Below are 122,982 nucleotides of genomic sequence, written 5' to 3' on the forward strand. Positions count from 1 at the left end.
TAAACAAATAAATATTTTTTTAAAAATGACCTCACATAGAAAGATGCAAGCAAAGTATAAAAAGTAAGAAACAAATACCTCCTAGCCCATTCCACAGTTACAGTGGTGATATGACTGCCACCAAGTTTCTAGTTGTGAACTTCTAGCTAAAGATGGTGCAACGAACAGAGGCATATATCTCCTCTTAGTAGAGATCAGAAGAGGGGTTATGAATAGATGCAAGATTTCAATAAATATTTGGTAGAAAGAGAATGGGGGAACGTTAAGTGGCCCAATGGGAGATGAAGTCACAATCTAAAGTGTGTGCAGTGGAGCAAGCTGAAGATAAGAAAGATACTTCACCTTGAAGAACCTGAAAGAGGCTCAGGACTTGGAGTCACCACATTTGGCAGAAAGTGAGGGTAAGATGTGTGGTGTAAAGCAAAAGTTGAAAGCTTATATATGGAACAGTCACCTACTCTTATACCCCCAGGCACAGAAAATCAGCAGCCAGCCTACTCCTTTTTGGAGGGTGAGGAGGGAGATTTATTCCTGGAGATACTCAGCAGGAAAGGCCTGGGCATCAGAGAAATCAGGTCTACAGAAGACATGGAGGGACTTCCCTGGTGGCACAGTGGTTAAGAATCTGCCAACCAATGCAGGGGACACGGGTTAGATCTCTGGTCTGGGAAGATCCCACATGCCACGGAGCAACAAAGCCTATGTGCCACAACTACTGAGCCTGTGCTCTAGAGCCCGCGAGCCACAACTACTGAAGCCTGCGCACCTAGAAACCTGTGCTCTGCAACAAGAGAAGCCACCGCAATGAGAAGCTCACGCACCGCAACGAAGAGTAGCCCCCACTCACTGCAACTAGAGAAAGCCCGCGCACAGCAACGAAGACCCAATGCAGCCACAAAAATAAATAAATAAACAAAAGTTTTTTAAAAGAAAAGGGAAGACATGGATAAGGCATGGGGATATAAACAGCAAAATGAATTCGAGATCTGCATTGGCTGGATCATCTGTGCCCTCTCCACTGCCACACAATCAAAGCACTGTTAATCAGGAAACTAACCCCTAGGCCAAGCTTTTTCAAACTGTGGGTTATGAAATAGTTATGATTAGTGGATTATGAAATCACTTTAATGGGTCATAACGAACACTGTCATTGGTTGGGTTCCCTAGGAAGCAGATTCTGAGACAGAACTGAGAGTTCAGAATATTCACTAAGGTGAGACTTTGGGATCAAAACCTGTAGAAGGAAACAGAATTGGACAAACGATGAAGTAGAGCTGTGATTCAAGGCCCATTGACCTCTTTGGCCAAGCCCATGGGAAATGCTGAAGCTAGAATGGCTCTTCAGAATTGTCCCAAGTCAGGTCAAGGTAGCCAGGCCTTTATCCCATTTATCTTTGATTTGGTGATGAGGTCTTTAAAGAGGTGATTAAGTTAAAATGAAGCCCTCAGGGTAGAGCCCTAATCCAATGTGACTGGCATTCTTTTTTTTTCTTTTTATTTTTTATTTATTTATTTTTTGTGGTACGCGGGCCTCTCACGGTTGTGGCCTCTCCCGCTGTGGAGCACAGGCTCTGGATGCACAGGCTCAGCGGCCATGGCTCACGGGCCCAGCCGCTCCGTGAAATGTGGGATCCTCCCGGACTGGGGCATGAACCCGTGTCCCCTGCATTGGCAGGCGGACTCTTGACTGGCATTCTTATAAGAAGAGAAAGAAACATCAGGGGCATTGCATAAAGAAGAGGCCATGTGAGGACACAGTGAGAAGATGGCCATCTGCAAGCCAAGGAGAGAGGTCTCAGGAGAAAACAAACTGCTGACATCTTAATCTTGGACTTCTAACCTCCAGAACAGAGAGAAAATAAATTTCTGTTGTTTAAGGCACCCAGTCCACAGTATTTTACTGCGGCAGCCCTAGGAAATTAATACATCGTCCCTCATTGGATGTGGCCATCCCAGGAAGTGTGACCTTGGGCATGGCAACTCTCTGAACTGAGGGAATCCCTGGAGGGGCTGACAGCTGAAGGCTGCCCACCAGCAGTGCTCAGCGACTGGGGCAACCAGACTTTCGTTGCAGAGAATATGACTGGTACATCACAAGGTCTGTCACAAACATTAAAAAAAATAAAATTCAATAGACTAAATAGAAAATATCTGAGTGTATTATATTTAGAAAAGTTAAATATTGTTTCATGAAACTTTTTTGCATATACACATATACATATATGTACATATGTGTGTGTGTGTGTGTGTGTGTGTGTGGACTGGACATGATGGAAAATAATTTCTTTCTGTCAAAAATGTTTAAAAGTCACTTCCCTACGCAAGAGATTAGAGGAATGTTTTTCAAAAAAGCTAAACTGACTCAGAGAAGAAACAAAATGTTTTCTCCACCATCCAAAAGTGAACCGTCACCTTGTAAACACCATCCACACTCACAGCGTTCCTCATCAGCTTTTTTAGCATGCTGTTCTTAAATATGAACAGACAAAAAAAGACCACCAGGTATATAAGGCAAACTCTAACCTAAAAAAGAGGACTCATTATGATAAACAGAAAATAGAATACAAGAGAAAATGATAGAGAACAGAAAAATACTGTTTATATACAATTTATAGCCTCAAAAAATTATGAGAAGATTTGTATATGTAAAATAAAGGCAGAATGCTATGATAAAAAGAACTTTAAGAAAAAAACAAGAGAGGGCTCTTGGAAATTAAAAATATAATAATAAAACTTCAGTAGAAGAATTGGAAGATAAAATCAAGGAAATCTGAAAATAGAACCAAAAGATCAGTAGATGAACAATAAGAAAGAAAAGATATGAGATTTAGAGACTCAATCCAATAGGTACAATATCTGACTAGAAGGAGCTCTAGAAAGAGAAGAAATGGAGGGAAAATTATCCAAGAAAAGTTTCCAGAACAGGAAGGCATAAGTCTGAAAATTGAAAGTGGCTACCAACTACTCAGCACAACTAAAAAAGGGCACATCATTGAGAAATAAATGTCAGACCACTGGGAATAATGAAAGAATCTCAAAGACGTCCAGAAAAAGAAAACAAATGAGTCTTATACTAAAAAGTAGGAATCAGAATGCATCAGGTTTCACAACTACAATAGCAATGGACTCAAAAAAGCAAAGGAGCAATGCCTTATGGATTATGAAGGATAATTTTTTAACCTAGAATGCAACACCCAGCCGAATTATCAATAAAGTGTGAGGGCAGAATAAAGATATTTCAAACATAGAAGAATTCAGAAAATTTACCTCTCATGTGTCTTTTGTAGGAAGCTACTGCAGGATATGATCTAGAAAAATAAGGGGGGAAGACAGGAAAGAGAAAGACATCGGATGCAAAAAAAAAAAATCAAAGAAGAGCCATCACATTGGGAATCCACATGATCATTGTGTCATTGTGAAGGTGATTTGAGCACAGCAGCTCTGCAAGAAGCCTAGAGAGCAGCAAGTTCAGACTGATGCAAGAGCACGCAGGGCTTCAGGAAGCAGGTCCCCAAGAAAATTGAGAAATTTACAGAATGCGTAAATGAATGTATTGAGAGATCTGCATTTCTGTAGGAGAATAGGGAATTTTTTGACAGGTACATAGAAAAGCAAGCATACAAATAAAATGAGATGATCAATTCCAGGGAAATCAAACTTGTCCTGAGAAAGGTAATATAATCATAGGATATTACATGCCTCAGCCTTAAATAATATTTACATTATCTTAATTATATAAAACCGAATAGTGACCTGAAAAAAGCATTGTGATATAACTATACTGGGAGAATGAGAGGAGGGTATAAGAAGCTAAATCCATATCTTCCATAGAAGAGAGTCCTAGATAATATCTGGAACTTTGAAAAACCAAGAAATAGCATTAGAAATGTGGAGATAAATACCAGAAGAAACGGCTGAAAGTTGAGTGTGGTTGCTTTGGGGATGGAATTAGAACTAGAACTTGCAGATTGTGCAGGGAAAGGGGCTGCTCTTTTTCTGTTGGATTTTGAAGAGAGATTTGGTTTTTTAAACACTGTACATTTATAACTTAGATGAAAATATAAACAATTTCAGAAAGAAAAATGATAATATAGGCATATCATTTTTCAGATATGGAGGCAACCATCTTTAAAGCCACAGGAAGTCACAGGGACGTAATGAACATGTAGGGAATATAGTAATATTTTAACAACTTTGGTGATGGATGGTAACTGGACTTATTGTGGTGATTATTTCAAAATGTATAAAATCAAATAATATTGTATGTTAAGTATAACTTAATAAAAAAAAAGCTAAAGGGAAAATTTTGAAAGTTTTTTCTGGGGGTGGGGGTTGGAACAGAACTGGAGTTGAGCTTCACTGTAAGCACTATTAAACCATTTGATTTTGTAGACTTGTGACGACCTTACATTGAATAAACTTTTAAAATGAAAAATAAAAACAGTTAATTTGCAGGAATTAATTCAGTCACATAGACACTTAGGAAGGGCTTTGAATTTTAGCTCTGCTGCTTGCAGGTTCCTAATCTTTAAAATCTTTAACATCTTCCTTACAAAGTGTAAGGAGTTGGTGAGAAAAAACATCTGGAAGCTCCTGGCGGGTTGAAAATGATCAATATAGGGCCTCCCTGGTGGCGCAGTGGTTAAGAATCCACCTGCCATTGCAAGAGACATGGGTTCGAGCCCTGCTCCAGGAAAATCCCACATGCTGTGGAGCAACTAAGCCCGTGCACCACAACTACTGGAGCCTGCGCTCTAGAGCCCATGCTCCACAACAAGAGAAGCCACCACAACAAGAAGTCCGCGCACCACAATGAAGAGTAGCCCCCTCTTGCCGCAACTAGAGAAAGCCCGAGCACAGCAACGAAGACCCAATGCAGCCAAAAATAAACAAATAAAATAAATTTTAAAAAAGAAAAGATTGGGCTTCCCTGGTGGCGCAGTGGTTGACAGTCCGCCTGCCGATGCAGGGAACACGGGTTCGTGCCCCGGTCCGGGAAGATCCCACAAGCCACGGAGCGGCTGGGCCCGTGAGCCATGGCCGCTGAGCCTGCGTGTCCGGAGCCTGTGCTCCGCAACGGGAGAGGCCACAACAGTGAGAGGCCCACGTACCGCAAAAAAAAAAAAAAAAAAAAGAAGAAAAAGAAAAGATTAAAAAAAAAAAGAAAATGATCAATATAGGTTCCCTTCTTTCTTCTTACAGATAAAAAAAACCAAGACACTAGTTTTCAGCAGTATAAACTCATTCTTTGAAACCCTTCTTTGCTTGGACTCACAAGGACCCTCCCATTACACTTTGGATATAAAAGGAATACTTATTGTGCACATATATAATGAAGGCATTAAAAAAAGTATCCTGTGTGAAATAAGAAATGCCCTTTGTGTAATCTGGCTAGCTTTGCAATGAATCTAATTTTTTCAACAACAAAGTGCAATACATAGTTTACTCACTTGACTTTTCTCGAGCCTTACTGATTTTTGAATAAGTTCCAGATTCAAATTTTATCTAATAGTAATTAGAATCAATCTATCCATTGTGGAATCCCATTAAAGCTGGGCTGTGGGGAATGGGTCAGGAATGGGGGGTTGAGAAATTGATCCCCATATTTCTTAGGGTAGGCGGACCCCCTGAATCAGCAGCCTCTGGCCAAGAACAGCCTAACTGTTTTATACAGTACTGTATGATTATTATGAGTTTTCTTTGAGTGCCCTGCTATGAGAAAGGTGGGGAAGCAATGCCTTACCCAGGTGCCATAAAAATCCATTATAAGGAATGACAGCTATTTAGATAAAGTCTGAAAAAAGTTGCTTCCTTATTAAATTTATAAAAATAGTTAAATTTGCATGCCTTTAGATGATTTTTTGATGTCTCCCAAATCTGAATGGAAATTATGTAACATTAGGTTTATGTATTACTTTGGATTACTAAATTCAGCTTCAAGTAACTTAACAGAGACCCCCAGATGGTTGTTTAACAATTAGATTACTCCCTCCCGTAAAAAGAAATCTGGAGAAAGTAGCCCAGGGCTAGCACGGTGGCTTCATAATCATCAAAAATCCTGCTGTTTTATTGCTAAGGCTCAGGGAATGTAAGCCAGTACATCCACACCCCTAAGAGCAGGATGGAGGAGGAGAAGGGAAGACTTTCCGGAAGTCACTATCCTACTCCCATTTAGGTCTCCTTGTGAGGAATTTAGTCACATGACCAATAGCTGCAAGCTTGGTAGCAAGCTGTGGTCTTTTAGGTAGGTAACAATATGTCCAGCTTGAGACAGGAGTTTCATTACTTTGACAGAGGAGAATGAATATTTGATAGGCAAAAAGCAATCTTTACATGTTTTAGTAACTGCTGTGTAATTCATTTCAAACAAAAATAATCTGTCGATTTGTTATTTTATATATACTGCTGGAAAAGCTGACATAAGCATTAAGTAAGACTAATTAGCAAGTTCATTATCTGAAGTTTTGATTACATATTTATGTTGGATTTAATAATTCATGATTAAGGGAGTGTAGCTAGGAGGTAAAATTCAGATTCTGAAGCAGACTGCTGGCTTCCATTTATTATTATTTATTATTGTGTGACCTTAAGAAAACTGCTTCAGTGCTCTGTGCCGTAGTTTCCTTTTTCGTAAGGTGGAGATAAAAATAATAGTACCTGAGGACTTCCGGGTAAGATGGCGGAAGAGTAAGACGCGGAGATCACCTTCCTCCCCACGGATACACCAGAAATACAGCTACACGTGGAACAACTCCTACAGAACACCTACTGAACGCTGGCAGAAGACCCCAGACCTCCCAAAAGGCAAGAAACTCCCCACATACCTGGGTAGGGCAAAGCGGAGAGATCCCCACACAGAGGATCGGTGCCGAGCGGCACTCACCAGCCCGAGAGGCTTGTCTGCTCGCCCGCCGGGGCGCGCAGCGCTGGAAGCTGAGGCTCGGGCTTCGGTCAGAGCGCAGAGAGAGGACTGGGGCTGGCGGCGAGAACTCAGCCTGAAGGGGGCTAATGTGCCACAGCTAGCCGGCAGGGAGTCCGGGAAAACTCTGGAGCTGCCGAAGAGGCAAGAGACTTTTTCTTCCCTCTTGGTTTCCTGGTGAGCGAGGAGAGGAGATTAAGAGCGCTGCTTAAAGGGGCTCCACAGACGGGCGCGAGTCGCGACTGAAAGCGCGGAGCCCAGTGACGGGCGTGGGACGCTGGGGCTGCTGCTGCTGCCGCCAAGAAGCCTGTGTGCGAGCGCAGGTCACTGCCCACACTGCCCTTCCAGGAGCCTGTGCAGCCCGCCACTGCCGGGGTCCCGGGATCCAGGGGCGGCTTCCCTGGGAGAACGCACGGCGCGCCTCGGGCTGGTGCAACGTCACGCCGACCTCTGCCGCTGCAGGCTCACCCCGCACTCCGTGCCCCTCCCTCCCGCCCGGCCTGAGTGAGCCAGAGTCCCCGAAGCGGCTGCTCCTTTAACCCTGTCCTGTCTGAGCGAAGAACAGACGCCCTCCAGCGACCTACACGCAGAGGCGGGGCCAAATCCAAAGCTGAGACCCAGGAGCTGTGAGAACAAAGAAGAGAAAGGGAAACCTCTCCCAGCAGCCTCAGAAGCAGCGGATTAAAGCTCCACAATCAACTTGATGTACCCTGCATCTGTGGAATACATGAATAGACAACACATCATCCCAAATTGAGGAGCCCGGAGTCAGTGCTGTGCCTCTGAGGTGGGAGAGCCAACTTCAGGACACTGGTCCACAAGAGACCTCCCAGCTCCACATAATATCAAACGGCAAAAATCTTCCAGAGATCTCCATCTCAACACCAGCACCCAGCTTCACTCAACGACCAACAAGCTACAGTGCTGGACACCCTATGCCAAACAACTAGCAAGACAGGAACACAACGCCACCCATTAGCAGAGAGGTGGCCTAAAATCATAAAAGGTCCACAGACACCCCAAAACACACCACCAGACGTGGACCTGCCCACCAGAAAGACAAGATCCAGCCTCATCCACCTGAACACAGGCACTAGTCCCCTCCACCAGGAAGCCTACACAACCCACTAAACCAACCTTAGCCACTGGGGACAGACACCAAAAACAACGGGAACTACGAACCGGCAGCCTGCAAAAAGGAGACCCCAAACATAGTAACATAAGCAAAATGAGAAGACAGAAAAACACACAGCAGGAGAAGGAGCAAGATAAAAACCCACCAGATCTAACAAATGAAGAGGTAATAGGCAGTCTACCTGAAAAAGAATTCAGAATAATGATGGTAAAGATGATCCAAGATTCTATTTCCCAGATCCAAAATCTTGGAAATAGAATAGACAAAATGCAAGAAACAGTTAACAAGGACCTAGAAGAACTAAAGATGAATCAAGCATCGATTAAAAACACAAGAAATGAAATGAAAAATACTCTAGATGGGATCAATAGCAGAATAACTGAGGCAGAAGAACGGATAAGTGAGGTGGAAGATAAAATAGTGGAAATAACTGCTGCAGAGCAAAATAAAGAAAAAAGAATGAAAAGAACAGAGGACAGTCTCAGAGACCTCTGGGACAACATTAAACGCACCAACATTCGAATTATAGGGGTTCCAGAAGAAGAAGAGAAAAAGAAAGGGACTGAGAAAATATTTGAAAAGATTATAGTTGAAAACTTCCCTAATATGGGAATGGAACTAGTTAATCAACTCCAGGAGGCACAGAGAGTCCCATACAGAATAAATCCAAGGAGAAATACGCCAAGACACATATTAATCAAACTGTCAAAAATTAAACACAAAGAAATCATATTAAAAGCAGCAAGGCAAAAACAACAAATAACACACAAGGGAATCCCCATCAGGATAACAGCTGATCTCTCAGCAGAAACTCTACAAGCCAGAAGGGAGTGGCAGGACATAATTAAAGTGATGAAGGAGAAAAACCTGCAACCAAGATTACTCTACCCAGCAATGATCTCATTCAGATTTCATGGAGAAATTAAAACGTTTACAGACAAGCAAAAGCTGAGAGAGTTCAGCACCACCAAACCAGCTTTACAACAAATGCTAAAGGAACTTCTCTAGTCAAGAAACACAACAGAAGGAAAAGACCTACAATAACGAACCCAAAACAATTAAGAAAATGGGAATAGGAACATACATATCGATAATTACCTTAAATGTAAATGGACTAAATGCTCCCACCAAAAGATACAGATTGGCTGAATGGATACAAAAACAAGACCCATATATATGCTGTCTACAAGAGACCCACTTCAGACCTAGAGACACATACAGACTGAAAGTAAGGGGATGGAAAAAGATATTCCATGCAAATGGAAATCAAAAGAAAGCTGGAGTAGCTATTCTCATATCAGACAAAATAGACTTTAAAATAAAGACTACTAGAAGAGACAAAGAAGTTCACTACCTAATGATCAAGGGATCGATCCAAGAAGAAGATATAACAATTGTAAATATTTATGCACCAAACATAGGAGCACCTCAATACATAAGGCAAATACTAACAGCCATAAAAGGAGAAATCGACAGTAACACAATCATAGTAGGGGACTTTAACACCCCACTTTCACCAATGGACAGATCTTCCAAAATGAAAATAAATAAGGAAACACAAGCTTTAAGTGATACATTAAACAAGATGGACTTAATTGATATTTATAGGACATTCCATCCAAAAACAACAGAATACACATTTTTCTCAAGTGCTCATGGAACATTCTCCAGGATAGATCATATCTTGGGTCACAAATCAAGCCTTGGTAAATTTAAGAAAATTGAAATTGTATCAAGTATCTTTTCCGACCACAATGCTATGAGACTAGATATCAATTACAGGAAAAGAGCTGTAAAAAACACAAACACATGGAGGCTAAACAATACACTACTTAATAACGAAGTGATCACTGAAGAAATCAAAGAGGAAATTAAAAAATACCTAGAAACAAATGACAATGGAGACACGACGACCCAAAACCTATGGGATGCAGCAAAAGCAGTTCTAAGAGGGAAGTTTATAGCAATACAATCCCACCTTAAGAAACAGGAAACATCTCGAATAAACAACCTAACCTTGCACCTAAAGCAATTAGAGAAAGAAGAACAAAAACATCCCAAAGTTAGCAGAAGGAAAGAAATCATAAAAATCAGATCAGAAATAAATGAAAAAGAAATGAAGGAAACGATAGCAAAGATCAATAAAACTAGAAGCTGGTTCTTTGAGAAGATAAACAAAATTGATAAACCATTAGCCAGACTCATCAAGAAAAAAAGGGAGAAGACTCAAATCAATAGAATTAGAAATGAAAAAGGAGAAGTAACAAATGACACTGCAGAAATACAAAAGATCATGAGAGATTACTATAAGCAACTCTATGCCAATAAAATGGACAACCTGGAAGAAATGGACAAATTCTTAGAAATGCACAACCTGCCGAGACTGAACCAGGAAGAAATAGAAAATATGAACAGACCAATCACAAGCACTGAAATTGAAACTGTGATAAAAAATCTTCCAACAAACAAAAGCCCAGGACCAGATGGCTTCACAGGCGAATTCTATCAAGCATTTAGAGAAGAGCTAACACCTATCCTTCTCAAACTCTTCCAAAATATAGCAGAGGGAGGAATACTCCCAAACTCATTCTACGAGGCCACCATCACCTTGATACCAAAACCAGGCAAGGATGTCACAAAGAAAGAAAACTACAGGCCAGTATCACTGATGAACATAGATGCAAAAATCCTCAACAAAATACTAGCAAACAGAATCCAACAGCACATTAAAAGGATCATACACCATGATCAAGTGGGGTTTATTCCAGGAATGCAAGGATTCTTCAATATACGCAAATCAATCAACGTGATACACCATATTAACAAATTGAAGGAGTAAAACCATATGATCATCTCAATAGATGCAGAGAAAGCTTTCGACAAAATTCAACACCCATTTATGATAAAAACCCTGCAGAAAGTAGGCATAGAGGGAACTTTCCTCAACATAATAAAGGCCATATATGACAAACCAACAGCCAGCATCGTCCTCAATGGTGAAAAACTGAAAGCATTTCCACTAAGATCAGGAACAAGACAAGGTTGCCCACTCTCACCACTCTTATTCAACGTAGTTTTGGAAGTTTTAGCCACAGCAATCAGAGAAGAAAAGGAAATAAAAGGAATCCAAATTGGAAAAGAAGAAGTAAAGCTGTCACTGTTTGCAGATGACATGATACTATACATAGAGAATCCTAAAGATGCTACCAGAAAACTACTAGAGCTAATCAATGAATTTGGTAAAGTTGCCGGATACAAAATTAATGCACAGAAGTCTCTGGCATTCCTATATACTAATGATGAAAAATCTGAAAGTGAAATCAAGGAAACACTCCCATTTACCATGGCAACAAAAAGAATAAAATATCTAGGAATAAACCTACCTAAGGAGACAAAAGACCTGTATGCAGAAAATTATAAGACACTGATGAAAGAAATTAAAGATGATACAAATAGATGGAGAGATGTACCATGTTCTTGGATTGGAAGAATCAACATTGTGAAAATGACTCTACTACCCAAAGCAATCTACAGATTCAATGCAATCCCTATCAAACTACCACTGGCATTTTTCACAGAACTAGAACAAAAAATTTCACAATTTGTATGGAAACACAAAAGACCCTGAATAGCCAAAGCAATCTTGAGAACGAAAAATGGAGCTGGAGGAATCAGGCTCCCTGACTTCAGACTATACTACAAAGCTACAGTAATCAAGACAGTATGGTACTGGCACAAAAACAGAAAGATAGATCAATGGAACAGGATAGAAAGCCCAGAGTTAAACGCACGGACATATGGTCACCTTATCTTTGATAAAGGAGGCAGGAATGTACAGTGGAGAAAGGACAGTCTCTTCAATAAGTGGTGCTGGGAAAACTGGATAGGGACATGTAAAAGTATGAGATTAGATCACTCCCTAACACCATACACAAAAATAAGCTCAAAATGGATTAAAGACCTAAATGTAAGGCCAGACACTATCAAACTCTTAGAGGAAAACATAGGCAGAACACTCTATGACATAAATCACAGCAAGATCCTTTTTGACCCACCTCCTAGAGAAATGGAAATAAAGACAAAAATAAACACATGGGACCTAATGAAACTTAAAAGCTTTTGCACAGCAAAGGAAACCATTAAGAAGACCAAAAGACAACCCTCAGAATGGGAGAAAATATTTTCAAATGAAGCAACTGACAAAGGATTAATCTCCAAAATTTACAAGCAGCTCATGCAGCTCAATAACAAAAAAACAAACAACCCAATCCAAAAATGGGCAGAAGACCTAAATAGACATTTCTCCACAGAAGATATACAGACTGCCACCAAACACATGAAAGGATGCTCAACATCTTTACTCATTAGAGAAATGCAAATCAAAACTACAATGAGATATCATCTCACACCAGTCAGAATGGCCATCATCAAAAAATCTAGAAACAATAAATGCTGGAGAGGGTGTGGAAAAAAGGGAACACTCTTGCACTGTTGGTGGGAATGTGAATTGGTACAGCCGCTATGGAGAACGGTATGGAGGTTCCTTAAAAAACTACAAATAGAACTACCATATGACCCCGCAATCCCACTACCGGGCATATACCATGAGAAAACCATAATTCAAAAAGAGACATGTACCAAAATGTTCATAGCAGCCCTATTTACAATAGCCCGGAGATGGAAACAACCTAAGTGTCCTCTCTAGGAGGTGGGTCAAAAAGGATCTTGCTGTGATTTATGTCATAGAGTGTTCTGCCTACATCGGATGAATGGGTAAAGAAGATGTGGCACATATATACAATGGAATATTACTCAGCCATAAAAAGAAATGAAATTGAGCTATTTGTAATGAGGTGGATAGACCTAGAGTCTGTCATACAGAGTGAAGTAAGTCAGAAAGAGAAAGACAAATACTGTATGCTAACACATATATATGGAATTTAAGAAAAAAAAATGTCATGAAGAACATAGGGGTAAGACAGGAATAAAGACACAGACCTACTAGAGAATGGACTTGAGGATATGGGGAGGGGGAAGGGGAAGCTGTGACAAAGTGAAAGAGCGGCATGGACATATATACATACCAAACGTAAGGTAGATAGCTAGTGGGAAGCAGCCGCATGGCACAGGGAGATCAGCTCGGTGCTTTGTGACCGCCTGGAGGGGTGGGATAGGGAGGGTGGGAGGGAGACGCAAAAGGGAGGGGATATGGAAACATATGTATATAATATAACTGATTAAATTTGTTATAAAGCAAAAAAAAAAATAATAATAATAATAGTACCTATTTAATAGGGTTTTGGAAGATTAAATGAGCTAATACATGTAATGTACTTAAAATAGTCTCTGGCATATATAATAAGTTCTCAAAAATGTTAGCTATTCATATATCTTTTACTTAAATTATAATCTTTTCCTTTAAAATCATAGGTAGCTGTGACAATCTGATTCTCTATTAAGAATTTCCAGGTATGCAATATTTTCCTGGTTTTGTATTGGTAGATAACTTTAAAATGATCCGTGGAATCAAACCATAGGGCTTTACTTGAGCTAATAAATGTTCTGTTCCACAGTAGCATTATGAAAGGAAAGGAGTTAGACACTGGTAGAACTAAACAATAACTGGTTTGTCTCTTTTTCTCTCCCTTTCTCCCACTTCCTCCTTTAATAGACTGTACTGATGACGTCACCGCCTCTCCTCTCCCTGCCACAGCCTAACCGTCTCCTGCTGCCCCAGGCTGTACAGGTTCTTGGTATCTTTACCCCCAGCACTGCAGCATGCCTTGCCCATCCATAGTCATGACCAGTCGTGTTCCCTAATCATTTCTGGTGGTTCAAAATGATAAACTGCCCAGATTGGGGGAAAAATGTCACTTTCATGTGTTTTTCTATTATTTTCTGTTGTTTCTTTTCCAGGTTTTCTCCAAACATCTCCGCAAGTATGAGAGGATCTATTTTCCTTTTAGAAAAGCAATATTTAAGTGAAATTTGATTATTAATGGCATTACAACTATAGCTAAAAGACTCTCACACCTTTTAAAAATAACAAAATTTACATTAAGGAAATTTTAGAAAAAATAAAAAATTCACATTTCCATTAACATGTGGCTTTCATCTTTGGACCTAAGGCAACTGCTTCAGTTGTCACCGTTTCCTTTCTAGAGAGAGGGTAAATAAGGGATGGAGAATATGTGTCTCATCACATTTCTGGGCAAAATTGGGACGTTGTACACATTTCTTCTGCTCATATTCTATTGGTAAGAACCTAGTCACATGGCAATACCTAGCTTCAAGGGAGGCTGGGAAATGTGCTCCGTAGCTGGGACCAGCTAAAACTGGAGTTGGGGTTTCTATTATCGAAAGGAGAAAAGAGAGAACAAATGTGCAGAGTGTTAGCAGTCTTTGCCACACAAATGTTGATCACATAGTTGCAATATAGTAAAAGCAATTTTATTTTGCTCTTTACTTAACATTATATCAAAAGCTTTTTTTTCACGTTACTACATGGTCTTCATAATTATAAAGCAATGGCTTTATCATAATTGTGTGTATAATCAATAAATTCTTTGACCCTTCCTATTACTGAAAATGAAGGTTCTTTTCAGTTCTTTACAATGTCACAATAGATCTTTCCATAAGTATTATTTTTTTTCATCTTGGGATGATTCCCTTAGGATAAATTCCCAGAACTAGGATTACTAGGTCAAAGGGTGTGTGAACAGTTTATGCTTCTTAATGTTTTTGTTACAAATTGGTTTCTGAGAAGGCAGTACCAATTTGTTCCCAAAGGAAATCCGCACATTTTTCTATGAATGTGGGGAGGAAGACATATTCACATATCCTTGTAGGTAGAATATTTTCAATTTTCAGGGTCTGGCTGGAATGATCAGGAAACACAAGACTTGGGTTTGAGTCTTATTCTGCCACTTCCTAGTTATATAGCTGTAGGCAAGTTCTTACTCTCCCTGTGCCTCAGATTCGTTACTTTAAAATTGAGGATAAAAATTCCCTCATCAGGTTGTGTGGTAATCTTTAAGGTTGTTGACAAATATTGTTTTATCATCTGCTTTATCTGTTTTATCATCATGCACAGGTGAAAATGCAATTTCATGTTCCATTGATGAGAGATACAGCCAAGTGACTTGCTTTAGCCAGTGAAATGGAAGCAAAAGTAACATGTGTCATCTCCAGGCATACATTTTAAGGATCTGTGTGTTATATGCCACATTCTTTTTTCCCTATGCCGTGTGATCGGAAATACTTCAGATCATACCAGCTCTTTAAATGAGTCTTAGAGTAAGGATGGCACAGAGCGAAGCATTAAGCCAACCTGTGTTGGATATGTGAATTTAGTAAGAAATAAATCTTCAGTTTTTTTTTTAAGCCACTGAGACTTTGACATTGTCTTTTATTGCAGCATAACCTAGCCTATCCTGACTGCTGAAAGTTTTCTCAGGATTAATAAAATAATATGAATGAGATGTTGGACCAATGGTAGAGGCTCAATATATATCCTTTTTGATAATAATTACTACCATTCATTCAATGCCCTCTCCTTGCCAGGTATTTTTATATATTGTCTCTAATCTTCAGCACAACCCTGCGTATTATAAAACCCTCCATTTATAAAGGAGAAAAGCAAAGCTTGGAATGATTAGTATTTTGCCTAACATCGTCCAGCAGAGCTGGGATTCAAACCTGCTGTGTTTCTTTCCATCTTTATATTTTTTCTTTGTTTTTGGAAGTTTATGGCATTATTTTTTATTATTTACATCATTATGTGAATTTTTTAACATTTGTTTTCTAAACTTCATATTTATTCCTGCAGTAAAACCTCTATTTTCTCAAACTTGCTGGAAGATAAACAGAAATTGACTCAACGGTACAGTAGCTTGCTATTCAAGCCCCTGCTTGTTCCGCAGAAGAAACCACATGAACTCAGGTACCTTTTACATTTTTTTCGGCTTGAATATACCTGAGAGCAGTTAAGATTTATATGCTTATAAAAAGTAAAAAATGGTTTCAAAATTGGAGTGGAATGAGTCAGATTAGGATGAGTCAGATTAAGTAAATTCTCAAACCAAACACTTGCTGATTCTCTCCCTCTCTTTCTGTCTTTTAACAACTTTATTAGGATATAATTCACATACCATTCAATTCAACCACTTAAAGTTACAATTCAATGGCTTTTAGTATTGTCACAGAGTTGTGTATTCATCACCCCAATCAATTTTAGAGTATTTTCATTACCTCAGAGAGAAATCCCACACCCCTTAGCCATCACTTGAATCTCTCCATCCACCCCTCACCTCACCCCCCAGGCCTAGACAGTTACTAATTTAATTTCTGGACTCTGTCTCTTTTTTACAGTAGCTCCCAGAATTTCAGTTTCCCTCCATCCCCAACAAATGGTTCTCCCCCCATCCCACCACTCTAGCCCCACGCCCAACTCTGCAAAGCTTTGTTCAATTATTTTTAATTCAAAGCTTAAATTCTAAAGTATCTGGTGTAAGAAACTAATTTCTTTTTTACTTTACTAAAAACTTAGGATTTCCTTGCGATGTATCAATATTACTAGAGGTTTAAAAAATATATGATTTTTTTAAAAGCTCTCATCTGTTCATGACCTGATTATCTAGTTTGTAGAGGTTTCAAGCTTTTTCTTCTCTTCCATTGTTCTCTTATGAGACATTTCACAGCTTGTTAGTACCTCTGACTCATTATATAAAGTGGTCAAATAGGTGAGATTAAATTAAAATTACTCTCCTATGACTCTGCTATTTTTAAAGTGTTGGTTAGGAGAAGGCAAAAATTGAAATCAACGGTTCAAACGGGTACAGTAGTCCCCCTTACCCACGGTTATGCTTTCTGTGGTTACCGGCAGTCAACCATATCCAAAAATATTAAATGGCAAATTCCAGAAATAAACAATTCATAAGTTTTCAACTGTGTGCCATTCTGAGTAGTGTGACACAATCTCTCATCGTCCAGCTCCATCCTGCCCGGGATGTGAATCATCCCTTTGTTCAGCGCGTCCCTCCCGTTAGTCACTTAGTAGCCATCTGGGTTATCAGGTCAACAGCTGCGGTACTGCAGTGCTTGTGTTCAAGTAAGCCTTTATTTACTTAATGGCCCTAAAGCGCGAAAGTAGTGATGCCAGCAATTCCAATATGCCAAAGAGAAGCCGTAAAGTGCTCCTTTTAAGTGAAAAGGTGAGAATTCTCTACTTAAAAAGGAAAGAAAAAAATCATATGCCAAGGGTGCTAAGATCTATGGGAAGAATGAATCTTCCACCCGCGAAATTGTGAAGAAGGAAAAAGAAATTCATGCTAGTTTTGCTGTCGCACCTCAAACTGCAAAAGTGACGGTCACCGTACGTGGTAAGTGCTTAGTTAAGATGGAAGAATTTGTACAGTAAGGTATTTTGAGAGAGAAAGACCACATTCACACAACTTTTGCTACAATATATTGTTGGGTTTTTAAATACATTTATTTATTTTTGGCTGCGTTGGGTCTTCATTGCGGTGCGCGGGCTTCTCATTGCGGTGGTTTCTCTTGTTGGGGAGCGCGGGCTCTAGGCGCGTGGGCTTCAGTAGTTGTGGCATGCGGGCTCAGTAGACGTGGCTTGCGGGCTCTAGAGCGCAGCCTCAGTTGTGGCACACGGGCTTAGTTGCTCCACGGCATGTGGGATCTTCCCAGACCAGGGCTCGAACCCGTGCCCCCTGCATTGGCAAGCAAATTCTTTACTGTGCCACCAGGGAAGTCCCGACAGTATTTTGTTGTAATTGTTCTATTTTATTATTAACTTATCGTTAATCTCTTACTGTGCCTAGTTTATAAATTAAACTTTATCATAGGTATTGATATTAAATAAAATAGGAAGCAACCAAATGCCCCAAAGCATTAAGAGGATGCGAGAGATGAACTGTTCCCTAGGAGGGAAGAAATTAATGAAACATGTGAATGCTTATATACCCCTGAAGATAGTATTTCAACGATGTACTGAATTGAGGATGAATTAACTAGTTTATGGGGGTCTGGTTCTAGTCTCTACTTGTGCTGTGCTGACTTGTTTTCTGTGTGTTTTGGATACATGTGGTGATAGCAACTTGTTAGTTTCTGGTAAAACCCAGTCCAAAGATAAGCGAAGCCTGGACATGTGAGGCTGAATAAGCACATCCTAAAGCTATGAAATGTATTAACATTGTTGGGCAGTTATGGCAACAGAAAAACAGTGTTGATGAATAAGAATGCTTAAAGGGTGATGGCTTAACGTAAGGGAACAGCAAGCACTATGAAGGCTAAGAGGACATGACATCTCTTTCTTTTATTCAGTGAGCTTTCCAAATTCTACTTCTGCTCTGTTTGCAAATGCCCTGTTCTCATGAAGCTTACTTTCAGCAAATGTTTATTCAACAACTATAAAATTATGCATAACTCAATGGCTAGGAACTATGAGGGATACAATGTAGAAATGACAGGACCCCTGGATCATGTGGGAAAGCACAGACGATATTTGCGAATCAGTGAGTCCAGTGCGTAGACTACTACATTGGTGGGGAAAAAGGAAGAAAGACAGAGTTGAAGAGGAGTGTACGACTCAAATCAGTACCAAATTTATGTTAGGACCTTATTCTTTGGAAAGCAGGGACTCATTAATTTATTTTCCTTTTAATGTGAATAGAAAGTGACCAAAGCTGTTTGTGGCTATTTATTCACATATTTTTTGTCCTACTGATATGATCTTTTTTTAGATGGTAAATTTTCAGTGAGCCAAAACAATATCTATTTTACTTGCTTGTTTAATGTCCAATGCAATGTGGTAGCTATGCTTAATATTTAGTTGATGTAAACAGCTGTTATTAAAAATTCAAGAATTATTAGTATGAAAGGAATAAAGGACCCCTTTTGTTCTGAACATTTATTTAGCTAAACTACCATCTACCTCACCAAGGAAAAATAAGAAACCTAGGCAACTGAGGCAAATCATTTGCCCAAGAAGACCACTTTTAAATCCTAGCAAAGCTATCAGGTACTATGTGCACAGAAGTTCTATAAACTGATATGTTCTGTATTTCATTGATTCAGCATGTTTTTCAATGCTATATCTGTAGGTAGATTCCAGAAGACTAGCATATATTTAAATTATCTAAGGTTCTGGTTAAACATGATCAAACTAATTGCCCTCTTTCATTGTCTTTTATATCCTCTGTGGGGTCTCCTAGCCCTGAGTGACTGGTTGTAATGGACAGGATGTGAGGGATGCCACCCCCAGCTTCATATTGGAAGGGCATCTGAAGACAGGATGGGAAAGCCTGCGACAGAGTTAGAGGGAAGGAGGAATGACTATAGTAGAGACAGCATGGGTTCCTCCAGGAATTTCAAGAGGGAAAACAAGAGTTTTTGTAGTTTCCAGAAATAAGACTGACTGCCAGCTCCTTCCCATCCTCCGTCTTAGACTAGCTGCGGGAGAAGAACAGGCAGGCACATGCAGGCTGACTACTTTCCTGCCTGTGACAGCTCCAGATTACACATGTGCAGAACAAAATTACAGTGCCAGCATTCCCAGGCCCCAGGAGCAAAGCAGGGTGAGCTGGGATGAGGTGAAGGAAAATCACAAAATAAAGTAAAATAGACGAGATGATGAGAACAGCAAGTAGGGGTGGTAGATACGGTATAAGGTGCTTTGAGGAGGCTGAGTGGAAGCAAGGATTAGGGCGTGAGACAGAAAGCCTTGGGCTGCCTGGTGTGTGTCTGAGAGAGGTGTGGGTGTGTTTGCAGAGGAAGCTCTGGGGGCATGTGTGTGTGCAGAATGTATGTTAGGGAGGGGTTTCATTGATGTAGGAGTGGGAGGGTGTGTGCAGTAGGGTGTGGAGTGCGGGGGTGGAGAGAAAAAAGAGTGTGGAGGGAGGGAGGACTTTTATGAAGTGCCAGGAACACCCATTTCACAAAGGGAAACTGCCAGCTGCCAGAGACTCAGATCTCCCTGTGGGAACAAATCAGCTCCCCACGGTGGATTCTGGCCACAGATCCTACCCCAGGATGTCTGCCAGATTTTTTGATCCCAAAAGGGAGGGACAGAGTTTGTGGATTTTTACCACACCCTGATCCATGATCTTTCCCAAGGACTGATGTTTTTGCTTGCGTATTATCGCAGTGTTGGTCACAGAGCAGCATTTCTTGGCAGACAGTCTAGTGAACAGAACTATAAATTGGAAAGAAAGGCTAGTGTCTTGGTTTCTTCATGTGCTTTTCGATGGAACTGTGCTATAATATTTCTGTGTCTTGGTTCCCAATTTTCCTAGTAACAAGAAAGAATATATCAACCAGCTAAGGAAAATAAGATGTAGAATTAATAACTGCAATGAATAAATGATTATAAAGACAAATGGACAATAAGTTTTAATCCAGTATGAGAAAGAACTTCTACTAATTAGAATTGTTCAAAACTAGGAGGAGGTGAAACAGGAGGGAAGGGGACAGGGCACAACCTTTAAAAGAATGACACAGTTGTTGGGAATATGACATAAATTGGTTAGAACCTACTAGGCCCAAGATGGCGGAAGATTCAATTTCTCATAGATCTTGAGCCTCATTATATGCTCATTGTAATACACTAGCATATGCTAAATAACTCACCCATAGGCTCCATGACAGTTCTGAGGCTGACCATAAAAGGCCAAAATGTGGGCGGTGGCCCAATTCCTGGAAATCCCTGCCCCTTCTCCAAAATAGTTGGAATAATCCTTCCACTCATTAGCCTATGAAACTAACTAGCTCATAAAAACTAACCACCCTGTATTTCAGGCCACTCTCACCTTTTGAGACAGACTGCATTGTGTCTAAGGAATGTGTATCTCTCTAAATAAGTCCACTTCTTACCTATCACTTCGTCTCTCACTGAATTCTTTCTGCATTGAGACATAAAGAACCTGAGCTTCATTAAGTCCTGAGACCAGGTGTGTGATTTAAATTAAAGGACGGTGGGTTCAAGTCCCAATCTGAGTTGTGTGGTTTCAGTGGTATGTGTCGTGTCATTAGAAATGTCCAAACAGAGGGAAGACGACCAGTTGTTGGCTGTCCAGCAGCAAATGAGAGGTGTACTAAAGATACCCTGAAGAGTTATGCAAAAACCCTAAGACATTATGATTCTAGGACTATACAGTGCTTTAAGCAATACAGAATTATTTCAAATATTAAAGTGCCTTAGATATGCAATGATCAAGGTATTAAATGATCAGCTAACAAAAGAATGTCTCTGTGTGATTAGCACTATTATTGGACAGGCTGTATGTAAAACATATAAATGCAGAGAGAACTTGAGGCCCAAGTCCTCCACAGTAACGCTAAAGCAAACTGAATATAGAGAAGAAGGCCCTGCTATGTACTAGGGAGAATTATTTAATAAAAACAGGCTGGAACACTTATCAGTCATTTCTGAATAGCCTCTATTCCTATAAGTCAGACAGTCCAACTTTGTGTAGTACTGAAAGAAGACCAGAAGTGTTCTCCTCAGTGATAAAAACTTTCAGATGTTTGCTAAGCACCAAGTTCGGATACATATGCGGTACTTGTTTGAGAGATGGTCCAGAGGTCCTTAGAGCTTCCTTAGCTTTCCAAGTACTGTTGATCAGTCTTCTCAAATGTTAACGTGCATTTTAATCACTTGGGGATCTATCAAAACACAGATTCTGATTTAGTAGGTATGGGGTGGGCCTAAGATTCTATATTTCTAAGAGATGCTAATCATGCTTGTCCACAGGCCACTCAAAGAAGCAAGGCTGATCATCAAAAAATCTACAAACAATACATGCTGGAGAGGGTGTGGAGAAAAGGGAACCCTCTTGCACTGTTGGTGGGAATGTAAATTGATACAGCCACTATGGAGAACAGTATGGAGGTTCCTTAAAAAACTAAAAATAGAGCTACCCTACGATCCAGCAATCCCACTACTGGGTATATACCCTGAGAAAACCATAATTCAAAAAGTCATGTACCACAATGTTCATTGCAGCTCTCTTTATAATAGCCAGGACATGGAAGCAACCTAAGTGTCCATCAACAGATGAATGGATAAAGAAGATGTGGCACACATATACAATGGAATATTACTCAGCCATAAAAAGAAACGAAATTGAGTTATTTGTAGTGAGGTGGATGGACCTAGAGTCTGTCATACAGAGTGAAGCAAGTCAGAAAGAGAAAAACAAATACTGTATGCTAACACATATATATGGAATCTAAAAAAAAAAAAAAAAAAAAGGTTCTGAAGAACCTAGGGGCAGGACAGGAATAAAGATGCAGGCGTAGAGAATGGACTTGAGGATACAGGGAGGGGGAAGGGTAAGCTGGGATGAAGTGAGAGAGTGGCATGGACATACATACACTATCAAATGTAAAATAGCTAGCTAGTGGGAAGCAGCCGCATAGCACAGGGAGATCAGCTCAGTGCTCTGTGACCACCTAGAGGGGTGGGATAGGGAGGGTGGGAGGGAGACTCAAGAGGGAGGAGATATGGGGATATATGTATATGTATAGCTGATTCACTTTGTTATAAAGCAGACACTAACACACTTTTGTAAAGTAATTATACTCCAATAAAGATGCTAAAAAAAAAAAAAGAAGCAAGGCTGTAGATGAAAGCATTGAGGGAGTTTCAGGTACTCACCTATTTTCCTAGGCAAGGACACACACTGCATTAGGAGGATAAGATTCAATACTATCCCATCCATGGAATCACAAAATTAATAGTTTAAAAGGAAAGGAGTCTTGTGATGCCATCTGAAAACCATAATTTGGCTCTTTCACTGGCCAAAATTTATTATGTGAGGGAGTGTGAAATCTGTGTGGAGCTGGATTGGTGTCTCCTTAGGGTGGTGGTAATATGGTCTATTAGGGTAAATGTCAGGGACTTCTTGGGAATTCCAAACTACACTGTCAAGGAAATGAAATTTGTTTTAGTCCTTTCTTACCTGCTTGTCTTTTCCCTTCTTAGAACATACTTTTCCCTAAGAGCCTACTTTGATCTCTTTTTCTCAGGACTTTGACCTCAACTAATTGTCTTAATCTCCTCCAAGGAAACAGACAGTAAAGAATTTTAGGTGTGACCTTTCCCAGGGGACTCTTTATTTAAGACTCCAGAGTTTCAAGACACAAAAGGATAAAGCTCTATCAGGAAAATGTCAGACCCTGTGACAAGCAGAAAAGTATATTTTAATAGGTGGACTTGCTTAAGTGGTCTTTTCATTTTTCCACAGACTGACCTTGCCCAGGATAAAAGGAGTGGGGAAAAGTGATAGTGCTGGGAAAAGTCTTAAGAAGGGTCTCAGTCTCATTCTGACTCATCAGGATTGAGAAGGTCAAAGGATGAAAGCTTTGGTCCAGAGGAAAGACATTTGAGCAGATGAATTAGCTAAGGTTGTTAACCATTCTCTGAATGGTTACTGATTTATTTTGCATCAGTGAATCAGAAATAATTAGATTCCACCTTGTTTCTCACCTCAGAATAGATAATAACTAATGTTGTTCCATATATTTTTAACTATATTAGAAATGTAGGAATTCTTTGCTTCAGCCATTCACAGCTTAGCTCCCCAGAAGTATTGTCTGTCTGGAACACAACTACAAACCAAGAACTATGCAAAAAGTTCCCTGAGCAGGCAAAATAGATGTCATTAAATTCATATGCTCAAGCTCATAAGAACTAAAGGTCTTAGAATTTATATAATTCACATCTCCTACCTCATGTCAGTAATCCATTACTGAACATCAGCTGTTCTACATGAAACAAACTGACTGGATGCCTGTTTCCCATTATTTCAAATGGGAAAAATTATAATGTGTCACACATCAGACCCAAACCACCGACAGATTTCTAAAAAGGTAATGAAACCATAGTTAAGATGTGTATAGGTAAGTAACAAATGACTTATGATGTAAAATGACTAAGCAAGCTTACTGATTATGAAAGAATGGACACAGAAGTCAACAGCTGCTCAGAATGCTTCAATGTCTTGGTACCAGTGACACAGAAACTCACCTTCATTGACAATGTGCACTTTTTAAAGTCCGTGCACGATTCTAACTTTCTATCAGTTATTTTCCCCACGTATTGCTTTTTAAAAATGTTCTACTGAGTTTTGAGTATGTAAACGTATATTTTCCCCATAAAAATGTCAGCCCCAAAATGATATTTGGAGAGCGATATATGTTCTGTGAATTTGGGTGTCAAAAACCAAGAGATGCTGTATGAGAAGTAAACTGGGGAGGTTTATAGCATATGTCTGGTGGTATGCTGGAGCTCACTTATATTGGTTCACAAGAGCCAATTGTTAAATTTTCTGGAATTTAGCAAGCTGGTGGATGTCACATTGATAACTCAAAATCGGCTATGATGGAGTATTTACACCACAAAAATAAGCAAATATTACAAGTCAGGGACTCCTCCCACCCCCATGAGAGCTGGTTGTTGGGCACTTACTAGCTAGCACATCACTGAGTAGGCCTGTACTGTATTTCACCAAATGTAAGATATCATTGGCTGTTGTTGTACGTTATAATATTACAGGAAGGATATGCTAGACTCAGGGTGTAGTGCAAACAAACCCCACACATCAGGGCCTTACACAACAAAAGTTCGTTTCATGCTACAATGAAGGTCACTTGAGGCTTCTGTTCTACTTAGTCACTCAGGAGACACATGCTGATGAAGGCTCCATCATCTCTATGAGAAGCTTCAGGGTTTACTATGGTGAGAGAGAAGTGACTGGAAGTCAAGACCTAGTTTTTCCATGCTTGGATTGAGAAATAACACAAGTCACTTTCCATCCATATCCTCTGGCCAGAATTAGTCACATGCACAGCCTACTTAAAAGAGCACAAGGAAGTCTGGGGGACAGATTGGGTGAGTACACTGTTCAGTCACATAAACCATTCGTTTACATGTCTCTAAGGAAAAAAAAAAACACTGTCCAACTATGACTTGAGGCTTTCTTATAACACAGAATGAGTTATTTGGACAGCAGATTAAAAAAATCATTTATCATTCTTTTGCATAATGAAGAGGGTAAATTAATCAAAATAAATTGGTTAAAGTCATCTCTAAAAGAAATGCAAATCAAAATTACAACGAGGTACCACTTCACACCAGTCAGAATGACCCTCGTTAAAAAGTCTACAGATAAGGGGCTTCCCTGGTGGCACAGTGGTTGAGAGTCCGCCTGCCGATGCAGGGGACACGGGTTCGTGCCCCGGTCCGGGAAGATCCCACATGCCACGGAGCGGCTGGGCCCGTGAGCCATGGCCGTTGAGCCTGCGCGTCCGGAGCCTGTGCTCCGCAATGGGAGAGGCCACAGCAGTGAGAGGCCTGCGTACCGCAAAAAAAAAGAAAAAAAAAAAAAAAAGTCTACAGATAACAAATCCTGGAGAGGGTGTGGAGAAAAGGGAACCCTCGTACACTGTTGGTAGCAATGTAAGCTGGGGCAGCCACTGTGGAAAACAGTACAGAGGTTCCTCAAAGAACTAAAAATAGAGTTGCCATATGATCCAGCAATCCAACTCCTGGGCATATATCTGGACAAAACTCTGATTCAAAAAGATACATGCACCCCAATGTTCATAGCAGCACTATTAACAATAGCCAAGACATGGAAACAACCTAAACGTCCATTGACAGATGAATGGTAAAGAAGGTGTGGTACATATATACAATGGAATACTACTCAGCTATAAAAAAGAATGCAATAATGCCATACTGCAATAAGGCAGCAACATGCATGGACCTAAAGATTATCATGCTAAGTGAAGTAAGTCAGAAAGAGAAAGACAATTACCATATGATATCACTTATATGTGGAATCTAAAATATGACACAAATGAATATATCTGTGAAACAGAAACAGACTCACAGACATAGAGAACAGACTGTGGTTGCCAAGGGGGAGGGCGAGGGAGGGGTGGACTGGGAGTTTAGGATTAGCAGATGCAAACTCTTATATGCGGAATGGATAAACAGTAAGGTCCTACCATATAGCACGAGGAACTATATTTAATATCCTGTGACAAACCATAATGGAAGTGAATATGAAAAAGAATGTATATCTATGCATAACTAAATCACTTTGCTGTATAGCAGAAATTAACACAACGTTGTAAATAAACTATATTGCATTAAAAAAAAAAGTGCTCTCTAAAACTTCTGCACATTTAGAGGCTTGTGCTTCTGAATCACTTTTGAATTCAGAATCACTGGTATCTGTGGTTTTCTATAGACACTGTGCCGCCAAGAGCATGGGTGAGGCAGCATTTCTTAAAAGCGTGTTCATTATTATCTCAACGACTTTTCCCCAAGCCAGTAACACCCATTATGCAAGTTTTAAATCTGGAGCTTTATGAATCCTCCTGGAAGTTGCTGGAAGGTGTTCAGACAACAGGTTTATACTCCTAACTCAGATATCCTCGAACGATTTGCTGTCTGAAGCTGTGCAGTTGTCCAGTCAGGCTCTGATGGGAACAACCAAGTCACTATATTTTCAGCAAGCTCATTTTTTAATGGACTAATTTCTCACGACGTAGGCAACTATGTCATGAATGCTGCTTGGCAAAATGTGATTGTCACAGATTATGTGTCGATTTCAGAGATGTTGAAATGTAAAAATTTAAATGAATAAAATAAAATAAGGGTATTATAGAATCTATTAAATAGCATGCTTACCTATGGAGGAAACTGCACTGAAACTCAGGCTTAAAGATCTTTGAAAACTTGATGGACAGGAGGGAGAAATCGCTGTGATTTAAAAGCTATAGACAGTTCTTTCCTCCCTAGAGATGGCAGCTAGAATTCACCTTCAGGGTAGACTGTTCTCTTATTTTGGGAAAATCAACAGAATGAGTCATTTAGGTGTCAAACCTAAGCAAAGGCCTTGTTCTGAGCTGGTGACTTTCAATCAGGGTGACTCTGAGTTGCTAAACATCTTTGTTTTATAACCTAACAACAAATGCCTGTTTTGTAATATGCAGAATTGCATCTCTGCACATTGTATTTTCCCTTTGATAAATATTTATTATCTTCAAAGAGTGAATTTAGACTAAATCATGCCTGAAAAGTACCACTTATTCATTTGGAGATTTGTGTGCACCCTTGCTCAGAAGCAAAATCTGGAGATTGCATGAAGGATGAGTAGACAAGACATGCATCTCACAGTAGTGGACAGACTACACCAAGGACAGAGTTGCACTTGGTAGGGCTCATGTCTGTGGGCTACATAAGGTCAAATAATCTAGAATGTACTGATGTTGCACTGTTGTGTTTTGATGCATTATCCTACTGGGAACCATGGGACAAGTTCATGATTCTGTTGGTCTGTCATCTTAGGAAAGTAATAAGATGCTGGCACCAGTGAATGATGATTGGAGAAATAGGCCTTGAACTGGAGGGAGGAAACATCTCCTTCCCATGTCTGGAGCTTGGCAGTGGGCTTGTGCTTGGAGTTGTGGATACCTTTGACCTGCTTCTGGTGTTGGATTGAGCTGGACAGGGATGGGAACTAAACAGGCATATCTTTGTGGAAGACTCAGAATGGGTCTGAACCTTGCTGGGTTCAGAGTAAGCTCATCTGGTAGCCAAATCCAGCAGCAGTACTAAAATGTACTTCTCTTCTGTTACTCCCCAACCTTCAGTTAAGCTTGTTAAAGGTGCAGCCTGGTCTCTGAGGGCTGTAGTGAATTAAGGTGAGGTCTGTTTCACAGCTGAGGTGACATGACACAGAGGAGAGTAGGATGCTTTCCTCCGAAGTCAAAGAGGTGGGAGCAGCATATTAGGAGTGAAAGGGTTTTCCCTGCAAGCCCACTGACAAGAGTGAAAACAGAAGCTTGAAGAACAGGAGAGAAGATTAAAATTTTTTTGTAAAGGAAGCACAAATACTGAAAGAAATGAAAAGAACAAACCACAGGAACTCTGTGGGAATAGGTGAGAGTCAAATAGTGCCATACATCTGAGTTGATGCCCTGGGTACACTTACAGCCCAGTACAAACATATCACTCTTACAGCCCAGTACAGAAATGCACATTTGTCATGACATTTCCAAGTTCTCAAGAAAAGGTTAAGTTTGGCAAACTCAGTTTAAGACCACATAAAACTTCATACCAACACTGAGAAAAACTTTGTACACAATTTGTTAATGTAAAGAAAATCCTTAGGATACAGAAGCTCAGCCCTCAGTTATCTGGAAAACTTGAGTATTATGGATGCTGAGAAACCCGGAGAGCCAGAGATCTGCCTGTTCAATTCATGGCACTGGCACTGCAGGACATTTTGAAGATAAACATGGTGTTTTCCCTGAAAGCACTTGGAGATGTTCCCCGTGTGTTTCTAACAACGCTCTAGCAGCTCATATGAATCTAACAAGCATGAATTTATCTAAAGCTTTCTTTATCCTATTTATATTTGTGGACTACGCAACATCTTGAGGATAATGAGTTCCATATGTTTACTACCCACTGTATAAAGTAATGCCATCTTTTATTTATCTTTAAACTACTTTCATAGAATTTCAGTGGATGCCCTGAAACATTCCAGGATTTGAGGATGTTCTCACACTAAAGCCGTAGCTAGCACAGACAGAGCTTTATGCACATAAGAAAAAAGCACCCCCTCTGGGCACTCAGTTGAGGAAAGGATGCTCCCTCTTTCAGGCAGATGCAGTCTTGTGCCAGGGGCACGGTTCCGTGAGCAGAGCATGGCTAGGCTTCACTCCCAGCTTGGTCCCCTCCCGACTCCCTCCCCCTCACCATGCCCTTGCCTGGTGCCCCTGCTGGATGCAACTGGTACAGTGTTATACAGCACTCCTGGGCTTCACCAAGGTTTTACATATTTTGATAATATCCTTTCTCAGCAATCATCTTCCTAAGGGATTTTAATCTTCCTATTAATTCTTAATATAGTGCCTACTGACCCTTCTCTGCCTTTCTTGGGATGTGGGGTTGAGGCAGCTATAAAACAGGGGCCAGAGGAACAAGACAATAACGGATTCTATTGCCAGGGTTTCTAATGAGTCAAATAATTCAGAGATGATCATCTTATAATCATAGTTTAGGTTAATTTGCCCAAGACTCACTCACTGTCATCCTGTGGCCCATGCAGAGAGTTACTGCAAGCTTGATGAGGTATCTTTGCATTTTATCTTCATCAGTTCAGATCTGTATCACCTGTACCTGTCCCCTTTCAGATTTCATTCTCTATTTCCTTTCCCCAAATATGTTCAAATCCTAAATAATACAAGAACTATCACAATATAAGGTTAATGCAAATTTTAGAAAAATACTGAAGATCATGAGTTTATTCCCCCTCTCTTAAAAAAAAAATCTTTAAACCTGTTCTCTTTTTTTTTTTTTTTTTGCGGTATGTGGGCCTCTCATTGTTGTGGCCTCTCCCGTTGCAAAGCACAGGCTCCGGACGCGCAGGCTCAGCAGCCATGGCTCACGGGCCCAGCTGCTCCGCGGCATGTGGGATCTTCCCAGACCGGGGCACGAACCCGTGTCCCCTGCATCGGCAGGCGGACTCTCAACCACTGCGCCACCAGGGAAGCCCCCTGTTCTCTTTTTAGATACACTCACCTGGCCCAGTGCTGACACTTGGTTGATATTCAATGCAAGAATGAATGACTAGGATACAGGGAGGGGGAAGGGTAAGCTGTGACAAATTGAGAGAGAGGCATGGACATATATACACTACCAAACGTAAGGTAGATAGCTAGTGGGAAGCAGCCGCATAGCACAGGGAGATCAGCTTGGTGCTCTGTGACCGCCTGGAGGGGTGGGATGGGGAGGGTGGTAGGGAGGGAGATGCAAGAGGGAAGAGATATGGGAACATATGTATATGTATAACTGATTCACTTTGTTATAAAGCAGAAACTAAAAAAAAAAAGAATGAATGACTAGACTCCCCTTACTGTTTGTTTTGATTCCATTTGCTATATAGAAGCAGCCTCTTCTGTAAACATTTGCAAGTCCTTCCTTTTTGTTCTGCTCAGTGAACACTGGAATCTTAGTGATGTTTGGGTTATATGTTAGATCCTCAGCAGTTAATCATCTGGTAAAATTCAGTTGTTCAACTTTCTTTCATCCCAGGTCTTTGTCCCCATATTTAAAATATATCAAGTATTTCTAAAACTAAATGTCAATTTCAGTAATATCTATAGATGAAATACTTGAATATTTTTCTTCTTCCTACCACAGGTTTTCTGGGGAGAAACATTCTATACCAGCTTCAACCATTAGAAGTTTTTATCCTAAGCACTTTCCCTTCAACAGAGAATTTTGTTATTTTCACATTGTTTAATTAAAAATTTTTTTAATTATTACAAAAAATTTTAAACACATAGAAATAGAGTGAACAGTAAAAAGAACCCCCAGATACCCATCATACTGCTTCAACAATTTTCAATAGTTCTTGAATTTAATCTAGTATAAAAAAAAATGCCTTGACTTCTACTGTCACTTAGATGCCTGAAATTCTCAGATTCTTCCTCTTCTTGTGAGGATTTTTATTTTAACCTCTTGCAGAAGGTTGAAAATTTATCTGTGTAATCATAAGCTCCCAATACCTCCAGGTATATAATCCACAGAATGACATGAGCTGTGGACTCAATTCCTAGTCACGGGTGTTTGAGTGCCACTCCCATACTGTTGTTGCTAGTTATTGCTTTTTGCTAATGGAGGCAATTCTCTGGGGGTTTCTCATATTTCTGCACACCTGTGAGCCAAAGCACTGACTTGCCCTTTGTTCCTTTAAAAGGATGTTTGTAGAGCCAAGAGCCTTGGAAGTGAGAGGTAGTGTCTCTCTCTGGAACAAAGGGCAGGCATACTTATGGGCCATTATATAAAGATCCCGGTTCCCTGAGCTTGGGGTCCTTCTGTAACACAACCTACTGCATGGGCGGATGCTACCTGATCCTATTCGCATTCCGTGGGAATTAGGAACGGATATAAAAATGCTGATGCTCAGGTTGTTGTTAGTGCTGTAATAAACCGCATCTCTGGCCTAGGAATCGCAGGCTTTCTATTAGCATCCATGACACTATGGCAGGCTAACTTTTTAGTTTGCAAGTAGGGTAAATGTCAGACCCTTCACAGTTCTTGGCAGTTTGGACAATGATGGTGGGATGCTGACAAAGACATGGCTTTCTGAAAGAGAAAGCATGAGTGCCTCCCAGGCCAATTAACAGGATTTGAGGAAAGTTCAAGGGAATCAGAAGGGAGTTGACCAAATGTTATGGCCAACTGGAAAATAAATGCTTTTGTTTGTCTGTCTGTTCTTTACTTTATTGCCTGCTAAAGAGAAGGAATTGGGAAGGTGGTTGCAGGCTGAGTTGTCAGGAAGGAGTTTCAGAGACAGTTGCCTGACCAGTGCCCTGCTTATTGCGAACTCTCCTCCAGGTGGGGGAAGTTCCTCATCGACCCAGGGGTCAACCTCAAATCTGCCCCATTGTAACAGCTAGTAGGTACTAAGATTCATCTCGGGTGGGCAGAAGGTCCCATTTTCATTCAGACAAGTTACAGAGACCCAAATCCACACTGAGCATGAAAGGAAGGAAAGTTGCTATCGTTGTAGGCAAAAACCAGACAAGTCAATAGAGCTTTGCCTGATTTGCCTGGGAATTGAGGGAATGGGGTGTGTAATGCTTATCAAGGAAGAATGGCAGCAGCTGGGCTTCCTCATAGTTCAAATCCTCCTGCAATCTACAATGCTAACTTTAGATCCATTTGGAGATGACAGGAAAAGGTCTCAACTTCTTTTGCAGTGGGTCCTGGCTTCTATAAGCAAGCATTGGCCTTCATGGAGAGATTTTTCTGAGACAGAAAAACTCCTGTGGGAGACCACAGAGGTGGCATTGACTAGGATCCAGGCTCTTACTACTCTGGATTGGGTTTACAATGCTGATGAATGAGAATGAGGAAATGATGTCCTCCTACCCTTCTGACCTTAGCCACATTATGGAGAAACAGTTAGAGATGGAGGTGAATATTTCCCTGTCCTCTGTGACTGATGAGTTTTTGATTGGTGCCTCTAGCAAAAGGAGGCTGTCTCCACCCAGGGGTTTTGGATTCATTACTTCCCTGATGCAACTACTAGAAACATTCTTTTTGAAAAGTAGCTATTAGCTTGCTACTGTGCTCTTATCAAAACTGAATGCCTAACCCATGGAAACCTTGTGACTCTCTGATATGATATTTCTATCTTTGGGTGAGTCAACTCAGATTCAATGACTAACAAAGGGGGACAGTCCCAACAAGCTTCACTTGTCAAATGAAAATGGCATATTCAAAAACACAGCCAGCTTGGCCTCAGCAGCATCTAGGCTTTACATGTAAAAGTGGTACCTATTCCTTTGGGGGAAACTCTATGCCCCATTATGTCAACTGAAGCAAACTCACTGGCCCTTACAGGGCTGTCAATTCACAGCAGTTTCCCTAAATGCCTGGGTCTACTTATTCCATTTATCTGAAACCTGGTGGTATTCACTGGGCTGCTATGGCTGTTCAATTTCAGTGCTGTGATGCAAAAACCAAATGAGAATGAAGTTGCTCCACTCAGTGGGCAGAACTCAAGGCTGTCCTCATAGTTCTAGATAATAATGTCCTTGAAGAACCTTGTTATATTTTTTTACCAACTCTTGGGCTGTTGCCAGTGGTCTAGCTATTTGATCTGCCTCTTAGAAACTAAAGAATGGCCGGTTGGAGACACCCTCTTTGGGGCTGCAAACTGTGGGAATAAATTGTGGCTGCCAACAGAACTGTCTGGATCAAGCCTATGCTAAGAGTCTGTTCTCTGACGAGACTGACTTGACTCAAGCTGCTCATTAAGCTGTTACTGTCCAGATTCTTACCATCCTTGCCTGGATCCATCACTGTACCAGACAGGGAAACACTTACTATGGAAGCATCGTAGGCTGGGCACAAAGTCAAGGCCTATAGTTTCCGGCACAGAGATTACTGCTGCATGCCAGACTTAGAACACCTGCCAAAAGTTGACCCATCTGTCTTGCACAAGGAAGGACACATCATGTGGGCCATCAACCCTACCGACTCCTGGCAGAAGAACTACATTTGACCTTTGGTCCCTTCCCAGGGCTATCTATGGGGTCTCAGGGCTGTTAATATTTTTTCAGGTTATGCTATTTCTGTTCCAGTCTGATCTGCCAACTCTGGCAACACTACTGTGGTCCTTGAAACTAATCCAGGTCAACTTTTTGACTGTCTGGACATTTACAGTCTGATGATGGTGTGCTTTTTATCACAAGCTACTCAACAATGGACTTATAGTCAAGCTATCTGATGGACCTTCCATGCCTCCTGACATCCATGGGCATCTGGTATTGTTGAGCTTTGGAATGGCATCCTCAATAATTGATTCAACAATGTTTCCAACTCTACCTCCCTCACCTCCTCCTGGTCTACACACCTTACTCAGACAATTAGATCACTGAATGCAACTCTCCCCAGAAGGGGATCAGTTTCTCTCAGCTGCTTCCTGGGTAATGATTAGGATGAAAGGGGTAGGAAGTTACATAATCCTAATTAGAAAATTTAGGATTCTTCTCTGACCATTCCCAGGTAAGATGCTTTAACTTTTCTCCTAATGGCAACCCCAGGCCAGCACAGTTGGTTCACCTACTATTGCTGTGAATAATAAGCTGTCCTTTGTCTCTGATTTCTTCTTATTTTCTTATTTCTTCTATCAGAATACATGAAACTATGGCAGGCTAACTTGTCAGCTTGCAAGTAGAGTACAATATCAGACTTTTCCATAGTTCTTGACACTATCCCCAAACTGAACGACAGTCTGGATTGTAAAACAACAATCACAGCACAGAGCTCTACAGAAAATGATGCTTGCTTTTTACCTTTCTGCCTAGTGTTGTCGAAATGATAGTGATAGTTCTGTTACATGCTCTTATGGACTCAGCAAGATTATACAAAGAACATTTTGACAAAAAATGGAAATGAGTAAGATGCAGGCACTGTTTGTTCCCTTCGTATTACCATGCAGGGGAAGAAGCTGTGCATTTTCTTTGCCAGTTACTGTCACGCTTATAGGGTCCAGGATGCGATTACCTATAGGAGAGTGTGCCTCTTAATGACCTTTCCTCAGTGGTGACAAAATGTGTACAACAAAGAATCTAATTACAGTAAAGATTGCATGCGGCACAAATCAGGGTTGCCTAATTAAATCCAATATCGTTGCTGACAGCTATGAATATGTTTATAGAATTTGTTGTGAAAGCTCCTCTTATGTTTACTATTGTGATTCAGCCCCCATGTGGTGAGATTACAGTTCAGGAGGTCCCTGATACTGTAGGGATAATGCTAGCCCTCACTGTGTGTGTTAGGTGTGTGTGTGTGTGTGTGTGTGTGTACATGTGCTGCCCTTCAGAACATTTTAATGCATCAAACCAAGGCAGAGTGAAAAAGCTGTTTTCTCATTTACTAAGAAAGGTTTCTGCAGTTACCATAAAGCACAACTTCAAAAGGTTTTTGTTTATATCAGTCAGTGTGTGACAGTTCTGACAGGCAGTGCTTCACATGTCTTCACACACATGTGATACCTGCTGCTCATGGAAACCTCACAAGGCTTGGGGGCCTAGACTGGAGATAACTCAGAGACAGTCCTGGCGATGGTCATGGGCAACTGGATGATGATATGTTATTGCTGTTCGGGAATTTGTGGATGATTCAATAAACATTCATTAGGTGTCTGCTACCTGCAGGTATTATACTAGACACGAAGAGTACACAGATGCCAAAATGTTTGCCTAAATGTTTGATGAAAAGCTGTCAGTCTAGTGAAGGCAACCATGAATAGGTCTGTAAACCAATAGTTACTCTACATATGGATCTGTATACAAAATGTTAAATGGGAATACGGAGGAGGAAATGATTAATTCTGCCTGGGATTAACAAAGAAAATTGAGAGTAGGAAGTGGTTTTGGGGTCCACTACTATGTTTGGGGCTGTCACATACAACCTTGCATCCTGTGTACCATGAGGCTTAGACCACTCCAGAGGTACAGCCAGAAAGGGAAGCTTTGGAGTCACACAGCTCTGAGTTTGAACTGCAGCTCAACTGTTAACAACCACTTATTAGTTATGTGACTGAGTAAGGAATTTAACCTCTGTCAAACGTGGTTTCTTTATTGTTAAAATAGGAATGATGTTTAACATTCTCCAACATAAATCGTAGCAATATTTTCTTAGATCAGTTTCCCAAGGCAAAAGAAATAAAAGCAAAAATAAGCAAATGGGACCTAATCAAACTCAAAAGCTTTTGCACAGCAAAGGAAACTATCAACAAACTGAAAAGACAGCCTATGGAATGGGAGAAAATATTTGCAAATGATGTGACCAACAAGAAGTTAGTATCCAAAATATACAAACAGCTCATATAGCTCAATATTGAAAATACAAACAACCTAAACAAAAAGTGGGCAGAAGACCTAAATAGACATTTTTCCAAAGAAGACTTACAGATGGCCAACAGGCACACGAAAAGATGCTCGACATCACTAAGCATTAGAGAAATGCAAATCAAAACTACAATGAGGTATCACCTCACACCAGTCAGAATGACCATCATCAAAAAAATCTATAAACAATAAATGCTGGAGAGGGTGTGGAGAAAAGAGAACCCTCCTGCACTGTTGGTGGGAATGTAAATTAGTGCAGCCACTATGGAGAACAGTATGGAGGTTCCTTAAAAAACTAAAATAGAGCTGCCACATGACCAGCAATCCCACTCCTGGGTACATATCTGGAAAAAACAAAAACTCTAATTTGAAAAGATAAATGCACACCAATGTTTATAGCAGCACTATTTACAATAGCCAAGACATGGAAACAACCCAAGTGTGTGTGTGTGTATACACACACAGACACACACACACACACACACACATACAATGGAATATTACTCAGCCATAAAAAAGAATGAAATATTGCCATTTGCAGCAACATGAATGGACCTAGAGGATATTATACTTAGTGAAGTAAGTCAGACAGAGAAAGATAAACACTATATGACATCACATACATGGAATCTAAAAAAATAATACAAATGAATGTATATACAAAACAGAAACAGACTCACAGACATATAGAACAAACTTATGGTTACCAAAGGGGAGAGGGAGAGAGGGAGGGAGGGAGGGACAAATTAAGAGTATGGGATATGATATCGCTTATATGTGAAATCTAAAAAAAAGGTACAAATGAACCTATATACGAAACAGAAACAAAGTTACAGACATAGAAAACAAACTTATGGTCACCAGGGAGTAAGTGGGGGGGGGATAAATTGGGAGATTGGGGTTGACATAAACACACTACTGTATATAAAATAGATAACTAATAAGGACCTATTATATAGCACTGGGAACTCTACTCAGTACTCTGTAATGGCCTATATGGGAAAGAATCTAAAAGAAGAGTGGACATATGTATATGTATAGCTGATTCACTTTGCTGTACACCTGAAACTAACACAACATTGTAAATCAACTATACTCCAATAAAATTTTTTCAAAATTTAAAAAAAGTATGGGATTAACAGATACAAACTACTATACATAAAATAGATAAGCAACAAAGATTTACTGTATAGCACAGGGAATTATAACCTTGTAATAACCTTTAATGGAATATAATGTGAAAAAAACATAAATGAATCACTTTGCTGGACACCTGAAACTAACACAATATTGTAAATTAACTACTGCAGTAATTAAAAAGAAATAATGATGGTATCACCACACTGAATTATTAAGATCAGAGGAAATAACCAACCTAAAGTGTACACATGGTAGATGCTCCATAAATATTAGTGTCCCTTCCCTCCCACCTTTCACTTCAATCCTATATTGAGTGATGTAGAAAAGCCAAATTACCAGCTTACTGAGAATGATCATTTCATCATTCTTTCAGGGACTCATGGCAGATTTCAGAGTATTTTGGAATTTGAAAGACAAATAATTGAGTGAGTATAGGAAAGGGAGAAACTAACAACAACAATAATATTTTTTGCTGGTTGCTTTACATACATTCTCTTTTTTAATCCTCAAAAAAACCCCACAACTCTCTAAGGGAGCTTGGGTATCTTCCATATTGAAGATTATTTTCTTACCTAACATAATATTAGTATTACTTAATTCATTTTGTTTTGTGTGTGTGTAAACCTTCATAACCTTGAGATGGGCTTTTTAAAAAAATTAGTAAGGTTCCAAATTAAGGCACACTGCAACCAGATGAGAAGAGTTAGCTGTAGCCACCCAGTAGAGATGGAGGAACAAGGCCTTGTGTGTAAATGTGCTCCACTGATATAGAATTTGGTGTATTTTCCATTTGTGTGTAGTATATACATACTTCTTCACTAGGAGTAATTAATTCAAAATGTAAAGTTTCTTTAAAATAACTGGTAAAGAAAACAAGTCTATGTTATTTTTCAGTTTCTTTTTTATCAGCGTATCACAACTTAATGTTACACAGAGTTCATGATTGGAACGTTCCTTTATTACTCACCCTAAATCTTAGTTGGCGGTCAGGACTCTCCCAAGGCTTGGGTATGGCCCTAGGGCTTTGGAGCAGATTAGTATCCAAATAGTTTTTCTTTCATTTGGCTATGCTTTCTTCCTATTCCAGACAAGGGGGCACTGATTGGCCCAAAGACATCTGCGATGCCCTGGTTTCTCTGCTGTAAATGCTTCTTTTGGCTTCCCCAAAGCTCCTCATTTACTTAAGGTATGGGATAAGCGGTTCTAACCAAAAGACCCTAGAATACAGCACAGCTCTAAAAAAGAAAGAACTTTCTTTTTCTCACGTGATATAGATTGAACAGGAGCATTGAGGGCCAGCCGGAGGGCTGTCCCATGAGGTCATTCAGGGAAGTCGGTCCTTCCATCTGGTGCTCCACCATGCCCTAGGGTGATGTTCTCATGCCCCGGGGTCAAAGCTGGGCTGATGCATGTCTGAGTTTCAGCCCAAGGGAAGAATGAAGAAAGTTTACCAAGTGACTATGTCCTTAAGGAGATAATCTAGACTGAGCACACATTACTTCATTTCCCAGTGGTCTAAATTTAGTCATAAGGTCACTCACAGTAGCAAGGAAAGCTGGGAAATGTAGTTGACGACCTAATGGCCATGTGTCTAGCTAGAACTCAGGGAGTTCTATTACAAAAATAGAGGAGAAAGGATACCGAGAGATGATAGTAATCTCAGCCACACTCTAAAAGACAAAGGTTAAAAGAGAAGAGTAGCGGAATTCCCTGGTGGCGCAGTGGTTAAGTATCCGCCTGCCAATGCAGGGGACATGGGCTCAAGCCCTGGTCCAGGAAGATCCCACATGCTGCGGAGCAACCAAGCCCATGAGCCACAACTACTGAGCCTGTGAGCCTAGAGCCCGTGCTCTGCAACAAGAGAAATCACCATAATGAGAAGCCCGCGCACCGCAACGAAGAATAGCCCCCGCTCGCCACAACTAGAGAAAGCCCGTGCACAGCAACAAAGGCCCAACGCAGCCAAAAATAAATAAATAAATTTATTTAAAAAAAAAAAAAAGAGAAGAGTAGCTATACAATGGTAGAGCACATTTTTCCCCCCCAACCAAGAGGTATTCTCCCATTTTAAAGTTTTCAGTATCTCTCCTCCACAATTATCCTTATGTGGCAGCTTCTCGCTATGTGCTCAACAGCACCCTGCCACTACACTTGCCTCCCCCAAATCCACTGTTGACACAGAAGCCAGCAGGATCTTTTTCGAATGTAAACTAGGCAACATCACTTCTCTGCTTGGAACTCACCAAAGACCTCTCTTTGCAACAGAGAATCAAATCTAAATTCTGTACTGTGGCCTGGAAGGCTGCCCTACTGGCTTCTGCTTACTTCTCTTCCTTCTCTGTACTCTGCCAACTTTTGTTGTTTTCCCTGAATATACCAAGCTTGTTCCCATCTTGGGTCTTTCCCTCCTGCTGTTCCTTCTGCTCGAGGTCATATCTTCACAAAGTGTCTCCTTCTAATATTCCGTCTTCAGTCCAAATGTGACCTGTTCAACGAGGGCTTCCACAAACTCTCAGCTAAAGCAGCCTCATCCTCCCAGTTACTATCTGCGACATTACCTCAAAATGTCCTTCATAACATGCGTCTTGACCACTGTTATTTATTGTTTACGTGTTTATAGCATATAAGCTCCTGGAGACAGAACACTATCTTGTTCACCACTGTATCCAGAACTCCTACTGGGCAGCTGTGAACACAGAGCAGGCACTCCGTGAATATCTGTTAGCTGACAGGCTTGAGCTTTGTAAAATAGTAAAACTATTTATCTGACAGCCATTAGCACAGGACCTTGCACATAGTAGGTATTCATTCAATATTTATTGAATGAATAGAAGTAGCTACAAACTCCAGTGAATCAGAGAGACAAAGGATGCCATTTGAAAAGGCTTTACGTAATATTTTGTGCTCAATTAATAATTTTCTGAACATTAAAGAAATCAATAATCGTTGTAAAAAATAGAGATAAGTATAAAGAAAAGTCATACCACTGAAAGAAAACCATCGTCGACATCTTGGTAAACATACATATAGATTTTTGTTCCTATATATGTGAATACACACAAGATTTTTAAAAATTGGTATCATATGTATACGTAGTTTAAATAGAAAACTTCTCAAGTATACTCACCAAGAAATAATGCTTATTTTAAAGTATGAGGATGAACATTAAGGTACATTAGACTGTGTGTTTTACTTACATATTTCAGGTGGTGATTACAGAAAATAAAGAATGAGATTTGCATGGACACTTCTTTCAGCAGCCAGACCCAGGTCCCATGCTAGGGGCTCTCTGCAGAGAAGGGAAAAAAAAATTTCTGGAAAAGTTTGTCAAGCCTGAGATGCTGCTTATTCTTATTTAGATCTAATTCTCCTTCCTTTCCACAGAAAAGCACTGATTGCTTATATTTTCATCTTTCCTAGCAAAAGATAATGAATATCACTAGAAGAAAACTATCAAGACCCATATTTTTACCTTTACCATAAACTTATATAATACAAACTCCCATGATGGAACTGTATAGTTAGGCTATGCTATTGAAATGTCAGGAGTGGTGTGTTCCTTGGAGGTGAGGGGAAACAACTAGATTTGGAAATCTGGTGTACGAATGTATATGAATATACAAATGACATTTATAGATCCAGATATACCCATCCACCCACGAATATATATAGTTGGCATCAAGTCACTAAGCATAAAAATGTTGTGGGTGCTTACAACTTCTTTTAAAAAGGCATTATTTGCATTAAAACTATGTCTTCTAATTTCCAAAATAGTCTGTGTAAGGAGTTGGGAAATTTGGGTTAAAAGATAACAGGGGAAAAAGGAAACACTGGAAAATAAATTGGAAAAGTATGCATATAAATATCACAGTCTTCTGTGTTTTCAGCCTTTTATATATGTGGAAGAAGGTGCACATTGCGTTTCCAATTCTGACTTTGCCCAGCTGCCTGTGTGACTTTGGCCAAGTCAGTTCCCCTCCCTGAGCCTTCCTGTCTTCATCACCAAAGTAAAACAAGAGAGAGAAAAGGAAAGAAGCCAGCACTTGTTACACCAGGCAGCCCACCTAAGCAGTACAGAATGTCCCATCCAGCTTTAGCATTCTGTGATTATTACTGTTAAAAAATATATCAATTGTGTTATTTTGTACAGATTAATTATATAAGTTATTCCTTTTTTTTTCCTCTTGCCTTTTTTTGTCTGTTGAAAGGATGTTGGTAGGTAGTTTTGTTAAACGGTGCTTTATCTGCTTAAAATTTCTTGTGTGGTATCTACCAACATTACTGACATTTTTAGTACCTATCAGTTATACTTTGAAAGCCTCTGATGCTGGTTGAAGTTTTAGTTGAGTCAAAACCCTCCTCAGGTGGGTTTACCACGGGTATTCCTAAAAGGAGGCAGCAACCTGTCTCAGGAAGACTGTGGTAAAGAACACAGCCATTTCAGAGCTGTGGCCAGTGAGACAGGGGACTGGATGGGGAAACAAAAGTGTGCTCTATGGTTGGCAAGAGAGAAAAGGTACTTGCCGTAAGTGACTGTTGGTATGTGAAAATAAAATTATGCTGAAGTCCTCTAAATCTTGTGAATGCCAAAGACTCCATTGCTATCCACAAAACAACTCTATGGAAAGGAAACACGTGACCTGAAAATTTCCTGTTGTCTTGGACAAGGGCCTGGAGGGTGAGAAGAAAACATCAACATGTAACCAAAAGGGATGACATAAAGAATGCTCACATGGCAGTCACTGTTAAAATACCCAGCTAAAACTTTCAGGATAGAAGGAACAAACTCATGGAGGCGCCCTATCCAGTAGTGGAGACTCTCAGGCTAAGGCCCAGCCACAATTCTAAAACCTTAGAATAAAGTCAACGGTCCCTCTGATTGTTTACAACAATGCTTCCTTTAGAGCTTCTACTTGAGGAGTTGGGATGGAGCAAAGAATAAAAAAAACCCTTTCTGAGCTTGCCTCACATCTAGCTTGAAAGTAGAATTTCTTTACTGGAACTGCTGATCTGTAAGGCTACCAGTTTACGTGGGTTTCAGTGGGCTTTTAGAGTTCAAGCATGTGTATAGTCTACTTGTTTGTGTGACAATGCTGCACATACACACACACACACACACACACACACATACACCTGCCTCATTTATACCTCCAGGCTAGTGTTCCTCAGTCACAGAACTATCGATATTTTGGGCCAGATAATTCTTTGCTGTGGGGCTGTCCTGTGCATTGTAGGATGTTGGGCAGCAGCCCTGGCCTCATCCCCCAGATGCCAGTGGCCCCTCCCTCCTCTGCCCCCACCAGATGTGACAACCAATAACTTCTCCAAACATTGCCAAGAGTCTCCTGGGGGACAAAATCTCCCTTAGTTGAAAATCACTGCTTTAGGCTGAGAGGAGGACCTTTAGTGAAGGGGAAGAGAAGATTCCAAGAGAGTGAGGAAAGATTCAGGTATTTATCCTTGAAGTTATTCTATTTATGGAAAAGTTATTCAAAGATGCCTACAAGTGTTTTGAGGAACCTGACCTTATTCCAAGCAAGCCAATATTACAAATACTATTTTAAACTGTAACTTATAACTGCTTTTCGACAGAATGTCTTACTGGATTCAAGCATTTGCCTTGAAGAATGCTATCGAGTCAGTCACTGTTTCATCACCTGTGGGGCCGCGGCCTTCCCCATGGAAGAGCACCAAGTGGTGCTTTCCTTTCTTCCCCCGAACTTTGCAAATTACTCTGAAACACTGCTAAAAACACATTTTAGCAGAATAACTTATTTTTTACTGTGATTCTCTAAGAACCCACTGTGTCTACTAGCTAGGAGAGCAACTATCTTTATTCTGAACATAACTGAGACATAGTTATCTAGATCCATTTTACCATGTTGCCACACAGACTTAAAATATTTTGTTACCAGCAAAATTGTAATTTGCAGACAACACTGACCTTACTGAATAACCTTATGACCAAACCTCATTATCTTCAGAGTGACTAAGAATTAATATACCTTAATCTGAAGCTTCAGGATACACCCTTATTCAGTATTTACATCTTATCTTGACTTGTATTTTGCTCCTAAAGAATAGAAAACAACCACAAATGGTAAGGTTGTGTGCGTGTGTGTGTGTGTGCGTGTATGTGTGTGTTTGTTGGTAGTAGCATTCCAGGCCCCTTCCTTCTACAATTTATTTCAACTATCACTTATTGAACACTGACTGTGGACCAGGATTTGTACCAATTTTAAGCAGATTTTATTTTCACAGAAAAATCAGATATATTTCTTTTAAAACTGTGCTATAATTAAGCTTTTCTCCATTATTTTGATATTAATGAAGATTACCACAAAAACAACTGGCTTTTCCAGCTGTAAATGTAGGACAGAAATCAAGGAATAGGAGAGAGGGACTCTACAAGAGGTAGGCTGCGTTTTTATAAAGCCAAACATCTAGCTTTATAAGATTACACTATGTGGTGAAAATTCTGTTTCCTATTGTTTTACTACTTGTAGACAAGTAAACAAACAAACAAAAATGCTCTTGGGCTAAATTTTTATTTTCGGCTAGATGGATGGCAGGCCCAGAAGAACATCACAGGTAAAACTCTTGAAACATCTGTTTCAGACAATTTCTGGAAAAATATATATACTTTCTGGCCTATAAATTATTCATCATATTTTTCCATATTTGCTACTGATTTCCTAGTAATATGTTAAATGTAAGTAAATAGGAATAGCATAAATATTGCCAATACATTTAAGAGTTTTAATTTTAACTTTAATTCTTACTTGCTTTTAGATGCTATCTTCTGTGTTAGGTGCCGGCCCCTAATCTGGTGTCGATTTACTTGGCTGAGGAGTTATGTAAAATTATCCAACTGATATAGGCCAGGTGTTCACAGCTCTTTATGCATCAGAGACTACACTGAAAGCTTGCCAAGAGTAGGTGGCTGTGACCTATAGCAAGCATGACAAAGACAGCACCTGGGCCTATTTGCAGTGTCCCTTAGGCAAGTTATCTCCACAAATTCACCAACCTCCTCCAAGCTCCCTGCCCCCCATCCTAGTCACATTCCCTCTCCCCAGTCACCTGAAAGAACTGTCTTTGACCCCCTCCTGCATTGAAATGGAGAGTTTGCAGCAGCACAATGGCCTCACGCTCTTCTACTTGCACTGCCCAGCGCCATCCTTGCTGCTTCTGCATCTGTCACCTCCTACATCTCTAGCTAATCTGAGTGGTACAAAGCACCTAGAACCTCAGAAAATGACTTTTCGAAGCTTTCCAACCTCAGCTCTATATGTCACAGAAGACAGTACATTTGCCATCTTTAACAGTGTTATTTTTAAAACCTCTCTTGCTCTTCCTCTCATTCTTTTCTTTTTATGTTGTTTCTAATTCTTGTTTCTTGGTTATTCTTTTCAAGAAGGGAGAAGAGGTAGGTTGAAAACCAACTAGAAGATATTGGAGAAGGAAAGGAGACCCGCTAGAGGAGGGTACAAGAGGAAGATGATCAGTATTAGTTTTGGAACAAGGCCGCTGCTTCTAGAGAGAAATTATTTGTTTGGTGTAGGAATGTGTAGCTGCAATCACGGAGCCACCAAGTGGCCAGAATCTTAGCAATGTGCTTCCTAGCTCTGGCAGCCAGCATTCCTGTCCTTCTGTCACTCACAGCTCTAGTGCCTTCATATGAAGGCTGCTCAGAAATGAGTTGAAGAAGTACAGGCAATTGTTATGGGTTGAAATATGTTGAAGCCCTAACCCCCAATCTCTCAGAATACGACCTTATTTAGAAATAGGGTCACTGCAGATGTAATTAGTTAAGATGAGCTCATACTGGATTAGGGTGGACCTGTAACCCAATACGACTGGCGTTCTTATTAAAAGGGGAAATTTGTATACGAACACACACAGACAAGAAGAATACCACATGAAGTTTGGAGTTATGCTGTCATAAGCCAAGGAACTATCAGAAGCCAGAAGAGAGGCTTGGAACAATCCTTCCCTGTGCCTTCAGAGGAATTAAGGCCCTGCTGACACCTTGATCTCAGATTTCCAGTTTCCAGAACCGTGAGACAATAGATTTTTGTTGTTTAAACCACTCAGTCTGCGGTAATTTGTTAAAAGACAGGCCAAGCAAACTAATACAACAATATAGCGATGATGGAGCTGTCCTGCTCTTGACTAGAATCTCCCTGGAGGGGTGCAGCTTTGATGTAGTTAAGAAATGTGCACCATCCAATCCAAACACCTAGAATGAAACCCATGTGTATTGATAATAGATATATACATGTAAGGACATAAATGAAAACACACTGCAACAATTTCTAAGAAACTCCATGAAAATAATAATTGCTGAAGCTACTTGTTATGGTTATCATAACCAAATGATAAAAACCTGTGGTCACTCTTGGGCTTCTTAAATGTCAGCAGGTCTGTATCTCCACCTACCAGGGCAATTCCAGGAGCTGAGCACTCCCGGTCACCTCCTTCTATAATTCAGCTCAACCAACATTTATTGACATGACTATGTATCAAGAATTCTAAGCAATGGCAGTTAAATAAAGCATCAGACACAATCCCAGTCCTTAAGCAGCTTATTGTATAGTAACTAATTTTAAAGGCAGAATTCTGGAAGAATCTTTCATCTATTAACCTATAGGGCATTCTGTCCATTTACACCCAGGAATGTTCAAGACTCTTAGTACAGGTGATGGAAACACAACTTAAGCTGGCTTAAACAAACACACAAATAAAACCCTGTGTTTTTTGAGGGTGAAAATTTGACTTAGTCAATGTATTAGTCAGGGTTCTCCAGAGAAACAGAATCAACAGAAGACAGAGAAAAGGAGAGAGAAAAGGTAGGGGAAGGGTGGACGAAGGGAAGGAGAGACAGACAGAGAGAAGAGATTTCTTTAAGGACTTTGCTCACGTGATTGTGAGGGTAATTTTTAGGGCAGGCTGGCAGGCTGGAAAATGAGGTAAGAGCTGATGTTGTAGTCTTCAGTCTGAATTCTGCAGGGCAGCAGTCTGGAAACTCAAGCAGTGTTTCTATGTTGTAGTCTTGAGGAGAATTCCTTCTTGGGAAATCTATCTTTGTTCTTAAGGTTTTCAGCTGATTGGATGAGGCCTACCTACATTATGGAGGGTAATCTGCTTTACCCAAAGTCTGGTGATTTAAATGTTAATCACATCTAAAAACTACATTCACATAAACGCCTACACTGGTGTCTGACTAAACAACTGGGCACCACAGCTTAGGCAAGTTGACACATAAAGTTACCCACCACAGGCAGAGTAGAATCCATGGAGTGCCCCAAAGTTATCAGGAACCCACCCCTCCCCATCTTCCTTGGTGAAGGCTTTGGCTGGCTCATCTTCCAGTTCATGCCCTGCTGAACCAATCACTGTGGCTGAGGGAATGCAATGCCCTGACTAGGGTAGAGAATGGGGAGAGAGGCTGTTGTGTTTCAGAAGGGATGCTGAGCAGGCATCAGGAGCTGTTTAACTAGAAGGATCTCACCAACCAAGGGTACGGGGTAGGGGAGTGTGGTTTTGAAGGAAAAGGAAACATTCTGGGCAAATCCAGTCCTTGGGTACTTAAAGATGGGAAGAAGAAGGGAGAGAGAAGAGACCCTTTGGGAGAAACGAAGGGTTCTGGCTGGAATGTCCTATACGCTCCTGCCACTGAGGTGGGCCGTTATATCAGTGGTCACACCAGAGACCATATGCAACGAATAGGCTTATATCACATTAGCTTGATCTACACTACCTTTGAATCTCACGAAATTTTCCTTTGAGGAAAATTTAGTTTTTCTCATTGATTTAAAGTCAGTAATTTCTGTTCCTCTGAGCACAGAATTGCTTTTAATTATAAATGCATGACATTTAAAATTATTTAAATACAAATATTTTTACACCAAGGGGTGTGGAATGCGGGGTGTGGGATGTGGGGATGGAAGCAATGAATTTTTTTCCTGTGCAGAAACCCTGCTGGAAAAATATTTTCCCTTAGTCACCGTTCCGAAAATCATCCCTCTCAGGGATGCTTGTTATTTAAAATTAAATGGAATTGGCATTTAGAGATTTTTGAATAATTTAGCTGGACTTGTTTCAGTGATTACATAATGTTTGCAAATGGGTCAAAGTCCCAGTCACATCGGGGAATTAATAAACGTATCTGTTTATGTGGCCATTATTCATCTGCCTCCCCCCACCCTCATCTGCTTCCACCACCAATGGCTGCTACCCCTACTCCTCTCCACACTGGACGCTCCTTGAGGACAAAAACGACCTTTATTTATCTCCCTCCCGGTGTGGTCTCTGACATATGGAGTTTACTGCATCAGTGTGTGTTGAGTTGCACTAAACATTGGTATCCGGGGAGCCTGGGCTCTTAGGAAGGTAGAGAGTTCTGTGGATTCTCAGTGAACAAAGTTCCTTTAGAACAAAAGTCAACAACGTTATAACAACGACAGCTCTACAAATTTCTAGATGCACAGCTGCAACTGTTGGCAGCTGCGTACAACAAAAATCTTACCTGCAGCTAATGTCTGTCAAATATTGGAAACCAACTGTAGGCAAAATCTGAAGTATGTTTTCTATATCCTCACTCTTCACCTTTTAAAAAAAATTTCTCTTTTTAAACAACTCTCCCAACCATCCTTCTCTTTTCCATGTTCAAATCTCCCCTACCCTCTTCATTCCCTCCTCCTATCGAAATAGGAAAGGATCTCACTTTAATCATTTTTACTTGTAATCAACTGATAATAATTTGGAATTAATGAATTTCATTTGAATTTTTTCTCTATTATAAAATGAAAGAATGTGTTATACTCTGAAAGGAAAGCCAGGTATGAATAAGCAGATGGCGACAGTCCTCCTGTCCATCTACAGGTGCCTCCTTCCTTCTCTCCCTTCCTTTCTGCTTTCCTTCTTGGGGAAAGGGTGGGCACAGACAGGGTTACTCTGAAGACCAACCCTAGCAGTACACTGATTTTTTTAAAAATAAATTTATTTATTTATTTTATTTTGGGCTGTGTTGGGTCTTCGTTGCTGCACGCAGGCTTTCTCTAGTTGCGACGAGCGAGGGCTACACTTCGTTGTGGAGCACGGGCCTCTCATTGCGGTGGCTTCCCTTGCTGCGGAGCACGGGCTCTAGGCGCGTGGGCTTCAGTAGTTGTGACACACGGGTTTAGTTGCTCTGTGGCATGTGGTATCTTCCCGGACCAGGGCTCGAACCCGTGCCTGCTGCATTGGCAGGCAGATTCTTAACCACTGCACCACCAGGGAAGTCCCCAGTACACTGATTTTAATTCTTTGAGGGTGACTAGAGGGAATCAAATAGAAAAGGTGGCTATGGTCTTTTTCTACCTCAAACACCTACTTCCGGGACCTGAACAGGGCTATGGATGATGATGATCCATTTCTCTACAGAGGGTAAGTCCACCTTGTACCCTAGCCACTTTAGGCAAATAGTCCCTTCCCTGGACTCTTTTTCTTTCTTTTGAACACGGGACAGTCCCCTCTCCCAAATTTAACCCTACTCCTTCCATCCATGAACTTTAACAAAAACTACTATGGGCCAACTCAGTTGGACCAACATTGTTAGGAGTTTGCAAACTTTATTGCTAATCTGAATACAACCCTGCAAGATAGGTTAATATTGTTTCCATTTTACATTTGAGAGTCCCAGAGGCTAGGAAACATCCCAAGATCACAGCACTAAGTGGCCAAGTCTAGAAGCTTGAGTCTTGCAGCTCCAAAGCCCATGTCTACTCCCAGATGTGTTTTAATGTCATGTGGCACTCTGGCATTCATTTTTAAAAAACTGATGATATTTTTATTCTGCTGCCTCCCTAACCTGACATCTTGGATCACAGCCTCATGCCTCCTATGTTATTTCTGCCCTCACTTGAATGTCTCTGGAGTACTTCACATTCCACCTGATCAAAACTGAATTCAAAACTGCTCCTATGTTCCCAGTCTTTAATTCAATCAACTCAGATGCTTAAACCAGAAACCTAGGACCCCTGACTTTTCCCTTTTCCTCACTCTCTTTTTAAAAAACTGGTCACCAAGTCCTACAGATTCTTTCTCCCACAAACACATACATACATACACCTACAGTGCAGACCTACTCCTGGACTCTCATTTTTCATTTTGTAAGAGTTCTAACTGTTCTCTCTTTCAAACCTCCACGTTGCCATCAAAATACGTTTTCTTCTAAATTACGTATTTGGTCAGAATTCCTTAGCCTGGCATAGATGGCCCTGTCTTCCTCCCATCCCTATTCCCTATCACAACCCTGACTCCTTGGCCCATTCCCAAACTACTACGTCCTTTGAATCCATGCTTTCACACCTGCTGAACTTTCATTTTCTTTTTCCACGTGGCCACCCCTATTCACACACCAACCCCAAGTTCAAATGTCATTCCTATACACCCACCAAACCCAAGTTCAAATGCTATAAAGCCCTGCTTAACTTCTCTGGGATACTTGGTCCTCTTGCACTTCTACAGCTGCTGATACATACCTTGATGATAAGAACACATACCTTTGTACTTGGGGTGTCTGCTGACAGTGTACCTCTTGCCCCCACTAGAAGGAGAACTCTACCTGGGCAGAGATCTAGTATCATCTGTGCTTGGAATGCAGATATCTCGCACCGTTTCTGGCGTGTGATATAGATCCTCAGTAAATATCGTTGGGCTGAGCTTAACTGAAGTGTATCTGAGGAATGAGGGGCCCATAGCACCTACCTTCCAGACTCAGAATGTGATTTAAATATCTACTCACAATTAATCTGAGGCCTGAGTAAAATAAGCAAGATTTCAACATTTGTCTTTTCTGTCTGTGACCTCATCTTTTTTTGGTTCCTTTTTCCTATCAGTAACAGCCTCTATTCCCATTTAAGAAAAAACTTTTCTTTTTGTTTTTGGCTGTGTTGGGTCTTCGTTGCTGCACACTGTCTTTCTCTAGTTGCGGCAAGCGGGGGCTACTCTTTGTTGCGATGCGCGGGCTTCTCGTTGCGGTGGCTTCTCTTTTTGCGGAGCACGGGCTCTAGGCACACGGGCTTCAGTAGCTGTGGTGCGCGGGCTTCAGTAGTTGTGGCGAGTAGGCTCAGTAGTTATGGCTCACGGGCTCTAGAGCGCAGGTTCAGTAGTCGTGGCGCACGGGCTTAGTTGCTCTGCAGCATGTGGGATCTTCCCGGACTAGGGATTGAATCCGTGTCCCCTGCATTGGCAGGCGGATTCTTAACCACTGCGCCACCAGGGAAGTTCCTCTCTTCCCATTTTAGATTCCCAGTGACCTCATACATTTTTTGCTCTGTCCCTTTCCCCAAATCAGGAAGGATCTAGAATCATCACTTGTATACCAACGGCAACTCCCAGCTCTGCTACACACTAGCTGGGATCCTGGGCAAGCTCTTAACCTGCCTGAAATTGGTTCCTCATTTACAACATGGAGATGATAGTACCTGCCTCCTATGGTTGCCACAGAGATGCAGTAAGAAATTCTAAGTATTAGCACAATCCCAGACACACAATAATGGCTCAATTAATGTTAAATGAAAACTGTCTTATTTACACTTATATGCTAGTTCTTCCTAATGCATTTACTTCAAAAAATGCTATTCAATTGTGGGATGAATTATCTCTAATTAAAGAAACCTACTTGTTCAACTATATCTACTGATAACTTCCTTAGTGTCTTTCTTCATACCTGGGAACTCAGGAAGAAAGACTGGATCCCAGCACTGGGGAGTTGGATTTCCCACCTCTGTGATAAGGGCAGCAGTATAAGGGTCTACACATGAAGTGCTTCCAGAGTTTAGAGGAGGGTACCTGGCACAGCCTAGTGAGGGGTGCTGAGGGCTCAAAGAAGTGGTCCACCGGGGCTGACATCAGTCAGATGAGGGCAATCTTGTCAGAGGAAACAGGAGCAAAGGGACAGAAGTCAGACAGGGTTTGATGGGAGAGGATACATGACAAGTCATTTGGTTCAGCTGTACCTTGGGTATGTGTAGGAGGGGGTGAGTTGGAAAGATGAGTCTAGAAAGATAAGCAAGTGGCCAAATCCTCAGCAGTAATAGCAAGTGGGTGGGGAAGGTGTGGGTTGGCGTTCTTCTAGCCCAGTAAATCTCAACTGTGTTTTGCATATTGGAATCACTGGGAGCTTTTAAAAATACCAAAACCTGGGTCCCCAGACAATTACATATAAATCAGTATGGGGGTACTGAAGCATCATTTTTTTACAGCTCCCAAAGTGATTCTAGTATGCAGCCAAAATTGAGAACTGCTGTATAATCTGGCCCCTGAAATCACACTAACCCAAATTTGGCTGCAAAGGGTAACTTAATGTAATTATGGACCTTTAGAACTGGAGGGAAACTGAAAGCACATCTGATCCTACCCCTGTATTTGCTTAATTAATTTATGAATTTCTTATTGTGGTAAAATACACATAACATAAAATTGATCATTTTAACCATTTTCAGGTGTACAGTTTAGTGGCATTAAGTACACTCACATTATTGTGCAACCATCTTCATCACCATCCATCTCCAGAATTTTTCATTATCTCCAAGTGCAACTCTATGTCCACTAAACACTAATTCCCCCTTCCTCACCATAGTGAGGCTGAGGTGGACTTTCAGAGATGTTCTTTGTTGGGGGTGAAGGGAATGGCCTTTGATTTTGACCAGTCATTGGACACAAGGGTGCTACAGAAGGGGCTGCGACTGAGGGCGAGGCAGCTCTCTTCAGCCCAAGCAGTTCTAAAGAAGGCAGATAGCTGAAGGCTGTCGGCTACCAGCACTTCTGGCATTTGGAGAAATAAAGCCTTCATTCCTAGAAGGCGACCTGAGTGACATATCGCATCAACTACCACATCGCAAAGAGGTCTCCTCTTGCTTGCTTTGGCCTCGTGGTGCTGGGGCGCCACTGGCACTTTACTATAATTTAGAGAGTAATCTAAGGTATCCAGGAATCCCCAGCCTATTCTCTCTAGGCCCACCCCATCCCTTCCCTTCTTTACTCTCTACTTTGCCATCCCTGGTCCTTCTCTTCCTCACCCACAACATAGAGACATTGCTGTCGCCCTTCTGTTGAAGGCTGCAGTTTAAGTCATGGCCCAGAGTTCCTGCCACCTCAAGCCTTTCATTGCCCAAGACACAATGAGCAGGCATGGGAGCAGAAAGCACTTGCCCAAATCCTGGAATGTGGGTAGATGGGGCAGAGGGATGCTGGGATAAAATACTTAGGCACAGGGAATACCAGGCCAGGAGCATGCACTCAGGTACTGAGGGGCAGATACTGAATCAAATAAGCAGGTACGTGATGAGAAAGTTAGGACCAAAAAGTACGATAGTTAAATTGTACTTGGCATTAGGGACATAAGCATTGACCTTAGTTTTGCATGTTTAAGAAATGGCAAAATGAGAAGAAGAAAAATACAAAGTTAGTATTTATGTCTAATTATCATGCAGTGCAATAATTCAGTGTATAGTAAAATGTGTTAAAACTTAAATGTGTTAAAATCAAATCCTGTCTCAAGTTGCACCTGAACAGTAAACTCTTACATACAAATAAGGGACTTCATAAACTGTAAGATAACATGTAGATACGTATCTTGGAGATCTGCTCACAACCTCAAAACACCAGAGGAAATGTTCACTGCAGTGCCTCCTCTTTTGGGTGGAAGGAAACTGTACATTTGGATCCCTCCTGCAGCCCCCTTGGTTCTCACAGATGCAGAAGCCATGTGCTGAGTCCCTAATTCTAAACTCTGAGACTTGTTTCTCAGACAAATTTCTCCTTAATCATCTTACCTGTGCCTTGTAAATACATTTTGTGACTTTTTTCCTAAAGATAGTTTCTAGACTCTTTGAATAATTGGATTTATGAACATTTCAATTCCTAGTCCTAAGGTAACCCACTCCACTTCAGTTTTAAATAATGTCCACTACGCTAGGGTCTTCCCAAGGCCTTTGTGTCATCTGGAGTTAGACTCCATTTGGAGGCTCAGTAATCTTTTCTTTTTTTTTTTTTCCTGAGAAGGTATTATTTATTTGGAAATTGTTTAGGGTAATCAGATGGAGGAACAAAAGGTGGCTTTTATACTCTTCCTTTCCCTTTCTAGTCCTGTGGTTCTAAGGGTACCACAATTTCCCCCCAGCTCCACACCACCCACCCTATCCCCACTCTCACCCCAAACTAAATTACCCCTATCAGAGAGATTGGGAAAATACACTAATGATTGAAAAACATTTCACCTGCACAGTATTTCCATTTGGCCCCTATTTAATTTCTGAGTGTCATTTTCATTTCTTGTTCTGACACTATCTGTACCCTCTGTATCCTCAGAGCAAGAGAGCATAACGTTTCTCTGGGGAAATTTACTCAGAATAAACCTCCAAATGCAAATTCTCTGAAAAAAACAACAGGATCATACATTTAAAAAAAGTTTTGATATTTCCTTTAGGCCAGAGTCTCTTTTCTCTTAGGACGGCCATGTGGGAATTGAATGATTTCTCTGCTTGCAGTACAGTCTTCTTTATCCTCATCACCATGATTATCGCTAATACGTTTTTAGTCTACATTTTTTATGATTCAATCTTGGAAATGGTTCTTAGAGTTTCATGATCATTTCCTTAATTGTTTCCGTTTTTCAGGCTTTTACGAGGACATTAGCTTTGTCCTTTCTTTTAACTGCCTGAAAATCAGGACTTAAATTTTATTATCAAGTAGCTGAATGGAAAATCCCTCTCCTGGGATTCTTAGTGAGGTCACATGAGAAGCCTCCGAGGACATGATGTCTCATCGTAGAGCTAAGTCAGAGCCTAAGACCTGAGCTTGTTCTCCACTTTGCTCACAACTTAGTGTGATAACTCATCAAGGCTTTAGCAAAAATAATCCTGCCTTTCCACTGTTTTGCCTCACTGTTTAGTGTGACCCAAACTACAAATCAAATCTCATCTCCTCTTGTCTATCAGTTCTTCACCCTTGGCCAGCTGTTCTAGGTGGTTCCTTAGTTCTTACCATCAGTTTTTAGCACGTCTAGGACTCTCCGAGCAGGCGTGGAGCACTACAAACATATTTCTCACAGGGATCAGTGGCACTTCATGAGAAACACCCAAACTCCTTCATTGAGACCTGAAAAAGGTATAGTACTGTTGTGAGTTTTCATGTAGCCCAACCCCTTTTTCTTCCATCATTCCTTCTTCCTTCCCTTCCACCAAGCAGAAGTTATTAGATAGGGATAAATGATGTCAGCCTTATGCAGAAGAAATAATTCCCAATTACCTAACTTCTAACTTAATCTGTGATTGGGTTGTAGTTTCATCTGAAAGCAAAGGAAGATTCTCTGTTCTTTTAAAGTTCTTTTTATCCTGACAATTCTTGCCTAAAATGTTGGCAGTTGTCAGAATGGAAATACGCATAACACAACATCAGAAATCAACTATAATCCAATAAAATAATAAATAAATAAATAAAACGCATGAGAATGCTAAAAAAAAGAATGGAAATAAGCAAAGAATAATCTCTCTTCTATCAGAGGTAGCGGAGCTGGCTCTCTATTCAAAGAGCAGAATTGGTCTTGCTATTAAGACTTAGAGTACTGCACATTTGTTACTTGGCTCTGAAAGCACATGATGTGGACTTAAAAAAAATTTTTTTTTAATGTTATGGCTTGCTTTTCAGATTATAATTGTCGTACATAAATAATGCAAGGCTAAGCAAAGTCAAACCTGGGGTGCGTGCAGGGTCAGTTCCAGACACAAGAGACATGCAGTGTTTCTATTCTGCCATTTAAGGGAGAGGTTCATGGGGCAGCCAAGGGCAGTACTTATTGTCCCTAGACACTACACAGAGCAAAAGGCAAAGTGCTAAAAGTTGAGAGTGAGAGATGAATACTGGCCACTAGGGAAAATGGCAGTCTAATTGCAATAGGAAGGTGGAAAATTGAGAATAGAAGTTAGAGAATAGAACCGAAGCCATTCAATTAATTCTGCAATACTGTGTCTTCCCTGGCTGGGATTGTTTTTACCTGGGTGGCCAGTCCTACATTGGCTCTTTGACTTCCACCTCTTAAAGGTACCACTTAGCACCTGGTAGTTCTTATACAGTAAACTGATGAGGCTGCATCATCATCATCTTTATCATTGTCACAATCACCATCAAATCAGCAATTCTTTTTCCAGGATGCGGAGCAAGTCCTAATTTGCCAGATCCCCTGAGAACTAAAATTTAAGGTGGATTTGATAATGTCTTGTCTTCTTAGAAGTCTGTTGAGATGGTGTTCTGGAGTTGACACCTTTACTGACTTCCTGCAGCTTATTTTATATATCATCCATAGAATATGTGCTATTGAAATTTGTGTACAAATATACTGCATCCTACAAGCATAAGGAGAGTATGGAGAGAAGCTATTATATTTACCTGCCACAATCAGTTGTTTGCTCTCATGTGGTGGGAGATAAGGAAGAATGCTTGGGGGATAGGAAAAGAGAAATACAGAAAAGTTCCTTCTGAAACATGCAGCCTTTTCCAGAAAAAAAATAGATAATCTGGCTCTAGTGGGCATATTGTTTCCATATGTTATTACAACATTGAAAAGGACATAAAGTCCCAAATGAACTTTTAGATCTCATTAGTTTGAACAATTCAGCCCTGCCTATCAATGGCATTTAAAGAGAGCTACACAGGGAACTTCCTGAACCTGATAAAGGTCATCTACAGAAAGCCCACAACTTCAATCATACATGATAGTGAAAGACCAGATGCTTTCCCCCTAAGATTAGGAAACAGACAAGTATATCCATTCTTGCCACTTCTGTTCAATACTGTATTAGAGGCTCTAGACAGGGAAACTAGGCAAGAAAAAGAAATAGAAGGCATCTAAATTGGAAAGAAAAAAGTTAAATTATCTCTAGTTGTACATGACATGTTCTTGTATATAGAAAATCCTAAGGAATTTACTAACAAAATGCTAGAACTAACAAACAATGTCTAAGGTAGCAGGATACAAGATCAATATACAAATGTCAGTATATTTCTATACGCTAGCAATGAACAAGGTGAAAGCAAAACTAAGAAAACAATTTCACTTACAGTAACATCAAAAAGAATAAAAATAGGAATAAATTGAGCAAAATAAATAAAAGATTTGCACACTGAAAACTCTTAAAACATCACTGGAAGAAATTAAAGAAGATCTAAATAAATGGAAATGACACCCAGGTTCATGGATTGGAAGACTTAATATTGTTAAAGTAGTGGTACTCCAAAATTGGTCTACAGATTCGATATAATACATATCAAAATTTCAGCTGGATTTTTTGCAGAAATTTTCTCACACTTTCCCATTTCAAACCTTACTACAAAGTTATGGCAATCAAGACAGGGTGGTAGTGGCATAAGGATAGACATTCAGATCAACAGAACAGAACTGAGAATCCAAAAACAAACCCTCATATTTATGGTCAACTGATCTTCTACAAGGAGGCTAACCAAGACAATTCACGGGAACAACTAGATATCTGCACACAAAAGAATGAAGTTGGATTCTGACCTTGCATTATATAAACTAATTACCTCAAAATGAGTCAAACCTAAATGTAAACGTTAAAATTACAAAACTCTTAGAAGAAAATATAGGAATAAATCTTTGTGACCTTGGATTAGGAATGGTTTCTTTCTTTTTTTTTTTTTTTTTGTGGTACGCGGGCCTCTCACTGTTGTGGCCTCTCCCGTTGCAGAGCACAGGCTCCAGATGCGCAGGCTCAGCGGCCATGCTCACGGGCCCAGCCGCTCTGCGGCATGTGGGATCTTCCCAGACTGGGGCACGAACCCGTGTCCCCTGCATCGGCAGGCGGACTCTCAACCACTGCGCCACCAGGGAAGCCCAGCACCCTTCTTTTGAATTGTTCAGACTGCTTTATAGCATTTACTTGAACAATTGTCACAACATCCTTGTGGGTGGCAAGCGTTGTGCTAACAGTGCAGTACAACTGCAGGTCAGACAACCAAGGGACACACAGTTATCACAACAAGTCTAGAGCACAGGTAGGCGTGAAATCCAGATGGCCCATCTAATAATGCTTCATCCACATCTGACCAAAGTGGCATCTTCTTGGACTGATAACCTCTCTAACCAATGATGGTTTTGAGTTCTTATTACTCTGGATTTTCCAAGCCTATCTGCCATTTCCTAAACAGATGGTCAGTATCACACGACATGACTGTTTTTGATGGCAATAGAATCACATGGCTAACACTTCCTGAAAAAACTGGATTAGATATTGAAAATTGGACTTTAGGGTTTTTTTTTTCAATTTGATTTCCTGTTTCATTTCCAGAAAAGCATAGGAATATTTAAAGTCTGTAATAGAAATAGATTAATGTCTACATTTGTTACATGGCATACAATTTGGAGATTTGAAAAGGACCTATAGGACAAGAAATGCTTCTTTTTGAGAGCAAAAATAGAGAGGCCAAGAGCACAGCCAGTTTCATTTATACAATATTTTAGGCCTCAGTTTCCTGTGTAAAATAAAAGTTTGGACTAACTGATCTCTTAGGTCCCATGCAGCTATTTGATTTGGTGATTATGCTATTTTCTCTGATCAACTCAAAGCTTAGGCAGGGATATGTGTGTAGCAACAGCATCCAACTTATTTACCAGTATATTCCCTATGCTTAGCACAGTGCCTGGAACATAGCGTATGCTCAAAAAATATCTTTTGAATAAACACACATATCTACAGTATTTTTGGGGAGCGGCCCACCAGCTGCTCCCCTGATGTTACAGTTCATTTGTTATTGAACAAAATAAACACACATCTACAGTATTTTGTTTTATAAGAGTTTCTTTGACTGTGAAGCACTACAGTTGAAGTTAAATTTATCATAACAACCCCTCCCAGGAATATATCTGTTGTATTGCTAATGTGCTTTTATTTTTCCAGATTTCTTTCATTCCTAATCACTCTGACCATTCACAAAAGGATATTAAGCTTTGAAGATTTCCAAACTCCTCCAGCGAGGGAATTTTCTGCAACTGTTCATATGTTTCTCACTAAATTTTAAAAGGTTATTTATATCTGCAGTATTTTTGGCATTTTAGCAAATAATAACATATTCATATTACATCAATACTTACTTCATTGTTTTTCCTTTACAAGTTCTTTTAAAAAAAATTTCAACATCTTCCCTGGTTTTATTTCCTTCATCTCCATTAGTTACCAGTGCTGACTCTATTCTTTTTATTGCCAATATTCCTCCAGAAAACTTAGAGGAGATGACCTATTTGTCTTTGATTTTTTGCTTCCAAAGATGCTCCACCAAAGAATAGAAACTCCTTACAGAATGCATACGCTTTAGGGGCATCTGGCTCTGTCTTTAACTTGACAAAAATAAAATAATAAAGTTATGTGTTTCCTTCACACATTTAAAAGCCAGAAATAGATTTAGACGTACATTTTTCAATCCGCGTGCCAACCTAACAAGCCGAGCGAAACAGACTGCGGCGCGGAGGGCCGCCTCCGCGCGCCCCTGCCACGCTCTTCCTCTCCACCCCTCCCCGCCCCCCCCACCAAAGGGCCCAGCCTCCCGTAGCCCAGCGGGAAGCCCACCAGCTGCTCCCCTGGCAGCTGCACACTCGCCTCTGGGGCTGTTCCTGGGCGTCATTAAAATCAGAGCATCACGGCATGACTTTGGGCTAGCTCCTTTGACACCACCGAATTTCTGCAGATTGTTTACTCTTCACACTTAGCCATCGGGAATGGACTGGAGGAGGCACTGGGGCCAGCTGACTGTCAGCTGTGACATCCTGGGCATGGTTGGTCAGTCTCCTCTGAAAGCAGAGGTCCAAAGATGTGTTCTAGGCCCCCAGGGAGATGGGCCTGATGGTGGGAGGCCCATCTGTTCACTACTTTTTCACCCTTCAAGGAAGGAAACCTCCCAGGCTTCTGAGAATTTAGAGCCCAACAGTGTAACGTGATTTTAACTAGCGATATATACGATACACATTTTTCCTTAGAAAATATCAAATCAGTTCTGTAATGCCTGTAACCTCAGTCTCTGTTATCACACAAATTATTGAGTGAAGACTATCCCCCTGGCCTGAGCTGGGCAGATCAGTCTTTCTCACTGGAGTCTGAAATTGAGACAAAAATGCTCATTTCAGTCTGTCCTGGTTTCTCCAACAGAAAAGATGAGAGATGGGGAGCTGTGGATCAGCAGTGCTTGGGGCTATGTGCCCTGAGGAAGTAAAAACACCTGCAGAAAAAGAGGAAAGAAATCTACAGAGAGAAAAGCAGAGAGGAGAAAGAGAGCGTGCTTCCCCGCTTCCTGCAGGCTTCCTGGCTCTTGGTTCTAGTCCCTCAGGAGACAGGGCTGCCTCCACCCTCGGCCTGAAGTTCACTTCTCTTCTGTGCAACGTTAAAAAGTCTTTGCTAAAGCACTGACTCCACAAGTTATATGACAACAAAGCACAATCGTAGTCCTTTTATCAAGTTCAATTATCCAAACTCTCGAGAACTTTAGAACACAGAAGTAATCCTACGATATATCCAAATAGTAAAAGGTATGTTTTCGGTCCAGAATGATACAGAGCATCACTTGCAGCTGCGCCTAACCCTGCCAACTATCCTTCCTCAAAAAACCAGTAATTCACCATATATATATTGGGCAGCTGCTATAGGCTCTATTCCAGGTCAAATACTGAAGGTTTAAAAACCATTAAGACACAGCCCCTGCCTCCTAGGAGCTCTCTACCTAGTGGAAGTTAAATAAGAAGAGTGTACCATGTTTCCCTAATGTACACTGGTGAAAGGATTCATTCACCTTTAACACTGCTCTCAATGAAAATCTCCGTGTTAAGAAATTATAATACTACTTTGCAGATTTTATTTGTTTCATATTTCAAGAAGCCAAGCATGAGCCTCAGCTACAAAAATCTCAACAATTTTTAGGGTTTGACTAACTAAAATTCTTTCAAAGGTGTTGGATGAGTGTTGCAGAGTTCTAGATGAGGAAGAAACAGTGTCTTCCAAGATGCTTACATGTCCAGCCAGATGAAGCAGATTATACACGATTTAACTTCCCTCCTCTGGCTGTGTAGAACCACCAACTTTGATATGATCATGTTGAATTTTGAACCAGGCTATCTATGTTGACAGTACAGCAAAGTCCTTTTCGTCAAGGTAACAAACCTTATTTAGACACTGTCAGAGACCAGTTACAATATCAAGTCATTTTAAGAGATTAAACTATGGAAATCTTTATATTAATACTTTTGCCACATTTATATTGATTATGGATCAAAGTTCATCTGTATTTTTAAGTTAATTTTGTGTTTAGAATGGGACTCATAAAAGTAACATCTATCTGATTATAAATTAACACATATTTAATGCAGAATATTTGCATAACATAGACCAATATTTCTGGCCTAACTCACAAAGCCATTTTATTGCTATAGTCATATTTTTATTTTTATAATAAATTTCTTAGAACTTTACTTGCCCTATCAGCAGAAAGTCTAATATAGACTCTCCTCAAACTGTCTAAAGACCTCAGGGGTTTAGTCCAAAGGACAAGTGTGAGTTGTGTTTCCAATGCCAGGTCTAGAGGGAAAGATCTAGGCCCTTTCATTAGTACATAGTCCATTCTGTGTAAATGCCTTTGCTGGTTTTGGCCCCTGCCCAGCCATGGTAGGGCCCTGACCTGTGGATCTGCAGTTACAGCTCTCTTCAAGTCCTTCACATACTCAGCAATAGTTACCATTTTCCCCTAATGCACAGCATTGGGCCAGGGTGGCTGGGTCCCAAGGAGCTTCCAGCTTAGCCATGTGCTATGCTTCCTCCAAGAATGCCTAGGCTCTCATGTTTATGACAGGACACCTAAGTCTGCCCATTCCTAAAGATAATTTTATTTCAGGGCCTCATTGCTGTTCTCTGTTAATGGGCTTTAGCCAGGCAATCCTGATAAATCTCAAAAAGAGCAAAATATAGTATCTGTCCCTGCCTTTCCAGATGGTCAGAGCTCCATACGCAAATTGTCCAGCTATTTCAACAAAAATCAATTTTGTGGTCACTGTAATTTATGGTAATATATGGTCACTGTAGAATGTGTTGACTATACAGAATATTACAAAGAAAAAAATTGAAATTACCCATAATCTCAACCATAGGTAACCACTGCTAATGTTGTATAGAAGGATTCATGTCCGGACTTAACTTTTTTTTTTTTTTTTTTACATCTTTATTGGAGTATAATTGCTTTACAATGGTGTGTTAGTTTCTGCTTTATAACAAAGTGACTCAGTTATACATATACATATGTTCCCATAACTCTTCCCTCTTGCGTCTCCCTCCCTCCCACCCTCCCTATCCCACCCCTCCAGGCGGTCACAAAGCACCAAGCTGATCTCCCTGTGCTATGCGGCTGCTTCCCACTAGCTATCTACCTTACGTTTGGTAGTGTATATATGTCCATGCCTCTCTCTCCCTTTCTGACTTAACTTCTTAACACCCTCTGTGCCACTCTCCCATACCCACCCTTGACACGGAGTGAGCATGCCCTACACTTTACTTCTCTGTCCATTGTATTTCCTTTTCCTGGAATGCTTTCCTCACTGTTTTCACCTGTTGACATGTACTTCTTACAAGGCCCAGATTGAATGCCACTTCTCAAAGGCATTTTGATCTCATCCTAGACTGACTAGCCACACCTAGACTGACTAGCCACAATCTGTACATCTCTAAAGGCACTTATATTATGCTCTGGTATTGTTCTTATTTTTTCAGTAGTCTCAACTCTCTGATTAAATTGCAACCTTGAGAGTAACTCTTGAGAGTAAGAATTTTCTTTCACTCAACTTTTCATCGTCCATATCAACTGGTACAATGCCTTCCTTGTAAATAGTAGGTACTCAGCAAATATTTGTTGAAAAATATATGTATGTACCAGCAATAGAAGGATGACATATCAATTTAGTTAGTCCAGTCAAATTCTTTAACTTTATTAAAATCAAAATGATATGTATTAAATGCCTATTACATGTAAGACACCAGATATTTACGATTTCAAAATTTTCTTAAATTTATTTTGAAAAAGTTCAGATGTGAAAAATTTAAAGAATAATATAATAAATACTCATACATCTATCATCCATATTGAAAAATAAAACATTACTAATGTAATTAAAGCCCTGTGAACTCCATCTGAATACATTTTTTTTCCCTCTCCACCATCTTGAGCCAAATGCTGAACGTGGGGATTACTCTTTCCAAGCATTTATTTATACTTTAACCATGTTACACATATATTTACAATGTCTGTTTACTGAATTATTTACAAGTATTCAATTCTGAAAGACTTGTCCTCTGAAAACTATAAGACAGTGATGAAAGAAATTGAAGAAGACAAAAACAAATGGAAAGGTATACCATGCTTATGAATTAGAAGAATTAATATTGTTAAAATGACCATACTACCCAAGGCAATCTACAGATTCAATGCAATCTCTACGAAAATACTCATGACATTTTTCACAGAGCTAGAACAAATCATTCTAAAATTTGTATTGGAACCATAAAATACCCAGAATAGCCAAAGCAATCTTGGGAAAGAAGAACAAAACTGGAGGTATCAAGCATCCTAAAACTATACTACAAAGCTATGTTAATCAAAACAGTATGGTACTGGCACAAAAACAGACACAGATCAATGGAACAGAATAGAGAGCCCAGAAATGAACCCACACTTATATGGTCAATTAATCTATGACAAAGGAGGCAAGAATATACAATGGGGAAGACAGCCTTTTTGATAAATGGTGCTGGGAAAACTGGACGGCTACTTGCAAAAGGATGAAAATGTACTACTTTCTCACATCATATATAACAATAAATTCAAAATGGATTAAAGACTTAAATATAAGACCTGAAACCATAAAACTCCCAGAAGAAAATATAGGCAGTATGCTCTTTGACATCAGTCTTAGCAATATTTTTTGGATCTCCTTAGGCAAGGGAAACAAAACCAAAAATAAACAAATAGGACCATATCAAATTAAAATGCTTTTGCACAGCAAAGAAAACCACCAACAAAACAAAAAGGCAGCTATTGAATGGGACAAGATAATTGCAAACAATATATCCAGTAAGGGGATACTATCTAAAATAAATAGCTCATATAACTCAACATTGAAAAAACAAGCACCAGACTGGGCAAAGAATCTGAGTTGACATTTTTCCAAAGAAGACATACAGATGGCCAACAGTCACATGAAAAGATGCTCAACATCACTAATGATGAGGGAAATGCAAAAAACCACAATGAGATACTACCTCACACCTGTCAAAATGGCTATCATTAAAAAGGCAACAAATAATAAGTATTGATGAGGATGTGGAGAAAAGGGAACTCTTGTGTGCTGCTGGTGGGCTTGTTAACTGGTGCAGCCACTGTGGAACACACTAAGGAGGTGCCTCAAAAAATTAAACATAGAACTACCACACAATCCAGCAACTCCACTGGGCATTTACCCAAAGAAAACAAAAATACTAATTCTATAAGAAATATACACACTAATGTTCATAGTAGCATTATTTAAAACAGCCAAGATATGGAAGCAACCTAAGTATCCATTGACAGTTGAATAGATAAAGATGTGGTATATATATATAATGGAATACTACTTAGTCATAAAAAATGAAATCATTTGTGACAACATGGATGGATCTAGAGGGTATCATGCTAAGTGAAATGCGTCAGACAAAGACAAATACCATATGATCTCACTTTTACGTGTAATCTAAAAAACAAACAAAACAAAATGAAAACAGATTCATAGATACAGAGAACAAACAGGTTGTTGCCAGAAGGGAAGGGGGTGGGAATGGGCAACATAGGTGAAGGGGATTAAGCAGTAACAGATTCTGGTTATAAAATAAATAATTAACAGAGATGTAATATACAGCATAAGGAGTATGGTCAATAATACTGTAATAACTTCATATGAAGACAGATGGTTACTAGACTTACCAAGGTGATCATTTTGTAATGTATGCAAATGTCAAATCACTATGTAGTACACCTGAAACTACCATGATATTATGTTAACTATATTTCAATTAACAAAGAATATTCAATTCTGCTTTAAAAAATAAGAGAAATGAATACATAGGGAGAAAAGTGAAACCAGAATTAAAGCAAATAGCTTATGAGACAGGCAAATTTTGCAAAATACGTAAGATAAGTCAGTAACTTCTGAGACATGTTAGACATAGATAAAGTAAGTAGAGCATTTGAATAATGAACTATAAGGAACATAATTAGAAATGAATGGAAAGGCCAAGAAATACCTAATAGTCATGATACACTAAACATATATGAGGCCATGAATCATCAAATACTCATGACACACTGAAGATACAGGAGGCACACGAGGCATTCACTGTTTACGAGGCCTTAGTTCGGCTGACCATTGGTTCATCACGTTCTCTGCACAACAAATGCAAAATAAAATCCATAACTGCCCATCAGGCTAATTACAATACAGCTATCAGCCAGATGCACTTGCTCCCAAACCTGCAGAGCAAGTGTGCATTTTGACACTAGGCACCTTCTATGTGTTGGGTCGCTTTGCTCAAATATCAACTCTGGTCCTTGTTGGCGTACACTTATCGAGGAAGATAGGGACAGGGCTGAGGATTCAGGTAGTGTCATCTTAAACTACCCCAGCTCTTTCACCTTGCTTCTTGCTGTGTGTTTTCAATTGATTTAATAAACCATGAGATTTAAGCACCTCATTTTGGTCTGTAAGCCCTTCTGTTCTGTGATCTCTTGGATAGCTTGCCTGTTGTTATACTTAACAGGCTTCCGTAGCAGCAAGGTAATTTCCCACACAACAATAGTATTTACAATTTTTAACCTGGATATAAATATCATCATATTGTACACATTTATCTGCCACTTGCTCTTTTATCCAACATCATATTTGTGAGATTCTCCCATAGAAGATATGTAGATCTATTTCATTTATTTTCACAGCTATATCCACTGTATGAATATATCACAATTTACTCATAAATTCTCCTATTGATATAATATATCAACAGGTTGTTTCCCAGTTTTAAGTACTGCAACCAGTGATGCTGTGAATATTCTTGGGCATAGGTAAGAGAGTTTCTCTGAGAATATACCTGGGAGTGCAATTTCTGGGTCAAAGAGTATGCACACCTTGAACTTGATTAAATATTGCCAAATTGCTCTCCAAAGTGATTACATCAATTTATACGTATATGAGTCCTTATGCTCTTAATCCTAGCCAACATTTTGAGTTGTCAGACTTAAACATTTTTGCTGATCTAATGAATGGACTGACAGACTCTGGTTACAAAGTAATAATATTGGCAATTAAAAAACCTTGCGGCATTTCCTCAGTATTTCAGTCATGAGGAGAAAAATCCTCGCACATTTTGTGTCATATTTTTGGACTTTCCCATTCTCTGTTTAAGGCCAAGTAAAGTTTCCCCTTTCTTTCTCCAACTCTGTGAACACCAAAGGAAAAACAAAATTTGTCTATTTTTTTTCCCATAGGGATTATGGTTTGGAAGAATACCATGTTGGCTGCTTTATGTCACAAAAATACCCCTCTGATTATAAAGGGGCACTAGAAAAAGAATTTAGCTGCATCCATGTAAATCACTTATCCTTAAGTACATGACATAACAATGGTGGGTCAGTAGCTGAACAACTATTACTCATAGGCTAAGCATGCACTCATTTAAAAAATTCTAGAAAGTTGCTCCTTGCCCCAGAATATCTACCCCACGGGCTTGTTCCATGCCTTAAATTTGACTATTAGAAATTATTGTACTGGGGTCAAATTTTTTCATATTTAAGAAACCCCCAAAAGAAAACACATCTCAAAAAATACATTAGCACCTTGTTTGTCACATCTCTTTCAAAAGCAAAGAGGGAATGGGATATACGACCTGCAAGCGCTATTGGGTATAAGATGGAAGCCATCCTCAACTTATTCCTCTCCCTAATCCAGCACATTCAGACAGGCAAATCGTTCTTCTTAATTTCTTGCTTAAACCTTTTGGGTGACTCCCCAACAGCCCTAGCAATGTTCTCAAAGTGTGGTCTAGGGGTCCCTCTTGGCTTTAGATCCTCCAAGGTAATTATTTAAAAAATGCAGATTCCTGAGTCCCAGTCCAGGCCTACACTCAGAATGTCTGAGTGTGAGGCCCTGGAATCTGTGTTTTGAACAAATTACCCAGTTTGATTAAAAAGAAAGGTTTTTTACAATTGAGAAGTGTAACATGCATTAAGAAAAGTACTGAAATCATAAATACGCAGTTCAATAAATTCTTACAAAGTGAACAGCCATATAAGCACAGCCTAAAACAAGAAAGAGAGCCCTGCCAACACTTCAGAAGTCCTGATTGTTCCCTTTCCAATCACCTCCCTCTTCCCTAATTTTAACTACTATTCTGATGTCTAACACTACCAGTTTGATTCTTGCACTCACTGAAGATGGGGACTATACCAACAGGATAAAACCCACAACTGCTTAGAGTATCACATGAGGATGCTCCATAATTTGCTCTTTGCAACCTCATCTTCTGCCTCTGCCCTCGTCACATTTCATTCTGAAGTCGTTCGGAACCAGTTAGGTTTCATTTTACAATTATTGCCCTAATTCACTGCTCTGGCTTCACGCTGTTTCACTGACTCTCTACTTGCTGGGGAGTGCCCGTGCCTCCTGAGTCTATTAAATTCATCCTTCAAGACCTGTCCAATTGTCACTTTCTTGTAAGCCTCATGATTTTCACCCCTGTGCCCCATACAAGGCAGAATCATCACCCTTTCCATTGTGTGACTAAACATCTTACAATGTGGAGCAACTATTCTTTCACATGTCTATTCCCCTTCCTAGACCAGGAATTAGGGCAGAGGCGTATCTATTTATTTTTTAAATTCTCTTGAGTATAGTACAGTGTGTGTGTCCTTCAGTAGGTGTTTAGTTGTTGCTCAAACAATCTCCAGGAATGCACATCTTTAGAAAAGTAGCACACTGCAACATGAACACCTTCAGGTATATCTGGATCAGATCATATTCTTCCTTCTCAGGAAACAAACCAAACTCAGACATCAGGAGAACACTGGGTGCCTGACTGGGGGCGGGGGGGGGGGCGGTGAAAGCTAGTGAAGGAAGTAGGATGAAATCCAAAGTGATGTTGCCTAGATCTCCGTGCGGCCCTGCAGAGAAAGGAGCAACCACATTGTTCCCGGCAGCACTGGGGACCTGCCTCACCTGAGTCCCCCTTTCTTTCTCAGAGAGGACACCTAGCTGTCATACTGTTGTGCTGAGTGGGAAGCCTAGACTATTCTTACTTCTTTACAACATCTTGTCCTGCCTCTAATGGCCGTCCCACTGTCCGTTTCTGGGTGTCCATTCTTGTTTGAAAAATGCCACCTTATAAGTAACCTGCCTATTTCTTGACCTTAGCATACAAGGAAGGTGGAGCGTTCAGTTCTTCAAAACTCCTACTCCTCCATAGTATGTGTGAGTAGGAGTGGAGGGCGACAACCAGGCACACAGAGGGGCCTTGTGCAACTACCCTGGTGCTCAGAGGATCTGGATCGTAAGCATCTGGGCAGCCTGCCATGGGAACCTTCTCAGCAATGTAAATAGTCCTTACGCAAATGAACCTCGACTCTTAGGCAAGCTGAGAGGTTGGAAGAACAGGAATGAGAAGGATGACTCAAAATGTATATAATCCAGAAAAGATACTGTAAGACAAACTTAAAATCTATCAGAAAGTAATCTGAAAGAGAGCCACTGCCGGTAGTTTGATTCCTGGGATGCGGATAGGAGCGGCTTTGAGTCTGGAGCTGACCAAGGCCAGCATGGAGCCAACACTCTTGGGAGATGGTTGTGTTTGTGAAGTGAAGGAAGGGCAGAGCCCTGCCAAGCGCAGTCTTGGAGACGGAGAGCGGGCTCCTCTGTCCTCCGCGAAAGAACCACGCAGGCTGCAAGGGTCTCAGCAGTACTGGACCAGCATTGCATCTGGTGGGCCCAAGTTTACTGCGGCAAAACAGGGGCAGTGAGAAACAGTGACACCAGGGGCTGCCCAGAAGCCAATTCTGTCACCGTTTGCCTGTGGAAGCCCAATGAAAGAATTACAAAAGCCCAGGGACTGCATACGTCCCTGAAGTAGGGGCACCTTCAAGAAGATACAAGTTTATACCTGCCTGAATGATTAATCAGAAAAATAAAAGAAGGATGACTATATTTGTAACATTTTATATATATATAATGATATATACACACATATAATGATATATATATACACATATACATAATGATATATATATACACACACACATATATTCACATCTCACACATGGTAGGCTCACAATACACAGAGTTATACAGGACTAATAATGTACGAAGGGCTCCATACATACATATTTGTTGGATAAGTTCCTGATTTTTGTTGCTGTCTTCAAATAGATAAACACACAATTTTGTTTTCATTTTTATTTCATTGTAAACTGCTTTTGAAGCAGGATCTTTCTTTAAAATAACATTTAAAATTCCCCCCTGATTTTTAAAGTAATGCATGTTTGTTGTTAAAGTTTTGAAAACTAAAAGAAGTGTAAAAAATTATAATACCATCATCTAGAGATAACTACTGCTAACATTTGGTAAATTTCCTTTCATATTTAGGTAGAGTGATTATAGTTTGTTCTGCTCTGTCCTATTTTGACCACTACTATTGTATCATGAGCATTTCCCAATGTTATTAAATGTATTCCGTTACATCGATGTGCTATAACTTAACCAATTCATCATCTCGGATGTTTTGCTTTTTCAACTTTGTAAATAATGTTGTAATAAATATCTTCCTCTTAATGTTAATAAACTTAGAATAATAACCTAGAAGTGAATCTGTTGGGTCAAATTGTATGAACACTTTTGAAACTCCTGGCTCAATTTCCCAAATTACCCTTCTAAAGGTTATTTACCCTTTGACCAGCAATTTGCATAAGAGCCAGATTTGGAAAATTTTATTTGAGGAATATATTTGTAGTTGGAAAAAACTCTCACTCTGTCACTATTAGAGACTGTTGTTACAGTAGAAAGTGGAAAAAAATGCAGCAATAGTTTCTGTTATTAAGAAATCAAGGTCCTTAAAATTTTTGACCACCATATATTATTGCCAATCCTGGGCAGGCTGATGAGTCACGATGTGTAAATCTGAGTAAGCACAACAATATAATCCAAACTGTAACTTGACAATTATATGTGAACAGAACCATGTTTTGTTTTTTGGGTTTTTTTTTTTTTTTGCGGTACACGGGCCTCTCACTGCCGTGGCCTCTCCCGTTGCGGAGCACAGGCTCCAGACGCGCAGGCTCAGCGGGCATGGCTCACGGGCCCAGCCGCTCCGCGGCATGTGGGATCTTCCCGGACCGGGGCACGAACCCGTGTCCCCTGCATCGGCAGGCGGACTCTCAACCACTGCGCCACCAGGGAGCCCCAGAACCATGTTTGATTTACTTTTATCTCAATAGTTCTAAGTCTCTTATTGTACAATACATGCATTGTCCTTTCCAAGTGTCTGCTCCTAGAAGGCAGTGTTGAGTAATTTGTTGTGACAATTAGCCCAATCATTAATATTAACACACTCAGTTTCTTCATATGTGAACCATAGTGTGGTGAAAGCACTTGGTGCAGAGGGTGTTTTTTGAACCCATTCTGCTTTTCTTTCCTTTTCCTGATACACACTTGTACCAGATACATTCACCACCTCTTCCAATCCAACTTAAAGATAATATACAGGCTCTCTTCAAGTGAAGAGAGCAGGATGCCCGCTGTTTCTCTGTCCCTTCTTCCTGCACATCTATCCCCAATACTCCATTCCATCACTGCCATCTGTCCCAGGTCAAGAGCACACTTTTGTGGCAAGCTTAGAGGAATTTGTGTTGGGATGATCTCTTCTCTGTCTCTTCTTTTTTCTCCTTCAGGAGAGCCATGGACTCGGGTACTTTTTCTTTGGTTTTTCACTTCTTCCAGAAGAGTTATGTCCACTTTAGTCAGCTTCTCACAAGTGCAGTTATCTTCTTTTTGTCTCTTCATCTCTTCCCACTTTCTTCCAACTCTTGCCCATTTACTTCAAGAAAGGTTCTCCTCCTTCACATGCTCTTTTCTTATTCCTTTGCTCCACATCTTGGTTAACAAGTCATACACCTTTGTTAAGGAAACAAACAAAATCTTCCATCCACTCTCATGTGGAATGCTTAAAAGGGGGACTTGAGCTGGTGGGTCCTCTGCCGGCAGAGTGTAGATATGAAGAAAAAGACAAGCACAGAGACAAGGTGGGAGAGTGAGCACAGACTTGCTGTCAATCCAGCAAATTGGGTGGAGAAGAGCAAAAGCTAAACATGGGACTGTGAGGAACAAGAAAGAAAGCCAAGAATGAAGTGTGCAAATGGAAGACCGTTTAGATAGATTCCAGAGGCTGAGCATTTTTTTTTTTAACCTACTCTTCACTGTGCCTTGTGTAGTTAGCTGAGAATTATTAATGGCCAGTGCCTTAGTCCACTCAGGCTGCTATAACAGAAAGTACCATATGGGACTTCCCTGGTGGCACAGTGGTTAGGAATCCACCTGCCAATGTAGGGGACACAGGTTCTATCTCTGGCCCAGGAAGATCCCACATGCTGTGGAGCAACTAAGTCCGTGTGCCACAACTACTGAGCCTGTGCTCTAGAGCCCAGGAGCCACAACTACTGAGCCCGTGTGCCACAACTACTGAAGCCTGCATGCCTAGAGCCTGTGCGGTGGCAACAAGAAAAGCCACCGCAACGAGAAGCCTGTGCACCGCAACTAGAGAAAGCCTGCGCGCAGCAGTGAAGACCCAATGCAGCCAAAAATAACTAACTAAATAAATTTATTTTTAAAAAAAGTACCATACATCTGATGGCTTAAGCAACAAACATTTATTTCTCACAGTCTGGAATCTGGAAGTCTGGGATCAAGGCACTGGAAGATGGTTCTGTACCTGGTGAGGGGCCACTTCCTGGTTTATAGATGGCTGTCTTCGTGCTATGTCCTCACATATCAGAACGGTCAAAAGAGCTCTGTGGGGTCTCGCTTATAAGAACACTAATCCCATTAATGAGGGCTTCGACCTCATGACCTAATTGTCTCCCAACAGCTCACTCCTAATAGCATCACATTGGAGGTTTGCATTTCAATATATGAATTTGGTGGGGACACAAACATTCGGTTTGTAACAGCCAGGAATGAGTGGACAGTAGTTAGTGTTGTTGAGGCCTGAAATAGTGTCATGGAACAGTTAACTATACAGGTCCTGCACAGTGAATGCCAGAAAAATGGGAAAAGGTGGGAAGAAAAGAGAAAGAGTAGCTGAGTTGTAACCACTGCTGCTAGAGAGGATAGAAAAGGAAGAAAAACAAGGCATTATCCCTAAGAAATGTCCAGAAATTCTCTTTAGATAGTCTTTTCAAAAGTTTCCATTTACATTCTCTTCTGTCTTAAAGACAAACTTTTATTTTTTTAATTAATTATTTTTTAACCATTTAACGTTACTTATTTATTTTTCTCTCAAATTCCAAGAATCTTTACTTGCAAAATGAGAGGATTATTGTCCCTGAATGCCAGTTTTTTAAGAAATTTTTATTTTATATTGGAGCAGTTAATGAAACCAGAATTACTCTTCATTCAATTAAATGTTTAGCTGTATTTACTGCCTAATACTATATTAGTATTTTTCTGCTCTTTATATCAGGAAGGTATAGTATAAATGTTCTTATCTGTAGAAGTCAATTGGATTAGATGATTCCTAAGATCCTACCTAGCTCCCCACTAAGTCTGTAATTGTGTATTTTCACTTGCATTTTATAAGGATTTATAGTCCATCTTGGGAATATAACAATTTCCTTTTTTTTCCCAGCAGGGATTGCAATACAAGTTCCAAATAACCAACTTATTGGAAGCTAGACTAGTTGTATGCTGAATTTCTGAAAATTATTTGAAAATACTTTGAATATACAAAGGAGGTTGAACTAAGTGAACTTCACAATCCTTTACCTCTTAAAATTCTATAGTGTCAAGAGAGTGGCATGGACTTATATATACTACCAAATGTAAAATAGATAGCTAGTGGGAAGCAGCCGCATAGCTCAGGGAGATCAGCTTGGTGCTTTGTGTCCACCTAGAGGGGTGGGATAGGGAGGGTGGCAGGGAGACGCAAGAGGGAGGGGATATGGGGATGTATGTATACATATAGCTGATTCACTTTGTTATACAGCAGAAACTAACACACCATTGTACAGCAATTATACTCCAATAAAGATGTTAAAAAAATTCTATAGTGTCTTGTAATAAAATGCAATGTATGAAGATTTGTTTTTTTTTTTAGAAGAGCAAATGTTTTTAAAGTCATGGCTCTTGGAATGATCAGTTATATATATTCCTATTAGCATACCTTTAAGAAACTTGTTTATAATCTCCCTATATTTTAAAATAGTCAAATCTCTATACACTAAAAAATCTATTTAATCTACATACACATCCAAAACTTTAAATTTCATATTGTAAAATAAGGGAAATTTAAATTATATTTCTGATATTATGAATATTACACAGGACTCAGTTAACTCTAGGACCACCACCACATAGAGTGGAAAATTCGTTAAGTATGGAATTATTCTAAGGCAACAGAAGAACAACAGGATAGAATTATACTATATCTTAGATCTTGTAGGTCACAAGCCATAGTGTTATTCCTTCTCTACTCTAAGAACATTTAAAATCATTTGTTCTTTTGTTTTGAATCACTGAAGCATTCTAAAGAAATCTTCCTAAAAGTAATAAACTAATGCTCTTTCAGGGAAACTTTCACTCTAATGTCAGAACCACTATCAACTTTCTACATTTTTTTTAATTAAAAACTTTATTTTTAGTTTCACAATGTGGAAATTTTTTTTGTCCAAAAACCCCTTATTTTTGCAAATGCACTAATCACCGAAGTATTTTTAATAATTATAAGATCCTATTAAACACACATTTACTGAATTCAAGGGAAGTGTAAGACATACTTACAGGATAGAATGGAATACAGAATAATCAGAAACCATAATTATTACCTTACAGGATGGAATGCTGTTCCTTAACAAACCACCAGGGCCTGGGAATGGCAGAAGACTGTGTGTGTGTTGCAGAGGAGGTGGTGTTCAGGGGTAGCACTGGCGATGAAAGTAAGTGGTAAGGAGGTAAATAAGAATCAATGTTTCTTTATCTGAGCTGTCTCAGATACGGGTGAATGCCTCCGTTCTTTTTAAGCAGCTATATTAACTACACTGTTGTCATACAGACATACAGAATTAGATGCTAAAAGCTTAAAATTTTTATCTTTCCTTCATTTTCCTTCCTCCCATTTCCCCCAGCACCATGGGTGTTTAAGGCAATTCAAAGTGGGCCAAAAATGCCATTCTTAATGTGGGAAAAATATACTACCTAAATGTGCTCAGAAAACAAACAAGGAGAGATTTCAGTGCTTAACTGTAGAAATAATCAGTTACAAGTCAGAAAAAAAACCATCTGCCCTGACACATTTCCTTTTCAGCATTATGTCCAGTGCTGGTCAGACAGATACAAGTTTGGGAAGAGGATTTAATGTCATTTCTTCCAACTCTGGAAACAATTTTACTGGGAGGCTCAACAGTCCAGGTAAGACTACTCATTTCATGACTTATGAATCACTGATTGTACATCTTTATGGAAGAAAATTATCTTTCTCCAGCTGTTCAGAACAATGTTTGCAAAACATCAGGATTCCAGAGAGGAACTGGAAGAAAATAATTTTGCAGATTTCATTTGTTCATTTGAAAATCTGTTAACCTATATCTTTCCAAAAAGCTGTCTTTATTTTACTACAACCGAAGTTAACTTTCTCTTTAGCAGAATAGGGTCCACAGCTGTAAAACTGAGACAATTAGGCTAAGATACGCTTCCAGTAGTGATTCTTCCGCTGAAGAAAAATTCAAGGAAGTAAGCATGCTTATTCATATGAAAATCAACACAACTATTCCAGACAGAACCTTTCACTAATACTGGAGAAAGAGTTTTAATTATATATATTCCATTGTGGCATTACTCATTCCTATAACATGTTTTTGCAAAAGAAAAAGAAAGATTCAGTACTTTAATAAGTTTTTTTTTCTTTCAATGTTATCATCCCCATCCATTGCTGCAACATAAAGATGTGGTATGAAGAATTTCCCATCTCAAAGAATGCCTTGTATCCCCATCAGCAAAGTAGGCACACTCTGGGAGGCTAGCCAGGATGTGGGACTGGCCTCCTATAAAGCTGAGTTTGTATATGTACGTTTAAACAGAATTTTACCTGTATTTGCAGTAGTTTTAGATTTACTAGATGCTCTCTACCCTTCAAGAACGCAATACTAAAATTCGAGGAATTCTTCCCTTTTCCCGTTTTTGCAAAGAAAGGAAAAATAGACCCTAAAACAAATTTCCAATTTTTTTGGCAATACTTTAGATACATTTTTGGAGGTGTTTTAATACTTTCTTTGGTTAGAAAAAGTTCATGCAAACCAAACTCAAAAATTCTATAGCGTGCCTTGGGAACTCTATTCAAACACACGCCAGGACTGTTCTAGTGCTGTCGGATTTTTACACCGTGGAAAGAGAAAATATTAATCAGTAAAATAACAAGCAGGTTTTCAGGAGGGTTGAGAAGGTTGGAATTAAGTTACCCAGCAAACAAGACAGTTGTCAACGCCGCACTTCGGGTTTGTGGGTTCCCACTCCTCCCCTCCTCCCTACGCCAGGACGGTGGTGGGGACAGGGCAAGATGGGCGGGGCTGAGATACTCTGGAACTGCCAGTTTTCCTCCCAGCGCCGCGCACCTGCCACCCCCACTCCCTGCGGTCGCAGCCCACTTCCCGCAGGATGCCTGGGCCGGCCGGGAGGGGCGCACCTGGCCCATCAGCCTCGAGCCGGCGCGGGCGGGAGCAGAGGCGAGACGGGCACCGCTGAGCGTGCTATTTTTTTTAAAGTCAGCCTCCCGGGGGATGTTGGATTTGGCGGGGCGTGCTCTTTGAAACACTATATTGGGAACCTCACACATTTAAAAAAAAATTTTTTTTTTTTTAAATTGCAAACCTTCCCAGTTCCCTCGGCAGCTGGAGAGCAGGCCCGAGGCGGCGTTCCCTCCCTCCCTCCCGCCACCCCGTTTCCCTCCCGCCACCCCGTTTCCCTCCTTCCCGCCCCCTCCCCCCGCCGGGAGCAGGATTCGCGGGAGCCGCCCCCTCCCGGGCGCCCACTTGGTTCCTCCCAGCTGCCGAGTGAATGGGCCGCCCTCCGGATTCCGCGGAGGGGGCGGCGGGAAGAGGCCGAGGCCGAGCCCGAGGCCGAGCCCGAGCCCGGGCCCCGGCGGCCGCCGCCCCCGCCCCCGCCCGGCGGCTGCCCACGCCGGGATCTGCGTCACTCGGCCGCGCGTGGGCGGGAGCCAGAGCGGCGAATGTACCAAGAGCGGAATCTCCCAATGTGACAGCGGGCGGGGGGGGGTAGAGGCGGCGGAGGCGGGCGGGGGAGGGGGAGGGGCAGCGCGCGCAGGGAGGGGAGGGGAGGGGAGGCGGGGAGCAGGGGGGGAGGACGCGGCGGGGGAGGTGCCGCCGCTGCCCGCGCCGGGAGGAGCCGCTGCCACCGCCACCGCGGCCGAGCGAGCGCCGTCGGGGCTGGCGGGCGGGAAGGGCCTGGCGGGCGGGAAGGAGCGGCGGGCCCGAGCTGGGGTGGGGGGAGCAGGGAGAGAGCGCCCCCCACCTTTCCTTCCCCCCTCGATGGGAGCGGGGGCGTCCCGGCCGCAGCAGCCGACTGAGGAGAGAGAGCCGGGGGCCGTCGCTTCGGAGTTGCTAAGGCGTCCTGGGGGAGAGCGCGCCAAGACCGCTGCAGCCGCTGGCCTAGTACGTACCAACCGGCTGTCCGCCAACTGCGGGATGCGTTCAAGCTCGTGCGACCGCGGGCGAACTTGGAGTGGCGGAGTCTCTGGGCCGCGCCAGCACTTGGGGAGGCGGGCGTCCAGGGCAGCTGGCCCCGCGCGGCCGCCGCCGGAAGGAGAGGGAGGCATCGGGCTCGTGTGGGCGATTCCCGGAGAAATTCGGTGCGCAGGGGCAGCAAGAGGGCGAGCGAGGCAGCGGTGCCGACCTGTGCACCTCCTCCCAGAAAGCCGGGGGCGCAGCGTCCATTCTCCTGACCCGGCTGGGGCCGTCGCGCGGGGCGCGGAGCGCGGAGCGGTGGTGGGTTGCGTGGTCTGTTGTGCGGTCTGTTGTGCGCGGTGGGTGCGCGCGCCGGCCCCAGAGTTTTGCATCCACCTTCCGCAGGGGCAGAATCTTTTTGTTGGTTTGTTTACTTTGTAAGAGTGTTGCACTTAGAGCCGTAATTTTCGTCCTGGGTATCCTCTCCTTTGGAATGTAGTTTTCTTTTTGAAAGCGGAAGGAGAGTTTTGTTTGGAAGTGGCTTACAGAAATTTGGCACTGAGGTGCGATGGAAGCGAGAGACTCATGCTCGTTAAGGCCGAGTGTGGAATTTGCAAACACATGCGGGACATACAAGCTTTGGATGCAGTAGTCTGTGACCTTATTCATGGAGAAACGTTGCAAGTGCAATCAGATGCTTACGGGCTGCATTGTCAGGGTTCACAAGGCACAAGATATGAAACGACACTTGGAGTGAGCCTAATTGTTGTAAGATCTCGGGGGAAAGGATAATTGAATTGGAATATATTTGCATTTATAGGTTCCGCAGACCAGGTTTTGCAGCAGGTGATCAGGAGGAATCCTTGACTTGCATATACTTAATTCCTCACTACGTGAGATCCGGGAGGCATGGAAAATTTGGGGGTAGATGTCAATTTAAAATTTCCTTCCGAAAGAGTTGATTTGGAGTAACCTGTCACTACCAATTGGTTTGCCAGTGACGTGTCTGCAAACTTAAGGAGTGCAAAGATCAGAGCTGAGAGGGAGATACTCAGATCTTGTTTAAAAATATTTTGGCAGTTTTAATAGATAATATTAGATTGCATAGGAACTGAATTTTAAAAAGATTAGTCACGTAGGAAATGCTAGGCTGTTTTGTTAGAGAACTGCGCATGCAATGAAATACCTTCTTAGATTTTCACTTTTTTGAAAAATTTCCCCTCTAAAACATACCAGATGATGATACGTCCTGATTTATGTGTGGGTTTTAAGAAGGAATATTGGGAGAAAGGATGCAGAGGATTTACTTTCTCTATTTTGGGTGGGGACTGATATTTTCCAGAAGACCTAAAAAGCTGCCTCTAGTCTAATCTAAGTGCCAGTAAAAGTGGCTTAGATTAAGGGGATATCCTTTTTTCCTCCATTTTCCAGCATTTGAAACATTTAATATTTTCATTAAGTTTTAAAAATTATGTTGTCCTTATAGGTATTACCTTGCATGTAAGTGTTCTCTTGAGAGTTTATACATGTCTGGCAAGGTCAGCCTTCTTTATTCCTGTTTGAGTATTAGTTATTGGAAAATCAAGTCTTGAAAGAAAATGTTAAGGAACCATTGGAAGCCTTCTTGTTTTAATTTTACTATTTTTAACATCTTGCACAAAAGTTAATATGCCATCCTGGTGTTGGAAAAATTTCATTTTTCTTGGCTCTGGTGATTTCCTATTATATGTGAATAAATCAGTAATAATAATAAAAACATGGAGGCAGTGTAGATTTTTATTTCATTCTTCCTGCTAATTGTGGATGTAATGAACATGACAGAAATCCTTAGGAATACTATAGCTGATACAAGGAAATTTAGTGAGCTTATATAGCTAATAAATAATTTGATATATCTGGTGAATACATCCTGTCTTGTTTCAGAAGTATTAATAAAATTGAATAATCTCAGCTAAATTAATTTAAAAATGTTCTTTTTTGATGACTAGTAAATATCCATTGCCCTGTAGAAAAGTTAATATATTTTCATTCTCCTTGTTGCTATTTGGAGAATCAGTTAAAGTATTAGATATTTTCTTTTAATCACATATTAAGAGCATATTGATTTATTATTAAAGATTTCGGGTGTTTGTACCGTGGCTGCTCTGAAAGAAGAAATGATAATGTATGACAAAGTGGGGGAGACCTTTGAAGAATTTATTGCATGAACTTAAAAATTTAAAGTAAAAGATGGTTGCATGGAAACAGAAGTATGTCAGGTTTTTGTGTCTGTTGATCTAGACTCTGTCCTAAGACTTGGGGTTCATCTATTCCATTATGGTAAGTCAGGTTGTTTTTGTTGGTGCTATTCATGTGCATTATTGGAAATAAAAGCTTTGTACAATTTACCTTTAAGTGTGAAGCTGTATTCTGGATACCACAGAAGCATGATATATTTTATGTTACTTTCATGGAAATGACCATTCTTTAATATGTTTGAACAGGTTAAGATCTTGCTTGTATAATCATCTTGTGTATGCATATTTCATGTGAAGTTTATTAAAAATAATAAGGAATAAATAATGCCCACTTAAGCATAATACAAGGTTCCTAGCCCCTTTGCTTTGGATTTAGTTTTATTTTAACTGCTTCGTTCATTCTTTTTAGTAGAATGAAGAACAGTACAGTTATTATATTAAATGCAAATTTCCTTTTTGATCTGACATTTTCAAAAACTAGTGCAGTAGTAGAATATACTCCCTTAAACTTAACAATGGAACAAGTGGGAAATGAGAGAAGTTGATCTTGGGGGAAAAAGTAGCAATCCTCGTCAGAATTCTCACAGCTAAAACATACCATTAAGCTTTCAAATAGTAGTTTTGTCATTTCTCAATACATTGTATTTAGAGAGTTGCACCTTAACTTGTACAGTATGTTAATTTAATAATTTATAAAGATAAATTTCTGGGAAAAAAATTATAAAATTTATATGTACTGTGTGCATACTACATGTTCAAATGGCACTTAATGTATGTTGAATAACTTGACTGTTAGTTGATTGAAGAATTTCCAGCCATATTATATGAAATACTAGTGTTTACCTGTTGGTATCACAGCTAAGTTAATGCATAGTTATTGTTTAATTGCAAAATAAATCTGATTTTTTTCTAATTTAGATAAATTTAGGGTTATACATTGAAACTTTAATTAAAATTTTGAGGTTTATAAGAAATTTTTTCCAGCTTCATTCAGAATTCAGAAAAAATCAGTAGGAGAGAACATTTTAAGTTTCCTAAATTACTGTTAATTCATTAGAAGCTATATGTTTAATTCATAGCTATTACAGTAATAAGATCCAAAAATATCTTGACTTAAGATATATCCCCGCATGCTTATTAATAAATATGCCTAGTTAAATTGTTTGGTACTTGAAACACATACACAGGAGTGAGGACCTGGGTCGACCTGCTATCTTAAATAACCCATGATGTAACTAAACTACATTTAATTATTTTAGGTTGAGTTCTGGGACTGGGACAAAAATGAGAAGAATTCACTTCCTAGGCTTAAGGCTTATCCTTCCCTAAGCCAAATTCTGGCTTGTCATAAACCTTTCCAGTCTCAACCTGTAGTGTACCCATTGTACCCTTTCCCCAGGCTCCTATACCTTCAGGCTACATTCTCCCAACCTTGGCAATACTTCCGAGGCTCTAAACGTGGTCACTCGCCTCAGATTTCCTATCTCCTTCCTTGCCATTTCCCATCTCTAGCTTTCATTCCCTTTAGCGTGTACTGAATCTCATCTAGGTGTTAGAGGAAAACAATCTGGTGGAACTAATTCACCTTAATCTGTAAGTGACTCATGAGCTAATGCTTCCCAAGTTTTTTCACATATTTTTAGAAGTCTGTTAAGAGGTTGCTGTTAACTTAGATAATTTTAAAGTAAAAATTTCAGGCTGTGTTGGGAGGCAGGAATTTATAGTCCTCTGCATAAATAAGTCAGATTTTACTAGGATTTTGCCCTTGGTTTCTCCCCACTCCTGGCAGTCTCTCTTCTTTGGAATGCCATGGACTTCATAAAAGTGTGTATACATATATATTTCCTGCATCATGAAGAGGAGGATTCAAGTGTAGTGTTCATGAATCCATTTGAGTGTAATGATCATTTATAGGATTGATGTTTATTAGGGGATAACATTTTAATTCGTCGAAACCAAGAGGAAAGAGACCTGGGATCTCTCGTGCCTGAAATTGACTTAAAAGGCTGCTTTTGGGGCTGGGCTAACATGATGTCTGTTGTCGCCGCAACCACGTGTGTTCCTGTAAAGGAGAGCATCCGGCCATCTTATGGGAATCCACCACACAGGCTATAAAAAGGGGAAGTATTGAGGATGAGAGAATGAAAAAGATTGTAGGTAAAGTAGCAGGATGTGCTTTTGTTAGATTGGACCCTAATTTACACAGGTTATTCCTTTTGGAATATAAAAGGAGGCTGCTGATCAGATTCTGACTCAAACGTTGGGTTTCATTCAACAGAAGCCTTTATAGAGATGTTGTTCTACCTTGAACGCTTTGCTGGTAGTAGAGGGGGATAAAAGATGAATGAGAACTAGTCCCTACCATCAAGGAGCTTGTAGCCTAAGGTAACCTGTTCTACAGGACCATGGCAGTCTGCTTCTCTGTTCCATGGCTCCTTATGTATTGAAGCTAACATTTGGCATAGCATTTATCAGAGTGGTTAACTGTGTGCTTACTCGTCTGTATCCTGATTCTTAACAGTTTCTCTGAAGAACCATCTGAGGAAAGTCCAGTGTTTGGCATGAGCATAGGGGCAGGTGAAGGACCACAGAGGAGGCTGGACAGGTCTGGGATGCCTATATGAGTAGTTTGGATTTTTTCCTCCATGAAGTGGGGAGATTTGCATAGGTGAGTAAAGAGCCACACCTGTACTTTAGGAAGATAAAGTTGGCATTGCAGTATGGGAAGTATTGAAGGTGAGATAGCTGTTTTCAAAGTTGGGGTGAGAAGCAAGGGGAAAATCAGAATTAGGTGCTTTTGAGGCAGAGAAAGAAAAAGGGTGGTGTTGTGGCCTAAGGACATGCAGATTGGAGGAGGGAAGAGGAAAACAAAAACATGAACGGATAAAGAAAATATGGTATATACATGCAATGGAATATTACTCAGCCATAAAAAAGAATGAAATTCTGCTATTTGCAACAACATGGATGGAATTAGAGGGTATTTTGCTAAGTGAAATAAGTCAGAGAAAGACAAATACTGTATAATATCACTTATATGTGGAATCTAAAAAATAAAACTAGTGAATATGACAAAAAAGAAACAGACTCACAGATATAGAACAAACAAGTGATTGCCAGTGGGGAGGGGGAAGGAGATTAAGAGGTACAAACTACTATGTATAAAATAAATAAGCTATAAGGATATATTGTACAGCACAGGAAATATAGCCAATATTTTATAATAACTATAAATGGAATATGACCTTTAAAAATTGTGAATCATTATGTTGTACACCTGAAACTTATATAATATTGTACATCAACTATACCTCAATAAAAATTAGAAAAAAAAAAGGAATCTCTACTTTTATTAATCCAGGAAACTGGAAGAGTAGTGGTGCAACTAAAAGAATTGAGAGTTGGGAAGAGTAGATTTGGGAATCTGGAAGAAGGGAGGAAAATGAGATAACATACTTGCTTTTGGACTTACCAAATTTGAGATGTTTGACAATCTCCACATGGTAGTTGAAATACTGAATTATCAGAAAAACAGTCTGGGTTCTCAAACTTTTCAGGTATGAAGATCACTTTTTAAACTATAAAAAAAACAAGTACTCATTAATTTTGCTTAGTGTTTGTTGATATAATGGCAACAACTGTGAATTCAGTTACACTTTTAAATGAGTTTGTATTAAATCACAAAGTATTTACTTTTATTTGCAAAGTAGGGGTATATGTGTGAGCCAGTGCTTGGTGTATGTTTGGATTTGAGAACACTTTGCGGGAACTCCACGAACCACTGGCCCAAGCTACAGATAGCAGTTTGGAGGTCAGTCTGCTCTAGGTGATATTGAAGGCTGGGAGTGGACGAGATCATCATGGGAGAATATGGAAAGACAGTAGAAACGGGATCTAATATAAAACTTCGGAAAATTCCTGCACTTAGAGTAAGGGAAGGCAACATAATATAGCAAAAAGTCAGGTGAAGAGTGTTTCAAGGAGTGACATCAAGCTACAGAGGTTAAAGAGAAAAGCTGGTGATCACTCAGGAGTTACTCGAGAGTTTTGATCGAGGAGTCAGGACAGAAGGCAGGCTGAAGCTTCTTGGAGCAGATTGAGGCTGATTTGAAGGAATGGTTCTTCTTTTCCCTTGTAACCATTAAAGACTCTGCCTTACTCTAAATCCCCACGTCCCAGCTTGGAGAAAGTCAGAGAAGTTTTGTTTCCCATATTCATATTAAGTGCTGTGTTGTGGTTCGAAGACAAAGCTGGAGTTGACCTGTCAAGTTTTCTGAGCCAAACCAGCTCCTTATTTCACTTAGCATAGTTTAAATCTGGCAGATGACTGATCCTACCCCATAAGGAGCCAAAGTGAGTTTGTTTTTAAAAGGTTCAGCAACAAATCATTACCATTTAAAATAGATCACTGGGGCTTCCCTGGTGGCGCAGTGGTTGAGAGTCTGCCTGCCGATGCAGGAGACACGGGTTCGTGCCCCAGTCCGGGAAGATCCCATGTGCCACAGAGCGGCTGGGCCCGTGAGCCATGGCCGCTGAGCCTGCGCGTCCGGAGCCTGTGCTCCGCAATGGGAGAGGCCACAACAGTGAGAGGCCCGCGTACCAAAAAAAAAAAAATAAATAAAATAAAATTAAAATAGATCACTGAATAACAAACAACAACAAATGGCCTTAAATTAGTCCATTGTTTAATTCCTCTTCCTCTGGAACTGACCAGACTGAGGAACATTTAAGCTGGTGCAAGTGGAGGTTTGCGATATATAGGCCCTTGGTTTAGCTTTTGAATGCAGTTAAAAAATGGGTAACCGGGCTTCCCTGGTGGCGCAGTGGTTGAGAGCCCGCCTGCCGATGCAGGGGACGCGGGTTCGTGCCCCGGTCTGGGAGGAACCCACATGCCACACGGAGCGGCTGGGCCCGTGAGCCATGGCCGCTGAGCCTGCGCGTCCGGAGCCTGTGCTCCGCAACGGGAGAGGCAACTGGTTTCTCTTAATTGTGGAATTTATAAAAAGGTCACACCCAGCATGATTGTTCCAGCATCTCTTGAACAGGCCAGGTAACTGGAGTTTGCAGTTGAATAGATTTACTCTACTCGCAGCTTCCTATATTATACAGCATTGTGTTAGGATCCTTTTATGTTTACTTCAGATTGGAGAGATGCAGTTTTCTTTGGATTTATTTGACCTGCATGTCGAAGCACGAATGATACAGAGTTTGTAAAAACAGAAAATCTCATAAAAATTTTCTTTTAAATCAAATCAAGTTAATGTATGAAGTGGTGGTTGTTTAAATTATCCCAACAGGCTTTGTAGGAAACTGAAACATTCTCTTAAAGCAAAAAGCTTAGGGAGAAAACTCCTTTCCCAGCAGTAAGTGTGGGCCTTTAGAAAGCCTCCTGGGAGTCTAAATAGTTCACTTATTTATCTTTCATCTGGTGTCTTGACTTTGGAAATGTACACTGGGTCCTGTCAGTCCTTATGGGGATATTATAATCATAACTACTTTCTTACCGGAACATAAGGGCTTCCTCTTAGGAACTAGTGGGTTTCCTTTCTTTTTGGGTAAAGATGAGAAAGGATAAAAGTTGAAAATTAATATTTTCTAAAATCATTGCCTTATCTCAGAAGAATAAAACCTAAGTTTGGGTTTTTAGTTCTCCGTAAGTTTATCTTTTACATTTGTCCATCATATATTCTTTGTTCTCTTATTGCTCATAAAAAGATTCAAGAACTCTGTTCTAGATTTTCTCATGTAATTTTTACTTTATTCCATAATTTGGGGGAGTATATATGGTGAGATAACTGATGACACCATAAATCTTGCAAGGTTACAGTCCTCTTATAAAAATGATTTTGTGTGTGTATGTGCATACATATATATTTATATGTGTGTATAGATATTTTTTTTGTGTGTATACTCTTGAGTTGAAAGCCTGTGGAGCTATTGCATTAGGTGTATGAAGGGAAAGTAGGTTTCCTTTCCTCTACCTCAGACAGTTTCTAGAAACCCTTCCATTTGGTATAATGTTGTTCAATACAGACTTTAACTTGTGTCTGTAACTCCCAAGAGCTTGTTTTTGTGGGTTAGTGTCCAGCTGGATGATAGATTCTCTCCCCAAAAAGTCTCCCCTAGAGTGGGAGGACAAAGCAGATCCTCCTATGGGTGATTCAGAAGATGCAGGAATGTTTTTTCCAGAGAACTGAGGTGGCATGAACATGACGGTGGTCTCAAAACCTGTAGGAGTTCATGCTGCCCAGAGAGTGTACTAAATAGGGATCTTCTAATGTAGTTTGCCAAATTTGCCAAATCATGAGAGTCTGCTGAGATGCAACCCAAGGACCTAGGAAATTATATTTTTTCAGAAGCACCCCACATGATTTCCTGGCTGTCAGCAGATGTTTAGTGGGCTCAGATTCAGTCTTTTTTTATGTATCTTGGGAAGTCATCAGGTCACCTGGCAATGCCCTTATAAAATAAAGAACCATAAAATTTGAGGAGGTCAGTAATTGATTAGAGCAGATTGTGGATGACACAGAGATTCCAGGAGATGGGGGCTTCCCAGGAGTCAGCCCTTAGGGTGGTAGGGAAATGCATTCTCCTTGGATGGGATGACTGAAACTGGAATTTTGGGTAGAATTCTGGTTGATGGCATAAAGCAGAAGTCCCAAGTTTGGTGATCTGGTGTTCCTAATATTCCTCTGCTTGTCTTATCTCCCAGTTAACAATTGCTCCTTACTTTCTGAGTTGAGAGTGGAGCTTTCATTTTCCTTTGGTGTATGTATTCTTTTGGCCTACTATAATTTTTGCCCTTAGAGGGCTATAGGGTCCTTTTAATCCTAAGAGTGCATTGATTACAAGTTTGTTTCTCCTAAATGGAAGTACTTGGCCAACTCCTCTTTGTCTGTGGAAGGTCTCCAGGCAACTGTGAATAACTTTTAAAGGCTGCTAAGAGGTCAAGAAGTGCTTTGCTGGGTCTTGTTCTGTCTCTTTAAAGGCAGACTTCTCTGCCTCGCTTGAGCTCTAAAAGTATTAGTTCCTTGTCTCTGTCTTAGGCTCTCTGCTGCTTCTTTGGAGGGATCTCCCACCCTCCTTGGCTTCATCCTCTGTCTCTAACCCTGAGACACATTTAGGCTCCAGTCTGTCCACAGGACAGTTCTACTGAAGCATTCTACCTTGCGCCATGTTCAAGTGCCATGTGTTTGAAAGGGAATTCCATCATCCCTGATTTTCTGTATCCCCAATGCCTGTTGCAGTTCTAGACATTTCCTGTCCTTTTCATCACTTACATCTAAGTGATCACCAAGTCTTGTCTGAATTTTTCCTGCCTCTTTTTTTCTCAGTTCCTAAATATACCACCTTCTATCTTACCAACTCCAGTTCATACTGAAATCTCTCATCCTCTGCCTGCCAGACTAATCTTGCTACTTTTTTTTATAAAATGGGAATTAACTATACCTATCTCACAGGGCTGTTGTGAGGATTAGACATAATATAAAGTATTTGTCATACAGTGTGACACAAAATAAGTATTCAGTGCATGGTAGCATAGTATACTTCTTACCCCCTTCTGAATTTGATTATCCTTCACTTTGCCTCTGTCCACACCATGGAAGCAGCAAAGTGAATAGTCAAAAATATGGGATATAGAGCCCTGTGAGCCTTGGTTTGAGTCCCTAGACTTCTGCTTAGCTAGTTGTGAGATCTCAGGCAAATTACTTATCTTCTTTGAGCCTTTATATTTTTTTTCTTTAAAATGGAAACTATTACTGAATCTTGACCATTAAGGTTGATAGGAGAGTAAAATAAGATAACTTATGCGTAGAGAGAATGCTTCCTTAACAGTCAGTTGCTATGCAAATGCTGCTTGTTTTTTATTCTTCCCATACTGAACTCGTAAATCCTATAGTGTCTAACAAATAGGCTTAAGAAGTTTGGAGCAAGTGTGATGAGTATTTCCTCTTCTTTTTGCAGGTTAAGCCCATCCACAGTAATGGCCGCGGCCCTACCCAGGACCCTGGGGGAGTTGCAGCTGTACAGAATATTACAAAAAGCCAATCTGCTTTCTTATTTTGATGCCTTTATCCAACAAGGTGGTGATGATGTCCAGCAACTCTGTGAAGCTGGAGAAGAGGAATTCTTGGAAATCATGGCACTCGTGGGCATGGCTAGCAAACCCCTTCATGTTAGGAGGCTACAGAAGGCTTTGAGAGACTGGGTTACAAACCCTGGCCTTTTCAATCAGCCACTAACGTCCCTGCCTGTCAGTAGCATACCCATCTATAAACTACCAGAGGGATCACCAACCTGGCTGGGAATATCCTGCAGCAGTTATGAAAGGAACAGCAATGCTCGGGAACCTCATTTAAAAATCCCCAAGTGTGCTGCCACCACCTGTGTGCAGAGCTTGGGACAGGGGAAATCAGACGTGGTGGGGAGCTTAGCGCTGCAGAGTATCAGTGAGTCCCGACTCTGGCAAGGCCACCATGCCACTGAGAGCGAGCACAGCCTCTCCCCAGCTGACCTTGGCTCTCCAGCTTCCCCAAAAGAAAGTAGCGAGGCGCTGGATGCTGCTGCCGCGCTCTCTGTAGCCGAGTGTGTGGAACGAATGGCCCCCACGCTGCCGAAAAGTGACTTAAACGAAGTGAAAGAGCTGCTAAAAACCAACAAGAAGTTGGCCAAAATGATTGGTCACATCTTTGAGATGAGTGATGATGATCCACACAAAGAGGAGGAAATTCGAAAATATAGTGCAATATATGGCAGATTTGACTCCAAGAGAAAGGATGGGAAACATCTCACGCTTCATGAGGTAAAAAGCCCACATTTTTCTTTGTGCATATGTGGTGTGTTGTGTCTCTTAGAGATTAATTTGGTAATAGTTTGCAGCTAAGGAGATACATTACCTGAGAGCAGTATTAAAGACATTTAGGTTTAGCAAAATGTAACTCTTTAGTGAAAATAGACCATATCTATCGTGTGTGTTAGGGTATTTTTGTGTTGAATTCAAACATGTTGAGCTTTGGAACTACAGTGTAGGGTGACTTTTAGAAAAATATCAGAATTTAAGCAGTGAAAGCATAAAGTCTTTGCATGTACAAGGCAGTTTGTCTTTTAATTAAGAAATAAAATGAGATTTTAAGTAGAACAAAAATCATTTTTGTAGACTTTTTTTAGAAAAAAAAATTTATAAACAATAACCACAACTTAAAGTGATTTTCAGCTAGCATAGAAAACAATTATTTTAGATGAATGTTAGAAGAATTATTATAGCTTTGAATATTGTTTTGGTTTGACATTTGGCATTAAAAATTCTCATTTTATTTTTGTAGCACTCTATCCAGAAATACTTTGCTTAAGCAGAAGAATGCATATATGTATGTGTCTTTCTCATTTACTCCCTTTTTCTTGTCTGTCTGGCCAACACATCATATTTAAGACTCAAGCGTCTTTAAGACCTTAAGACTCAAGCATAAGCTTAAGTCTTTTTTGATATGTTTTCCCCCAAGTGACCGTTCCTTTCCGTTTTTATCCCTGTATAATATACACTTCTGTCACAGTAACTTCAACACTTTATTGTACTTATATATATATATACTGGTCTATCCCTCACAGTATACTTTGGGATTCTTCAAGGCAGAGATAATGTCTCATTCATTTTTATATCCTCAGAATCTAATGTACCCAATAAATGCTTGAAAAATAAATGCATTTCAAAAGTTAAAAAACGATTTCATAGCTAAAATTTATAGCCATTTATCCGTTAGAAGAAAGAGAAACTCTCCTTGAAAAAAATGTTCAGTTGAATGCAGTATTTCACGTTAGAAACGTTAGATCTTTCCCCCTCAGACTTATACTTTAACCCAAAAAATATTATATATTTATTGAAAAAGTATTCAATCATTACAAAAGGATGTGAAGTAATTGAATCTGTAAACATTCAGATTCTTTTCTTTACATATACAAATGTGGGATCATATTTTGTACACTCTTCCTCCAAATTCTTTTTTTTTAAACTTAACAATATACTCAAAGTACAGTGTACTATTAGATATATTTTTAAGTGATTACATATAGAGCTACCTTATTCATTTATGGGTTATATTATATTTCACAATATGAATGTGCTGTTATTTATCTTAACCATTCACTTTTTGATGTCACTTAAGTTGTTTCCGTTTTTAAAATTTTATATATGGTAGGACGTGAACATTACACATATGTATCTTTACAGACTTGTGCATGTTTTCCTATAGAATAGAGTCCCAACATGTAAAATTATGGGATCAAAGAATAAGTAGATTTAATATTTTAGTAGATACTGCTAAATTGCCTTCTAAAAAAGCTGTAGCAATTTACATTTTCACTATCGTTGTATGCAAGTGTCCATTTTTCCACTCTCTTGCATTTATCATTTTTAATCTTTGTCAGTCTAAGAGATGAAAAAATTATCATTGCTTAAATTAACTTTCCTTAGTGAGTATGAGTATCTTTTCTTATGTTTCATAGACATCCAATTTTATATTCATATCCTTTGTTTTAATGTTGGAGTTGTTTGGTTGTTTTGTCTAACCTTTAAAATATTGGTAAGAACTTTTTATATTTTAAGGATATTAACCTTTGTCTTATGTTGTAAACATTTTCCCAGATTATCATTTGTCCTTTGACCTTTCAGACTGGTTGCCGTGTGGAAGTTTAATTTTATATAGTAATATTCATTTATCTTGTCCTGTGTGATTTCATTTGTCTAATTCTGTGTTCCTTCACCAGTATAGAGTTAGTTTAATTACTGTAGCTAAATAATGTATTTTAATATATGGAAAGGCAAGTGCCCCTTCTATAGTACTATTCTGCAGCCTCTGTTTTTTTAGGTAATCTTACACATTTCTCCTTCCAAATGAAATTTTTAATGCATTTGTCAAATTTCCCCAAAATTTCTGTTGGTGTTTTGATTAGAAATGCCTTAAAGGTATAGATTAATTTGGAAAAAAATGATATATTTACAATAATGAAAACTCCCGTACAGTAATATAGTATATGTGTTTACTTAGATCTTTTATATTCCTCAGTAATTTCTTAGTTCTTTATTCATAGGTTTTGCACATTTCTTGTTAGGTCAAATACTGTGTATTATATATGTATATTAAATGTCTGTATCATAAACATACGTTTAGTTTGCATATATATACAAGTATATAAGATATAAAGGTGTATAATCGTAAATAAAATTTTTTCCTGCTTTATAAAATTACTATCACCAGCCGATTTTTGTATATTAATTTTGTCTTCAGCAATTTCACCATCTGATATTTTAAAATAAATTATTTTAGATATGAATGGATACTGGTGCTTAATATCAGAGAAGTGGTTAGCAAAATTAGTCACAGGGGATTCTGTGATTTGATCTATTTGGGGCATGTCCTTTTGTAATTGTTATATATTGTTGCCATACAATAATGGACTCAGAAGAACTTGTGAGTAGATCTAGAAAATACAGGTAGCATTATAATTCAGATACACTTTGACACTTTCATTACCTATGAACCAATAGAGAAATCTACTACAAGGTCATCAATAATAGGAAACAAAGGGCAAAACATGTTGGCAGTTTTAGGTTCATGCTATAATCCAGTTTTCATATAATTTTTAAAACAGAGCAGATGAAACACAGTCAAGGGCCTGTCTTTTTATTAAAGCAAAAGTATGTTAAAGAGATGACTTTAATAAAGCCTATCAACCTCACTTAAAAAATCCTAACCTACTTTAAAAGTGAATTATTTCAACTTTGATTTTGCTAAGGGGCTCTTTGCTTCTTTGGATAAATAGGCACAGGTGGTATTTAAGTAATGAGACCATTGTGGGTTTCCCAAAATAAGGGAACAGTCAAAATGAATGCCAGCGGCTGAGATGTGGGGTTGGGGGTTTTGGAAAGTGTGGCTTGTGAAGCTTAACTTAGACCACTTATTATTTGTAACTCAAGTATTTGGGTCTGGTCTAATAATATAGTTTAGGATAGAAGTTTATGAATCAGGACACTTTCTTCAAACTAGTAACCATTTAAGAGTTTGGTGGAAATCACAAAATCCTGAGGGAATTAAAAGAAAGAAGGTACTGTCAAGTGTACACTTGCGATAATTTCACATTTTTTCATTTGACTATTTACAATGAGAGAAAGATTTTTGAGTTTTTCTAAATTCCTAAGATTAAAGAATGTTACTAATCTGTCCTCAGTTTCTAAATAAGGAAATATGTGACTTATTCTTAATTCACTTTTGGTAGTATTTCTGAGAGCTTTCTTCATATAAACACTGAACACTCTTTCAAGACATATAAGTAGGTCAGGAGCAGATGAAAATCAGGAAGTTACCTATACCTGAAAAAATTTTTTCAACTCACAAGCATATAAAATTCTTATTCTTATACGCATTTTTATACTTGTTTCCAAGTATACATTATCAATATATTGTATAATTCTTTACATTTCACAGTAAAGAATTGTAGAATGAATCATTGTTATACACACTGTTTTTAAGCTAGAGAATCAGTGATGGTCTTAGAACATGGCTAGGTATGGCCTGGTCATAGGAGTCAGACTATGAAGATGGTGTGAGGGGCTGAGGCCTAGAACCACACTAGTTATTGGTGTGGGACAGGTGCTAAGGGACAAACCCAGAAGCAGTACTAGAAGGAAGTCCAGGCAGGCAGAGTTCCATCTGTTCAAAGGTGTGTTGGCAGAGTATATGGTAAACTAGGTAAGCAGTATGCATCAAATCTTAAAGCAATGAATGGATAAAGAGAGAGAAACTGAAAGTTGAGAATAGCAAGGCTGTGGAGAATGTAGGGGCTTGTAATATTCAGAAATAAAAGCATATAGACAAGTCGGCATTATTGTCAGCAGATAGCAACGTCCAGCCGAAGAGCTCTGGAACTCAAAGATAGAAGGGGAAGAAGAGGAGAATGTGGAGTTAGTGGGTAAGTTGTAGACCTAGTGGAAATGCTACAGGAACTGGAGTGCTAAGCGGGGTACTAACATAAGGACCTAGGCCCACAGAATACATGGTGATGCCAAGTTTAGGTCAGATACCACTGTAGTGTTGAGAATGCAAGGCTGAGTGTTTCAGAGAAGCCCAACATTCTTAGTTCTGAGAGAGGGGGAATGCCAAATCCGGGAACCTCTTAGACCTGAACATATTACTAGTGAGTTATGATGCTGAATTCCTAACTCTCAGCTTGAGTGGATCAATTTCAACATCTAATACTTGAAAAGAAATGTTGGACATTTCCTTTTGATCATTTAAAAAAGTGGATTATAGGACTCTTAGGGTAGTCTTTCTTCTTGAGTCACGTTTGATAAGTCACATTTTTCTGAGAATTTGTCCATTTCATCTAAGTTTTCAAACATATTGGCATAAAGTCATTTATCATTTTTAAGACCTAATATTGTTTGTACATTTGTCTCTTTTTCCCTGATCAGTCTTGCCAGAGGTTTGTCAACTATATTAATCTTTTCAGGGATCTGCAAACTAGAGCCTGTGAGCAAAATCTAGCCCACTTCCTGATTTTGCACATAAACTTTTATTGGAATACAGCCATGCCTATTTGTTTATGTATTATCTGTGGCTACTTTTGAGCTATGATGTAGCATTGGGTAGTTGTAACACAGACTAGCCTATAAAGCCTAAAATATTTACTATCTGACCTTTTACAGAAAAGCTTTCCAGCTTCTTTTTGAGGAAGCACTTTTGGCTTAATTGATATTTTTAGTTGTGCTGTGTTTGTGTTTACATCTACTTTCTTACAGTTTATTTTATTGTTCTAACTTACATTTCGTCCTGAGTTCATTAATGTTCAGCTGTTCTTCTTTTCTCATGTAAGGAGTGAAGGCCATAAATTCTCACTATGTATTGAATTAGCATTATTCCCAAAGTTTTGATATGTGGTTATTTTATTATTTTTAAATTCTGATTATTTCTCTTTTTATTTATGATGTCTGATCCATGAGTTATTAAGTTTTTTTCATTTCCTAATATGAGGGGGTTTTTCCTTTATTCTTTTTCCCAGTGATTTCTAACTGAATTGCACTGTGGTCAGAGAACATGGTTTGTATGATGCCAGCCCTTTAAAATTTGTTGCGATATGAGTTATGGCCCAGTATGTGGTCAGTGTTTTTTAATGTGCTTCTGCAGTTGTTGGTAGAGTGTTCTGTATATGTCTGTTTTAACAAGCTTATTAACTCTGTTTTTCAAACCTTCTATAGACTTTTTTGTTGTTGTTGTTGTCTGCTTGCTCTATCAGTAGCTAAGAGTTGTGTGTTAAAATCACCTACTCTGATGGTGGAGTTGTCTATTTCTCTATGTATTATGCAGCAACTTTATTAATCTTTAATAATGCATTTTGTTTTAAAAAACTTTTTTGTTTGATATTAATATAAATACATATGCTTTCTTCTTGTTAGTAATTTCTTGTTACTTCTTTTTTCCATCCTTTTACTTTTAGTCCTTCTGAATCCATGTTTTAGATACATCTCTTGTAAATACCAATAATTGGATTTTTAAAAAATTCTCTTACATTCCTTGGCTTTTAACTGCAACATTTGGTCCATTTACATTTATTATAATGACTGATGTTTTGAATTTATTTCTTTTATTTTATTTTGTATTTCTTCCCTTCCTCCTCTTTATATCTCAGATTTACTATCTGGAATTAGTGTCCTTTAGCCTGAAGTGCATTATGTAGAATTTTGTTAATGAAGGCCTATTGATAGCAAACTCTGTCCTTCCTCACCCCATTGGAAAATATCTTTATTTTGCCCTCATTCTTAATTGCTACTTATTCTGGGTATCAAATTCTATATTATCAGTTATTTTCTGTTAGTAATTGAAGATATAAATTCCTTGGGCTTCAGCTTTCATTGTTGTGTTTAGAAGCCAGTGGTTATCTGACTATTGTCTGCTTTTGAAATCTTCTGTTTTACCATGCCCCAATTTCTTCTCTCCTTCTGACTTCTCAATTTTTCTTAGTCATTTTTACTTTATTACTCTGTAGTCATATTTTCAACTCCTTTTATTTCTTTAAATGAAATCTTTGAGGGTCTGTTTCTGCTGTCTGTTGTTTCTGCTGGTTTTTACTTTTGGTTCCTTGTTTCTTTGGATGTTTTATGATTTCTTTCTATGAACTCATATTTCTTGGAACTGTGGAAATGTTTTGAGGCCTAGGAAGAAAATGGATTCTCCTAGAGGCTGTTTTTGCTTCTACCAGGCACCTGTACTCTGCACATAACAACTCTGGGACCCTATGAAAATTAATTCTCAGGCTGTTTAGTGTGAATTAGGGCTGAAAATCCATGTGAAGAGCTGATTTGGGGTTATGAAATCTCAGGAGAGTATCTTCTGTTCTCTCCTATTTAATAACAAGGTTAAAGACAGGTAGTTCTCCTTGCATTCTCCTGTGGAGTATGGGTATATTTCTAATTCTGTTTTGCATCAGGCTGTAGTACTTTCGTATTGTTTTTCATAGACTCCTCAGCCTCACCTTTGATGGATACTCGGCTTTTCCTGTTATTCTCTTCCCACACTCACCAGCCCAATGAGGGTGTAAAGATTGAAGTTCATCTGGTTTAGCAACTGTCCTCAACTTACTCCTTTGAGTTACTGTCTTCATTCATTTTGGCCTGAATTGTTCTTACTGTCTTGCTGGCTTATTGATGCATTTAAGATATTTTTTCCTTCTATTTTAGCCAACATTTTTCCTGTGAGAAATGTGAGAGGGGCTGGTCACGGTACCTAGCCCTCCCTGTGCTAGAAATGAAAGTCTTGATTGCCTTTAGAGCCTCCCTATCACACAGCATTCGTGTGGTATTTTTATGCTAACACTTACTTGAAACTTAATTGAAAGTCACAGTCATTTGATTGTTAAAGATTATGACTACCAGTAGAGAAAGTTTTAAAATCTAGTTAAAAATAATAGAAAGCTAACTTTAAGAATTCTTTTACATGAAGATATGAATGGAATTTTGGTATTTTTAGCCATGAAAGGAGGAAGTAGAGGAAGTAAGTAAACCAATGAGGGAGAATATCTTATTTTATACTTTTAACAAAATTAGAAACTTAGAACTTTTAAAAAGCTAGCTTGGTGCTGCAGTGAATGACTACTTGTTTTGGAGTATTTGTATCATTTTTCTATTTAAAATATATCATAATAGTTATTGATTTAATTATTAGCAACTGGGAGCATGAAATTGAGAAGATACAGAAAATACATTTTTGAGGGGAAAGCTTGATGAATCAGCTTCATGTTACAACCTGGGGTGAGCTATAATTATTTCTCCAGCCTCAGTTTTTCTACCAGAAGGCTCTCTGAGGGCCTGGAGAGTTCAGTATAGTTTTTCGGTCTGTTGGAGCCTGAATTCAATAACAAAGATTGTGTTATGTTTTTTTTTCTTGGTTTCTGGTAGGATGATGGAAGGAATACTAGAATGTTGTTTTATTTTCTGCAGTTGTGAATGAGCTGGTACCTCTGAATGTTGTCAATTAAAATATCTTACTGACAATCAGAATTTCTCCATACTAATTTAGATTTATGAGTACAAATCAGAAACAGCTACATAAAAAGCAACTTGAGAAGGATCTTTCAAGGTCATTGTAGCTATTGCTAAGCTGAAATTGAAGTTAATTTATTTAGGAAATTATTCTTTGAAGTATATTTTACTTTTAATTCCTGTACCATTGTGCCTGTCAAAAGCACCTAGGGAAGAAATGGATCTACTGAGGATTCTTTAGGAGGAGGGGAGAAAGCTGAAAATAAATTCCTCCTATTATGTTTTTATATTCAGTTATGGGTTTAAAATAAGAAGCCTAGGCTTATTGTAACCTTGTTGCCAGTAGCCACATTACAAGCATATTGGTGATATTGCAGGTTTGGTTCCAAACCACCACAATAAAGTGAGACACACAAACTTTTTTTGGTTTCCCAGTGCATATAAAAGTTATATTTACACTATACTGTAGTGTATTGTTTGCAGCAGCATTATGTCTAAAAAAGGTACATACCTTAATTAAAAAATACTTTATTGCTAAAAAATGCTAACCATCATCTGATAACACAGGGTCACCACAGACCTTCAATTTGTAAAAAAAATTAGTATCTGCAAAGTGCAGTAAAGCGAAGTACAATAAAATGAGGTATGCCTGTATTTGAGAATAAGCCAGTGTTAACCTACAATTGGAAATCTGGGGAGGAGGATATTAGATACCTATATCATACCATATACTGTATACCATAACACATTCTAGATGGAGTAAATATGTGGAAAAAATAAAACCATTAGACTAAATTATAGGAGAACATTTATATGTATTAGGGTGAGAAGGGAGCTTCTGTGCATAGCACTCAAGACAAAACTATAGGGCTAATGACAAACTATGAAAAAATAAAAAAACAAAACCACTACATATGATGAAGAGTTAATGCTCTTCATACATAACAAATTCCTTAAGTCCCTAAGAAACAAAATAGTGCAATAGAAGAAACAGGCAGCTACCATGAGCAAGCAGATTTTAAAATAAGTCAAAAACATAAAAATTTCAGTGTTACAGCCAAAGAAATGCAAATTATAACCAAACGTCATTGTAAATACATCAGATTGGTAAAGCTTTTAGATAACAGCCAGTGTTGGTCAAGATTCTGGGAAATGAACTCTTCATATAATTGTTGTAGCATTAAGATTTGAAACAATTTTTTTGGAGAGTAATTTGATGAAATATGTAAATCTCTTAAAATTCAGTATATTCTGTGACCAAGAAGTCTCTTTGTACTAATTTATTCCAAGTAAATAACTGAATATATGTGTAAAGATGCACATTTAAGAATGCTCTTTGCAGCTTTCTTTGTAGTACGTGAAAAATGAGGGTAATGTCCAGAGTGAGGTTGATTTAAATAATGTATTGCTATTTTCTACAATGTAATATTGTATGTCCAGGTAGTAAAAATTACATTGTAAAGGATATTTAAATTCATTCATCAGTCAATCAGTGCTTATTAAGCTTACTAACCATGCCAGATACTGATGTAAACAAGCCAAGTCTCTGCCTTAATATATGAAAAAGTAAAAAATGCAGCATACGTAAGTGAAGGAAAGGAAGTTACACATCTACATTCACATGTATATATGTACACAGAGAAATATTGGAATAATATGCATTAAAATATTAATAGTCATTCTGGATGGAAGGACTGCATGCTGCAATTATTTTCTTTTGCTTCTCTGTATTTTCAAAAATTTTAATAAGAAAAACTGTGAATAAAGTGGGATACCTGGGTAGGGAGAAAAGTAAATGCCTGATTCTTTGTCAAAGGAAAACAAGAACTAACACTAACACTTTGTGCCAGCTCTCTTCTCACTTACTTCTTGTTACCGTCCTTGGAGGTAGTGATATTATCCCATTTTGCCTCTGAGAAAATTGAGGCTCTGAGAAGTTTTTACATGTCCAAAATCACACAGCTGGTAAGTGATGGAGCAAGATTCATCCTAGGTCTCTCTGCCATCAAATCCCATCAGTTTGCCGTCAATCATGCCTGGAATGAGCATATTTCTTGCTTTTTAAAAAAGTCTGATATACCTCTTGGCAGTTCCTTACATCTATTTAAGTTGACAAAATTACGTGAAAATCATTTTGTAGTCTACTAAGCAAATTATAGATTTTCAGTTTAGGATAACCTTTGATATTTTAAATTTTAGTACAGGTGTTTGGTCAACTAGCAACACTATATTGGCAATATTTAGCACTTAGATGAAAGAGTAGAATTAGATGAATCTTAGAGATTTAGTGACTCCAAGACCTTGATTTTCCATTATAACCCTCATTTGTGATAATGCTATCTTTTACTAAGTGATTTTATAAATACTTAACTAAAATCATTTTTTATTCCTAAGAATTTTCATGTCAGTTCACATTAAAAAAATATCTGTAAGACCATGTGTACTCACTTGTAGTTAAGGAAATATTATCAGCATATCATATAATCATATCCCTTGATTTCTCATAAGCAAAATAAGATGCAGAACATTTTTTAACTTTTTATTTTGCTTATTTTCTATAAACTCTCCTACTTAAAAATAAATAAAGCATATAAATAAATAAAACCAAGATGACTGTTTTGCTTAGTTCGAGTTCTGAGAGATGTAGATAACTTGATTTGCTTCTGAAATTAGGCAGTAGGACTAATTAGGAGTATAGGCTATCCTGATTTTCATAAATTATGATTTCATTATATAATGATGTGACTTCTTATATTCTTAAGTGAAACATTTTCTGTATTGATGAAATAAAAATGTTTATAATTTTTAAAACTTTGTTTTGAACATGCAGCTCACTGTTAATGAAGCGGCTGCTCAGCTTTGTGTGAAGGATAATGCTCTACTGACAAGAAGAGATGAACTTTTTGCCCTGGCTAGGCAGATTTCTCGAGAAGTCACCTATAAATATACTTACAGAACCACCAAGTAAGTGTTTAACTAATTGACAGTATTTTTGCATTGTTTGTTAGAAGTAGAGCTTGAAACACCATCTGTTGATAGAATATAAGCATATCTGAAAAAGTTGAAGTGTGATTGTAGTCCTATAAGATTAAACAGTGAAGTGACTTCAAAACATTGCTGAAGTGGTTTTCATTGATTGGTTTAATCCTCTTTTATTGTCTTTTGAAAGATAGTTCCCTAGGACTATAGCATTGGTTTGGTGTGGTTCTCGACATTTCTTCTCTCACACAGATGCTTTCTTTGGTTTTGAGTGTGATGATGGGATTTAGTTAGTTATCATTTATAGACTTATTTATATACCCTACCAACTACATGAACTTGTTGAACTCTTTGCGGAAGCAACAGTGTTTCCTTTTGCAAGGTGTCTGCGATCTAATGAGATTAGCTGAATAGATAAAAAGACTCCATTGCCCAATATTTAAAGGAAAATTGGAAAATACTAGGTTACTAGCAAGGGCAATATGGAACATGTGTTTGAAATAAAAAATCCCATGTTGAAAAGCAGTGGTGATTTTAAAATTTAATGTAAACATACCTTATTATTCTTCATCTTATCCTCACTTGAAGCCTAAGCATTGTCTATAGATAGCAGACCATTTTGATTTTGTTCACTTGTTCCACATGGACCCTGATTGCCAGTGTACCATCGGTTGTGCTTGCCACTGCTTCTCGGAGGAGATGCATTAGTGTGACTGAGTGTGTGTTAAAAAAAAGAAACACACAACATCCTGAACACCCTTTCCAGCTCTAATAAATCACATTTTCTGGGGATGGAGCCTTAGAGTCCAAACTTTCACAAGCATCTCCTATGATTCTTGTGTATATTCAAGTTTGAAAACCACCGATACAGGCAGTTGCTGTCATCACCATTATTTTCCCCAGCTCACAGCAGCTTTGCTGTCTGTTCTATCTCAAGAGCCCATATACTTACAAACTGGGAACAAGTAAAATTATGCAAAATAAACGAACAGGATAAGAATATACAGCAATATTATAGGATTATGTACAAGATTCTTTTTGAGTTGAGTGATCAAGAGCTGATTTTTGTGACTTTGTTTTCTTCGCTGTATTATACAATATTTTCTTTCTGACTGCTTTACTTCAATAATTTTCTTTAATCAAAGTAGTGCGTGTACATGATTTATGAAGTCACATAGTACACAAGGCTTATCACAAAACTCAGCAGTTCCCCCGCTCCATCCCCCTTCTTTCTGAATACTATGACCCAGAGGCGACTGCTTTCAACAACTTTTAGTTATTTTTTGTAGTATTTATTTACATTTATATATTTTTAAAGTTAAATCATTTTAAAATACACAAGACTTTTACATTATTTATTTATAAGCCAAAACTATGTATAAAGCTAATGCAAAAAAGTTGCACTCTCATTTCTGTCTCTTTTTACTCTGTTTCTCTTCTCATTGTAGGTAGTTTTTATTAATTTCTTTTTCATCCTTCTAGTGTTTGTTTATGCACATGTAAATAAATATAAATATGTTTTCTCACTTACACCTTTTTTTGAAAAAACAATAAGTAGCATGTGTCTACATTATTCTGTATTTTGCTTTTAGTTTAACGTGTCTTGGAGATCTTGCTATATTCTTACATATACATCTTCCTCATTATTTTATACAGCTGCATGATACTGCCTTGTGTGGATATACCATGATTCATTTAACTAGTCCCACGTTGATGGATACTTGAGTTGTTTCTAGTCTTTTGCCATTATAAGTAATACCACAGTAAATAACATCATACGTATCATATTTTGTTGATTCTGAGGTGTATTTTTCCACATTTTAACAATCTTTCAAGTTGAGGTATAAAATTTATGACTTGCCATCGTTTAATTGGCAATTATATTTCATGTATATGTAGGTGCTTCTGTGGGAGAGATTCCCAGCAGAGGGATCCCTAGGTCCAGGGAAAATGCATTTATAGTTCTGATAGACAAAATGCATTTTAATCTCATATAGCCTTAAGCATTCGTCTTAAATGGCCATTTTTTTTCACTTTATCCTAAATTATACTGATCCATGAAAGGTGTCATGGGATACAGTCCTCCTTGATTTTTTTCCTTTTTCATTATGTGGTACTCATTAATACTTATTGAGTACTTTCTGTGTGAGGCATTCTTAGATAGTGTGCAATAAATTTAAAATGTGTAATATAACTGTGTCTGCCTATTTCCCCAGTGTTAATTTAGAAATGATAAAAAGTCTCTTTTTCACTATTTTAATGTTCATTATGAAGTCTTATTTCTGGTGGCAGGGCTCCAGGGTAATATGTTTTGGTGGAAGCTTATAGATTGAGGTGCCTTTAGAAAAAATTTGTTACCTTCTCAAGTTTTTCCCTCTCCCCCATTCCCCTCAGATCAAAATGTGGAGAAAGAGATGAATTATCCCCGAAGAGAATTAAAGTGGAGGTATGATTATGTATTATATTTTCTTTTGCTAATAATGTTTGCTTACTAGTTCAAACTAAAAAAAAAGAATGGTCCCATCAACTACTGAAAAAATGTGAATTGTAGAATCTTAAAAATTATATAGAATTTGGTTGCTTTGAAGTATCTATAGTAATTTGAACTAAGATACTCAGAAAGTTCTTAGAAGGAAACAACAATGATGAGCTTGATGTCCAGTCAGTTTCTCAAAGGTTGATTTGTAAATAGATGTTTCTTACAGATTTAAAACTCTTTACTGGTTAAACTATTCCTTTTATAATTTTATTTACATCATTAGTCATCTTATCAAATAGACTGAGAGGAGCTAAGGTTTAATTTCTTTATATTAAATATCTGAGAGAAGTGACAGTTTCGTGGCTGCAAGTTATGGGGACTTTACTGTAATTAAAAGCCTCTTTTAGGGGATCATGGTTGAGGCAGTCCTTCTGATTTTAGACCTGCGAGTCGTAAGGTGAGTTGAGCAAGAAAAATGTGTTTTTCTTAGGGCTCTCAGAACTGGTTTCAGAATGACTGCTCCTTAATTTGGATTGAATACTTTTTTAAAGGCCAGTCTGCAGCAGAGCAGAAGTTTGAAGTCAGGAAACTCCTTCCTTTTTTTCTTGGGCGGGGGATGGGGGTCGGTACTCTTAGCCATTCATTATTTAATTTCAAGTTAAAGAAAACAAGCTATGTTTAACTACCCTAAATTTCCATCATCAAATTATTCTTACTAGTAACTTGTTAGTAGCATCTGTTTGTATGTAATAATCTTTCATTTATACCAAAGCCAGAGTTAATCTTTTAAAAACATAAATCCCTTTTCTACTGTGCCTAGAATAAAATCTACGCTTTTTCCTGAGGCATCTAAGACCCTGCATGATCTGACTCTGGCTTGCATCTCTAACCTCACCTGCTACCACACTTCCCCATTCTTACTGTGTCCCAGCTCCACTGACCGACTTTCTGTTCCTGGAACATGTCAAACTCATTTGTGCCTCAGCCCTCTCTGTTTGTTCCCTCTCTGTAGATCTTTCTGTAGATCTTCACATGGCTTCAGTTTATAGCAGAGAGTTTCCTCTGACTTCCCTGCTTTCCTTTCTAGAGAGGCACTGTTACCCCAACATCACATTAAGTCTCTTTGTCCTGGCTTGTTTTGTTTTCATAGCACTTACCAGTGTCTGAAACTATTATATATTTATTTTTAATTTATTATTGGTCTGCCCCATTAGATGACAATAGAGCTCTTATCTGTCTATCCACTACTTTTACTTAGTTTATAATAGTGCCTTGCACTTAATAGAACTTAATAAAATCTGTTAGGTGAAATGATGAATGGCCATGGGTAAACATCTTTGACTTCTGAAAGCTTTAGCCCCAAGCAGTAGTTCTCAAAGAAGAGAAAAATGTTGTCCAAAACGAGCACCTTTTTAAAAATTGTGCTTATATTTGTAATCTATCTCACTGTTAGCTCTGGAATAATGTTTAAGATGGGTTAGCCTCAGATACCACTCAAAAAATTTATTGAAATGATCTAAGGCCATTGAAAGAGCTAACTAGTGAAATAGTTTTCTCCTGTTGCATCTCAAGATAATGAGTAAGAGGGTATCCCTGTGGATTTAGCTGTTAGTGACTCTACCACTGCACTGAAAGGGAAATTGGATAAACAAAGAAACTGCTAAAAGGCATGTGCCATTGGAGAATTTAGAGGAAAGAAGGTACAAAACCTACCCAATGGCCAGTAAAGGTAGGCAGCTACTAGGTTAGAAATTACGTCCGCCTCTCTTTCTCACCGTTGGCTCTCCATGTCATCATGACTCAAGCTGTTCTCACATTTAAGCCCTGTTTTGTCTAGCTTCAGAGGTCACTAGTGAACGTTGAAGTTTGAAATCATGAATCTCATGGACTCTTGGAGCTATAGTGTTTTCTTGTTAGGCTGTGTTGATAAGTCTTTCTGACCCTCTCAATGGCCCTGATCTGAAATGTAAACAAATTGTTTCTTGTATCCAGTTACAGTGTTGTGAGTTTCTTTTTAGGAGCTCACAGTGTTAGGTTATAGCATTAGATGTGACCCTTCTAGTCCTTTATAGTCCACTAGAGATAATTGAATTATAGTTCTATATGATTAGTTTGTTACTTTACTAGACATCACAAAGCCATTTGAACAGTTGCAGATTTAGAATTAAGATAATCAGTGTTTCCTTTTTCTGTGAATAACAATTCTAACCCTTCCTAAATAGACAAGTGACTAATCAACCCCAGGTGTCTGTAAATGTTCTTATACTTAACTCTTGATTTTGTTTCCCAGAAATGAATAGCGACTTTAGCTTTGAATTTAGGACAGTAGTTTACTTTTGTTGGTTTGTTTTAATTTTGTCTTATTTTTGCTTAGTTTTTTTAAAAGTTTGTGTTTTGCAGAGCATCAATATCTGCAAAATGTGTGTGTTATACATGTGTGTATACCTACACATGTATATAGTGTAATGTGTAATCCTTTGCAAAATACACAATATTGGCATAAATGCTGTCTAAATTCTCTTGTGGTATACTCTAAGTCAAATTCAAGATACTGGAGCTGTTCATTTGGTTGTGGAAGCTGATACTGAGGTAGTTAGTATTGGTCGTATAGGGTTACTACTCCCCTAAGAAGATTTTTCACCAAGCGTTAGTGCTTTATTTATGTCTACCTTCTCTATGTCTGCTGGGGAGAAGGAGAATTTCTGGCATGAGGAGAGATTAGAGGAGGCTTTATTGAAGAGATACCATCTGAGCTGGGTTTTAAAAGAAGGGTAGGATTTCAGAAGGTAGGGATGTGGGGTCGAGGGTGGAGGGGAGTTGCAAAGAAAGACCAGCATGGGCAGAGACACAGAGGTAAGAAAATACTCTGTGTGTTTAGAGAACAATGAGACCAGTTTGTCCAGAATATGTGGCTGACACAAAGGACAGTCATAAGTAAAACTACAAAGATTTTAGAGTTCTTTGAACATACTGTTTGTCTTATTTGATTATTTGTTTTGTGATTCTTAGCTTATTAACTCTCTATTAAGAAAAAGTAATATAAAAATAAACTTAAGCTTAGCCCACTGTAAAGCAGGATAAGATTCCTAATTACTAGGCTCAAATTAATGAGTACTTTTTTCTCTTCCTTTTCATCTTTATTTTTCCAAAATCCTTGACAGCAACCAATGAGCATACATGCCAAGTTGCTAAGTTTTTTCAGTCTTAAAAAGATCATTTTTAAGTTCAGAGAACAAAAAGAAATGTCATGTCCAGTAGATGAAATAGAAATAACTCAAAATAGACGTGTAAAGGAAAGAGAAACGTTTTCTTGTATGCCGTTTTCAGTGCATGAGTATACACTAAAAAAAATTAGTGCTTTGTTCAAGCTCAGTAGTTGTTTACTTATTGCTAAATGATGTATTTTTCTGATGTTTGTGAAGGGTTGGGTGAAATGAAATTTTAAAATCCTTGTCTTATTTTTCTCCTCTTATTGTATAGTAGGTTGTTCCTGCCCTAAGGACAGTTAACTATTTATTTGATTGTCATTGTTGTTGTCATTGTTTAGTATCAGTGTATATGTTGTGAAGTACTCAGGATAATCTCTTGTCCTTGAATAGTGCTCCTTCCTACAGGGCATGTAAGACATTAAAAAACAGAGATTTTGAACTTTATAGTTCCTAGAATATATGAGATAGTCACAGAGAAAAAAGCCTGCTAACTTCGGGAGGCCTTATTAGGGTAGCCTGTCATTTGGAATGCAGCCTCTAAGAAAAGCCTCTTTAGCCCTATATGTCAGTATGTGAGGTTTGGGAATATCCTACTGAGGCTAGATGAATAGCTTGTCCACCTGGAATACAACCTTCTGTGTGAATCTGCTTTCAGCTAAACTGCAAATGGATTACGCTTACTCTTTTCTTTTTGATCAGAGGCCTCAAATCCAGCTCTGGGTCAGTTGTAGAAATAACTGTTTTTTTTGTTTTTTGTTTTGAAATAACTGTTTTTATTGAATCTGTTGTATGCCTGTCCCTGCTAGGCATTTGAAATTATCACAGACCTGTCTACTCTATATGGAGGCTTTATGATTTCCATTTACAGCCAAGGAAAGACTCAGAAAGGGCTTGGTAACCTGCCCAACTTTCCACATTGCAGTGGCAGAGCCAGGGCTTCAAGTCTAGGTCTGACTTCTGAACTTCAAAGCAATACCACTCTCCTGGGTGCTAATGAGCATTCACAAAGCATCTTAGGTGTGAAAAACGCTATTTGGATTATACCTTTCCTCCTGCTAGTATGGTAAGCAGGGCAAAGTGTGCACAGGATTGGTAGTCTTTGAAGAAGGGGGAAAGAATCACAGTTATTTTCTAATGCAAGGAAATTTAACAATTATACATTTTGAGTAGAAAATTTAACAATATAAGATATCACCATTTGACATAACTTATTTTTTACAATGAAGAAAAACAGTGTGTTGGGAAGATAAACAGTAAATCAAGAAAAATTAGTTTGACTTATTTATACTCTACCTGTGACAGAACATATTTAAGATGGCTTGACTACTAGTTAAAGGAGATGAAAAATCAAGAGCCGAAGTCCCTGGCTCTCGTCTCCCTCTCAGTTTTTTTAAAATTAGTTATAAGTGGATTCAGTTGATATCTTTTCTTTTTCATCAAGAACATCTCCTATGAATAAACCCTGTCATTGCCTCCAGTATAATAAGTATTAGAAGAGAGGAAGGATGTGTAAAACAACCAGTCTCAGCCCTGGCGATGGTAGCTGACTAAATGGACGGTTACTGTTCATTTCTCGTCTGTCAGTTTTCTTCGTTCACTGAAATTGCTGGAGACTAGGCAAAGAGAAGAGAGCTGGCAGCATTCTTCATCAGGTGTGGGCTGCGAGTGCAAAGCAATCAGAGATAACTGGATGAAAGAAACGAAGTTTGTTAATAGAGCCCAGAAAGTCAGAGAATCGGGGCTTGAAAAAGAAAGACTTAGAGGAAACATCTGCTAGCAGTTCCAGTGGGTTGGGGGTGGCAGAGTGAGGAAGCGGGAGGGAAGAGGGTCAGAATACCCACCTACGCTGTTACTAAGCTTGTTGAAAAGAAAGCTGGTCTAATCTGATGTAGACTCTTCCCCTCTGGATCAGAAAAACAGAAGCATTACAATCTGCTATTCATATAGAAAGTGTGAGTAGAGAAAGGGAAAATGCACGTGTGAGGCCGAGAACATCTGTTGGAACAAGTTGTTTTAAAGATAGCTAAGCAGTGGTTTTAAAGCAACTTGCTAGTATTTGGTGGAAAGGATGAGGAGGAGTGGGGGTGGAGACCAATGCGATGAGAGTAATTAGGTCATGAACAGCATCCCACCCTATATCTTTTATTTTCTCAGTGCTTAGCCTCAGAGTCTCGTAAGGGAACACTGTGATTAATGGCAGCAGCCAAGAATATGACAAGAAGATAAATTGCTCATAGCATGGTACAGCTGGTTCCTGGGAAAAAGGCTTCAGAGACATATAAAAAGAGTCCTGTAGCAAACATAATGTGAAAGAGACCATTTTCTTGGGAATGTTCTCACTTTTATTTCTAAGTCCTGTATTTTGGGGTGCAAACCTACTTTATATGTCATGAAGTAACAGCTACTCAGTCCAGTAGTCTTCCCATGCACTATGAACTGTCAAAGATTGAGAGAAAATCGGAATGAGTAATGTACCCAGTTGCAGAGAGACCACTGATCTGTGTTATTTATTGTTATTTATTTCTTATTGCATGCTTGTATTTCTCTTTATTAATGATGGAGCAGTGTCCATTTTCTAAAAACTTTCGCATGTAGAGCTTGAAGTTCCCCCTTCCAGCTTTTCAATATTCTCATGGTTAATAATCCTAATAATGGTACGACCATATATTTGTATAGCAGTGTATACTTTTTCAAACTTTATTATTTGCATTACTTTATTTAATCCCCACAAATCTCCATTGGGCAGTTAAGCTGTGTTTTAATCTCCATTTAAAAACTGGGAACACCGGAAATAATGAGGTTAATTTTCTTGCCTGATATTACACTTCTGGTTCCTAACATGAGAAGATTAGATCACTCCTTTCTCCTTCTGCAAGCTCCATCAAAGATAATATTGAGATATTCGAGCTCCTGGGGGTTCTGGCCTGGGCTCACTCCACTCAGGGCCTCATGGGCTGGAACTCTCCAATCTGGTTCTCCAGCCCTGACCTTACCCCAGGTTCCAGAGTCAGTGCATCTGCCTACCGGAGGTCTCACCAGCAGCAGATCGGACTCAATATGTCCCCAGCGAAATTCATCAACTTTCTGCTCTCTCCTCAAACCTCCTGGTCTTGAGTTTCTGAGTCTAGTGAATGTTATCACCAAACTCACAGTTGCCTAAGCCATATCTCAGGAATTCTTGTATTTCTCTGTTGCATCTGCCATTGTGTGGGACTAGGCCACTAGTCTCTGTCTTCACTACAGCCCTCTAACCACCATCCTGGACCCCCCTCCCGCAGTACATTGTCCCCATCTCATTCTGATGGGGTTTTCTAATGCAGATCTGATCAGTCTTTTCCCTAGATCTTCAAGGACTTCTGTTTGCATTTAGGAAAAAATCTAAAATTCTTAACATGACTTACAAGGCCTCATAGAATTTGGCCCTGGGTTTCCAGCTTCTCAGACCACTCCCTCTTAGTGTATTCCCTGTGTTACCTATATTACCGTATTAAGTATTTTCCAGTTTCTCAAGGGTATCTTGTTCTTTTTGCCTCTAGGCCTTTATATAAAGCTGCTCTCTTTCCCTAGAGATCTCTTTTCTTTCAAGTCTCAACCAAGACATCATGCCCTCTGGGAAGGCTTCCCTGACACAGTGACTCCCCTGTGCTCTGGATCACTTTGTCCATTTCCCTTTCTACACTGTACTTGTCGGGAGGGCAGGAGTCATTGTATCCCCATCACTGAGTTCAGAGGATAGAACCTGTTAGGCAAACAAGATTGAGTGAATAAACAAGTGTTTCTAGATTTCCATTGTTTTTTCACTAAAATAGTTCCCCACCAATATAGTCAATATTCTCTTGGTGGTTTTAGTGTTAAATGCCTAGCTCATTCTCTAAGATATCTATACTATGTAAATATTTCTAAAATTTATCTTATTCCCCCTGTATCACAGAGATATAGTAATATCACTTACAGCATGCTATTGTTTTACTCTGATTAAATCTGGTGGCTTTTTGGGTTAACCTAATAAGTATCAGTAACAAACATTTATTGGGTTAATTTCTGCATGCCACGCATTGTGCTGAGTGTTTTTCAAGAACTTTTTGCTTCTTTAAAATTGTTCTGAAGTTAGCTGGGTACTGTGGTAACCCCCATTTTTAAAAATTTTCTTAAAGAATTTTTTTAATTTATTTAAAAAATTATTTTTATACAGTTTTTAAAGGTTGCTTTCCATTTAGAGTTATTATAAAGTATTGGCTATATCCCCATGTTTTACAATATATCCTTGAGTCTGTCTTATACCCGAGAGCTTGTACCTTTACTCCCCACCCCTATATTATGCCCCCACTAACTGGTAACCACTAGTTTGTTCTCTATATCTATGAATCTGCTTCTTTTTTGTTATATTCACTAGTTTGTTATATTTTCTTAGATTCCACATATAAGTGATACACAGTATTTGTCTTTCTCTGTCTGACTTACTTAGCATAATGCTCTCCACATCCATCCATGTTGCTGCAAATGGCAAAATTTCATTCTTTTTTATGGCTGAGTAATATTCCATTGTATATATATATATATATATATATATACCACATCTTCTTTATCCATTCATCTGTTGGTAGACACTTAGGTTGCTTCTGTATCTTGGCAATTGTAAATAATGCTGCTGTGAACATTGGGGTGCATGTATCTTTTCAAAATAGTGTTTTTGTTTCTTTCGAATATATAAGCAGGAGTGGAAGTGCTGGGTCATATGGTAGTTCTATACTACAAAGCTGCAGTAATCAAAACAGTATGGTATTGGCACAAAAATAGACACAGAGATCAATGGAATAGGATAGAGAGCCCAGAAATAAACCCACATAGTTATGGCCAGTTAATCTACGAGAAAGGAGGCAAGACTATACAGTGGAGAAAGAGAGTCTCTTCAGTAAGTGGTGCTGTGAAAACTGGACAACTACATGTAAAAGAATGAAATCAGAACATTCTCTAACACCATATACAACAATAAGCTCAAAATGGATTAAAGATCTAAATGTAAGACCAGATACTATAAAATTCCTAGAAGAAAACACAGGCAGAACACTCCTTGACATAAATCACAGCAATATTTTTTTGGATCTGTCTTCTAAAGTAAAGGAAATAAAAGAAATGCCCCTATTTACTATTGTGAGTCTCATAAAGGTGGCAACTCAAGAATTTTGTGATTTTAGCATAGGCTTTGAAGCTAATCTCTGTAGCTATAAAATGAGGGAAACCCAGGGTTGTTTGTGTGAGGATTAAATGAGACAATATAAGTAAATTACAGAACATAGTCAGGAACTGGTTCATTGTAGGCACCTGAAAAATGATAGCTGCTCTTATTGATGTTGTTTTCTAAATCTCCTACTAGCTTGCCTCACTGAACTTTAGAACTTAAATTAAAGGAGAGTTTGTTAAAGATAAAGCTGGATTTTTAGGCCTAAGGAAATTCTTAGGAGAAAAATGGAATGACTAAGAAAAATGAACTTTTCATTTAGATTTCAAGTACATACACTTGTATAAAATTCATTCTAGCTCAGTTAATGATTATATTCTATACATTCCTCTAAGCCCAGGGTCCTTGGTCTTGTAGGGGCCTAGAAAGGTGGCTATTTTTAATAATTTAAAAAGGCTGATTGTATAACCCACCATGGAGCTACATAAGACTATTTCAAGATGTTAAATTTATTTGCTCTTGATTCTAATTATTTATTTCATGTCTTTGAATTTTAAAAAATGGGAAATTAATTATTACCTAGGAAATGAATTTTGGTAGATGAAGTATTTGAAAACATGAGATTTGCAGTGGAGAAATAATTTTTTGAAAAAACCCCAATGGGGAAAATCTTTGAACCAGTGTTTCATATTTCAAATAAGGTACATATTTTGTTATTATTACAACTTTTTCTGCTCTGTTATTATATAACAACTTCAGTTTTTCATTATTCACCCTTTGCTACAAATATACAGCTTTATCAAACAAGGAGAGAAACGTTTTGGAGGTTAATGACAATGTCTTTGAGGGTTCCTTGAGTAGTTTTCAGTAAAGTTAGTAAAACCATGCTATCATGATGTTTGTAGTTATAAATTTCATGTGGAGCACTAAACAGGCCAAAAAAAAACTTGATAAAATTAGTAAACGGATTTGCATATATGTGTGTGTATGTGTGTGTGTATGGTATAAAATGGAAATAACTTAAGTTGAAGTGTTGTGCAGGAGTACAGTGCCCCAAGTACACTCTACTTAATATAAGAATATACTTACACGGGCTTCCCTGGTGGCGCAGTGGTTGAGAGTCCGCCTGCCGATGCAGGGGATATGGGTTCGTGCCCCAGTCCGGGAGGATCCCACGTGCCGCAGAGCGGCTGGGCCCGTGAGCCATGGCCGCTGAGCCTGCGCATCCGGAGCCTGTGCTCCGCAAGGGAGAGGCCACAACAGTGAGAGGCCCGCATACCGCAAAAAAAAAAAAAAAAAAAAAAAAAAAAAAAAAAAAAAGAATATGCTTATGTTTAATATAAGAATATACTAGTTAATATAAGAATACATATAAATAAGAATATATAAGAATACACACTGATACTCAGCAGTTATTATATGCTAAAGGCAATATCTCATTTACTTTATCTCACAACAACCCTAATAGATAGGTTCTCTTATTCTTATTATTCATATGAAGGAACTAAAGTTCAGAAAGGTTAAGTTACTCATCCAGTGTCATGTAGCTAGTAAGTGGTGGTGGAATCGGAACACAAGTGCAGGTCTTTCTAATTCCAAAGCCCTATCGCATGTCCTTTGAACTGGTAAAGGAGAAATCACAAGTCAGCATGGAAGAATTCCGCAGAAATTCAGATTGGGAATTTACCTTGGACTTTTACCACATTACATATAACAAAATAAATTCCAGATGGGATAGAGAGTTAAATTTAAAAAACAAAAGAAGCAATAAAATAAAGCTTTAGAAAACTAGAGGGTAGATTTGAGTACTTCTCAAATCTCTAAAGGAGAATGTCTTTTTGAATTGTATAGTAATAGAAGTAATCACAAAGTAAAATATAAGTATATACAACTATAGTATACAAAATTAAAAATTTTTTTGATTATCAAAACAAAAGTATAAATTGGCAACAATTAAGAAAACAACACCCAGTACTGGCAAGGAAAACTGTCATATATTGCTTATGATACAATAAAGCAATAAAGGCCCTTGAGTAACATATGTAAAGGACATAAAAATGTTCATCCCTTTGCACTAATTCTACTTCCGGGAACCTATTATATTAGATCATCTAAACTATGGAAAATGCTGTCTCCATGAAAATATTTTTGCAGTGTTTTTCATAAAACCAAAAATAAGGCAAATAATCTAAAAGTCCAATATGAAGATCGTGATTAAACTGTCAAACCACCAGATGAAATGTTATATAATCATTATTATCAATGATCATAAAATCTATGTTCCAATGTAAAACACTGTGGATGTGTAAACTTTTTAATCTTTTTCATTTATGTTTTTATTGAGGTTACAACTGTAGAAATAAGGTAATTATACCTTGAGAGACTGAAATCAAGTATTGTACATTAAAATCTTAATCACGATTATTCAGGTAATAGGATTAAGGTGGATTTCTCTACTTTATTTTCTGAGTTTTTGATAATATGGTTATTTTAAAGTAAAAAGGACATATTCTTTGACCCACAGGATGGGTTTCCAGATTTCCAGGACTCCGTGCAGACCCTCTTCCAGCAGGCTAAAGCTAAGAGTGAGGAACTCGCTGCTCTTAGTTCACAGGTAACGTCAGCCACCAGTTACTATTTCATAACAGCATCTGTAGGTTAAAAAATAAATGGCTGCTTCGACTAGCTTCAGTTTTAAATTCAGTTTCATCCAAAGACTGAATTTATTTCTAATTGTTTTTACAATGTCATCTGATCCACAGCTGTATCAGTGAGATAGCAGTATCAACTAGGTTTAGTTTGCTTTGTGAGCAGAACCCGACATCTGCTACTTATTTATTCTTTGAAGTTTTGTAGGAATTAATACAGATTCTCTACTTAAGAAAGAAGCAACTTGATACCAGGAAAACAGCCATGTTGATTATGTGTGTAATACAACTCTGAGATAAAATAGTTCTAGTTCTCAATAATATATTAATAGTCAACATTGTAACTATTGTTGAATCATTTCAATTCATGTATAATGAAAAATTAATTAATATGTAGCTTCAGGTGCTTTTGCTGCTAAGTTATTTAATCGTGTACAGAGAAATTAACATTTTAAAAAGTCATTTTTGCCTTTTAGAAAGTACTGTAAGTTTTATTCCTGTTGATCTTCTCACTAGTGACTGCTTTTGGTCAGATTTAGTAGTGCCAAGTTTTGTGTTTTCATGTTAAGAGGATGAAAAATACATTCCCCCCTCAGAAATCTTACTGAAATTTTATTAATTAATTAGTAACAAATTTAAATGGATTGAAATTATGGTTCCTTTTGATCTCATTTATCTATCTATCTATTTATTTATTTATTTTAACATCTTTATTGGAGTATAATTGCTTTACAATGGTGTGTTAGTTTCTGCTTTATAACAAAGTGAATCAGCTATACATATACATAAATCCCCATATCTCCTCCCTCTTGCTCTTCCCTCCCACCCTCCCTATCCCACCCTTCTAGGTGGTCACAAAGCACTGAGCTGATCTCCCTGTGCTATGCGGCTGCTTCCCACTAGCTATCTGTTTTACATTTGGTAGTGTATATATGTCCATGCCACTCTCTCACTTTGTCCCAGCTTACCCTTCCCCCTCCCCGTATCCTCAAGTCCATTCTCTACACCTGCGTCTTTATTCCTGTCCTGCCCCTAGGTTCTTCAGAACCTTTTTTTTTTTTTAGATTCCATATATATGTGTTAGCATACGGTATTTGTTTTTCTCTTTCTGACTTACTTCACTCTGTATGACAGACTCTAGGTCCATCCACCTCACTACAAATAACTCAATTTCGTTTCTTTTTATGGCTGAGTAATATTCCATTGTATATATGTGTCACATCTTCTTTATCCATTCGTTTATTTGATTCAGAATAATAGTATAAGCTTTCATCCTATTCTGTGAGTTAATATATTTCACCTATTGATTTTTACTACTGTGAATCAGGATTGTTTGTAACATATATATAATTTTATATAGTAGATGCCTTGTATTGCTCTTCTATATAGCATGGCAGTGATTCCTGTCTGTGTATTTTGACTATTACCTCCTTGGCAGAATATCACTGCTTTGACTATCATAGGTATTATCACACATAGGTAATTAAGAGCAGTGTATAGAGAAGGGACTTAGAGAACACATGTAGAGATAAATTTATATGTCAGCCAACTAATTGTGTACTTTAAAACGTCTTTTTATGATGGGTTGGAAAATACTGCAGTTTCATTCCATGATGAAGGTGAAGATCCTCATTGGCACTGGTGTTTTTCTGCATAATTTGCATTGCTTAATTTTAGAGGGAGGTGTGTTTGTCTTGTTCTTCTATACAGCCGTTTTACACCTTTTCTCCCCCAAATACACTGTCATCATATCAGAGTTTGTGTAGTGCCAGATCCTAAAATAAAAATGCCAAGACTTCGCCCTGTGTTTTAGAAGCAGTTTATAACAGATGTTGCTGTTGCTCTGAGGTTCCTTTTTAAAAAATCTTTAAAAGGACTCGGTATCTTAGAAAACAAAGCTAAGGTTATTTTGCTTTTGAGCTAGAATGGAATTCTCTTTACAGGATTGCGCAGAAAGCTTTTCTCCTTTCGTACAAAATCTAACATTCTGTGTTTTAACATGATGATATAGACATCAGTGCATATTTATGGAACGTGTATACCACATGAAGTATGAACTAATTTTAATGACTACTAAATATATTTGCTGCAGTCTGAAATTGGCATCTTTAAACCATTAAAAAACCTAGAATGTTTTAGTTACTTTATTTTCACTTTACTTACTAGCAGCCTGAAAAGGTGATGGCAAAGCAGATGGAGTTCCTTTGCACCCAAGCTGGCTGTGACAGACTGCAGCATGCTGAAAGAAGACTGTGTGCAGGACTTTACAGGCAAAGCTCAGAAGAGCACAGCCCTAATGGCTTGACTTCTGATAATGCTGATGGACAAGGTACATCTTTAGAGTGGCCCACACCTTTAGAGCCAGCTACTCTGTGCACTTCCAAGGGAAACAAAAAATTGCTGATTTTTTCAACTTGATATTTTATAGGTTCTCTATCAAAATTTATTTTTAAATTGTCCCTTTTTCTAAAAAGGAAAGAATTCTTCCTGCAAATATAACTTGTAGAGTTTTTTTTTTAACCTTATTATCCCTAAACAATAGCTGGCACATGTGATTGACATGTATTTTGTAGAGGGTGGATGGGAATGGGAGATGTAAACAGTACAGATCATTTTTCCTGAAGAAATGGATTCCATGGGAGATGTTTATCGTTTTTTAAAAGATTAAAACTTTGGATTTTTTTAGACTTCATAAACAGATTTGTCTGAAATTTATAACATTTGGTTCCTAAGAGAATGTGGTGACTGCTTCTAAAGTACTACGACAGAGTACAGAGATTTGAAGAGACAGTATAAGAATGGAGAGACTTGTAGAAATTTTGTCTTTCAGGCTTCACATTGGCCTGTAGTCCCTATGAAAATATTTTGTGTGGTGTATACTTTGGAAATTGTTCTTTTAAACACAGGTGTAGAAAGTTTTGATTCATGAGCATTTTTACTACTTTAAAAATTATTTCATTTTTTTTGTATCCACATGTGAAGAAAATCTCAAGTCATTGTCATTCACTCATTCAACAAATATTTTTTTAGTATCTCCTATGTGCCAGGCACACTTTTAGGCACTGAAAATGCAGCAGTGAATAAGATAAAGTCCCTGTTCCCTTGGAGCTTGCACTTGAGTGTAGGGAGATGTATAGCATATAGGTATAGAAATAGATCCTCTAGTTTCAAATAGTGATAGTGTTTGAAAAAAAACAATTTTGTAGGACTTTTTTTTATGTATTATTATACTTTTGTCAGAGAGTGGTTACTGTAGTCAAAAAAATAAGATTTGTTTCTAAGTAAGAATACCATCTTAACCAGCATTCTTCAACTATAGAGTAAAACATTACACATCAGCAGATCAGAGTACTGGCAAAGAACATTCTTTTTAAAATATTACAGAAACTTTTTAGTAGAAGTCTTGTTTAACTTCTCCAGTCATCCTTGACAGTTAAGACTGGAGTTAAGGGACTTCCCTGGTGGCGCAGTGGTTAAGAATCCGCCTGCCAATGCAGGGGACACAGGTTCGAGCCCTGGTCCGGGAAGATCCCACATGCCATGGAGCAACTAAGCCCGTGCGCCACAACTGCTAAGCCTGGGCTCTAGAGCCTGCGAGCCGTAACTACTGAGGCCCTTGTGCCTGGAGCCTGTGCTCTGCAACAAGAGAAGCCACCACGAGAAGCCCGCGCACTGCAATGAAGAGTAGCCCCTGCTCGCCACAGCTAGAGAAAGCCCACGCGCAGCAACGAAGACCCAACACAGCCAAAAATTAATTAATTAATTAATTAATTAAAAAAAAAAACTGGAGTTAAGATGCATAGGCATTAATGAAAGATTTGATGACTCTAATTTGTGACCCCAGGATAATCCAGTGTAGGGCAACAATTTGCTAAGTATGATGGATTTAGGTTTATGATAGAGTATGATTTGGCATATGAAACCTTTTTTACCATATCTGTTCTAATTATATTTTTTCGTGGATTTTCCATAGGTTTTGTTGTTGTTGTTGTTGTTCTAGTAATGGGCAATTGGCTTGAAGCCATCTCTGTCTCTGTAGTATTTGTTGTTATGTGGTTAATGACCTGGCTTGGTAAAATGGTTGCACTAGTAAGAAAATGCCCTATAGAGGTGATGCATTATCTGCCAGAGTTGGAGTGCATACTGGAAATCTCAGTCTTTTGTTTAGTTTGTGATTAGCTCTTCAAAATGTCCTGGCAGAATGGTAAATCTTGAGACTAGCATGAGTTGCCATTTTCCTCCTAAACTATTATTTTAGATATTTCTCCAGCTATTTAAATTCTTCCAGTGCCTGTTGACTTTCCTTACTTATTTCCTAAGGAGTGTTCAGGCGATTTGTGAAAACTTATTTTTAAGAAAAACCATGATGCGTATTTAATTACTCATATTGCTTTTTTTTCTTTTCGTTAGGCGAAAGACCTTTGAACCTCCGAATGCCTAATTTACAGAACAGACAACTCCATCATTTTGTGGTGGATGGGGAGCTGAGTAGACATTACTCCAGTGAGGCGAAGTCCCACTCATCAGGTGAGAATGTGGAATGTGATTAGAGGGAGTAATAGTTGAATAAAGCATCTTTCCATTCTAATCTCCTAACTTCCACTGTCCCCCTCCTTAAAAAAGGGTCATTACTAATAATGTTACTAGTCCGTTTTCTCCCCTTGGAAGTAATAGATTGCCATATTAATAGCCAGTCTTTTTGAGAACATGATATTCCAAAGGACTGACAGGGAAAAGCTCTTGAAGATTGAGATTATTTTGATTAGCTATTGCATGAATGGTGACTTTATACACAATACTGAACCAGATAATAAATGGCTGGTTTCAGTTATGTAATTCCCTTTTCCAGCCTTTCATAATATGGACTGTTTGCTGTCCTGCTAAGAAAACCTTGTGTACCAAAATCTCAACTTTTCCTGCAGCTGCATTTGGGGGATGATATTTGTATTTCAGAAGTAAACTGAACTCCATAAAAGGACAAACTGTTCCTTATTATAGTTCGGTGTTTTCATGTTTTTATCCAAGTAAAATGAGTTATACAGACTTAAAGTATTAGACACCAACACCATTTGAAAGAATCTGGTATCATCCAATCTTTGAGTTAAAGTAACTTTAGGAGTTACTTGAAGTCAGTTGTTTCATCTGTAAAATAGAAATAATTTCTGCCTCATAGAATAGTTATGAGGATTAAACAAGATAGCCTATATGCATTGCCTGGCTGATGGGAACTCAGTAAATGGTAGCTACTATTTTTATTCCTCTTCTTATGCTGAATTTCTGTATAGAAAGGGAATTCATAAAGTGAACTGCCTAATTTCAGATAAGCTATTAATGTTGGTTACTTTTCTAGAATCCTTTTTAAGGTGTGTGTGTGTGTGTATGTGTGTGTGTGTGTATCCTCCAGTATTAGTACTTCATGTAAATATTACATTTTATTGTCATTCTGTAGTATTTGTTTGAGGTTGAAATAATTATTCATGTAACTCCAAGGAATGAGTCCTTAGGAAAATAGAATCTTCATTCTTTTATCCCTATTTCTCCCACCTTAAGGTTTCATGGCTAGAGAAACTTTTAAAAATAGTTCCATGTTTAAACATGGAAGTTGTTTCTCTGCCTCATGTCTTCATTGATAGATAGTAAATATTTTAGACAGTAACTTTGTTGTATACGAGTGACCAGTTTTATTTTATATATTTTATGTATCACTTTGGACCAAGCATTAAATAAAAATCAGTAGGTTCTATATGCTGTGTGCTTTACATACATTTTATGATTTAAGTCTCATATCACCCTGTGTAGATACTATCCCCATTTTATAGATGAAGACACTAAGGCTTAGAGAGGTGTGTAACTTGCCCAGAGATGTATACAGCTAGTAATTGGCAGAAATGGAATATAAATCCAGAATCCAAACTCTTAACCTCAACTCTGTAAACATAAAAATTTTATATGGAATTGCAGAGTCATGAATAGTTGATACTGCTTGCTTTGGAGGTTGGGGGTTTGTTTATAAGTTTGTTTGAGTTTGTTTTTTTGTGACCGTTGATTTAAAGTATCAATACATTTTGTGTTTCTCTTTCTATACAGAGAGCCTGGGGATTTTAAAAGACTACCCTCACTCAGCTTTTACTTTAGAAAAGAAAGTCATCAAAACAGAGCCTGAAGATTCAAGATAGCTATGATTCTCCCACTGTTCTCTGGAAATGGCATCAGATTTAAGGATAATGCTCCATCATAGAAATAAGCCTTAATAACCAATGTTGCCTCATTCAGCACAAACAGATTTCATAGCCAAAGCTTAAGGACTGATACAGTAATCTGTGGAAACCAGGAAGACAGAACTACAGCCACAAAAGAAAATTAAGAGAATGTTATAATGTGTAACAGAAATACTGATCCACATTCCTCTGTAAGTCATTTTATGTGGAAAGGCTTACAAATTAATATTGTAAGCATTAATTATTTAAGAATGTACAATGTATTTGTATAATTTATAGAAGTAAAATCTAGATGTTGAGACCTGTTTGGGCCAATAGGTGTGGATACAGTTTATCTTACTTGAAATTTCATTGTCTACTTTAAGTGTGTTTTGCGTAAATATTATTGTATGTCAGAGTTTAGAATCTTTGCAGTCATAAAAAAGAAAGTTTAAGTGATGTAGTTACTGGCAAAGTTGCAATGACTTTGGAAAAATGGAAAGCAAATACTCAATTTAAGTCAGGAAAATGTTGTAGATTTAATATCTGATAAAACTGATTTTGTTTAATAGGAAATGTGTCATTTCTTAGTAGTCAAATGTCATTCTTACTGGCTTAATTAGGCACATAGTTAATAAATACTGGAGTAAGGTCCAAAAAATGAGCAATAGAGTAGAAAAACCTCTCTTACCTAGTTGACCCAGGTTACATTTTATGATAGCTACTTAAGGTATAACAAAAATAGGAAGCTATTAGTTGGACAGAGAACTAGAAACAAGTGGACAAGATGTGTAAAAGCCTTGACTTAAAATTATTATTTCAGAATGTGTTATATAGATTAAGACATAGTAAGTTAACCCTAAATGTGATAAGGATGGTGACTGTTAACAAAGGCTATAATATATAGTAAAGTACTGTTTTATATCCAGAAATTCTTCTCTACACACCAGAGTCAGAGAAGCTAGATGGCTCTCCCTGGGGAACGTCTTCCCATGCAGACCATCACAAGTTTAGACAATCAGTGCATCCACATTTGCAGGCATATTTCTATGGAGGTTTAGTTGACACATATTATTTATTTTACAATTTTATTTTCGTATACTTTTCAGATTTATGAATGCAGTTTTTTCTTAAAACTCATTTTAACTTGAAAATCTGTTTTAATTCTCCCTCTTTAATTAATGGGTTGTATGCCTATATATGAGGGTGTGCTTAAATGTTAATAACATACTTGCATACTTACTAGAATTTCACATTGGAATCCATAGTGAAAAACAAATACTACTTCTACCAATTTACATTTTTTCTGTTGGTTTAAGAGAAGATGTTTGACAGCTTTACCTACTTCCTCCAGATTCATCTAAACCCAGATATTGCTGAGAAGAGTGTATTGACTTGGAATATGTGTTTTTTGTGTTGTTTTCGGTTCTGCTCTAGGTCATAACTATGTAAAAAATATTAAATTATAATCTATTATACTAAAATTCATCAGCCAAATGTTAGATGAAATGTCTGCACTGTAGTCTCTGATCACTGTCACATATATAATTGCTTTTTCATTTTGATTTGTAGAATAGCTTTACAGTAGAAACACCAGTAAACAACTTTTATACTATTAAAAGGCTTTTTTTCCTTCCTAAATGTTTTAATTGTATCATAGTGTTTTGCCCACTGAAGAAGCTTTTTATGGACCTTGCAACTTTGTTGCTAGCTTGAGATTGATTATTGTGATTGTATTGTTCACTGTGCATAGAAATAGTATGAATACAATTTACATAGATTGTTCAGTTTTTAATATTAGCCATAGAACTGGTTAGTATCTCAGTAGTTTCATGAAACGTTTCCCGTATTCTAATCTATTTTGAGAAATTCTGTGGGGTTTTTTTTAATTGTGTCTTATGGTTCAAGTTTGTAGATTTTAATAAGCAAAAATTTTTAAAGATGTGGTAATCTTACAACTAATATTTATCTTTCATGACCGCACAAACTGCATCTTTAAATCCATAAATAAGTTTCCTTAGTATCATACTTTTCTGGTCTTTCATGCTTAGTGATAAGGGGGAAGCACAAGAAAAATTTCAGTAGAATACAGTTTTTATTTTGTAAACACTAATGTATTAAACCTGCTATACATTGAAGCAAATAATATATATTTTTATTTGAATTGTATATATGAATTGGATGTTATAACTAGTTGATTTTTTTTCATTGTGTTAGAGGTATTTTCACTGAACAAGGTCAGTTGGTTACCTCAGTATTACAACCAATATAGTCCAAGGGACCATTTCTCCCCAAGTCTGTTTTGTACTTTGTTACGTGAAGTCTGCGTTTCTGTGACTATTAAAGCTGTTGGTGAGGTGGGATGAGTGCAGCTGCTTCCTGTGGCAATAAAGACTGTGTGCCCCGCGTATCTCTGTTTATAGAGCTTTCTGCGTAGCACTCCTCACAGTAGTATTAGCCTACCTGTCTCCCCTCTCTCATTTGGTCTGGGCTTGAGTGTTAGGGGCCAGGGGCTTATTATACCTTAAGACTAAATATTATTGTCAGCTACCTTCATTTTTGTAAAGTTTTTTGGCAGACAGGTACTCTGGTCTGTCAGAGAGAGAATTTGGTTTATTTTCTTCTCACTTAAGAGAATGTTACAAAGACATTTTGAAAACTACCCACCATGTCTAACCAACTACATTGATAAATAAAAGGGGGAACATTAGGATTTAACATTCATGATATGTTAATATTTGCAAAGTGTTAATGTGATTTGGTCTCAGTATTAAGGGCTAATTATATGAAGTTCAACTAACCTGTGGTAGAGAATGAGCAGAAGCTTTGCAACAAAATTGTAATTGATGAGTTTGGTAGATTAGTAAAGAGCTTCAGTGCTGAGCCACGCACTCAGGTGAGGGTGGAGGCCACAGAAGAAACATAAGACATGGTCTTTGCCTTTTGGGAGCCCAATACCTAGTTGAATGGGAACTATTACCACTCAGATAAAATCCAAATTTCAGTGTGTTACAGAGGGATGAATAGGGAACTGACATTTAACTGCATTCTGTGTGCAGTAGGCATTATGGTAGTAGATACTTTATAGGTGAAAGAAAGCACATTTAGTGAGTGAGACTCGAGATCAGCCAGGACTGGAATAGTTAACAGAAAGAGGTGGGGTGTGCTTATAAAGTCATAATGGTAGTACATTTCACCTTGAGGTCACTTTTTAAAAAATTATTAAGCTGAATGCTTGAAAATAATGCTTGCCATGAATAATCATTCTTTTGACAGTCCCGTTGAACCTATCAGAAGGCAGGGGGGAAAAGTGCTTTTTCCTGTCCTTAATTAGTAAAACCACTTGGGTAAAAGCTTTAAGATTTGATGATTATGAGCACCTAGTGTACCTTTACAATGATAGTTGATGGTATTGAAAGACTTGAAACCTAATAAGCATGCAAGGAATTTCCTAACATATGGTCTGCTCACTTGGCTACTCAAATGTTTTTAAGTATTACTGACACAGTACCCATTTTGCTGGTGACTTCACTTAATACTGCACTGAGTCTTCAAAAGAAAATCAACAAGACATTAACCTAATGAAACTAGGAGGTCTATCTCTTATAGGAAATGAATTCAGTAAAAAGCTGAAGTTAGAATTGAGCAAACGTGTTGTGTTTGTAACAGCTTGAAGCATAAGACCAAATATGGTAGCTGCTATTTAACTAAAAACCAACTTATGGTCCAGCTGTGTGCATGGGTGGTGTTTCAGGGAATACAGGCTTATTTATTTGTTATCTGTGGGTGTTCTCATAAATGAGATTCTCAAGTGGGCTTCCAAAGTTAATAAAAGAATGATCCAATGTCCAGAAATTTGTTTTTATTGTAAATATGTTTAATCTCAAAAATCCTTCCTGTCGACTGTTTCTTTAGTGACTCTATGATTCTTATTTTACATAGAAGTGATCAAAAGCTAAATGCCAGTGTTTTTCTTACTATCTGAGTATGCAGTAGTTAAAGCTTTAAAACCTCTTCTCTGGCCTTTGTTTCTACTGACCTACAAAATTTTTTTAAAAAGGAAACAAACACCTCTATGGTGTTTTAAATTTTTTATGCAGAGCTAATCAGAAATTTATTTTGTAAGGTCACAATCAACTGATAAAGTTAGAATCCAAAAACTTACTGTGTTTAACTTTTTAAGTTCAACTTATAAATAAATCTTTTTCTATCCATAAGTTTATTTATTTTAAAATTTTTATTATAGTTGCTTTACAATGTTGTGTTAGTTTCTGCTGCACAGCAAAGTGAATCAGCTATATGTATACATCTATCCCCTCTTTTTTGGATTTCCTTCCCATTTAGGTCACCACAGAGCACTGAGTAGAGTTCCCTGTGCTATACAGTAGGTTCTCATTAGTTATCTATTTTATACATAGTATCAATAGCAATTTTAAGGGAACTATGAATAATGGTTGATTCCATTTACAAAATTGGTTAAGATCCTTTATATTTTTATTCTTTCATATTCTTCCTGTCTTCTAAGGGCCACGACATTTTGAAGTATTAAAACAATATCCTGTTGAATTCTGGGTCTCCTGGTTGTATCTGTTGTTTCCAAGGTTTTATTATTCTGACAGCTAAATAATCTACTTCCAAGTATTGCTCCCAATAAGGTTAAAGGTCTATTCTTTACCAGTTCATCTTCAGTTAAAGGAAATTTTTATGACATTTTTGTAGCAATTGCATAAAACTCGCAAGAGAAATGTGAGTTTTGTGATTCATCAGAAATGAATCACAAAAAATGCTGATCTTAGTTTTATTTCAACATCCATATCAAATGTTTAGTTATGATCCTTTTTCTGTTGCCTCTAATTTTTTTTTACTGTATTATACAATTGCTGTCTGTTTAAGTTTTCCAGTGTAACTTCTCAAAAGAATTGACTTCTTCACAATCTCGGAAACAGAGTTAATTGAATGCTGCCATCAAACATAATATTGCAAAATGCAGATTAAGTACATGTAACACTGGTTTAAGATGGTAGCGCCAAACAAGTGTTACAATCAACCCAAGATTTTTTGTCATCAGCCTATTAAGAGTGACAAATTTTGTGAATTTCCTGGTAGTCTAAACAATTTGGTAATCAACCCAGGCTAGTTTTGCTGTGGGTGAGTACCAGTGACGGTATAAGTTAGATTGTGCTTCATATTTACACATTCTGAAACCTTATGAGTCATCTTTGCATTAAAAGCTTGCACCTCATAAATTTATGCTAAAAGTGCCGTGTTCAACACCCACACACAATCCTAAGCAAATAAGGCCATTCTCATGTAACTGTCACAGACACCCTCTGCTGACAGGTCACTAAGGCTCAAGTATGTAGGAAGGTATTTAAGTAGTGCACACGTAGGTGGAATCTTAGTGGTAACTGGCTCAGCAGAGGCATTTTATAATTTTCTGAGACTACCTACCATCCTCAACTGTGAACTGTTAAGCCAAACATCGGTGGTCTAGCCCCATGCCCTGCTATTTAGTATCCTTCCCAGAAGACAAAGTGATCTTTTTGGTAGCATGTTCTCATACTGTGGGTCCTCCAGTCACATCATTTTAGTTATAATTCCAAAAAGGAGTACACACTTTATACCCTCAGGTCTCTGACAACATAATGCAAGGATGTTTTCCATCAGCAGTTAAAATGGACTAGGTCATCTTTTTCCTTTCTGAAATCAGCCAGTTATTCTATCATCAGAACATGCCCATACATTGATTGAGTGAATTTCTTCTGCATGCATCAGCTAATTCTCAAATTGGAGCACATCTTTCTGAGTTTTACTTATGGGAA

The 122,982-nt window shown here is 38.8% G+C and overlaps 1 protein-coding gene and 1 long non-coding RNA gene across 5 annotated transcripts; one reads left to right on the plus strand and one right to left on the minus strand.

Annotated features, from left to right (window-relative positions):
* Positions 1–17,532: 17,532 nt before the first annotated feature.
* On the minus strand, positions 17,533–75,775 carry LOC308622123. Of its 2 annotated transcripts, XR_014016564.1 has the most exons (4): positions 75,701–75,775; positions 53,691–53,804; positions 39,854–39,945; positions 17,533–17,776 (listed from the first exon to the last, which is right to left on the minus strand). It is a non-coding gene; the product is annotated as an uncharacterized lncRNA (long non-coding RNA). The 2 variants fall into 2 exon arrangements; XR_014016565.1 differs by lacking the exons at positions 53,691–53,804; positions 75,701–75,775 and adding an exon at positions 41,177–41,342 and having other exon boundaries at positions 39,854–39,941.
* NAB1 (NGFI-A binding protein 1) lies at positions 75,416–121,018 on the plus strand. Of its 3 annotated transcripts, none has more exons than XM_081243260.1 (8): positions 75,416–75,692; positions 85,907–86,744; positions 97,300–97,433; positions 99,843–99,894; positions 110,840–110,929; positions 113,130–113,292; positions 115,374–115,490; positions 117,051–121,018. In XM_081243260.1, exons 2-8 carry the CDS (start codon positions 85,926–85,928, stop codon positions 117,137–117,139), a joined length of 1,464 nt encoding a protein of 487 aa, XP_081099386.1. In that variant the 5' UTR covers positions 75,416–75,692; positions 85,907–85,925; the 3' UTR covers positions 117,140–121,018. The 3 variants fall into 3 exon arrangements, with proteins under 3 accessions (XP_081099386.1, XP_081099385.1, XP_081099384.1); XM_081243259.1 differs by lacking the exon at positions 75,416–75,692 and adding an exon at positions 80,264–80,609 and having other exon boundaries at positions 113,133–113,292; XM_081243258.1 differs by lacking the exon at positions 75,416–75,692 and adding an exon at positions 80,265–80,609.
* The last annotated feature ends 1,964 nt before the right edge of the window (positions 121,019–122,982 follow it).

The sequence above is a fragment of the Mesoplodon bidens genome, assembly GCF_964165515.1.
Source record: "Mesoplodon bidens genome assembly, chromosome: 8".
Classification (NCBI taxonomy): Eukaryota; Metazoa; Chordata; class Mammalia; order Artiodactyla; family Ziphiidae; genus Mesoplodon; species Mesoplodon bidens.

What these genes read in the sequence shown, in the direction of transcription:
- NAB1 (XM_081243258.1), top strand. Translation starts at nt 80,587, where the DNA reads ATGAAGTGGGGAGATTTGCATAG. An exon ending in AAGTGGGGAGATTTGCATAG is followed by an intron (nt 80,610 to 85,906) that starts GTGAGTAAAGAG and finishes TTCTTTTTGCAG; the next exon opens with GTTAAGCCCATCCACAGTAA. An exon ending in GGCGAAGTCCCACTCATCAG is followed by an intron (nt 115,491 to 117,050) that starts GTGAGAATGTGG and finishes CTTTCTATACAG; the next exon opens with AGAGCCTGGGGATTTTAAAA.